Genomic DNA, 144,179 nt, shown 5'->3' on the forward strand with positions numbered 1-144,179 from the left:
CTGCCTCGAGTACGTGAGGGCCTACATGGCACAGAAACTGGCAAAAAGTACAGTGCCACAGCAGCAGGAAGTGGGGACCTCAGAAGGGAAGAACCCAAGAGAAACAATCACCGAACGAGAGCTCAAAATGGCTCTGAACCACATAAATGGCAGGACAGCAGCTGGGTTGGACAAAATTCCAATCCAATTTGTCAAGAAAATGGGGCCCAAGACTAGGGAGCTACTCCGTGACGCACTGAACGCTGGGTTGGTGACGGGAAAAATACCGAGGGACTGGAAGTGCACAAGAATAAGGCTAGTGTACAAGCGCAGCGGGGACAAGGGTTCGGTGGACAACTACCGACCCATTGCCGTGACTTCGGTCAGATATAGGCTATTCGCACACACAGTGCGAGCCAGGCTATGCAAATGGGCCGAAGGACAGGGCGTGTTGGGTGACCTTCAAAACGGTTTTCGGCCTAGTCGACGCTTGGACAACCTTTTTTGTAATCACGGAGGCACTGGAAATATCTCAGCTGGAGAGCAGGCCGTTGCTCCTGAGTTTCCTGGACATAGCCCAGGCCTATGACTGCATTGACCACGGTATGCTGTGGAGAACACTGAGGAACATTGGACTTCCGGAGGAGTGGCTGAGCCTATTGGAGCAAATATATGCGGACAACCTGGCAGCCATTCAGTGGGACAGTGAAACGTCGGAACCAGTGGAGGTCTCAAGGGGACTCAGACAAGGCTGCCCTATGTCGCCCCTACTCTTCATGCTGTACATCTCGGAAATGACAGAACGACTGACAAACAGTGGACTCGGTTTCGACCTGACATACATGGAGGAGGGGCATACGAAGTCGAGGCGCCTACCTGGTCTGCTCTACACTGACGACATCGTGTTGATGGCAAATTCGACAGCAAAGCTTCAGGCCCTCCTCGATGTGTGTGCGGAAGAGGCGACCAGACTGGGCCTGAGGTTTAATATGAAGAAGTCGGCAGTTATGTCAGGAGGGGCAACTACGGAAGGAGTGAATGAAGGGGAAACGCGGCAACCACTGCGGCTGCAGGGCAGTGACGTGGAATGGTGCCACGTTTACAAATATCTGGGGATAGAAATCGCCGACCAAAGGAACTGATGATCGTTAGAGTTTTTTGGCGCAAGGCCAGCTGGGGCAAAGAGCGCCAAACAAAAGTATCTAAAATAAAATATAGGCTACTAAAGCCAAAGCAACAATAAAATCAATTAACGGCAATGGTGATGGCTGGTGTATAGGGCCAGATATGATTATGCGTGATAGGAGATGAGGTTTAAAAACTTGACGTCGGACAAATACTCAAACACACGTTTCACGGAAACAATGGCATCATCACCTAGGAAAAACGATGGATGTAGGGGAATATGTTGTCTGTAGAGTTCTCTGAAGTGTTCGTGTCGTGTTGTGTGAAGTGCCTTGCATGTGATTAGTATGTGCACTACGGATAGGGCCTCTCCGCACCTGCCGCACTGGGGTCTAGAAGATCCCGTCAGCAGATACGAGTGCGTCGCATGGGTGTGCCCTATCCGCAGCCTACCCAAGGCGACTTCCGTGTGTCTGTTGTGTGAGTCAGTTGTGTACCGTCTCAAGTGTGGCTTTATTACATGTAGTTTGTTGTCTGTCTGTTCGTCCCAGTGTGTTTGCCATGTTCTGCGCAGGTGTTGTCTTATGTGTGGCTTGAGGTCTGTGTAGGGTACCGTTGTAATGTCCACAGTGTTCCTGAGTGCAGCCGCACCGGCCCTCTCGTCTGCCAACTCGTTCCCAGAGATCCCTGCGTGTCCTGGGACCCAGCAGAGGACCACCTCATGCTTTTCTGCATACACGGACATGATAGTGCAGAATACAAGATTAACTATGTGGTTTCTGGGGGGCTTGTGCGATGACAGTGCGCGAACAACACTCAAAGAATCTGTATATATGATGGAATTGGAAATGTGATTTTCAAGGATGTGTCGTACAATCAGTAAAATTCCATACGCTTCCGCTGAAAAAATTGATGTGTGCACGCTCATGGTTCTGGCTGCATTGAAATTAGGACCATGAGCAGCGCACGACACCATACTGGAGGTTTTAGAAGCGTCACTATAAAATTCTGCACATGTGTATTTAAACTGCAAAGACAGAAAGTGCTGCAGTATTGCAGCTCGTGGTACACGATTTTTGTCAAGTCTCATAAAAGAGAGGTCACACGACACAGGGCGAACTTGCCAAGGCGGTAAACTGTTAGAAAAGGATGACCTGTACACATCTAAAAACGAAGCACTGAGATCCGAGGCTCGCTCTCTCACTCTCAGTGAAAAGGGCAGAGGAACGGATGGGCGATTTGCAAAGAGCAGAGATGTTGATGTATCGTTAAAGACAGGATAAAAAGGGTGATTATTCAGTGATGAAATTTTAAAAGCATATAGCAAGTCCATGTACGTTCGTTGGTTCTCAAGGCTCCACTTATCACACTCGACATACAGACTCTCGACAGGGCTAGTGCGAAAAGCACCCGAGGCGAGACGAAGCCCCAAGTGTAGCACTGGGTCAAGCATTCGCAACGCTGTTTTAGTCGCCGACCCATATACCACACTGCCATAGTCTAAACGAGACCCAACCAAAGCAGTATAGAGCCGTAGTAGGAGTTCTTTGTCGGAACCATAAGATTGATGGGAGAGAACCTTAAGTATATTCATTGTTTTCAGACATTTATGTTTAAGTTCCTTGATGTGTGGAATGAATGTGAGTTTCTGGTCAAACACAACACCTAAGAACTTGTGCTCCTTGTTCACAGGAAGCGACACGCCATTAAGAGTAATGTCTGGGTCCGTATGGACCCCGCGCTTCCTGGAGAACACAACGCAGGAGCTTTTTACAGGATTTAATTTAAAACCATTCTTGTCTGCCCAGCCGGCAAGTTTCTTTACACCAAGCTGGACTTGACGTTCGCAGATTGACATATTGCATGATTTATAGGATATCTGCACGTCATCTACATACATGGAATAAGAGATTGTAGGTGGCAGTGCCTTACCAAGAGAGTTCATTTTTACTATGAAGAGAGTGCAGCTCAACACGCCACCCTGTGGCACGCCATTTTCTTGCACGTAAACGTTTGAGAGTGCACAACCAACTCTTACTCGAAACGTTCTGTCTGACAAGTAACTAACAAGAGTGTTTAACATGTTACCCGATACACCGAATGACTTGAGGTCCCTAAGGATCCCATAACGCCAAGCGGTGTCGTATGCCTTTTCAAGGTCGAAGACAGTTAAACAATACTGCTTATGCGCGAAGGCATCCTTGATGTACGAGTCAAGAGCTACCAGCTGATCGTTCGTCGATCGCCCCACCCTAAAGCCTGCCTGGCAGCTCTCGAGAAGACCGTTGTACTCGAGGAAGTACACGAGCCTGCGATTTACCATCTTCTCGAAGAGCTTGCACAGGCAGCTCGTCAGGGCTATAGGACGGTAGCTTGAGGGGGACGACGGGTCCTTTCCCTCCTTCAGGAAAGCTACAACTATAGCCTCCTTCCAAGAGTTTGGAATGTGCCCCGAAAGCCAAATCTTGTTATATAGGTGTAAGAGTGTTAGAAGAGTGTCTGCGTGCAGGTGTTGTATCATTGTGTATGTGATGTTGTCTGGGCCTGGAGCTGAGGGTTTACACGTGCTTAGAGCAGCCCTCAGCTCATGTAGTGAAAACAGGGAGTTGTAAGAAGTCTGTGATTTGTTGCTGTCGCGTAGGGACTTCTTTTCACAACAGGCTTTATGTTTCAGGAAAGTGTTTGTGTAGTGTTCTGAACTGGACACGTGTTGGAAGTGTTGTGCGAGTGTGTCAGCCTGGTCTTCGAGTGTGTCCCCTGTAGTGCTGACCAGAGGCAGGCTGTGTGTTTGTTGTCCCTTGAGTTTACGTATTCGTGTCCATACTTTCCTTGTGTCTGTGTAGGAGTTTATTGATGTTATGAATGTACGCCAACTCTCTCGTTTTGCCCCACGGCGCACACGTTTTCCTAATGCCTTGGCCCGTTTGAACAAGAGGAGGTTTCCCGACGTGGGGTACCGACGAAGGACACCCCACGCCTTGTTCTGGGCCTCTCGCGCCCGCCTACAGTCCTCATTCCACCACGGCCTCCGCTGGTTGCGCGGGGCACCAGAGGCGTGGGGAATTGACTTTTCGGCGGCGTCGAGGATGTGCGCCGTGAGGAGTTGGGTAGATTCTTCAACGTGTAGGTGTTCTATGGATGTGTGGTGTAGTTTGGATGTCTCTGTAAATGTATTCCAGTTAGCTCGTGTTTCATTGAACCGATTATGGGAAGATGGGCTGCATGGGCCTTTACCTATGTATGTAAGTGAGGTGGGGAAGTGGTCACTGCCATATGGGTGAGTTCCCACACCCCACTCGAGAAGAGGAAAGAGAACTGCGGAGCCAATAGCCAAGTCAAGACATGAGTATGTGTTGTGTCCTATGTTATGATATGTATGCTGTTTATTGTTGAAAAGGCATGCTCCAGAGGATGTAAGAAACCTCTCTATCAGGCGACCCCGGGCATCCGTACGAGAAGAGCCCCAAAGAGAATTGTGAGCATTAAGGTCGCCTGTTAGAATGTACGGTTCGGGCAGCTGGTCAACCAGCGCCTCAACGTCAGAGCTCGAAAGTGTAACATCAGGAGGAATGTATATGGAGCATACCGTTATCAACCTATTAAATATTATTAAGCGTATTGCTACAGCCTCAAGGATAGTGTTTAAAGTGACAGGGTGGCATGCTAAGGATTTCCGGACGATTATGGCCACACCGCCAGAGGAGTGTGTGCAGCCATCCCTGTCCTTTCTGAAGACCATGTAACTATTCAAGAAATTTGTGTGCTTGGAATTCAAATGTGTTTCCTGAACACACATAACACTTGGCTGATTAGCATGCAGTATTTCGTATACATCGTCAAGATTTTTAAGAAGGCCTCTACAGTTCCATTGAATTATGTTTTCTCTTCCCATTATTTAGTGTGAGAGCTACTGGAGTGTGTGTGTTTGTTTATGTGTCGTCTTTCGGGGCTGTGACTCTCGCCTTTTTAGGCTTGTCGGGAGGCTTTGGCGTCGGGACGCGTTCCTTGCGCTGCGTTGCAGGCAGGAACGGCCCGACATCCATATCGTCGTCGGATGTCCGAGGGGTGCCCGACGGACCGGGCCCCCCGGACTTGGCCCCCCCTCGGGAGCCCTTCGTTTGAGCCGCCACCGCCGAGGGCGTCCGGAGCGCCAGAGGTGGCACGGGCGGTGCGGTGGCGGTGGGAACCGGTGCAGGGCCCGTGGTGTCCATCACCTCGGTACCCTCCAACGCACTGGAGGACGGGGAGACAGAGGCGGGAGCAGCACCGGTCCCGACGGAAGACGTTTGCACCACAACCGCTGCTGCCTCAGCAAGCGGCGTGGTGGCGGGTTGGGCTGCCTGAGGCAACCCAGGGGGGGGCGGGGGAGGGACCAGGTCAGACTCGCTGAACTGGGTCCCTGTGGAAACCAGACGCCGCTCCGCCCCCCGCCGAGCCGCGTCGGCGTACCTCCCCAGAGGGAAAGAGGCGAACCTCTTTCGCGCCTCTGGGAAGGTGATGTTCTCCGTGACCTTGATGTTAATTATCTTTTTTTCCAATTGAAATTTTTCGCACTTGCGGGAGTACGCTGCATGCGCTTCTTAAAAATCTTGACGATGTATACGAAATACTGCATGCTAATCAGCCAAGTGTTATGTGTGTTCAGGAAACACATTTGAATTCCAAGCACACAAATTTCTTGAATAGTTACATGGTCTTCAGAAAGGACAGGGATGGCTGCACACACACCTTCACACAAGTGAGGGTTTCGGATGGACAGTTGTCAGTCGGATGATCGTGCGCCGCGCATTTCGCACACGTCGTTCGGCCACGACAAGAGGTTGTACCGTGCCCGAACCGCTGGCACTTAAAACAGCGCCGCGGATTCGGGATGTACGGACGGATGGAGCAACGGATAAAACCTGCATTGATGTGTTGTGGAAGAACTGCGCGGTCGAAAGTCAAGATAATGTGCTTGGTGGGAATCTCCTTGTCGTCTCTGCGGATAGTGATGCGTCTCACGGCAGTGACGCCCTGATCCTTCAAGCCGGCAAGGAGATCCGCATCCGTTTCGTTCAAAAGATCTGTCTCGGATATCACACCCTGGGAGCTGTTGAGGCTCCGATGGGGTGTGACCCTGATGTCTAGATCAGCCAGTCTAGTCTGAGCTAGAAGCTTCATGGACTGCTGCTTGTCATTTATTTCGATGAGGAGTTCACCAGACCTTTGTTTTTTGCACTTATACGATTTTCCTACTATGGCTTCAAGATACTTGGCGATCAAGAAGACTGACTGAGATGCAAGAGGGTGGGTTGGATTGAGGGATTCCATCACAAGAAATCGAGAAAAATGGTCCGGTTCAGGAAAGGTTAACGACGGCAACGGAGGAAAGGATACTTCGGTGCGGCCCCTTTTCAGGGACCGATCACGGTTGGGGGGGGGTTTAGACAATACCATAAAGCATAGTATAAAAGCAGGGAGACGGGGGTACTTTCTCCTTTGACCTTACCCTGGTAGTCAAAGAGGTCCCGGAGCTCCCTGTCTGGTAGACAGGCAGGGAGCCCATCGGCCGGAGCTTGACCAAGGCTCCGACGGCCACCGTTTACGGCTTCTACCCTTCACCTTTAAACACATCGCCACGGTTGGACACGGCTTATGTTGGGAGCTCGGGGTCCGCGGTGTCGCTGCTCACCGTCACCATGAATACTCAAGGTGCCCCGTGCGGGGGACCAAAGGAACTATCTCGAGGAATACGAGGCACGACTGCGGAAGAAAGCAGTGACTAAGCGAGCATACCTAACATCAAGGTCACTATGGGCTTTCAGCAGGTACGAGGTTGTCCGGGCGCTCTGGAAGCTGGTAACAGTGCCCGGGTTGGCATTCGGCAATGCCGTACTGTGCATGTCGGCGGCGACTAGGAGGGCACTGGAGGTCAGGCAGAGAGAAGCGGGCAGGGTGGCACCGTTCATGCTTACACCACCAACGAAGCCGTGCAGGGCGACATGGGCTGGTCGTCGTTTGAGGCGAGAGAGGCCACAGCCAAACTAGCATTTGAACGGCGCCTCAGTGCAATGCCTGACGGCAGGTGGGCCAGGCAGGTGTAAAAATATGGACACCTTCGCTGCACAAACACCAAATGGATGACCCGAACAGGAAAACTGGCACAGCGCTACGACGTCCCGCAGGTGCGCCTGACAGAAGCACTCAAGCCGAACTGGAGACTAAAGGTGCGCGACAGGGTACGGGAAACAGAGAATGCGCAGTGGCGCGGCGACGCTCAGGCCCGGCCATCTCTGCGGGTGTACTGCGAAGGGAAGGACTGCATCTCCAGGGAGGAGATCTACAACTCAAGAGGGCGTGGGCTGCTGGGCGAAGCGAGGAGCGGGGTGTTGAGGACTAGAGTGATGAGGGCGAAGTTTTCCCTGGACCTGGACACTCGGTGCACAAGGTGCAAGGACAAGGAGGAAACTCTCCTTCACGTAGTGGTGGAATGCCCACACCTACACCCGCCGGCCCTCCCTACTGCGGCAATGGGGTTGTCCGAGGCACTTGCGATGGCACTCGGACTGCATAGCGTGCATAGGGGGAACGCACCTAGCGGCCAAAAAGAAGCGGTCGAAGTTACCAAACAGCGACTAGAAGAATGTTGGCGAGATCGTACGTAAATAGGACAGTGCAGTGACACTGTTAAGGAGTTTTTGGCCCGGGCCAGATTTCTCTGGCATCACCCGATACAAAGGGTAGCGGCCAATCAGCATCAGCCCTGCAGTGCCAATGCAGTGCTAGGCCTCTAAACAGGGATGAGAGAGTTCTTGGAGAGACGCCAGAGAGAAGTGGGCAGCATGGCATTGGGGACCCACCGACAGACACCAGTGGAAGCTATCCAAGGCGGCTGGGCTGGTCATCATTTACAGCCCGGGAGGCGATAGCAACGGCAGCATACGAGAGCGCCTCCCTGAAGGCAACCTAGCCCGGCAAGTGCTGGTATACCCGAGTTTTTCAGGGCGGTCGACGAGATGGACGCGGCGGACTGTGAAACTGCGTCGAGTTTTCGACCTGCCGATGGTCATCCTCGCGACGGCAGCAACAGCGGGATCAAGGAAGGAGGTGCATGAGCGGGTGTAGAGCGCTGAAACCAGGAAATGGCAAGAGGCATGCCAGCAGAAGTCTTCCCTAGCAGTCTACTGCAGGGAGAAAACAGATATCCGCAGGGAGTGGCAGTACGACAACTCCAAGGGGAGCGGTTTCGTGGCGGAGGCAAGGTGTGGTGTGCTGCGTACGCGAAGCTGGAGAGCGCGCTTCACAGCTAATTTGGCAAAGACCTGTGCGCTCTGTGATTCTGCGGAAGAGACGACGGAGCACGTGGTGGTGGCATGTCCGGGTATTTTTCCCATTCCCCATACATCGTCGCTGTCAATTGCACTTGTTTTCAGGAAGCCGGAGGAAACTGAGACTGCTGGGGACGGCAGTAGTCACAGCCCGGGGGCAGCCACGGCCACTACAAAACGGCGGTTGGAGTTTTGGTGGCAACACGGGGCAGTGCAACGGAGTGCTTGAGCTTCATTTGGTGCGACAAAAGTTTAGCGTTCTCGCATTCTTGGTTTTATTTTTTGTTATTATTTTTGGCTCCGCCGCGCCGCTAGGCGAGGGCGACCTGTTATAAAGGGCATAGCCGCCATCACCATCACCATCGTCTGCCCCCAGGTGTAGCACGGTTTCGATGATGATGATGATGGTTTAAGTTTAATGACGCAAGGCCGACATGGGCAAAGAGCGCCAAATACAAAGTTATTTGATAAGGAGGGAAATCAGATAAAGTCAGTTAAATACTATGAGCACGTCTGGTGTAAAGGGCCAGGGTGAAGAACGTGAGTGGTTAAAAGATAAATACGGTGGCTGGTGTATAGGACCAGAGGTAAAACTATGGGTGATAAGAGATTAGTTGTAAGAAATGAACTTCAGATAGGAACCTTAAGGTTCGCTGAACAGAGAACATAGCATCATCTCCTAAGAAGTATGACGGGTGTGGTGGAATATGTCGTGTGTGTAGTTGTGGGAAGTGTTTTCGTCGTGTAATGTCGAGTGCCTTACATTGTATGAGGATGTGGATCACGGATAGGGCCTCTCCGCACCTGCTGCACAGAGGTCTTGGAGACCCCGTGAGAAGGTGCGAGTGCGCTGCATGAGTGTGCCCTATCCGTAATCTAGCCAAGGCGACTTCAGTGTATCTATTACGTGTGTCGGTGGTGTATGGTCCCAAGTGTGGTTTTATTACGTGTAACTTGTTCTCTGTTTGTTCACTCCAGTGTGTTTGCCATGTTTTGCGAAGTTGTTGTCTGATGTGTAGTTTCACGTCGGTGTAGGGTAATGTGGTTTTGATGATGATGATGATGGATTGATTTTATTAGCGCAAGGCCGACATGGGCAAAGAGCGCCAAACACAAAGTGATTTGATAGGAGAGAACACGAAATAAAATCAGTTAAAAACAATGAGCACGGCTGGTGTAAAGGGCCAGGGTGAAGAACAAGAGTGGTTAAAACTTAAATAAGGTGGCTGGTGTATAGGACCAGGGGTAAAACTATGGGTGATAAGAGATGAGTTGTAAGAGATGAACTTCAGATAGGAACCTTAAGGTTCGCTGAACAGAGAACATGGCTTCATCTCCTAAGAAGTATGACGGGTGTGGTGGAATATGTCGTGTGTGTAGTTGTGGGAAGTGTTTTCGTCGTGTAATGTCGAGTGCCTTACATTGTATGAGGATGTGGATCACGGATAGGGCCTCTCCGCACCTGCTGCACAGAGGTCTTGGAGACCCCGTGAGAAGGTGCGAGTGCGTTGCATGAGTGTGCCCTATCCGTAATCTAGCCAAGGCGACTTCAGTGTATCTATTACGTGTGTCGGTGGTGTATGGTCCCAAGTGTGGTTTTATTACGTGTAACTTGTTGTCTGTTTGTTCACTCCAGTGCGTTTGCCATGTTTTGCGAAGTTGTTGTCTGATGTGTGGTTTCACGTCGGTGTAGGGTAATGTGGTTATGTGTACTGTATTCGAGAGTGTAGCAGCAGCAGCCATTCGGTCCGCTGCTTCGTTCCCGGCTATACCACTGTGGCCAGGGACCCAGCAAAGAACCAGTTCAAACTTGCGTACATACACCGACATAATACCCTTGACTATTAGATTTACAACGTGATTTTTCGAAGACTTTGTTGGCGACAACGCCCGCACGACACTGAGGGAGTCTGTATATATAATGGATTGTGGGTTGTGACTTTGAAGTATATGATTGACAACAAGTACACCGTAAGCCTCTGCCGTAAATATACTAGTATGACTATTCAGAGTTTTGGTGACACTAAGGCCGGGCCCATGCGCCGCGCAGGACACAGAGGTGGAAGTCTTAGAGGCATCCGTATAAAATTCAGAGCACTCATACTTCTGCTGCAAATACAAGAAATGCTGCAGAATTGCACATGTGGGAGGTCGGTTTTTATCTACATGTGTGAATGATGTGTCGCATGAGACAGGGCGGAGATGCCATGGTGCTATGAGATCTGTTACAGAACTTTGGATGGTATCTAAAAAGGAGACAGCAAGAGCTGACGCTTCCTCTCTAACTCTGTAAGAGAAGGGCGCAGAGAAAGATGGTCGATTTAAAAGGAGTTCAGTCATGGAGGTATCATGAAAAACTGATTTAAAAGGATGGTGAGGCATGGATGAAATTTTAAACGCATAAAGAAGGTCTGTGTATGCTCGCTGACATTGTAGGTTCCATTTGTTGCACTCTACATACAGGCTTTCGACTGGACTAGTCCGAAAGGCACCACAGGACAAGCGGAGCCCTAGATGAAGCACAGGGTCCAGCATTCTGAGGGATGTTTTAGTGGCTGTCCCATAGACAACGCTGCCATAGTCCAATCGTGAGCCTATCAAGCTGGTAAAAACACGCAACAGAAGCTGTTTGTCAGCACCAAAAGAGATGTGCGAGAGAACCTTCAGGATATTCATTGTTTTTAAGCATTTATGTTTTAGTTGTTTTATGTGTGGGATGAATGTGAGCTTTTCGTCAAAGATTATACCTAAAAACTTGTGTTCCTTTTTGACAGGAATCGAGACACCGTGGAGTTGAATGTCTGGATCCGGCCGGATGCCACGCCTCCTGGAAAACAAGACACAAGTGCACTTCCCTGGATTAAATTTAAAACCGTTGCTGTCTGCCCAACCAGCTAGCTTGTTAACACCAAGCTGGACTTGGCGCTCGCAGACAGACAGGTTACAAGACTTAAAGGATAATTGTACGTCGTCTACATAAATTGAGCAGGAAATCGACGGTGGCAATGCCTTCCTCAGGGAATTCATTTTCACAATAAAAAGGGTGCAACTTAAAACTCCACCTTGTGGCACTCCATTTTCCTGCACATGCACCCTAGAGAGTGCAGTTCCAAGTCGCACGCGAAACGTCCTTTCGGACATGTAACTGGAAAACGTGTTTATCATGTTACCCGACATGCCAAAGGACTTCAAGTCGCTAAGGATGCCGTACCGCCAAGCAGTATCGTACGCCTTTTCAAGATCAAAGAAGACTGTCATACAGTACTGCTTGTGGAGGAAAGCATCTTTGATATAAGACTCTAATGCAACGAGTTGATCGTTGGTAGATCGCCCCGCCCTGAAGCCCGCCTGGCAGCTCTCGAGAAGGCCATTGTACTCTAAGAAGTACACAAGTCTCCTGTTTATCATCTTCTCGAAGAGCTTACACAGGCAGCTTGTCAGGGCAATGGGACGATAACTGGCGGGAGAGGAAGGGTCCTTCCCTTCCTTTAGGAAAGCCACTACTATGGCCTCCCTCCAAGAGCGTGGAATGTGCCCCGAAAGCCATATTTTATTGTATAGGTGTAAGAGTGTTTCAAGAGTGTCTGGGTGTAGGTGCTGTATCATGGTGTATGTAATCTTATCTGCGCCTGGAGCTGAAGGTTTGCACGAGCTCAGGGCAGCCCTCAACTCATAGAGAGTGAATTCAGAGTTGTAAGAAGTTTTTGATCTGTCTTTGTCGTGTAAGGGCTTTTTTTCTGCAGATGTTTTGTGTTTCATGAAAGTGTTCGTGTAGTGTGCTGAACTGGACACGTGTTCGAAATGTTGTGCAAGCGTGTTAGCCTGGTCTTCAAGTGTGTCCCCTGTTGTGCTAACCAGGGGCAGGCTGTGTGTCTGTTGTCCTTTGAGCTTGCGTATACGTGTCCAGACTTTGTGTGTGTCTGTGTATGAATTAATGGATGTCAAGAAGGTGTGCCAACTCTCTCGTTTCGCCTCACGGCGCACACGTTTTCCTAACGCCTTGGCCCGTTTGAATGATGATGTTTGGGTTTTTATGGCGCAAGGCCGACTAAGGGCAAAGAGCGCCAGAGGGAAGTTTATTTAGTGAAGTGAAGTGGGTACAAAAAAAATATCAACCGAACATAGTAAAATCAGTTACAGATAATGGTGATGGCTGGTGTATAGGGCCAGATTTGATTATGCGTGATAGGAAATGAGGTTTAAAAACTTAACGTCTGACAAATACTCAAACACACGTTTAACAGAAACAATGGCTTCGTCACCTAGAAACTGTGATGGATGTAGTGGGATATGTTGTCTGTAGAGTTCTCTGAAGTGTTTGTATCGTGTTGTGTGAAGTGCCTTGCATGCGAGTAGTATGTGCACTACGGATAGGGCCTCTCCGCACCTGCTGCACTGGGGTCTACAAGATCCCGTCAGCAGATACGAGTGCGTTGCATGGGTGTGCCCTATCCGTAATCTGGCCAAGGCGACTTCAGAGTATCTATTGCGTGTGTCGGTGGTGTATGGTCCCAATTGAGGTTTTAGTACGTGTAACTTGTTGTCTGTTTGTTCACTCCAGTGTGTTTGCCATGTTTTGCGAAGCTGTTGTCTGATGTGTGGTTTCACGTCGGTGTAGGGTAATGTGGTTATGTCTACTGTATTCGAGAGTGTAGCAGCAGCAGCCATTCGGTCCGCTGCTTCGTTCCCGGCAATACCACAGTGGCCAGGGACCCAGCAAAGAACCAGTTCAAATGACACGTGTCGGAAGTGTTGTGCGAGTGTGTTAGCCTGGTCTTCCAGTGTGTCCCCTGTTGTACTAACCAGGGGCAGGCTGTGTGTCTGTTGTCCTTTTAGTTTTCGTATTCGTGTCCAGACTTTGTGTGTATCAGTGTATGAGTTGATGGAAGTGAGGAAGGTGCGCCAACTCTCCCTTTTCGCCTCACGACGCACACGCTTCCCAAGAGCCTTTGCCCGTTTAAAGGAAATGAGATTATCTGGCGTGGGGTACCGGCGAAGGACACCCCACGCCTTGTTCTGGGACCCTCGCGCCCGCCTACAGTCCTCGTTCCACCAGGGCCTCCTTGGGTTGCGGGACGCACTGGAGGCCTGGGGAATGGACTTTTCGGCAGCGTCGAGTATGTGCGCCGTGATGAGTTGGGCTGCTTCCTCAACGTGTAGGTGTTTTATGGTTGTGTGGTGTAGTTTAGATGTTTCTGTGAATGTACTCCAGTTTGCGTTTGATTCATTAAACCTGTTATGGGAAGATGGACTGCATGGGCCTTTACCTATGTATGTTAGGGAAGTGGGGAAGTGGTCACTACCATATGGGTCCGTGCCCACGCCCCACTCAAGACATGGAAAGAGAATTGCAGAACCAATAGCCAAGTCGAGATGTGAGTACGTATTATGTCCTAAGTTATGGTATGTAGGCTGTTTTTTGTTGAAAAGGCATGCTCCTGAAGATGTAAGAAATTTCTCTATCAGGCGACCTCGGGCATCCGTTCTGGAGGAGCCCCAAAGAGAGTTGTGCGCATTGAGGTCGCCTGTTAGGATGTATGGTTCGGGCAGCTGGTCGACCAGCGCCTCGAAGTCAGAGCTCGAGAGTGCATGATCAGGAGGAATGTATATGGAGCATACCGTTATCAATCTATTGAATATTATTGTGCGAATTGCTACTGCCTCAAGGACAGTGTTCAGAGCGATAGGGTGGCATGCTAAGGATTTCCGGGCGATTATGGCCACACCCCCAGAAGAGTGTGTGCACAACCCTGTCTTTTCTGAATAGCATGTACCTACTTAAGAAATTTGTCTGTTTGGAATTGAGGTGTGTCTCTTGGAGACACATGAGACTTGGCTGATTGGCATGCAGGATATCATACACATCGTCAAGATTTTTAAGGAGGCCTCTGCAGTTCCATTGAATGATGTTTTCTGTTCCCATTATTTACGTTTAAGAATGAATGGAGTGTGTGTGTGTGTTCATGTGTCGTCTTTCGGGGCTGTTACTCTGGGATTAGGCTTTTTAGGCCTGTCTGTAGGCTTGGAAGTCGGTGGCCGCTCCTTGCGCTGCGTTGCAGGCAGGAACGGCCCGACATCCATCTCGTCGTCGGATGTCCGAGGGGTGCCCGACGGACCGGGCCCCCGGACTTGGCCCCCCCTCGGGAGCCCTTCGTTTGAGCCGCAACCGCCGAGGGCGTCCGGGCAACCAGAGGTGGCACGGGCGGTGCGGTGGCGGTGGGAGCCGGTGCGGGGCCCGTGGTGTCCATCACCTCGGTACCCTCCAACGCACTGGAGGACGGGGAGACAGAGGCGGGAGCGGCACCGGTCCCTACAGAAGATGTTGCCACCACAACCGCTGCTGCCTCAGCAAGCGGCGTGGCGACGGATTGGGCTGCCTGAGGCACCCCAGGGGGGGGCGGCGGAGGGACGAGGTCAGACTCGCTGAACTGCGTCCCTGTGGACACCAGACGCCGCTCCGCCCCCCGGCGAGCAGCGTCGGCGTACCTCCCCAGGGGGAAAGAGGCGAACCTCTTTCGCGCCTCTGGGAAGGTGATGTTCTCAGTTACCTTCACATTAATGATCGCCTTCTCCTGCTTAAACTTCTCGCACGTTCGAGAGTAGGCGGCATGGCGTCCCTGGCAGTTGGCGCAGGTGAGAGTTGACGATGGACAATTATCAGAAGGATGATCATGTTGAGCGCACTTTGCGCAGGTCAGACGACCACGGCAGGAGTTGGTTCCGTGCCCGAACCGCTACGGAACCAACTCCTGCCGTGGTCGTCTGACCTGCGCAAAGTGCGCTCAACATGATCATCCTTCTGATAATTGTCCATCGTCAACTCTCACCTGCGCCAACTGCCAGGGACGCCATGCCGCCTACTCTCGAACGTGCGAGAAGTTTAAGCAGGAGAAGGCGATCATTAATGTGAAGGTAACTGAGAACATCACCTTCCCAGAGGCGCGAAAGAGGTTCGCCTCTTTCCCCCTGGGGAGGTACGCCGACGCTGCTCGCCGGGGGGCGGAGCGGCGTCTGGTGTCCACAGGGACGCAGTTCAGCGAGTCTGACCTCGTCCCTCCGCCGCCCCCCCCTGGGGTGCCTCAGGCAGCCCAATCCGTCGCCACGCCGCTTGCTGAGGCAGCAGCGGTTGTGGTGGCAACATCTTCTGTAGGGACCGGTGCCGCTCCCGCCTCTGTCTCCCCGTCCTCCAGTGCGTTGGAGGGTACCGAGAGCAGCGGCGCGGGTTTGGAATGTAAGGACGAATGGAGCATCGGATGAACCCTGCGTTGATATGGTCAGGAAGTGAGGAGCAGTTGAAGGTCAAGATGATATGTTTCGTGGGGATTACCTTATCACCTCTACGCATCGTGATGCGGCGCACGGCTGTGACACCCTGATCCTTTAGACCTTCAAGAATGTCGGCATCTGTCTCGTTAAGAAGATCTGCCTCAGAGATCACACCCTGCGAGCTATTCAGGCTGCGGTGGGGTGTGACCCTGATGTCCAGATCGACCATTTTTGTCTGACCAAGAAGTGTGGTTGCCTGCTGCTGGTTTTTTACCTCGACGAGCACTTCACCTGTGCGTTGTTTTTTGGCATTGTAGGTTTTCCCAATTATTCCATCAAGGTATTTTGTAATCAAAAATACTGATTGTGAAGCAAGAGGGCGGGCTGTGTCAAGGGATTCGATAACAAGGAAACGAGAGTATTTGTCTGGCTTGGGGAAGCTCATGCTTGGAAGTGGAGGGAAAGATACTTCGGTGCGGCCCCTTTTCAGGGACCGATCACGTTTGGAGGGGGGTTCTGAATTTTCCATACGGCATAGAAAAAAAGCAGAGGACGGGGGTACTTTCTTCTCAAACCTTACCCTGATAGCCTGAGAGGTCCCGGAGCTCCCTGCCTGGTAAACAGACAGGGAGCCCATCCGCCGGAGCTTGACCTGGGCTCCGACGGCCACCGTTTGAGGCTTCTACCCTTCACCTTTAAACACATCACCACGGTAGGTTACAGTTTATGTTGGGGGCTCGGGGTCCGCGGTGTCGCCAACACCGTCACCATGAATACTCAAGGTGCCCCGTGCGGGGTGTAGCATGATTTCAATGCACGAGCTGGCTGGGCTGGCCGGGCAGCTTTTCCTCTAGAGTCAGTAGTACCAACTCTATGCATGAAAGCCTTCCATGTGGGAATTCATATCTCCAACTAAGATTATTTCACCCGAATCTTTGAACTCGCTTATAGGGACCGGGCGGCCGTTGTATGGCACCACCGTCGCTTCAGCGAACAGCGCCGCCCGTGGCGAACCGCGCGTCAGTGGAATGCCGGTGGCCGTCAGCGCAGCGTAACTGTGCATGGCTTTCTGTCGTTTTTCTGCGGTGCGGCTTGCAAAGCGTACGTAACCCCACGTGCATTTTTCAGATCGGTAAATCTTGAGCGTGGATGTGACGTTTACGAGGCATGCCATGTGTGTGATTTACGCCACTACTCGGTATTTACAAGTAGCAGACGACGCTCAATGTGCCAAGCTGGAAGTCAAGCTGGAAGTGAAAGTTTGTTGCTTCATGCAATTTTTTGATGCCGGCATGCAGTTTCGCGTATCGAGGAGTATACTGCAGCTAAATGCTCCCACAAAGCCGGTGTGTGCAATCGATCTAGGAATGCTCCGGCGCTGGCCTTGGGCAGTTGATGACGAAACGGCGTCGACGTCGTGCACAAGCGAAAGGGAAAGTTGGGGGGTGTCTTCTAAGATTTACCTCAAAACAGAAATTGTGATGGACGACGCTTCCGTAACTTCATTAACTACGGCTGAAACGTGTTTAATTTCACAGAAATGCTCTTACTACAGTCATCAGGAATCGTTAATAGAATAAACACCGCATGATAGTACAACGTTATTGCTTGCCGTGGAAAAGCATTGCTTTACAAGAATTGCAATGGTTGCTGGCTAGTTGGTAAATGGTTTTTTTTTTTTTAAACCAATTGCTGCGGGGCTGAAGGACGCAAGACAGGAGTACACTGTAACAGGAGGGTGCCCGAAACGTGTACTCAGCTTCACAACTGAATGCTGCGGTCGCTTTACAAGCTGCCACCTACGCTTGAAAAATCATGCACACCTTCCTCTAACGACGAGGAAGGTTTATCGCAAAGCTCTATCGTATGGGTTTTCTTGTTTGCCTCCTGGATTTAAACTTTGACTAGTTGAGCGTCGAATTTGACCAGCACGCAGTTTGGTCTCCTGATCGCAGCGTCTTTGACTTTGACCATTTCCCATTCGATTTCGCAGGAAGAAAGCTTTGCGTTCAACCATCATAATCATTAGACGTAGGGCTAGATGATTTTGCTGTTTAATTTTGAACTTCCATGGCCCCCTCACCAAATCTAAACTTTGTCCAGCGTGTCGTAAATGTGTCTCAAGCTGGAGGACTCGGGCTGATGCACCCATATTTGAGGCAACTAATCGCGCGTTTTTGGTGTCTTCACCAGGCATTACACGATTTTTAGGTACTCTGTAAATAATACTTAAGCATTAAAAAATACCGGTTGACGTAACGCTGCCAAATTTTAAACTATCGGAGCCAGCCTTTATTCTACGCAGGTGGTAAAACGGGAAGAGGAGGAGGGATGGTGGATGGTTTGTAGCTTGGGCTGTTGAGTTGGTGAATAACTTTGGCTCTTGATAAAAGGACCACCGCATATGTGGGATTTCCACTTCGGCTTTCAGGCTCCCATGCTGTCACAGTGTCGTTCACCAAAACCGAAGGCACAAAGCTCACGGTAACAGAAAGTGTAAACTACCGCAACATTTCTACGGCCACACGGTAATCCATCTCGTATGCAGGTGCCTTTCTATTTAAAGAACACGTATCGAGGTATCCCAGCGCTAAGGCTGGCGTGGAAACCGTAGTCATCGAAACCACTGAAGATAGTTTAAAGTGGTAGAAATGAATAATAATATTGCTAATAGTTTTATTCGTACTCAGATCGCGCGGAGCCAGGCGCAGAGCGCTGCAAAAAGCGCTCGTGTCAATGTAGCGTATTCCCAACCTTACAAGCATCCAATAAGTTTGCGTAGCCGTTAGTGCATTTAAGAAGAAAATACTACTAATAGTAGTTTTATTCGTAGTCACAACGGGTGTAGCCAAGCGCAGATCGCTGCAAAAAGCGCTCATTTTATTGCAGCCGATACCCAACTTTAGAAGCGTCCGACAAGTTTACGTAGTCATTACTGCATCTAAGAACCCAACACATCTGTCTAGACTTTGTTTCACCGCACATATAGACGGTTTCGCTGTTTGTAAACAAACATGAATGCGCCGAACGGTTCGCCCCAGAAGACTTCCGGTGCGGCACTTCCGGTAATGGTTTCTAATGGTCGCGGCCGTCGCAGCGGTGTTTGCCTGGTGTGTTTGAGTTTGCTGCTGCATTATTTCTGGCGCATTCCTTAAGTTGTGTTTACAGCGATGTCTAGTGACTACATGACTACTACTGTGACAACACTATTAACAATGTCGTAATAATGAACACCACTTTTTCACATAAGAAGGGGTGTGTACGGTACGCCACTTCACATAAACGGAACCTACGCTTCATCACACGTATTTTAGGCTGCATAAAACGGGATAGTTGACACACTCAAACGTTTGGCGCACATCACGATAAATCGCTTTCTACTGCGCCTGTGTCACAATGGGCAGTTTTGATAGAGATCGGCGCCGATCGGAATCGGTCGCGATCTAAGGTGTTCAGTGTGACTGAAATAACAAAAATTCCCCGCATTTCCCCGAGGGGAAGAATGTGAAAGTGCGAATGCACGAGTTGAATTTGCGCGGTTCGGTAATGTTCGCGAAAGAGAGATCACACACACACACACACACAACTACAAAGAAAGAAAGATGCATTTATTCACAGACACCTATTTGTGTTGTCGTTGTACTTGATTGCTAGAGCGGATCTCAGCTTTGAAATTTCGTGTCAGTACTCCTTTAAGCAGGTGCATTAGCCCTTCTCACGTCCGATTCCTGGCCAATCCCCCACGTGGGCATGTGCCATGTCAGCGGCCAGGCAGCGCGCGCCCATCTCCCCCCGTTGCCAAGGAAGACGAGGAGATTCCTGGCCAATCCCCCACGTGGGTATGTGATGCGGGCATCGCCGGTGGACGCAGGTTCCGGGTCGCTTAAGAAGTGCATTGCACTTAAAAACGCACTCATTATGTGTTGACGTCAGGTGCGGCTGAGTCACGAGAACAACTATGGTTTACTGACTAGTACACTATTCATGAATCAAACTTTCGAGTTAACCCGCCTACATGTAGTTCGCTCTCACACGGAAAGGTAAATTAGCTGGAGTGCGACGATTTCCATTGGCGGCAACACGACAAACTACGAGTCAGTTGCTCGCGCCGATGAAAACCCACTCGCAGGCGTCGCTCTCATAAAAAGCAAATGTAACGGCGCCACTGTAATTAGCAACAAAACGTGGGCAACGCGACGTACGCTGTGCGGCGATTCATGCGGAGCGCGGCTACTTTGGTGTCCCCAGTGTTGCTTCGAACAGTACACATCCCTGATAATTAAGCCTCAAACTACAAGAAACACCTTTACAATGTATTTCGGCGTTAGCATGCAGCTTTGCTATCCCACTAAAGCGTCACCGCGCGCGGTTACTGTTATGGGTGGAACACGACGGTGTCAGACGTGTTCCTTGTAATTGGGGACCTTAGACTAACGTCTGAGCATCGCCTCTGTGTAATTGAAGCATACATAGGGCTTTACTTCCCCTTGATGAACTGGGCAGAACAAATCTGCGCGCTCTTTGTGGGAGTCCAGTTTTCCCTTTTGCAAGCTGCAAGCCAGGCGCTGCTTCTGCCTTCATCTCTCGGGAAACACAACGTTCTGACTTCTGATAGCAAATTTGTTTCGGAACGCAGACTGCATCCCGGCACAACACAGCACTGTCCTAGTCGCGAGCGCTTCATCGGAATAATTTCATCGGCCGACAACATCGAAACACAAGCAGCTGCCGCCACCAACGCAGGCTGAAACCACGGTAAAACAATGTAAACAGGAAGCTTTCTAGGGCACGTTTCCGGTGAACGCACAATGTTGCCAGAGAGCGGCGAGCGCTGGCGAAGCCGTGTATACGCTCACACCACCACCAAAACATTCAAAGCACCGAAGCAAACACGACAAAAACAACGGGAGGCTGTGTAGTCCAATGCACCGGCTCATTCCACTGACGAGGGGAGCGCCGAGTGGTGGCGCCACCCGTCCAGCTGCCCGGTCCCTATACACCATTTTCCATAAGCAGCCGGGAAAGGGGGAAAATACTCTCAAACCAGTTCTCTTGGCGTCCGACCAGCGTTGCCTGTGCGCGCTGGGCTGTTAAAATCGCCCGGCGCGGTGTGCTCCGCTGCGTGGTTCAGGAGTATTTCGCACCGTGTGCTTAGTTTTTGCGGAACTTTCAACTGTTTTAGCCAATGCTGCGATTCCGTTCAAGGCGCAAACGTCGCTTGGCCAGCACTGCGCGGTGGTGGGTTATTGAACAACCAGAGAAAGCGAGAAACAGTCGCTGACAGCACGCATGTGCACGACACTGCCTGGAGAAAATGCACTGCGGTCGCGGCGTGTTTTTGCTGCATCGCTTCCCAACGCACACCGAGTTGAGATATCGGTGGATGCCGTTGATACATCGCAACGACTTTGTACCAACGACCAACTCCAGGATTTGTTGGGTGCACTTGGATGGCAAGCAGACGGAGCAAAATCCATTTATTACACGCAATGCTGCGACAGGGAACGGAACCCCCTGAAATGTTAGAAGCAACTTTATCTTTTACAATACAGCATTGATTGATTGGTTGATTGATTAATTGATTCATTATGGTGTTTAACGCCCCAACGCTTCATGGGTGATGAGGCGCGCCGCAGTGGAGGGCTTCGGGTTAATTTTGACTACCTGGGGATCTTTCACGAGCGCCGATACATTACAATAACTTCTGGTTCCTTGTAGTCAATTTAAAATACCATATATTGTTTGTCATTACAGCCGATTGGCATTAAACAATCCCCTTTTCATTTAATCTAACCTTTAAAATCACGGCGTTTTGTTTACTTTTTTTCAGGCCAACGCATTACACTGCCAAACGATATGAAAAGATAACTTTGTCCATCGCACACTGCTGGTCGATAGCAGGATAAGCAGGCAGCCCAATGTGGAAACGCAGCTGGAGATACGCGCGAACGCTGCATTTGGAAAATAGCTCAACCTGTTCACTACGCGGTCAAAGGACTCCTTTTGCGTTGGCACGGCATCTAAAGTATTACAATTACAAAACAGTTACTGCTGCTCGCGTAAAGCATTTGTGGTGCAAGCAGCGGTTTTACAAAGGTGGGTTCCGAGGGAAAAGCCACATGCGCTGCGCAGAAATAGGTCAATCATGATCACGATCATGATCAACCAATATTTAATCGCCCGAACGTCGGCCCTTCTGCTCAACCTTCGAATAGTAATTTGACTGGTTGTGCGGTCGTGTTATTTTTCCGCCAAGGTAATTTCGTTTCGTCAGTAACCGTCATAAGTCTAGTTAAGAAAGATTATATTGCATTGCAATGTTAACAGCGTAGCAATCGCCTCGAAAGTCCATCGCGAGCACGGATCACCATGGTCCACATATGCTGTACGCGCTCCGCATTCGACGTCCGCGCTTCCGTAAACATGACTAATCGGTAAACATAACAAGCCCAGTGGCATTGAAAACACGTATTTACTACCCGATATCGATTTCTATGTCAGTCGGTGCCATACCGGAACGTTATCATCGCGGAACTGCGGAGCACCAGCGGCACCACCACCACACTGCTACTACTGCTTTCAACAGCCGGAGTCGGCATTTTCCACTCTGGCAGCACATTAGGACCTAAAATCCGTACGCAGATGATGAAAACAAAACAGAACACACACACACACAGGCACTGCAACCGCTAACTTAACGCCAAACCACTACGGTTCACTCGGTAATGCACGGGTACCGAGCAGACGCACAGAAAGAACGGAGCACTTAACAGCCCAGCGCGGAGGTTTCGGCGGTCGCTTCATAGACGGCGCTAGCGGTCCGGTCAGGAAAAGCAAATGGCGGCGCCCACCTCTAGCAAGGAAAATCTTCTCAAACAGTTTACCGTTTCCTCATTTTCCTCCCTAGCACTACTTCCGGTCCACAGATACATCACTCCTAACCATGCATTTTTCCCTTCTATGGTGCCTCTAACCCGTAGATGCTCTTTACAGCTTTCATGCACTCTCTGCCAGTCGGTCCCTTGTTTAATGAGCTGCATGCCAACACCTCCCCCTCTCTTCATTCCCGTGTTCCTGCTGCATCCTGCACAGAAATGATTGTCTATGACGGGTGGGGCTTCTAGGTCACGGAGGTGAGTCTCGGGTAAAGTGACGTTTATTTCTTCCCGTTCAAGTTGGTTTTGAATTTCTACCCACTTATCAGGCTTTCTGCCTCCCTGCATATTTATGTAGCTGATTAAATATTTATTGCAATTGTTTTTCCCTTTCAGATTACGGGTCTATTTTTGTCTTTTCCAAAATCGTTCGCTCTATTGATTCCACTTAAATCACTTCTGTCAACGTTCTCAGTTATGTCTGTAGGTTCTCCCGTTAGCTCTAGGCCTGGCTGCATCCCAGCATTCAGTGTGCATGTGTCCCTCGCTTCCCCTTTGTCGCCTAGTTTGCGTTCTTTAGCTCCGGAGGGCCCCTAAAAAGCTACTGCTCTCTCCCCTAAGCGCCACCCCAACTTTTCCTAGCTTGGGGGGAGGGGGGGGAGTGAATCCCACTGAAAAGCTTGCCTATGTCCAATGCTGCCCACTACCTTGTTCACGTCTACCACTTGAAACCCAAGTTCGCTGCCGCGCCTCATGATCTCGCTGCTAGCAGCGAGTATTGCCCTTTTGGTGTGAACGCCCTGCTTTGTCACCTCCTGCACGGTGCAGACTACAACTAGCACACCTGGGCCGTCGCCCGCAAATAATTTCTCCATTTCACTATCTCGTGGACAAGTTTTCGCTCTTCCCCTTTAAGAAAATCTTAAGTTAAGCCCCACGGCAATCACCACAAGGTTTCTAGCTTTACAGGACAAGACCAGTTGCCCCTTTGCTTTTTTCATCATCTGCAATATTTGACTGGGGAAACACCCCAACTTCACACGCTCATCCCCTCCTACCCTTTCCACTATGGGAAGACTGGTGCTAATGTTAGAATCTCCCGCAATTATTACCACGCTATCATCTGCCACGTGCTGCTCTTTACTGGTACCCGACTTATCGATTAGTTTTGCTGGCCTATCTTGCAGCACGTGGGAGTAGCTGTTGCCTGTCATTGGTTCCAGCCAGTGTGTCACCTCATTGCATGCCTCCCTTCCGCTGCATGGGCCGAGGTGTTCGTCATTTTTTGCCGAATGACGCTCCTTTCTAGCTTCCTCTCAGCTGCTTCTAACTTTCCCTAAATGGCTCTCCGTTTGTCGCGTTCCTTACTTAGCGCTGCCTCCAGTTCTGCAACAAGCTTAGCTAACCCCGAGTTATCCGCTTCTACGCATTCTAGCTGCGACACCACTAAGCATAAACGACACGTACCTGGCCCTTTGTCTGCCTCTCCGCCATCCCGCTGAACTCCTCTACATGTACTTGCCACGGACACCTACCGCACTGTACCAGCTTTCTATGCGTCATCTCGGCTGAAAAACCCAACACGCCAAAGAACCGTGTGGGTAAATACTCAGTTTCGGCTGTCGTCCGCTGTCTTTCACGTAGAAACACGCTGTTGTCGGAGCACCAGAAATGCACGTCCGCACAGGTCGACCACGCACTTGTCACTGACTGCGCAGGTCCACTGTGATATTGTCACTGCTTTGTATTAATATCATGCCTTTTCAGCATGTTGTCTATTTTGTGTCGTTTTTATCCTAACGTTTACAAAAGGGCTTGCCAAGTTTTGCACTATCCGCAGCACGTTCAACACTGCACTTTTTCCATGTTCCATTTAACGGATCGTCACGCAGGCTTCCAAGTGCCTTCTCTTCTCAACTACAGCTTCACTAGGTCTAAAAGCCAGTTTATTGGTGGGTGTCTGATTGACGACCTGCCGCTACACTTCCAACTTATACATAACCTAGTATATATGTTAACGGTTTCCACCACTCACAGCAATACACGAGGCGTTCGTGGATTTAGACCAAAAAATATCATCAGTGGAAATCCAAATAAATAGTAAAGTTGTGGTAGCGCAGCTGGAATTGTCACATTCCCAAAATGAGTGGGGCCCAGCTTAGGCCAATAGAAAAGACAGGGCTTGGACTAAAACAATGAAGTTTATTTCACGACAAAGTGAAGATTCAGCTGCACAAAAAAAAACAGGTCCAGCTTTTATATTGTCACACTAACCCGGCTTCCATAGATGCAGTCCCATCGGCCCAGCACCACATGTGAACAACTTCATAGGCCACGCCAACGTCAACATGAATAGCGTCTGAACGCGACGGGTTGGGTCTGTCAGTGGTGATCAGGTCACAAATCCAACAGGTGAGCAATCTAAGGGTTAGCCTGAATTCACCAATTTTTGCGCACTGCATCAACTGTAGCATCATCCCGAGAGCTAGATGGGGGAAGGGGCCAGCTGGAATGCGTTCAGATTCAGCAGGTCCACGATTTGGCCAGGGTCAACAGCACAGCATTAAGCTGACTGCCATGGTTGCACTGTTTTTAACACAGCCCCACCGGAAGGGAAGGTCCTAGTGGGTTTCAGCCCACAGCCAACGCCAAGAGGGATTCTCATAAAAGCCATCTTTTGGGAGCCAGCTCGAACAGCACGATGACATCAAACTTCAGGCCACACCTCCACGAAGACCGGACCGCTGTCTGCCTGTCACCATGAACAGCACCTCCCCAGGCTCCAGAAAGCCATCCTAAAAACAAAGATCCAAGAAGCGAGACTCCTAGGCATGGCGTGAAATCTGAGACAAAGCAGAAATAAACCCAAACAAGCAACCACTTGAACATTTTTCTCCCAGTTCAAACAGGCTTGTTCCCATTCTTGACAAACATTTCTGTGCTTGAAGTTCTCCCGTAACTTGAAACCTTATGTGAGATAATACACAGCATTTTAAGGTGAATTGAACAGACAAGAAAAGCAGAGCTATTATTACTATTACGTGATTCTTGCTTGGGAATCGTACCAAACTGGAGGTAGTCCAGCTGCAACGCTGCATTCACACAGCAATGTGCTTGAGGAGATTGAGACGCCCTTGTAACAACCCCCAATGTAACGCACAAGAATGATGGAGCTAAAGAGTAAGAAAAGAAAATAAAGCAACATGAAAGCACACCACTAACGATGCCCTAGTAGTCCTGTCAGTTAACAACAGCCTCCTTCAAAACACAATTAAACCCATCCAAGATTGGTCTAAATAAATATCAGTCAGATCCCTAAACGTAGTTTACTCTCACAGTCCTACTGTTATGAGGTGGCTCGATGTGGCGAATCCAGCTGGCGAAGCTTGTCCATGGTGTGACATCGTTGATGAATCGCTCTCTCCACTGGGGATGCAACCAAAGCTGCTGCCACCACTCCTAGCGCCTACAGTATGATTCAACCAGGACACACATCAGGCTTTGGTGAAGCATTCTTCAGCCGGTGCCCAATCACACTCACAGCAGCTGCGCGAACTGACCAGATTCTTGCCTCCTAGTTCCATGGGTCTGATGCCACGGGGACATGCAACAGGCTCGAGTTGTGGCCTCCCGTCAGTGGGCACCGCTCCAGGGACCGACGATGCAATGGCGCAGGGACACCCAAGTACAAGTAGCAGTACACTCTCAGGTGGATCTTACGACGCCTCTGTTGTATGGTTCCAGCTGCTCCATCCACCTCATTCTCCGGGTCTCCTGCAGCTGTATCTCGGCTCCACCACCCGTCACCACCTCCTCCGTCATTCCCTTTGTAGATGTCGCTGATTTGCCGTATTCTTCTTATGCTGGTGATGATGGCCGCTTGTTTCCAGCACACACCTTTCATTCATCAATCTTTTCTTGTCAACTTCTAACTCACAACAGCCCATCACAGCAACATGCCGCTCTATGTTCCCAAGGCTCCATCACCTCTCGTCCTCCTGAAAGGTTCAACCTCGCCTGCCACAAGATTTTATGCATTGTGGGGTTTGGGGAGTGACATGATAAACTGCCAATACACTAAACTCCCATTTCTACAAATGTCAGTTGAACAATTATCTCAGAATAGAGAACTTTCAGAAACGCCTCAATGGTTTTCAGGGAAACCCCAAGCAAAGATCTTTCAGTTAAACAACTATCGAAGCAGCAAATATTTGATGAAGTGTTGAACAAACTTGATCAGTGAACCTGGGCTGATTTTTTCAATTAGTTCAATGAAGTTTTGCCCTCTGAAGTGCTGGCACAGCTGCCCCCCGCCACCTTCAAATCGCCCTTCCAGTGGTGGCACCGCAACGAGTGATTTCCCCACAGACCCCCTATGGGGTGTGTAGAACCACCCTAGTTTTTCTGCACACCCCATTTGAATATCTAAATATCACTCATGTCAATTCTTGTATAAAATGTCTGGGGAGTTTGGTCAAGCCCCCAAAAACGTATTGAAACGCCACGTTACCATCTAAACCGAGACTGAAAGAGAAAATACGCACCTGCCTACTTTATTCTAAGTGGATTTACTTCCAACCAGGGACCAAATTTATCTGAAAATTTGAAGCCTCATAACAAGCTTTAGCTGCAGTGGACGTGAGGTGGAAAAAAAGGAAGGGATGTTGTTCAAGGCACCAAACTATAAACGGAGAATGTTTTTAAATGCAAACAACACTAATCAATATCGGAAACAAGTGATACAACCTAAAACTAATTTCATAAAAGAATTAAATTTAAAAAAAAAAAAAACATGCGTCACAAAGATGAGCATCTGGTTAACAGACGTCTATTTATCTGGTGGACTAAAAAAGGAACATTTTATGTAGTTTATGTAGCTTCCCCTCCTACCCTGCTCCCCAAGCCATTAATTCCAATCCTGGGGAACCCCTGGCCGCAACATTGATGCTGACAGCACCGCTGAGGCAAAGTGGGGGTTATACGAACAGTGCCTACAGCACTGCCAAGGCACAGCAGCTGTGCAGGAGCATAAAACTATGCAGACTACATGTTTTGGTCATGTAAGCCTCCTCCTGGTGTGCATGTTTCTGGACCGCAGTGCATGTGCCATGCGCCCACTTTCACCGCGAGTTCTGTGAAGTGGAAGCAGTTCTCTATTAGGCAAGCTGCAAATCTTTCGGCATCTGGACAGCGGTCAAAGGCAAGTGGACGTTGCAAAGTAATTCGGCACTGCACAGCCAACGTCGCCAACCAGAGTTAAAGGAGTACTGACACGAAATTTCTCGCTTTCAGTTTTTATGCTGTAAAGAATACCTATGGTCCCAGTAATTACGAAAATCGAACCGAAAGGCGTCAGCCACCAACATATAATTAATTATAGCACGTTTATTGCAACCACTTTCAAATTCGGTCGCCGCGCGGGAAAATGGCCGTTCGAAGGAGAGCCTGCAAGCGGACTGCCTGACGTCACGGTCTCCGTGACGTCGGACCGTGACGTCATGGTCTCCGTGACGTCAGGGACGTTCGCTGCATCGTCTGCTACGGATTGCACGCGGTTCACACTAAAGCGCTGGACACATGTACGATTTGTACACTCGATTCGCATGCGACTGATCGTTACGACTGTCACCACGACTAGTCGTACGCGTGAATTTGAGACACATGACCCGATGCGTGCATGCGATGCGTCGTCGGCGTCGCTCCGCCCACCGTTTTTGCTCCATGGTCAACTACGACTATCGCTGAGCTGAATTTGTAGATCCCGCGCGTTTAATCGCAAAAAATGGATAAAGCAGGCAATCGTGAAGCGTTTCCTGCCTTCGGAAAAAGTTCGCGCACACGCCGGCCGCGCCTGCCAGCTCGGACACTCAGCGGCTCGATCCGGCGCAGACCACGGTAGCAAGACGGTAGCAACCGCTTGTCGCTGCTCTTCTGAATCAATCTGATCGTTAAAATGAAGTTCCACATGCGAGAAAGTAGGTGTTAGTGTGGTGAAAAATTGTGCTTGGGATTGTTATCAGGGCTTATTTTAAAAGCGGCGATCAGATATCTGCCGCGATGCAAGCGTATACGCTGACCGGCCCCCCGCGGCGCGCGGCGGGCGGTGCGCCGACCGGTCGAGAGATGGCAATACCTGCGCGGAAACGTGAAGTGCGCACTTCGCAAGCCTTGCTCACAGCGGTACCGCAGCTATGCCGCAGCCAAGCCAAACCTCCTATCGAAGCGAGACCGCCCACAACAACAGCGCAGGCTATCGCTTCCGGTTCCGGAAACAACTGTATGACGTCATGCTGAATCGGCCGCAAAATCGCGGATAGCCTGACGTCACACCCTAAGCGATTTCGCTAGTGCTGCCGATTTGTAATAGTTCGCGGCCAGGGCAATTAAAATCGATTTTTGATGCGTTTCCAGCCTCGGATCGCTCCAAAAATTTCTGTGGGTAATCTGTACAAACTACTGAAGCCAATTATATCGTTATTTAGGCCTCTAAATTTGGTGTCAGTACTCCTTTAAACAAAAATTTAAGCTCGGACAGGACTTCCATTAACAGCACTAGGAAAATACTTTGCACGGAATATTTTAAGAAAGTGGACAATGCCTTTGTAGTAAGGCTCTGTAATCTGCAGTCCAAAAATATCCCCGGGTCCGGCATGACGACTCACGGTAAAGCAAAGAAATTATCTCCGCATCTGGATGCTTGCAGCCTCAAAGCAAGTAGCAAATGCTTTACCCAGTTTCGGGAGAGGCGTGCGGTATGATGAAATATGATTTGCAGAGAAGGCAATGACGCCAAATCCATGACGCAGCGAGAACCTGCCGGGATGAACTGAGGCATATACACCAAATGACATTACAACTTTGACAAAATTGGCGTTTTATCCCTCTTCCAAACAAGACAATGGCGTTCAAAAATGTCAGCCACAAAAACGAGGCAGTTGAGTAAAAATCACTGTTCTGCTGCGTTGTGCTGCCACTGGAAACACAGGCTCAAGCCACTAGTGGAGAGAAATCCATGAAACCATTACGTTTTAAGAAGGCACACTGGTCTTTGATCAAAAACTTAATTTTTAGAGTTATGATGATAAAAATTTGCTTTAGTGTAAAATGACTACATTGAAATTTATCTGGACTTTTTTTTATTTTTTGCCAGCTTTTGTAAACAAACTGCTGGAGTGATGCAGCTGAACAAGGTACCAGTGAACTGTGCAGAAATCAAGGAGTGCAAAAGACTAACAATATCATTTTGTCTGGTCTGTAGGAAAAGTTATGACCATTTAAAGTTCGGGCTTGGAATGCAAAACCGGTTTTTCTGGTTCGAACCTTCACAGCCCAAACTTCAAACGGTTGTAACTTAGATGAAAAAATGCTAAGTGGTTTCATGTGGTCCCAATTCAACTGGTTTATTAGCCGATTCCCACTTGGGACCACTAGCGAGTGGTCCCAGTTGAGACCCACTGCTATTGGTCCCAGTTCAAACCCGCTGCTATTGGTTCCAGTTGAAACCCATTGCTATTGGTTCCACTTGGGTACCAGCACCAACTTATTCTACCTGCTGCTGGTTTTATGTAGAACCAGTATTAAAGCCACTACTGGTTTCTCTAGCTAAGAACTGCACAAAGCAAAGGCAAGTCAGTTCATTTTTGCATACATTTATTGGATTTGCAAGCGATCAGGGCCTCGAACACATCAGGGCTTGCTCGATGCTTCTGACGATGGCACCGCAAGCAGTCTTGACACCCTGTTCCGCGACTTGATGACGCCCTGGATTTTTTCAGCCAGTAGCTTGACCACGATTGACAGGGTCGGCTGCACATCAATGCCTTTTGCTTGCCCTCAATGCTTCAGCGTTGTTGCAGGAGTTAAAACAATACATTAGCATTCATTAAAAGCATGAATTTTATATGTAAATGCAACCCTAGGATAAACTAAACCATTCTTTTTCTGTATACATTTTAACAGAGAAGCCCATTATTTGCGGCACTTGTACAAGACATTTTCAGGATGATTGCTTTTGATTTGCTGCAAAAGACAGTGCAGTAAAAAATTAAAGACCACCATCTGTAAATAAACAAAACAAAAAAGCTCCTGCATTTTTGCAGCTGCCCCTTTCCTTAGGGGCAATTTCCCGTGCAAGTCGGGTGAACATTCGAAGCGTTGTAGTCCCACACAAGGGCCGAGCGCCAGGCCGGGGAGTCGCTTGTACCTATTTTACCGGTAGGTGCCCGGCGCCACTAAGGCACACGAATGCACATGGTGCCTTCCACAGCCACGGTGGACGCTCAACTCACAACCGCCTGTGGCAGGACATGTGGCCAGACTCTCACCCCCGGCAATGGCGCAGCGCGGCATGATGGCTGGTTTCCCCGTCAGATGGACAAGGGTCAGGGGCCCCTCGCAAGGGTAAAGGCAGCTTCAAAGGATTCCCCTTTCAAGGATCCGCACTCGATCAGGGACACCTGTACCTATTAAAGAAACTGGCGATACGCGGATTCAAACGCAGCACCTCCCGCATATGAGGCGAGTGTTGTACCTCTGAGCCATCGCTGCGGTCATAGCCTTACTCTGACATTGACAGGAGCACAGTATGCCTGATCAAATTCTTACTTCAAGTTTACTTCAAGTTAAGTTCTTGTACTGTGACAGGCAAATGACCTCTAATGTGCACCAGCTACAACACCTTCCAAAAAGTGTTGTCCAACAAGGACCCCTGTGGGCACATTCTTGTTTTAGTTTTGAGTGCAACATAGGCTCCATCAAAAGGTTGGTGACACCAGCGAGAGGTGTTCCCATGCAGATTGTCGAACGCCTCATGATGTCAAGCAACTACAAAGCAATCAAAGCTCGGGCCAGCCCTCGCACTCAGGGTTGCCTGTTGTCGGATACACCGGCTCGAGAAACTTCTTTGCTCTTGAGCAAGCCACGGGCTGTGTCTGGTCCATTGCTTGGCTTTGTTCAGAACGAAGCTGGTGACATGATATGTAGCCGTATTGTTGAACACGACCGGCTCACCATTTCTGGGCGCGTGTTTCACAGTGAGCAATACTCCCGGCCGTACAAGACTGACAGCACTGCTTTAATGACAGGTGTTGGGACTTTCCACAAAATACTGCACACTGTCTCTTTCAAGGATGCGGGTGGCATTGTAAAAGTTTTTACTGTATCTGGGAAGTTCCTATGCCACCCTGGATATGATTCAAGTCACATCATGAGGTGTGAGAAAGAAAAATCTAGACACCTTGTTGAGTTAACAAGCAATGTCAAACCTTGCATATACATAGAATATGAAGGCAATATTTTTTTTGTAAAGCTGGCTTTGAAAACTTGGTGAGTCGGGTAATACCCCAGAGAAAAAAATGTCAGGGAAATCAGAAAAATGGTCGCCAGGGTAAAACCTGCATTCTTGGGCTCAGCAGTGCAATGCCTTAGCCACTGAGATGACCTTTGAAGTCAGCAACTTATAACCAATTTTACTTTATATGAGAACAGAAGTCTCACAGTAGAACAATGTTGATGTCTCTGTTGATGGCCCTCTGTTATGGAAATTGACAAATTTCACAGCAATTGCAATGGCACAGTAGAGGCACTGCACCGAGCATACTGGAAAAGGCAATGAGTGTTATTCCTTGATACACGCATTTAGTTTGCCCTGATTTTACTGTAATTTCTAGTTTTACCTGTATGGTTATTGGCACTTCTGCATGGTTTTGTTGCTGACATTTTTCAGTTTCACATGCCTATTTCGGTAACATGGTGAAGGCTTTTTCATCCTGTATGCTGGTTGTGTGACCTACTTGGGAAAATCGACATTTGTTGTTAGCATGTACATTTGACTCGTGTTCTGGGAGCAGCAAAGCGGCTTCAGGCAGCACCGCTGACTCCCTGGGCCACGTCGTCTCCATGCTCGAGAGGGCCCGCCACAACAAAGAGGTGGCCTACCTCCTGCTGCTCGACATGAAGGTGGCGTTCGACACTGCCCCGCCCGGCACCATCCTGCAGGCGCTGGACGGCATGGGCGTCGCGGGGCACCTCAGGAATTACGTGCAGGCGTTCCTGGCTGGCCGGACCTTTCGAGTTAAGGTCGGCCGGGCAACCAGCAGCCCACGGGACATCTGCTCTGGGGTGCCCCAGGGAGGCGAGCTGAGCCCATTCCTCTTCAACCTGGTGCTGGCTCCCCTTCCAGACTGCATCCCTGGTGGGCACCAGTATCCAGTGGGGATAGCAGTCTGTGCGGACGACGTCGCCATTTGGATGCACAGGGTAACGAGGATGAGCAGGCACATAGGACCGTGCCTGCAGGAGGCACTGGACGCAGTGGCAGCTTTCCTGGCGAGCCGTCTGCAAAGAGATGTCTGCATGCAGCAAAGTCGAAACCTAAAGCCTGTTTATTCGTAAGTCACGCATGCCCGTCCTCAGCGGCGTGCCCTTTCTCTGGTGGCGGGCTACATAGTACACAGTACACTGTTAGCGCTCTGCACCTCCTGCAGCACCCCCCCCCCCCCCCCCTTTTCAGTGAATGTGCCACCCTCTCAACTAACCATGATTGAAGAGAGAGAGAGAGAAATTTTTGAAGTTATTGAAATCAACTGGAAAGGGAGCATGTGTAGTAGTAAACCGTCTGTTTCCCTTCTCAACGAGGAGATTGCATACCCGACATGACCAGTTCTTGATTAAGCGTCACGTAGCAGATGAATAAAGTTGTTGCCCTCTTCTCAAACCTTTTGATAACATTTTATTAAGCTTTTGTTTTCATCATTTCTTGTTTTATATTTTTCTGCCACATTAAAACACGCTCAGTTGCTTGTCAGCGCCTGTGTTGTGTTTTAAATGCAGAGCATTTCTTGAACTCGCATTTAGCGTCCACTGTCCGTTTGCAACAGCTCAGCGCGCAGGTGCGGCCTCTCCCCCACTCCTCCTCTCCCGCATCACGCTTGCAGCACACGTGCAGCACGCGAAGCTTCGTAGTTGAGCGCGCTCCGGCGCTGCAAGCACCGTAGCAACAGCAGGTGCTGGCGTGACAGTGGCGTGATAGCGCTCTCTCTCTCCACCCCCTCTCCCTCTAACGCGCATGCTAGGAATATAAAGCGGCTATCAGCGCGGGCTCCACTCCAGTCACTGCTCTCCTGCGCTCTCTTCTCTTGCGTTCGTCGGCGGTCGCAGTTGATAAGCCATGGAAGCAAGACCTTCTACCTCTCGCCGAGAATCAACCGAGACGCCGTTGCAGAGTTCCTCGAACTGGCCATGAACGACCATCGACGCCAGTAACGACGACAACCAGAACAACCAGAAACGCAAAGACAACGACGACCCATAGTCCTCGTCGGGGACATCAACGTCGACGTTCGCAAAGACGACTGGATCGTCAGGCACGTGCGCGACCGTTATGGTCTCGACTGCGTGTCTGACCACAACCCCGTCAACAGCAGGCAGCCGACCACCATCCGCGGGTCCTGCATAGACCTCATCTTTGCGTCCTCCTCATGATCCTTGTGCGTCCAGCCCCTACTCCTGGACCCTCTCACCGTCCACTTTAGCGACGACAAGGTGGTCGTGCTCGTCGTGCGCTAAATCGACACTCGCCACTCACCATCTCAACGACCATGCTCCCCAGAGGCCCCGCAGAGAGGGACAGACGTAACCGGAGGCATCCCCCTCGTTGACGCAACCTCCGAAGAGAAGAAGAAGGAAAGAAGAAGAAGAGAAGAAAGAGAATAAGAAAGAAAGAAAGAAGAAAGAGAAGAAGAGAACAACAGAGAAGCAATAATAATATAATATAATAATAAGAATCGCAGTGATGCCAATAAAATAATAACTTGACGTTACCTACTTACGATTCTATCTTCTCTCTCAACCCACACGACCACCACCACACCATCAACACCAACACCACAGAACCCCACTATGCTCTGCATTTACACGTGTCCCTCACGCGGGGGCATGCGACGGAGGATTTTTTTTTTCTTTTGCTGGGTTCCATCGTCTCCGCTGCTTTTTAGATGAAATCAAACGGCAGCAGGCTGCCAGCACTTTATACAGGAGCAACTAATTGTCATACTTTGCCTGCAAAGGGTGGGCCTCTTTGAGCAGGACCTTGCATATCGACTCAGTGTCAACGTATTGGCGACACGCACCATGTGTCTGTACTGGGTATTTTTGTTGCATGAAATGCTCATCCAAGTACCCATTCAGCCAAGACGCAGAACTGTTGACATGTTTATGCCACAAAGCTTCCGAACTTAGGACAGTCCTACTCGCGCACTACTTGATTGTGCAGAAACATTCATTGAGATGTCATCCCACTACAACACTCACAGTAAGAAATGCAGCCTCTACAAAGTGCACAAGGCTGCCAAGGGGCTCACTGGCATTACCTTAAATGGGTTCGTTTCATTAGTGCCTAACATGGCAATGGGAAGGCTGTCAGACGAGAAGATAAAGCACTGTGGCTTGTACAAGCTTTTAGAGCAAGAAGACAGTGTCATGGCTGACCGAGAATTTTTGATCGAAGATGACCTCCGTGAACTTGGTGCCAAATTCCCAACTTTTCAAGTGTGCTATGGTGGCACTGGAGAGCGTGCATTTCTTCCGAGACAACACCAAAAGACTTTGGACGAAGCAACTGCGGAACTCTCCCAATCCATTCTGTGAAGCCTGCGTTACCGTGTCTGCAAGCAGGTACGAAGCTGCCAATAATAAAAAGCCAGGATACCAGACATTCACAGCAACAAAGTGCGCCAAGTGCTGCCGTGGCAGACGGAGATTCATGTGCGGGTGAAAGCTTCAATAGAGGCCTGGTTCTCACTGTCCAAGTTGTACATAAGAGCTGTGGTGATAGTGCCCACAGTGTTACCAAAGCCGGGTATGGGCGCCGTACCACGGCCATAAGTGTATGCAGGCACGTTACCACGTTGTTGTGGTGCTTGCTTGATGCTGTGCTCTCGGGCACACTTTTTGTGACCAAGACCAGATCCTGCACTGAAAGAGCAAAATCATGAAAGACTGGCCCCAAAGAATCGAACACCAGCCGTTTGCCATTTTCTGAACTCGCCCTCGTTAAGAACGGTTTCATGCAAAGTACAAAAATGACTGGCGTCAAAATAAGTGACGTTGAAATAACAGAACATGACCTGGTGGCACTTCACAGGGTTTTCAGGAAGCAAAACATAAGCGCTATGTTCACTTGCATCTTTTAGGGCGCCTCACTCCTGCCACAAGAAATACATATAACATGGAATTGCAAGTGTACGCGTAACAACAGCAATTTCTCCAAATATCGCGCAGATGCATTGTATTTGCTCCCAACACCAGGCCATCGTCAGGCGTTTTTTTGGCAGTTATAGCTGTACACAAAAGGAGACGACCACTACCGTTGTGAACGGCGGCGGTAGCTCACCTCATCTCCGTGGGGAGGGGGAGAAGCCCTCAACATGAAGAATAGGCTCCTTAAGAGCATCATGGCCATTGTTTCCACAGAAGAGCAGGTGGTGCGTGCAGTGGCATGTCCAGAATTGCATCCCAGTCCAACTACAAGGTGGGACAAAAAACAAAAACGTCACAAAAACCACCCAGCGCTGCCTCAGCACAATCTCCCTGTAATCGAAGTTTGCTTGGAGATGCAAAAACAGCGCCCTTTGAAATGTTGAGGTGGCGTCCCGCTGCTGGAGGGCCCACTGACTAGGCAGGGCAGCGGAAGGCCAGGAAACTTGCCGCGCAACCACGGATCATTCTGCCAGACGCCGGCATCTGCCTGTTCCAACCTGCAGACCGCACTGCCTCCTTCCTTGCCACTTGAGGGAGGCCATCGCCCGGGAGCTCGCCGCCCCCTCCACGTCGAATGTCAACTCTATTACGTAATATTGGGGAAGCAAATTTGATAAACACATCACTCATGGAGGATATCTGGGCTTTGTCTTGGAGAAAAGGACTTTGTTACCGCGTGGCATTTGTGTAGCGTGAGCTGAAAGATGGCGTAACCATAATACTTTGATTAAGGTGAGGATTTGTTAATTAAATCCGAAACAGTATGTGCCCTAGGCATCCCTAGGAGTAGGCGACAGCAGCGATAGCCAATGTATCGGCCCATATGGCAACAATGAAGCACCTGTCACCACCACGTGCGAATATTAACTGCACGAACTGCGGGGAAACAAACACCTATGCAGGTAAACCTATGCGGGCAATGCGGGTAAGAACTGATGATACGTTTGCTACAGAACTGCAACAAAGAACTTTCTGTGTGGTTGCAATACTACTGAGCTAACCCGACAAAGTTTTCTACATTTCTGCTCCTCCCATACAGCTACTAACAGAAGCTCCCTTCAAGGAGCTTGTGCAGTACGCCTCGAACAACAATAACTGCGCAATGTCACTTCAGAAGGCGAGAGACCTTGAAGGCATGAAGTAACAGTAAAGTGTGGCATGTGGAGCGATCTAAGTTGCGCGCAGCATCACATTTTGGAGACATCACGCTACAACAGAATTGATGATGGTTGCATTTTAATGGCGCAAGGCCAACTGGGGCAAAGAGCGCCAAAAAAAGATGGTTAGCTACCACAGAATAAAGTCAATACTAAAAGTGAATAGCACCAGAAGTAAAAACAAATAGACAATGAGGATGGCTGGTGTAGAGGGCCAGGTTGTGATTATGCATGATACGATATGAGGTTCAGAAATTTAACTTCTGATAGATAATTAAAAACACGTTTGATAGTAAACATTGGTTCATCGCCTAAGAAGTGCGATGGGTGGAGTGGGATTTGTTGTCTGTAGATTTCTGGAAAGTGTTTGCATCGTGTGGTGTGGAGTGCCTTGCATGTGATTAGTATGTGCACTACGGATAGGGCCTATGCCCTATGTGCACTACGGATAGTGGAAGTGGAGGATGCAGCATCGCTTCCACCAGACGAGGTTGCCCCCACAGCCGCTGCTGGCTCAGCGAGCGGTGCGAAGGCGGGTTGGGCTGCCTGAGGCAACCCAGGGGGGGGCGGGGGCGGGACCAAGTCCGACTCGCAGTACTGGGTCCCCGCAGAAACCAGACGCCGCTCCGCCCCCCGGCGAGCTGCGTCAGTGTACCTCCCCAGAGGGAAAGAGGCAAACCTCTTTCACGCCTCGGGGAAGGAGATGTTTTCAGTGACTTTGATGTTGATGATTTTCTTTTCTAGTTGAAACTTTTCACATTTTCAAGAGTAGGCGGCATGGGGTCCCTGGCAGTTGGCACAGGTGAGGGTTGATGATGGACAATTGTCCGATGGGTGATCATGCTGGGCGCACTTTGCGCAGGTCAGACGGCCACGGCAGGAGTTGGTTCCATGCCCGAACCGCTGGCGCTTAAAGCAGCGGCGCGGGTTCGGAATGTAAGGACGTATGGAGCATCGAATGAAGCCTGCATTTATATATTGTGGAAGTGCCGAGCGGTCAAAGGTCAGGATAATGTGTTTGGTAGGGATTATCTTGTCGTCCCTGCGCATCGTGATGCGCCGCACAGCTGTGACGCCCTGATCCTTTAAACCTTCGAGAAGGTCGGCATCTGTTTTCGTCAGGAGATCTGTCTCAGAAATCACACCCTGGGAGCTGTTTAGGCTCCTGTGGGGCGTGACCCTGATGTCCAGATCATGGATGCGGGTTTGTGCAAGAAGAGTGCGGGCTTGTTGTTCGGCATTGAGTTCTACCAGGATTTCTCTGGTCCTGAGCTTTTTAGCTTGATATTTGCCACCTATGGTGCTTTGCAGAAATTTAGAGATCAAGAATACGGACATGGAAGCGACAGGTCGTGCTGAGTCAGCTGACTCAATCACAAGAAAACGAGCATAGTTATTCATGGTTGTTGACAAGACAGTTGTTGAAAGAGGTGGGAACGAAACTTCGGTGCGGCCCCTTTTTGGGGGCCGATCACGTTTGGGGGGGGGTTTGGAAAATGCCATGTGATACATTGGAAAGCAGGGAGACGGGGGTACTTTCTTCTTTGACCTTACCCTGGTAGCCAAAGATGTCCTGGAGCTCCCTGCCTGGTGAACAGACAGGGAGCCCATCCGCCGGAGCTTGACCTGGGCTCCGACGGCCACCGTTCGTGGTTTCTAACCCTCCACCTATAAACCCATCGCCACGGTTGGATCCAGCGTATGTTTGGGATCTCGGGGTCCGCGGTATCGCCAGTACCGTCACCAAGATTGCTCGAGGTGCCCCGTGCGGGGTGCTACAACAGAATTAAGAAGACGACGAATTTCAGGGCACATGCAGAGAGCAGGAATTCCCACTTTTCCTGCATACCCACGCCTCATTACCAATGGCCAACAAAAATGCATTTTCCGGCTAATGAGAATTGAACAATAACATTCAGCCAGCTCGGCCACTTAATTCTCATCAGCTCGGACAATTGCATAGCTTGGCCATAGCACCAATGTGCAACCTTTTGACAGAGAAATTGACGCTTATTTTGGTCGTGGTTGAACTACTGCCAATTCTGTTTTCCTGTGTGCATTGCTTTGTGATTGCCCTTTGTTGTTTTTTGATTTTCTGTTTGCACTCCCTATTGTACTCCCTCCCTGTTATGACCCTCAAGCGAGGGTTGACAGTATTACAAAAAAAATTTAAAAATTCATTACCTAGATCTCTGCAAGTCCAATGGCAAAGAACCTCATAACAAATTGCTTAAATCAGCTGTATTACAGCTAGGTATGCGCACAGTGCCGGCCTAGGTTGAGGTAAAGTTGCAATATGAATGAACTGGCTCACACACATTGTTAGTTGTGTCGGTAACTACGCTGCACCCTCAACGACAGGTTATGGTGTGGTTAACTCTCAACCTGCGTGCATAAACAACCCAGTGGAATACGGAAATACGTCCTGGATTTTTGACTGCCCAAAAGCTGGCCAAGCGCCCGGACATTTTAAGGTCTCTCCAGTTTCATACAATTCCATTTGCACCAATTCCAGGATGCACCAATTCCAGGATGCACCAGTTTCAAGGGATGCAGCACCACCATCCGTGTTTATTCCAGTGCTGTACGCGCCCTCTGCACTTTCGTCCTCGTTTTGTCAAGGTTCAGTGCAAGCCTACCTCACCCCTATTTCACAATCACCTTGCACTTGCTCAAAAGGTGGTGCCAAAAAGCGACCTCAAAAATGTATGGGTACCGGCTACCATTTAGGGCGAGGGTATTTAGGAACCCAATTGTGAATGTTCCCATGACTGATCAGTTTGCCATTTCCGCTGTTCCTACGTTGCCCGACAGCGGATTTTAATCTGTTGTTGTATCCTGGCTGTTTTGCGGCTATGTTATCTGCCATGACGTTGCGATAGTGTGTATATTTAAAAGTGTGTTTTCTTTCTATTAAAATTAGTTGGATGTCAGCAATTGTTTGCAGTTCCTTCTGTTCTTGTCCCGGGTCCACTTATACAATGTGAAGCTCAAAACGTGACACTTGGCATAATGCCAAGTAAATGCCACCCAATGGCATAATACTTGGTAAATGCCACCCAACGGTGCGCACTGTTATTGAAGACGTGGAAAAAGAAGTCTACCTCTTTCCAAATCCAGATGGTTCGCCTATGCAGGATGGCAATGGCTACTTGTACGAGGCATTGGGTATATGATGCTGCATGCCGGCGATAAACACGTGGTAGCGGTCATGAGTGGCATTATTTGCGGCTGTAGACATGTCAGCCTTGCTGCGTTGATTTGTGTCTCAGTTTGTGGCTTTTCTAAGACATAGTGTTAGGCTGTATCGACCACACAAATGTTGGTCTGTACTTGTACAGATAGGCAGCATGTCAACGTTGCGATTTACGGCGGCGCACAGGGAAAATTTGCCCCCTCTGCACAACCACTAATTTGAGGCTGATGACAGGGTGCAAACAATTTCTGCGACCACAACACAAGTTCAGAACAGGTGGAGGTCACTTGACCGCTCATACAAGCTAAAAGACAAAAAAAAAAAAAACTCCGTTGTGTCCAATAAGAAAAAAGTGTTATTACTGAACACAATTTCAACTTGCAGCTGAAGATTCCCCAGAATCCCCAGCTTGCCACCAAAATGACCCTGAGATTCAAGCTTGCCACCAAAATGACTAGGGAATACCCCCCAAACAGTCAAGTGGAAGGTGGTTTAGGTAGAAACAAATAAGTACTTTATGTTTTCATTCGTTTTTTTTTTTGTTTTTTTTTTCCCCCTTTTTACGATTTTTCTTCTTTGCTGCTGGAGCGGCCTCCCCTGCCATTGAAAACACACATGATTCAGTGGACCCCCAGCTTGAGGGGCCTGCTCCATTTTTTCTTAGCGTTAAAAACGAAAAGTCATTGTTTCACACAAAAATTGGAAATTCTTCAGACTTATACCACTTCAAGAAAATCACTCTTTCCAGGCTAATGCATTTCACAGGCTGGAATATTACAATGACATGGTGTTTACCCTCCATCAAATGGCCGTTTATACCCCTGACACACGAGCTCCTAAAAGGCCTTTTAAGAGAAGGACTGCTACCGAAACGGCGTTCGCCTCGGTGACACACGACAAAGGAGAATCTCCTTCACGGAAGCGGGCATTTCCCGTAAGGGGTGTTCGCCCATCTCCTTTTCCGGCCGAAAAGGAGCAGCGGCGCAGCCTCGCAAGCAGGCGCTTGCAAACCATGAGCTTCTCAAAACTTAAAGAGGCCAAATGCGATTTCATAATACTTTCATATATTTTTAAAACTGCAATGAAATTAAATTGCACCAAAGAAGGCGAATCGTAATGCATTTTTTATACCCTTGTTCTCCCCCCATACGTCGGCGTTGTGCCACCATTGCCACTTGTTGCTACTCTCGCTACTTGCGCTTTTCCCGCCCTTTTTGGACTGTCACAGTGACGCTGAACTAACCACAACCGACTACGAACTGCGAGTGCCGCGGCGATATGGCAGATTTGCACAACCAAGAGCCGCCCATGAAAGGCGCAACGCGCAAGAAGCCCCGAGTACACTGGTCAGAGAGGGAGACCTGGGCCCTCATAAGATTGTGGGAGGACAATTTAGAGGAACTCCGTGCCCAAAAGCACAACGGAAATGTGTATGGAAGCATAGCTGCGCAGTTAACCGCTGCCGGAATTCCGCGCACCAAGGCCCAAGTGCACTCAAAAATTGAGAACTTGGGCCAAACGTTCAGGTGAGAAATGCATGGGCCACTTGAGGCTACTTTTCTTTTATACGCGTGTTGAAACTGCGTGAGACCAAAGTCGGTGCAGTGTGGTAAAGACGGGTAGTAATATTTTCGCAGAGCGAGAAAGAAAAATCAAGCGAAAAATACAATGGGTCTCACCTAATTTGATAAAACAAATACTGTTATTTTGTACGAGTGCGAACTCTTCACGGCTTAAAGATAAAGCCGATCAGTTTTTCATTATCGTGTGTGTGTGTGTGTGTGTATATAGCTGTGGGTTGACCCTTCAAAAATTCTGTGGGTAAAACTTTACTTGTGTCAGCACAGCAAAAAAAAGAAATCCCTTACGGGGGGCATAAGATGCACTGTACAGAAACAAGTCTAGGCGTGTGCTTATTAATGTTTGCTTTCATGTAATTTTTATGTGCTTAATTAATTGTATATGCAATATACAATAACATGCCAGATGGGAAAATACATGCTTTGACTGAACTATGAACACAAGCAATGATATTTAGCTACGATTTAAAATTAGTCGTGTTAAACATTACCTGTTTTTGCTAGCCCGAAAATTGTCAAATGTGTCCAAAAAGCTGCTGGTAATGTGATTTCTGGTTGGTGAATATTATATCCGTCTTAATATTTGTACATGCAGGAAGCTCCAGCGAGAGCTAACGACTGGCTCATCACCACCTGATTGGCCCTTTTTTGAGGACATAAGAAGGTTTTTGGGCTCACTGCCAATGAATGACCCGACACTCATGGAGGAGAGTGGAGCAGAACCCGGCGGCACAGTTGAAGAGGCAGGAGACTTTGTTGTTCTTGTTCACCTTAATACATGTGATGCACTTACGATTGGCTATGTTGTTGAGTTGTTCAAAGGTAAATGTAATTAGTAATAAATAACACCACACGACTACAAGTAGAATGTATAAAGGTGGCTTCTGCTGAAGAATTTGTACAAATTATTCATCAAACTTTTGACAGTTAATAATGTGCACTGAAGTTCCTTCCATGAATGGCAGTATGATTTCTTCACGTAGATCTTAGGCTTGCGCCAGGGTTGTGCTTTTGTGCAATAATCACCCGTGCTCCAGCATGTGCAAAGTAGGAAACTTCCAGTCTGATTTATTATGTTGTTGCAGATCATCGCAGAGATGACTAATCCATGGGAGGAAGCGACGCCGTTGCCAAGCTCCTCAGCTGCGAGCAGCCAAGACAGCTGCTTCACACTGACAGATGGCGAGGATCTTGAGAGTTGTGCAGCCGCAGCAGGTGGGCAGCAAACACCAGAGGCCCGCTTCCACAGCGGTGGTCGACTGGAGCAGCGGGCACCCCAGCAGCGCTCGCGCAAGCGGAAAAAAGCAGGGACGGAGTTTCAGCAAGCCCTGTTGCAGCAGCAGCAGGCCATGATGAGCCAACTAGATGCAGCGCATGAGGAGGAAATGGACCTGCGCCGGCAGCATCTGAAGGTACAGGAGAAGCTGGTCGATGCCATGACCAGGTTCTTTAATAAAAAAAACTGAACAAGGAAAAAGCCTTAACGTGGTGTTCTTCGAGCATTTTCGGCTTGCTTATCGCATGTTCAGTTCCTTTGCCTGCAATAGTCTGCAAGTGCTGATCGAACGGCTGCAGCCGTTCCAACTTGAGCTTGCGTCGTGCGTGAAGGCAGGATGCAGCATGCTCGAATAACTAAACGGGCATTCTCGACATCACATTCCATGCGCTTCATGGTGAACCGGAACCTTGCTTTAAGCCTTCCAAAGGCATTTTCCACAATTCTTCTCGCTTTTGAGAGGTTGTAATTGGATGCTCTCTGTTCCTCGCTGAGCAATCCACTGTGCCCGAACGGCTTCATGAGGTTTGGTGTTAGTGGGAATGCCTGGTCACATAAAATGACTGGTGGATCACCACAACTCTAGAAATGTGAAGTGTTTGTTTGTGCCCTGACGTGTGCACATCTTTTGTCGCCTGCGGGGTGCATGTTAGTTACAGGTGTTGTAGTGACGTGGCGTGAACGCATTCCATTTTCTTTCTGAACTGAAAATGAATCCTCTTCTTGGGGTACCTCGGGCCAGCATTAGTCACACACCAAATATAAAAGGTGTGCTGAATAGACATGGGGGCCCTCATGGTAATAATACATGAACCAGTACGGGCTATAACCAGGCAGCAATCAGTATAAAATGCTGCCTTGACGAATAGTGGCAAACGTTAGCAAGCCGTTTGGTCGGTGGCTTCCATGGTTTGGGCATCTCCGCTATGTCAATACGGAGAGCACTGACTCGTATCACAGCAGCTCCCGCTGAATGGGAGAACAGTCTCCAAGCAGTGATGGTCAGCTAGCTGCAATACGGTCTGCTAGACCTGACCATATTGCACATTAATAGAGAGTTTTAGTACAGCATACTTACAAGCGTTACCATACACGTAACATAAGCAAAAAGGGAATGCAGAGGCGCGATACGTGAAACAAGTTTTAGTAAAGGGGAACGGAAAAATTCCGCAAATGCTCGTTAAATATTGTGGCGCCATCTGCGAGAAAAAGGCGAGAGCGTCACACATGCACCCTGGATGGCTACTTGAAAGCATTAGACACCAAGCCAATCCAAAGATTTGCCCTGACGCTGCACACGAAGGACCCTCAGCGCACGATTTACACTGCCCGAAACGGCACCCTCAACATCCAGGGTCTGCCAGTTTCAACGTTCTGGAGGCAGTTTTGCTTCAAAAAAGTCAACTTTGGAGTGTTGGTGCAGACCATCGAGGTGCCTGACATAGTTGCAAGTGCCAAGGGTGCGTGTACCGCTGGTGCTGAAGCCCTGTGTATGTGCTTGGGGTGCTTTGCATATCCCAACAGGCTGTGTGACCTGTAAGAGTACCTTGGATGGCATTACTGGGTGATATCCAGCATAACCAACAAGGTAATGTTGCGTCTGGTGTGGCTTAATGTGGCGCAACTAAAGGACATGAGTGAGGCAAACTGGGCATCACATCTTTTTCATTTTGTGTTTATCGATCGCTAGACGTCAACTCTCTCGCCCGCTTCAGGGTTCACTTGGTGCAAAAGGTGAACCTACCGGTACGATGCGTAACAAGCTGACCAAACAGGCGATTGGTCAGCTTCACAATTCCCTGGTTACTGTGTCAACTGATGTGTGCTCTGCAAAGCCTCCTTTCTGCTTAACTTGCTTACTGTCAAATATGAGATGCCTTCACGACATTCTAAATGCAATGCTTCGAGCTTCCCAGTAGCCGAGCTGAATGCAAAGACAGAACGGCGAATCAAGCTTAACTCTACATTGTGTACATTTTCTTGCAGGCAGACCACAGCAAAGGTGCCCCCACTGTCAAACTGCTGGGCGTTCATAGATGGAACAGCGCGCCTTGTATGCTGACCAACACAGGACCAGTGCCTCTATTTTTCTGGCAACAGGAGGATCCATGCCCTCAAATACCAGTCCCTGATGTGACCAAATGGGCTCATATGCCAGCTTGATGGCCTCTACCCGGGCAGCAGACACGATGCCAGCGAGCTGTAAACAGCATTTGCGTTCAAAAGCAGTTCTAGTGTTTTATTGCTGCTGTGAAATTTCAGTAAGCTAGCCTATTTATTATGTATATAGATGTTTGTGCTTTGCAATCACCAGTAACCCAGAACAAGAACCTAATAATCACACACACACACCCTTTAAAGCTTGGCAGCCTAAAAGTCAGTACAAGGCAACCAGCGAGCTTAGGAATTTGTAGGCTTGACTTTGGACTGCAGACTTGCATCGCAGCTGAGGTTCCCAGAGACTTGAGTACTCAAGTCTTGTTGAAGCTAGCTTCCAGCCAGCAGTAACTGTCAACGAATGCATGAGAGCTAGACAAAGCACTGGTGGCAGATTTACAAATCTAGTTACTTTCATGTTCCAAGCCATTAAAAAAATTTCAAAGAGCTATGGTAACACAATGCGCCTTACCATGTTATATTTTAAGGTTGTAGCACCCAGATTTGACGGTCGTTGCGTTTGAGTCTAGCGCGCCGATCTGGGCAGTTGAGAGTTACTTTGTTACGTGTTTAACAATGACCACGTCGTGTTCAAGCTTGTGGTCGTCAGAGTAGCATCCGTAAAATGACTGGAATGACTGTGCATTGTATTCAATGCAATATCGGCACAGCAGCAGTCATGCTATCTCAATGCGGGCTGTCATCGAGTGTGAAATCGCAACACCTCAGACTACACAAGCAGATCATGACGTCGGCTTGCCTCTACAGCTTCGAGAAACTGCACTGAAGCCAGTGCATGTCATTAGGCAATGAAAGCTTGACCACACTGCGAGCATAGCGAGTGCTATGGTGCACTAATTCCCACCTGTAACCAGCACTACAGGCCGGAATAAATTTTACATAGCTCAAATGGTGTGCTAATGTTGTCAAGCTTTCGCCGCATCTGCTTGTGGGTTAAGGGTCCACGTTAGATTTCAAAACGAGAGCAATGTGCCGAGACTCTCGCCGTTGCAATCAATGCTGCGCCTGTCACGTAGTGTTGATAGCATTCCTCAACACACCGCATCTGATTTGTTCACTTTTGAAATGTTTTCCAGACTGCATATCGCCGATAGAACATGGACAACCGGTGAAGTGCAAACACTGCAACTGTGTATTGAGGCCTCGATACACGGACCTCCTAAAGCACGCCGACCCTATTAAGAAGCACAAGGACTACATTGCGCCCGCCCCACAGCAGCTCAAGCAGTTCTTGGCTCCGGATAGTAATCAAATTATGACCGAGCAAGGCAGGAACTTCAAATTGCATCGTACACCGCGACACACGCAACTCAAAGAACGATCAATGAGTTTGTTAAAATTCTGCAAAAAGAATTTGACGGGAAATTTCAGATGCACCGTACCAACTGCACACCTGTCATCAAGAATGTGTTAAAACCACGCTTCAAGCGCAAGCTGGATAAAATGTAGAAGGAAGGCTTGGAGTACTACTCACAGCTAGATGAGACAGCTGTGCTTTTCTGTTCACTTTCTAAACTCCGAAACAAACTGCAACCTAGTCACGTTCCTGAGCTTGAAAGAGGTATCGAATGAAACCGCAGAAGTGACGCATCAGTGCGCCATAGATGCATTATCTGATCCCGACGTGGGCGTTAAAGAAGGCGTTGGAATAGCGACAGATGGTGCAAACTCGATGTGCAGAGAGCAGAACTCTGTGGAGCCGGCCTGGGGATGGAAATCCACATCTGATTCCAGTAAGGTGCATGTTCCACTTTAGGACCTCCTTGCCACCAAGTTGATAAAAACAATGGCTTCAGCTCTGCAGTACATGGTCTGAGAATCGCACAATTACTTTGCTCACAGCTCCACCAGGCTGGCTGACTTGGAGCAATTGTACACATGCATGCTGGAAAACCATGAATGCACTCAACTCTTGTCTCTGTCTCCAACAAGGTGGTTGGCCATGTATGATTGCATCAAAATAATTTTGGGTCAATCTGAAAGCCTGCAGAAGTTTTCTCGAAGCATCAAGAGCCCCAACTGCACCACACGTGTTCTTCGGGACATGTACAGTGACGCGCACAACCACATCTACTTGATTTTCCTTGCAGCAGGGCTTCACAAGGTGAAATGAGTGAATCTGCTGTGAATTTTAGAGCCGGACATCCCAACCCCTCATCCATCCAACCCCTCATTCTACCCCTCATCCCCTTTAAAGCCACTTAAGTCGCTAGGTGCGTGCAATCACTTGACTAGTGGCGTCGTTCACTGGGTACAGCTGAAGCAAGTCGGCGACGGCGACGTCGTGCGTGAAGAGGTAAGCACTCTCTCTCTCTCTCTCCGCCTCCACCAAGCCAAACATGTGGCACGGTGCGACACAAAACGCCAGCAGCTCAAATTCAGTGGCGAGGTCCTTTGCAGTGGAGGCCAAGACACACTGCTGTTCAGCCCGTGATTGGGCCGGAATATCTTGTGTGTGGTGTTCTCTACGTTCGTCATTATGAGCACAAAAAAAGAAGCGGCAAGGTTCAACACTGATGAACTACATCAACAAGCTTTCGAAGATAAGCTTTCTAGATTTGTGCAATTTCCCTTAAGTGCGAGAACATAATAGAACGCGTATACAATGCATCAGCATTTCTTATGCCGAGTTTGCTTCCGGAATTAACAGACAGTTTAGGTTTTAGACGTATAATTTGAGGAGGAATTGAGCAGCTTACTTGTTACTTACGAACGGTAATATTTTTTAGCATGCAGTGCCTGGGCGGTCGTACGAAGAGGACGAGACGGGTGCTAATCCGACAGCTGCGGTAGTCCACGACGAGAAAGTCGCTGGATCGTTGTCTTTAGAAAGACTTCCTGAGAAGCTGAATGAAACGCCTAAAGAAAAGGATATTGGAATATACGTAGGCTGCTCGACCCTTCCCGAAGACACGAAAGAACATGTCTACATGAGCACGTGGACACCTTGTTCTAACCCTTTGGGCCCTGGTGTCCTCAAACGAGGACAAGTCCTAAAAAGGTGTTGCTGGCGCTTTTAACAAGAAAAACGAAACTGAAACCGAACTTGTATCGCTCGCAAAACATCTCCATTGGCATTGACATCAGTTCTCGCGCCCTCACGTTCGTCAGAGCAGCAGCGAGAAACAACAAAGATGGAAGACGACGAACTGGACGCTGGGCCAAGTAAGTGCGCATTTTGTTATTTTTTTACCCATAAGCCACTGTTGCTGTCGCGATAAGAATTTAGCACAATGTTTTTAACTCTATATAGAAGATATAATCACCCAAGACATTCTCGGCGAATGCATATTTCAGTGATCGCGTGCATAAGAGCATTTGTCCTCGTTTGAGTACACGAGGGCTCAGTGGTTGCCACGTTTCGCAGGTGATGCTGTGGCGTCTCGTGGCCGTACAGCTGCTTTTGCTTATTTTTCAGGTGCCGGAATGAAACCTCAATTCTTCTACTCAGCAACGAGAGCCCGTAGGCACCGATTCGTTCCCGTTTCGATTTCGAAGTTTCCGTGTCAAATGACGGGAAAAGACAGAAATTCCAGGTGAACGCGCTGCAACGTTTCCAGTGGCTCGCCTACTCAGACGTCCAAAAAGGCGCCTTCTGCAAGGTCTGCGTCCTATTTTCCATGATATCCGGAACAGGAAAAGGTTCCCATGAAACTGCACAGAGCCTCGTCACTTCACCCTTCACGGAGTGGAAAAATGCCCTTGAAGTATTCGAAAACCACGCGAAAACAGAGTACCACAGAGACGCAACGATCACTGCACACTCATTTTTGGAAGCGGCTCACGGAAAAATGGACAACATTCGTCTGTAGCTGAACAAGCAAGCAAAGATCGAATCAGAAAAAAAAAACAAGGCAATGCTGCATACAGTCATTGAAACGGTGCTTTTTTTGTGGCCGACAAGAAATCGCGCTTAGGGGAGACAGATTTTGGCAGACTAGCACTAGAAGAACCCGCAAAAAACGACGGAAACTTTAGAGCACTGCTACGCTACAGGGTGAGGGGGGCGATCAGGTTCTTGTTGAGCACACAAAAACGTCTGGTGGAAATGCCCTCTACACAAGCCCGACAATTCAAAATGAGCGGACTGCAATAATCGGCAAGCAAATTCAAGATGGAATCGTTCAAGCTGTGAACAAGTCTGGATTCTCCTCCATTCTAGCCGATGGCACGACTGATGGGACACAAACTGAACAGTTCTCCCTGTGCGTACGGTATGTGGAGCTTGAAACTGTGGACATCAAAGAAGATTTTCCCGCTTTCGTACCAGTTTCAGATCTCAGTGGATCAGGTCTGGAGGAAAAGTTGAAAACCAAGCTTGTTCGCCTTGGTTTAGACCTTCATAGCATGAGAGGTCAAGGCTATGATGGAGCCGCTGTCATGAGTGGCTCATTTCGTGGAGTGCAGGCCCTGATTCGCGGAGTGTATCCTTTAGCAGTGTACACGCACTGCTCTTCACATTCACTAAACCTTTGTTTGAACGATGCATCTAAGGTAAGCGACATCCGAAATGCTTTCGCAATGATTGGGGAAGTTTGCAGTATATTTCAGAAGCTCCTCGAAAAAGAACCAACGTTCTCAAGAAGCAGCTCGAGTCTTCTTCGCGCGCATTTTCACACCTTCGTACGTACTGCGAGACTAGGTGGGTTGAGCGGCACGAAGCCGTGGTTCTGTTCAGTGAAGCGCTGCCTCACATTGTCGAGTCGCTCGAAGTCCTTATGGAAAGTGAAACAGGGAGAGAAATGCGACTGCTTCCGCACTTCACACTCGGCTGTGCAGCTTCAACTTTCTCGTCTCCCTTGCAGTGAGCGAAAGGTTTTTGAGTCTTATGCTTTGTTTGTCCCAGTACCTGCGAGGCAATTTCGTCGACATGAGCGTCGCCCTCGAGCATATCGACTTGGTACTGAAACAGCTTAGTGACATCAGAAAAGATAAGATGCCAAGATAAGATGCCAAAAGATAAGATGCCAAAAGATAAGATGTCAAGGAGATTTTCGATTCATGTGAAGCAACGGCGAGAGGATTCGGCATTCCGCCAGAGATTCCCAGAAAAATCGGTTCACAGAAGTACAGAGCAAACTATGCTCCCTCTTCTCCAGAAGAATATTACAGACGGACTTGTTTCATCCCGTATTTGGATGATCTGCAGTCTGCATTGACCGAGCTCTTCACTGGTCACACGGCGATGTTGAAGAGTCTTTAAACTTGTGCTACCGAATTACACCGCCGACAGCAGCTTTGAGTCGTTACTGCCGGCAGTAGAATTCTACATGGCGGACATGGAACCGAAAAATCTCAGAGTGATCAAGGCGGAGTGGGAAATATGGAAGCAGAAGTGGCAATGGATATCCAATAAATGGATATCCAGAAGCACATAAATGATTGCACAGCGTTTGGAAGGTGAATTGTTGGCTCACTGTCTGTCTGATAAAGGGAGCAGCAAGCATGGTGGCAATGTGGAAGTACGATTTGGCTCGCTGCAGAAATTCCTAAAGGTAATGTTCTAGCGTTAACAAAACTTCTCCTGCCACCTGCTGTACTTGCTAGTGTTTCAAGTCCTTAGTTCTCTCCCGTGAATATTGTCGTGAACACTTTGCAAAAGGAAGCAGGGAACAGTGTCTTGGTGTACTAGCCACAAGGCCGGCTGCCATGCATGTAGGAAAGGCATCTAGGGACGTTCATCTCCAAGCTCCGTCCTTGACCCCTTGTGCACTGCCAGTTGAAAATTGCTGCCAGTGGGCAGAGTTGAGTTGATCGCTCCTGCCCTCCTTCCCTTTTTCTTGCAGGCACTGCCTCCTCGCGAGGAGTCGGAGCCAGTCGCGATCGTCCAACAGGATGAGAGCCCGCTGTCGGAGGACAGAAAGGTTTGTGCAAAGCTCCCTCTGGTTTGCTGCACACACCTCCGATAGCCGTTTCGCGATAGCCCACACACAGTCGGAAATTTGTCTTGCCAGAAGTCTGCTTCCATTTGCTCATCGCGCAAGTTCTTTAAACCACTTGTTGAGCTCACATTGCACTGTCTTTTGTGCTTCCTTGTCCTCGTGCTGCACTCCTACAATCTCCACGTGCACGTCTTGCAGTCACTGGACCCAGCTAAGAGTCTTTTTCAGGACAGGAACAGGTAACCCTTCCAAGTGCTGTATCTGGTCGCTTTTAAAGCATCCTTTGCCAATGGACACCATTCTCAGTACCTGGACATAGTCGTCTCTTCCAGTGGTTTCGTTTCGCTGCTTCCGCATCAGGCTTGGCTTATCACCCTTGACAAACAAGTTGGCTTTTCTCGGACAAAAGTTGTGCAGCATGCTGCAAACAACACGGCTAATGGAGGCTGGAGGTTCGAAGAAAATGCCATCGTGAAAAGGACACCAGTCCACCCGCAGTTGCGAAATGGTTCCCCCCATCACCTTAGTGCACGAAAATGACGTGCCTTATCAAAACATTTCCCGCAAATTTGATGGGGACACATAAGGTGCACGGGAAGAATTTGAACTGGCACTTGAATCGAGCCTAGGGAAGAAATTACCACAAGGGTACAGGAAATCATCAGTCGATGTGCGACTCTCGCAGCTAAAGCAGCCAAGCTCAGTCAAAAGGGGCCTCACCCTCACACTTTCCTACGGGAAGAGGAAGGAAAAGATGATAATGCAGTGGTCACTGGAACCTATGCAGGGTGCGGCCAGCATACCAGGTCGCAGCCATGTTGCAATAAGGAAGCTGCAGTGACCAACAGCTGGAGCAACAACATGCAAAAGTGGCCAACGTTCCTTGCACGGCCACATACACTATTTACTGCCCGGCATGACAGCAGCAGAGGGGAAAAAGATTTCTTGAGCCAACTAGGGACACAGTCAAGAAGGGAGTGCGACTAACAAAGCACCGGTCCCCAGTGGAGACTTACAGAAGACAAAGAGTGAATGGTGAAGACATCAACACTGTGTTGACCCTATTATGCCATACACAAACCCTAGGCAATACCCTTGGCAATACCTTGGAAATCAAGGCAATACCCCTGCAGAAAAGAATGCTGCGCATGCTAGGGTCTTGGGAGCTGTGCAATGGATCTGTGAACACTTCATAGGGGAGCGTGTGCAAGAAAGAAGTTTACTACGTCGACAAGGTTGCCTAGCCCAGCTCCGGAGTCGGCCTTACGACGTTTGCCTCACTGTGCCCACCACACTGGGCAAGACACTCCTCATGCCAGCAGGTATGACCTTATGATGACCTTTCTATATGCCTTGCTACCTCAAAACGCAAGTGGAGGTTATTCCTTGCACAGGCCTCCCACATGTGCCTGTGGCCTACTAACAAGTGTTTCCTTGGAGAGTGAATGTTTTCCCGAAGCCAAAAACTTGATATTCGATAAGCATGGTGTTGGCAGTGAAGAGAAGGGGGTCCTGGCATGTCGGAAATCTAGCTAGCTATCAAAAAGCATTCAAAGCTTGATGTTGAAATGAATGCCTCGTAACATTGCAAGACGCGTGCAAGCAAGAGCAGCTGCAGTGAAGAAGGGCATAACTGCTCTTTAAGCATGCCACTGGGTCGTGGCAGAAGCTGAAAATCAGTGATTTCACATGTGTTGTACCAGCAAAGCTGACAAGAAGTGATATCTATATCACCTTCATCGTGACTTTGCACGCATGAAGACAATGCCCCTGCCTGTATACACACTCTGAATGGGAGTCAGCGAGGGGGAGCTGCTGTCAATTTGAAGAACAAACTTCGGCCACGACGAGCTGCAGACTAGCGAAGGAATTGTCACAAACTCGCTGTTCTCAAATAAAATGCAGCAAAATTCACGTGTGACGGCATGAATGGGCATCTGCTGCACAGAATTGACATTCACATTTCACTGTGGGGACACTGTTTGGCATATTATGCCATTGTACCACTTTCGCTGACCAATACACCTCTAGAATTTATATTTCCCATGTTTGTCCGCATACCTTATGGGAAGAACTATGAACTGAAACAGTCTGGCCATAAATAAGCCTACTACCAATGCAAATGAATCTTTTGAAGAAAATTTTAAGGATTCTCTTTTTTTAAACCAATTTCTTCATTTCAATGAGCCCTGAAAGAGCTTGCTGTGTTGGGAACACAAAGGAACGTAGCTCAAAAGGTCAAAAACTTTACCATCAAGGAATGGCTCAATAGAAAAAAAAATGTGTTTTGGGTGTCTAAATGCAGCTTTTTAGTCTGAAATTTATAGAGGGCATTCCTAAAATGTTGCTTGTCAAAGAAATCTGTGTGGAATCAGCTTTAAGAGTCACCGCCAGGGTCTCTGCTGCTGCATTGTTTCGTCACTGTGCAGCGTTGAAAAACAAAAAGAGAAAGGATGTTTAACTAGAGCGTTTTTTCTTGTGCAGTTCCAAGCCTATTACTGTGTTCTTTGAAAGGGCTTGGCCACGGCTGCATCTGGGAATGTGTGTGTGCAGGAGGATGAAGAGGATGAGAATGGCAAAGAGGATGACGAGTCTGAGGAGGAGCTGATGGAACAGATGAATACGAAGAAGGACGAGGAGGAGGCAGAGCAGGAGCCTTCCGACAACGACAAGGACGAAGGTGAGGGCCATGACAGAGGGGTGTCCACGCCAGAGGACGGCCTCACCCTCCCACTTTAGGCAATGCCAGAAAACAAGTTTGCCACGACTGTGTGGGCCTAGCAACCTATAATCTCTTGTCGTAGCGTGCCAAGTGCACCAATCAATGGTATGTAAATGAACGCTGATCAGAGTGGACAAGAGAAGTAACATGATAGGGGGCTAAAATGCTTTTTCTTTTCTTATTCCCCTGCTGGGTAATCAGGGACTGACCCCGAGTGGGCCTGTTCGCTTTACGGGCGTTCTGCCAGAAACTGGCTGTTGTGTCATGATTACGTTGCTCAAGTGCCTCGGGATACACCGGGAGCCGGGACTGAGAAATCCCAACCGCAACGAGCGCTGCGGAGAAGTTTTTTGCTGGCCGTCTGCTACAGTTTCAGCGGCAAAACGGTGGACGACGCAAGAACTGCACTCGCTGCCCTCGTCGATGCATTCTGTACGGACCGTCGTCACCTTGAAGACGAGTACAATGGCGACGTTTTCATTGTGTGCGTTGTCCTCGCGATGGTCGAGCGGAGAGAACGGCACCACGTACCAGTCTACGTGGAGGACGTTGTGCCGACATGCGTGGAGTTTGAGTTCGGGCGACTGTTTCGCCTGTTGCGGCATAGTGTGGCAGCCCTGGTCACCGAATTTGAACATTCAGCTTTCTACCCAGAAGGACTGCGTGGATGCCCCAAAATGCCTGCCCAGAAGACAGTGCTCATCGCCCTTTCGTACATCGGGATCCAGTGTACCATGTACATGATCGCTGACAAATTTGGTGTCAGCGAATCATCTGTTCACGTTGCAGTGTATGAGTCATCGGATTCTTGATCTCAATCAGCGGACGGGAAACCTGCTGGCCCGACCGAGCAGAACGGGAGTGCAACAAGCAGGCGTATTGGAGGATTGCCGGACGTGATCGGCTCGACTGATGGGTGCGATGTCTACATTTTAGACCCTCAGAGTCCGAAAAGAGTCACTACAATCGCAAGAAGTTTCACTCCATCGTAATCCAAAGGATCTGCAATGCAATGTTCATCGAGGTGTTCACCGGCTTTCCTGGCAGCGCCCACGACGCCAGAGTGCAGTGGGAGAGCTTTTCTTTCTGGAGGCAGCATCGAAATGCGAACGTAAGAAAATTAATGTTTAGCCAGCTGGCGAGCGGAAGAGCAGCAAGGATGATGAGCATACACCGAAATTCTCGTGCTTACTGCAATGAAGCGTAGGATTGCTAGAAATGTATAAGTCAGGACGGCGTGCATATATACCTTCGGCTGCGAGCAGATTAACAATTTGTCTTCGACTCTCAGGGAATAATCGACCAAACTGAGTCAGTTTCTCGACCTAGAAAGGTAACTTGGAAGATGCCTGCAGTTAGTTCTGCTACGTACATGCTTAGTTCCTTGCATGACAGCTCCCATTTCATTGCATTCAAATTCACTTGAAGGGAGATACATCTTGGGCGACTCGGCGTAGCCGCTGCTTCCACGGTTGCTGCCACCTTACTGGCAGACCCCCGCATTTCAATCGTGGATGCAGGCCTTCAGGAACGTTCACAGCAAGCAACGAATTGCGGTGGAAAGCGCCTCCGGCATCCTTTAAAGGCAGGGTGTGTGGCACAACAACAAACGCACGCTACTGTCAAACCACAGCTCGTGCCCTCCGTGCAAAAAAACTAAAAGGAGCTTAGAGGACAGAGTGAAGCAACGCCCCAAAAAAAGCCCAAAACGGAAGCCACAGTGTGAAGTCGGAAACCTGAGCAAAAGAGCCATTAGCGCCACATTATTCCTCAAAATAATGAAAAAAGAAGTCAGAAGTTTCAGTGAGCGAAGAGGATAAAGCCTAGAAAATCTTCCAGAAGCACTGCAGCTTGCCCTTGAGGCAGCAGTGAAAGTGGCAAAGGCGAAATCTTCACAGGGAGGGCGTTACAAAGATGAATGGCTCATGCCTTGTCTTTTGTTAAGAATTTCAAGCCCAACAGATTGTAGACTTACGTCTGTGATGAAGCTCAAGCCACTTTCAACCGCCACGAGGCTAAGACAGATGATGAAAAGAATGCCCTGTGAATTCGGCTTCAACAGGGTATCTTTTGCCAGCGTTGGGGCCTTTATGAAGGGCAAAACATGGGTGCAATGCTACGGAACCCTGGTACCCGACGAGATGAAGGTGGGAAACGTGGTTTCATTTAACAAGAGCACCTACAAGGTTGACGGCTTTGTTGACTTATGGGGATGGCGAGGACTGGGAGACAACAGCCGATCATGCTTTGGTTCTCATGTTTGTCCCACTGTTTCACTCTTGGGTGCAGCCAATAGCAAGTTTCGCAACGAGACATGCTGCCCCTGGAAGAGTGCTAGCAAAGCTTGTTTTGGAAGCCATCTTGGAGCTTTACGAGCACAATGCAGTTGTGGTCGTTGCAATGCAATGCAGTCGCAACCAATGATTGTGTCACGCACAGAACACCCACAGAACACCCACAGAACGAAACTGGCGGCTCGCATCGCTGCCTAACGTACAGCGCCAGGAGATAATGCCACCAATTTACTGGCATACAGAGTGGTCACCTACCTCACCTTCGAGGGTGAAAACCGTACAAGTCACCCTTGATTTTGTTTAGCTGTTTAGCTCATCAGAAGTGCATTTGTTTGTGTTATTTCTTAACATCATCGTCGCGGACAACAGATGGTGCCAGTACCAACAAGGCCGTGTGGTCAAACGCCAGACGATGCAAGAACGACGCCCACTTCCTCTTGAGAAGACGAAAGCTGCGTCCACTTATTAAAATGCATCCTGTGTACGGCCCCTTTCATGCCTTCTTGGAAACGGACCTCCGCCGCAATTCGGGGGCGGTAAGCTGTTTGTCCCCATGGGCGCTTTTCGCTCCGGAACGCGCTAGCAGAGGGCGTGGAACAAAGGGCGGCCTGGAGATCTCTCCCCACTTGGGCACGGCGGCAGGAGGAGAGCGACCCCAGGGGGAGCGCAGGAAAAAACAGTGGACGCGGCAGACGCGTTGAGGACTTGAAAGTGAGAGGTCGACCTAGACTCTCCATGTCTATGAGAAGCCGATTCTTCTACCCAAACCAAGACCCAAGACGAGCAGCTTCAACGTGTTTCCACTGCCAGTGACGACCGATGACGACCTGACCGATCGACAACGAACTACTGACTGCTGGAACTGAGCACCGGGGCATTCTACGCTAAACTTTTGTCTGATGCCACCATTCGTACTCACTTATCACTCTCCAACCTAAAGAGAAACCGTTAATGTGAGCAATTCGCATGCAGAAAATACGCCCGGAAAGAGTGTCTTTTGGTCGCTGAGATTTCATCCCTCCGTGACCCTGTACACGGGAGACCTGGCTCGAAAAGGTCAAATAGAGAATGGGTTAGGGTCAAGGCACATGACCGCTGTGAGGATCCTGGCGTCCGAGCCATTGCGTGAGCGCTCGTTTGGTGCCGTCAGCGCAGCGCTTCCCCGCCCCCTCTGCGGGACGAAACTCAGTTCCCACTCTTTTTCGGCTGTGTTTCCACTGGTTGCTCTCACTCGACGCGCGGTAGCTTCGGACGACGGTGTATAAGCTCGATCGACTGCCGTCGCCATGGCCCATCACGGGAAGAAGTTGGATGCACAAGGAGGCGACAGCCTGCGGGCCACGGCTGTCTGCGAATGTGTCTTCCCAATGCCGGGACCTGGCCGCATAATCAGCCCCGGCGGCGCACACCGTCGACAAAAGGGATGTGGCCACGTGGACTTGCCCGCACGCCGGCCGTGAGCCGGCCTGTTATGTTGGTGTTCGGAAGTGGCGGTCGCAGAGGCAGGTCCTCCGCGGGCTGCCGCGCGACCGAAAGCCGCAGCTGTTCGCGGGTTGCAGAGTGGTGGAACAACAGGAGGTGGCGGTGACAGGGACGGACTTTGCACTGCCGGACAGGGCTAAAATGTGCAGGCTCCGCTGCACACCGGTATACTACGAGCACCATTACAGTGGCTGAGGCCACACAAAGAAGGTAAAGGAGAAGGTGGAGGCCGCTGTGGCCGGGGGTCGCAGACGGGTGCGGAAGCGCAGCCACTTGTCGGACTCCCGGCTGCTGGAGCTCTGCAGGCAGCGGTGTGCCGAGAACTCTGCCTTCGCCGCGATGCTGGCACCGGTGGCGGCTCCTGCATCGTCATTGCACCGCCAAGGGCCACCATCTCGCCGGCACTCCAGGCCCCACCGGAGTTTGTCAGCCGACCATTCGACGCCCCAGAGCCGGAGATGGTGGCGGGGCCGCACGCACGCGCCGCTTGTGTGGTGCCGGTGTAGTGGCGGAGCGACGAGCCGCGCCACCATCATCACTGCCCCCCCCCCCACCCCCCTCCATCGTGGTAGGCCGGCAGAGCAGCCAGCTAACACTGGTGAGGACTGTCCATCGCAACAACCGCCAACTTTATCCCGTGCGGGGGTAGGGGAGCCGATGACTGTATATAGAACGTATTTCTGTTTGTTGTGTTTACCTTTATCCACGCTTAACCACGTGTGGCGGTAATTTTTTTGTTTGCGTGTAACCATATTTGTGCCATGAGTGGAATCTGTTACCTGCTGATGTTGTGCAATGTCCTGATGTGTCATCATTTCCTTGTGCCCTGTTGAATTCGGCATGATTTAGTCTTCTTGTGTAGTTGTTATCCTACCGATTGCACTTTTACAGTTTTTTTTCCGGTTCAAAGTGTTGTACCCTTAGAAGATGACTTGGGAACCCCTCAAAACAGTCAGGTGGAAAGTGGTGCAGGTAGAAACAGATGAAGTACCTTATCTGTTTTCGTTCATTCCTTGAATTCATTTTCCATGATTTCTCTCCTTTGCTGCTCCCCTGCCATTAAAAACACAAACGTTCAGGGGACCCCAAACTTGAGGGGCCACCTCCATTTTGTGCCACAAGCAATGGGTGTGCAAGTTTAATTTTTCTTACAGCCGACATTTTCGCGGGCACGGCGAGCAACTGGCGCTGACCGGCACTGGGCGCTCGCCCTTCACGTACAAGGCAAACGCCTTCCCCCGCGCGCCATTCCCGCGAACGCAGCGGCCCCTCATCGCTACAACACCCGACGGGGACGGCGAAATCGCCCGCGGCAGTTGAGCGGCACTCGGGCGGCTGGGGGAAAGGGAGGAGCCTGCAACGTCAGCCACCCAATCGCGGGCCAAGTGACCCCCTGGTGGCAAACGCCTCCAAAGCAAGGCTAGAAGCGGCCAGCCCGCAACCCGCGGGATCAGTCTTGCAGCAGCGGCCGAGCGGTCAGAAGCAGAAATGGAAAACTGCCCACCGACACCACCACCCAGCAACAGCAGCAGCGGCAGCACTGGCGGATGTGGCCCACGAAGAAAGACCCGGCCCAACTTCAGCCAACATCGCCGGGACGCGCGATACCAGCCGTCGTTCGAGAGGACGGAGAGGCCCGGCAGCGGCGGAGGCGCCCCAACGGCCACATGGGACGGCGTGGTGCCACGTGCGGCCGCCGCAGAACTGGCAGAGCCGCGGTGCCCGAGCACCCTCCACGTGCACCACGCGACAACCATCGGCCGATCTGCTGCGGGACAGCAACTTCTGCGGCCCTGCGTCGCACACTCGACATCAGTCAGCCCCGGGGGGCAGCGAGAAGCCCCGAAAGAAGCGCAGCGTGGCCACGTGGGTGGCCCAAGAGGGAAGTAGCCCCCCACATGGCTACAGTATCTCGGCTCCGTGGAAGGCGCAGCTGCGCATTGAGCCGAGCCTGCCCCTGGAGCTCGTCCCCGGGGTCTTCCGTGGCCACACGCCGCGCGACTACCTGGCCCACAAGAATATGTAGCCTACTGCACCCTGAAGTTTTACGTACTGTTTCTGTGAGTTTCGTTTCGTGTTTACCTGTTTTTATTGGCTCCCTACTTTTAAATGAAATCCTGCGTACACCACTGGTATGAGCTGACTTTCTCAACATTGTTCTACCATCCCGACTTGTACTTTTTCGTTGTAACGTTCAGCATTCGCACACACATTAAAAGCTTATCGTCAAAAAACATGGTTCCAGCTTCACTTCCACACTGGATTTCAAGGTTCGGGTGGAGGACGTACTGAAGGACCTGGAACTGGTGGGTTAAATTGCTTTCTTACTGAGGCACTTCTGATCCGTCTGAGATTGCATCATATCACCGGTTTTGATCGTACAAAACTATGAAGACCCAATGAAGGACGGGATATTACCTTTTTTGGAATGCCAAAATAAAAATAGCTGTTAGAATTTATTACTCCCGTACGAGCAAGCAAATTCATTATCATTCTGTCCATATGCTGCTATTTTGTATATTGAGAAAATTCAGTACCGACTGGTGCTCCGCAGTATTCTAAGTGCTCCGCAGTATTCTAAGTGCTCCGCAGTATTCTAAGTACACTAAAGGGTTCTTTGTACGTAAAGTTGAATGCCTTCTTATGTATTCGTGCAGCTTCTGCAACTGCTGTTTTCTTTTTTCACCACGGCGACCCGTAGCAAATATCCCAAATGCAAGTGTAGCGTACATAGCTGAATTTGTGGTGAAGGCCATAGAAGAGCGGAGGAAAAGCAGTGCCTGTCCTGCCTTGCATGAGACCACAACTTCACCACCTAATCTAGTGGCACTTATCAGCCTGCAGAACAGGGGAGCTCTGACTTTTCCAAGGCCAGAATTCATTGCACTGCTTGCCATTCTGAAAAAAAGCTGTGGACATTGCTGTGCGTCATGTTTCATAGGAAATGGTGCTAAAGAGACTGACAGGACTGACTTCACCATTCACCAATGACGCGCACACTTGGACGTGGCACCAGTGGCGTAGACTTCTTATTTTTCCGGGGGGGGGGGGCAGACCTGGAGTGCGCCTCCAAGCGGCGAAGGTAGGGAGGAGGAAGCGGTGGGGGGTCCCTATGAGATGACACATCATCACCCCGCTACAAAAAGGCTACCACTAATCATCATCATCATAATAATTAGGGGCACCTGCAGCAGTGAGGGCCTTTTACATTGTGTCGGCTAACTACGAGGTGTCCGCAAATAAGATGTCCCGCAAATGTATGAACCGTGAACTTCAGCGGTTTGACGCATCCAGTAGAAATTTCTTTGAACACGTGTTTTACTGGTCACATTTATTCAAAAATATTGCATGACTGAACAATCAGCACAAAAAACGAGTCAATTTGTTTTTCTTTTGATGGGCAGTTCAGGGCTAAAAAGGAAAGGACACGAGAAAGGGACACGACAGGGGCACTACGCGCTGCTATGTTGATTTCCGTTAAGAGCCCCCGAAACGGGTCTGACTTTGACCACTCATTTTTGTATCTGTGTGTGTGTGTGTGTGCCAGAGCGCCCGACACAAATTCACTGCACCCGGCGACGTGCCGACGGCGGGGTTGATTCGCGCCTAGGTCAAACCGCCCGCGTCAGACGTGCCGCGACTTGCGGGAAAGGCGCCGACGAGTCTGCTCTCCCTTTCCCATCGCGACGGCTGGACCAAATCATGCCTGGGACGAACTAATCCCCGCAGACACGAAGCAAGTAGCGCCTGGAGACGCCGCCGCAGAGTCGCCTTCCCTTTCCCGGTCGTGGCGGCTCGGCTGACGCAATCACTTCGCCTCCATTCGCCAGATTCATACTGCGGCCAGTGATAGCTCCGACTGGAGGCGTTGGAACTGCACGCGGCTGCAACGAAACCCTGGGGGTATAAACCCAACCCGGAAGCAGCGGTGGTGCGGTGGCATTTCATCGAAGGACGTGAGTTGAGAAGTGGTATCGCGCTTTTCTTAGCCATGTAACGCTCTTGCTGCCTTTCTATATATATTGTATATAAATGCTGCTTCAAATAACCGTCAGCTCAGCTACTTCGTCGCTATGGTATACGCCGCGTCGATAGCGGACTGGGCAGGGCAACGACGCAACTGTAGTGACTGAGCTGGGATGGCCCAGTCCCAACAGTGTATGTGTACGTGTTTTGGAGGCTTGGAGCGGGTATCGCTCGCAGTCGACGGCCGCAGTGCACCCAGTTGCTACCGGTGCTTGGCAGCCGGTACAGCACTGTCCAACTGCTCTGGCGTGCTTTGTGACCTCGAAAACAAAATTTGCAGACAGGCTTTGGGAAGGCGTGATAGCTTGCACTGACGTCACTGTATTCCCGTGTTGATGCGTTGGTTGCACAGTGGAAATCTGCAGCTCTTGGTTCGAGAAGCGCTGATGAAGCTGAGAGCTATCGATAAAAAAATGCAATGGCGTCGTTCTAGGCAAGAAACATGTTTTACGAGACGTTCCAAGACGCGAGCTAAAGGCAAAAACCCAAAGTCTGGCGTTGGGTCATATAAAACGGCCCTTTCACGAAGCCTTCCACAGTGCGAGCTTAAACTCGGCACAAGTTACTAGCGAGGAGTGGTCGCCCCGCCAGTAACCAGCAGATGAAGGTAGGGGAAGAACCACCACCGAAATTCACCGTCGTCGTCAGCTTCATCATTACACGGTGGCATAAACGGGAAGCAGCGATTCGGGTTGCCATTTGGAAGCAAAACGCTCCTCCAGCAGCAAGATGCCAGGGCTGTTCGACGAAATATGCGAGACGAAGCAAGGCGTCACACGCGTTCGACTGGGCATTATGATGTCCGATTAACAACCCACAACCTGCACGGTGGGGCTATATGCTCATTTGTAAATTGACAGCACGAGGACATAGTCCTACCAGACCTCAGCAAAAAGTTTCAAAACGGGAGCCTAATAAAACCATGTGGTTGACACAAACCATGCAGTCAATTTGACGCAGAGCACGTAAACTAATTGCGACTGTTTAAATGAGCAATGAGCAGTCCGCTCAAGGAAAGACTCCAGAGCATGACATGCATCTGTGGAAACTGCTTAAGACCGGAAAAGAGCGACTTCGGTGCGCGTAGTGCATGCATTGTGAGCAGCCCCCACCACTTCCCCTAAAACAATTTGAATTAGGCAAGCGGAACGAAGCAGCTACGCGTTCCCAGGCCGCGCATTTGTAAACAAAAATAACTGCTCCCATCAACAGGTGCCGTAGAAACAGAGCAACTGTGGCCGCGCTTCTTACCGAGACCTAACCCCCTGGTTTTTTCCCTTTTCACCACGACACTTAGCGAGCGACCACCGAAAAACACTAACAGCGCCAAACAAGGACAGGCAAAGGAGGGAGGTGCAGTTTTCGTTGCCTGATTTTACCATCCTTGACAGTTAAGCAGCACAGCGCCACCGCTAAATGCCTGAAACTCGTATACGTGCGTCCAGACTTGAGTTTGGGATAGAACTTGTTTGCACTGCTGTGCTCACGAGTGCATGTACTCACGATTGCAAGCACTCGAAAATACAGTATTCACGAGTACTGTAATCATGAGTACGGTGTACTCATGAGTACCACACTCACCAGTACTCGTACTCATGAGTACTCATGCTCATGAGTGATGTACTCATGCGCACTTATACTCATGAGTAGTGTACTCATGAGTTCTGTACTCACGAGTAGTGGACCTGCCCCTGTACTCAAGCGTCACCATACTCACTTTTTTAATCTGGGTGTGTACTCACTCATCATCGTACTCACTCGTGAGTTGGAGTACAAATGAGTATAAATGAGTGTACTCACGAGTGCGCCGACCTATGCTCCCGACAAAATGTTGCTTTGCTGGCGTGCTGCTGAAGCCAAGCTATGGTGGCTAGAAGGGCCACCCTTCTAGCTACCATAGCCAAGCGCAGCGCTCCATTGTTGTCAACAGTCCGCACACGGAGCACGTCTAACTCACCGTGAAGAAAAGCGACACGGCCCTGCGTTGCCCCCTGCCCATCGGGAGGATGGAACTGTCTTTCAAGGGCGGCAGTGATTCGCACATAGAGGAGATTCTGCAGGCAGGTTCTCAGGTCGTAGACGAAGAAGCTGGACGTTCAGGGCTTTCCTGCTCCCCTAATAAGTCATAACTGCTCCTATTACCCCCAAAAAGAAATTGTAAAGTTTCTCGAGACATTAAAATTCAGATAGCGAACAAGCCGATCCCAGAGGTCCCTGTCCTGAAAATATTGGGGATGACAATTCAGCGAAATCGGGCCAACACCCAATTTCTCCATAAATTGGAACAGCATGTCACCCAAACTACTGGGCTCATTAGGCGAATATCAAATCGTCGCAAGGAGCTCAAGGAGGCGAAGAGGATCCGACTGATCCAGGCATTTGTTATCAGTAGGATCACTTACTCACTCCCCTACTTGAACCCCAGTAAAAGTGAATTAGATAAAGTCAATCGCCTCATCCGCCGGGCATACAAAGCTGCCCTTCACCTCCCTCTTAATACGTCTGCTGCCAGACTCGAGGGACTTGGGATACATAACACGGCAGAGGAGCTCATCGAAGCCCATTTATCCAATCAGGTGGTCCGCCTGTCGAAAACTCACACCGGGCATCACATTCTCAAACAATTAAGAATAACCACTTTTGACGACCTTGAAGCGAAATCTCCACTCTCTAGCGACATTCATTCTAATCTCACCATTAGACCGATCCCTCGCAACATGCATCTTACTCACAACGCGGGTCGTAGAGAACAAAGGGTACGAGCTCTACGCAAACGTCTCCAGGTACGACCTGATGTAGTATATGTGGATGCTGCCGAATATAGACACTACAATGCCTACGCCATCGCCGTAATTAATGACCCCGATAACCCCCACTCACCTTCCTGACCGTTAACTCTCCCCACCCAGCCACGGCGGAAGAGGCGGCCCTTGCGTTAGCACTCTCAATGAGGCCGACCCCATCAATCATAATCTCTGATTATAAAACGGCCGTTCAAAACTTCGCTAGCGGTCTAATGTCAACGCTGGCCTTCAAAATTCTGCAACAAAATCCACCCAGTTCCCCAGTAGAGATTATCTGGACTCCGGCACACGCTGGTCTCAAGGTAAATGAAGCTGCCCACAATACGGGTTGAGGGCTTACGAACCCAGCCAGGGCCAGTCACTTTCCCTACCACGGGGCCAGATCTGCCAGGGACCGACTAGTCACGTAAAATGAAAAACTACCCATTACCGCCTCTCCCGCCGTAGATACCCTCCCGCCCATGTTCAACTTTACCTTTCCCAAGAACACACATGGCGTCTTCTGCAGACGAACACTTTTCCTAATCCCGCAAAACTGAACCTCATCCACCCTTCTATATACCCCTCCCCAGAATGCCCTGCATTCGGTGCCCTCGCCACCCTTCCTCACATCCATTGGGGATGTGCGAAAGACCCGTTTCCTTCAATTACTTGTCAAGAGCAGTGGGAGAAAGTGCTGGGGAGCTCAGACCAAAAGGTGCAAACCGCTGTGGTCAACAGAGTTACCGAAGTCGCCACTCGGCTCAAGCTGAGGGTCACTACAGACCCTTAGACCAAACAGAACGCTCAATAAAGTGATTCTCTCTCTCTCTAACACACACAAGATCCCAACCCCTATTGTAAACAATAGTTTGCAGACAGGACGGCCAATAGTCCGATGTCGTCGGGCGCAGAGCTGAGCCAAGCCCTTAAAAAATCCTCAGCCGGGGCCGGAGGGGGCTCCGCCCCCCCGTAAAGCCGTCCGGGGGGGGGGCACGAGCCCCACTGCCCCCCCGTAGTTGGCGCTTCTGCGTGGCACCACATCCCCCCTTCCCACCCGTGGGGATGTTGAACTGTAACCGAAGGGGTTGGCGCAAATAAACACCTTCTTTTGACGTGCACTGGGCATATTCCTTTGTCGCCCCCTACTCCACCTGCCCAAAACAGAGGCGGTGTGTTGAGCTGGCGCGACGGCGTCCCAGTTTCGTGAGCGTGCTCAAATAGCTCGAACCCACGGTGGTTCCACACAGTGTGCATGATCGCATGCCTTGTGCAACGCTAGGGTGGTGCACATTGTGAGGTAGAGACCGCAGAGGAGCTGAGGCAATAACAGCTGCTGTGTCAGCATGAATACACACTCTCGTTCAATTCGTACGTCATCTTTGGCGGCCAGAGAAGCACGGAGCTCATGAAAACTCAATGCGGTGCACCGATGATACTGTATCAGGGATATTCACTTTGTCGTTAGGCAAAGCGGTTCGGGCATTTACTGGGTACGTAAGGAGACGACGCACAGCAAGGCAGAAAGTACAACAGAAGACTCTGCGAGTTCTGTACTGGTGGTCACTGGCAGTCATACTCATGCAGCAGACCCGACTAACATAAAGCTTGTTAAGGGACAACAGAGTGCAAAGAGAAAAGCTGGTAAGACATCATTTGTTTTGCAAGGAACAGGCATGTTTGAAAAATTTCTCCAGTCACTATTTACTTCTTTGTACTCTTCACCCTTTTAGGAAAAAAAGAGAGAGCCACCACATCGCATCTTGCTTCTGCCAGCTGTTAGGCAGCATACAGCTTCCCAGATGCTTCGACCCATCACGCTCAAAACGAACCATCTGCAAGCAGAGGCAGAGGCGCCAAAATCCTTACATTCTTCCAAAATCACGAGAAGATGTCATTCCTCTAGAAGGGTTCAAGGTAAGCCACGTTACTCAAGAGGTGCCATTTCGCACAGCCGCTGCTGCTGCTAACTGCACCAATATGCTTCATACAAAAACGAACTCGCCCAACTTTTAGAGAGTGCTCAACAATATGCTTCTTGCATTTTTCAGGTGGCAAGGAGAGAATATGTCCCATTCCTGGCGTGCGACATTGGTGCTGCAGACTACAATCGCATGCTGGTCTTCGGAAATGCAAAAAATTTCACACACCTCTCCGCTGCGTAGTCTGGGTTTATGGATGGGATATTTAAAGTGACACCGTCGCTGTTTTATCAGATATACACTGTGCGCTGTACGTATTGCGGTGCAGTGATCCTCCTGTTCATAACAAAGTTGCGGTCACTGACCAAGTCAATTGAAAAAAGTTGACGCTTCGGTGAAACTGAAAGGTTCCCGAGACGCCTCAAGGAACACCGTCGTGATGTAAAAAAAAAAAAAAGATCACCGCAAATGCACATGCCGAACACATGGAAGCTCATAATCACAACCACTGACTGGGACAATGTCACCATCATTGCAAAAGAAAAACGTGACAACCAGGCTTCTCGTTGAATCGCTTGTTATACAAACGACATCAGATACGATCAACAAGACAGACGGCAACTTGCCCGGTATCTACACTCGATCATTACGTCACATTTTGAAAGCATGAAAACCTTGACGATGTCCTGCTTCACCTCATTGTGATCCAAGGATTCCGTATGGGATCCGAAACGTCAACTTTTTTTCAACTGACTTGGTCAGTGACCGTAACTTTGTTATGAACTCACCACCTGGGCAGACGGGCTCCCGTCGAACCCTGGACTAAGTGATCCTCCTGATGTCTGCACTGCTGCCAACTAAGAAAGAGGAAACGTACAAGCAACAAGTTCTACTGACAACAAATCAAGTGGTCCAATTCACGATGTATATATAGTTAGGATGGATTACTTCATCTAATCTCTTTTCAAGGTCTTCTCAGTTTCAGTTGGCATGGTCACCAACGTGACATGCGAGGTCACATACTTGGACTTTTGAGGCAGCAACTACTGCGGCCTGTGCGAGGCTTTTCTGCCAGACATGGATCCAGGGATGCTCTTTCATTTTTATTAGTCGGTGTACCAAAAGCTGCGCAAGCACGCACCAGCAATTACGAAAAATTCGCTGTCCAGTTTCATTCAAGGAACTGGAGCGATGCCCCCAACCAGAGCACCGATATATTTAAATACTACACTGTTCCGAAGTTGCAACAACATTTGCCCTATTCTGTTTACCCGCATTTTCTCCTGCGAAAATGATCTCACTGAACACCAGGAACAGCATGACATTAAAAAGTACACAAATCGCTAAACCACAAAATTCATTCAAGCTCACTTAATCTGTTTTTTAAGATGCAAAAATGCTGCCAGATGCAAATTTAAGATGCAAATTTGCCTTCATGCAGCCTCTGAGGTTGTGCGCGCTTTCGACAAGCTTCTAGAACTCGGCCAAGCAATGAATGCCACAGATCTGGCCATGTACTTTCAGGACGCCCACATCAGTTGTCAACGGTGCAATGGAGTACGAAGTCCCATGTCCCCACCCAACTTACGGTCCATGCGTAAAGCCGCGCAGCAAGATATGCCCCACACAAACAACTGTGTGAAAACCTAGCATTGTAGGTTTCAGGTGAGTTTCACCCTTTGCCTGCAATATCATTGCATAACGATTAATTATTTGGGTGTGCTCGTTAAGAAAAATCGAATAATTTCGATTGCTACGTCTTTATTCCAGTCAAATATAGACAGCTGTTTCGAAAACCTGTGAGTATTCTCGAAGTGAGTGAAGGATGAGCAAGGTTTTAAGATGGCCCAGTTAGACGTCAGACAGCACCATTCCCACATTGCACACCAAGATGTCAACAACCGCATCGAAGCAACCTCAGTTGAGCACGTTAGCAGGGCCATACTCAATACGGTTCCCATTATTGCTTAGAAAATCTGCTTCTGAGCTTATAAGCGATTAAGGAGGGATGTAGCAAATAAAATAGCTAACCTAATATATGCACCAAATCTGACCAAACTTAGTGTACTACCGTGCAGATCATTTATAACGTAACCGCTTATAGTGCGGTTACGTTATAGAACTCAATGTATAAGCATACCGCTTACATAGTGGCCGTGAATAGGAGAAGACTGCTTATAGTGCGGTTTTCCAAAGGGAAAACCGCTGATTGCTGGAGCAGCTAGTGAGCTGTTCGAAGGCTGCGAAAGCGCGGCCGCAACGAAATGGGGTTGCAGAGAGAGAAAAAAAGCAAAGAGAGCGGTTGGACAACACGTGCGTCACAAGGCTGGGGAGGTGAGGAGTTGGACCAAAAACAGCACCAGCCCCGGACAGAAGAATAGAAGAGGGTACTGATGCTTTCGCCAACCTCCTTTCCGTGTCGCCCACGGAGAAATGCAGAGATGGTACGAACAGAGAAATGCCGAGAAAATGCGGAGAAGGAAAAGGGGAGGGTAGTGGAGTACTAACAATCTCTGTAGCCACGGTGGTGCCGCTGTGGCGCCACCTGAGCACCACGGCTCAGGTGGCGTGGGTACACGGTCTCTCGTGCATGTTGTGCAGACAGTCGCAAACGCGAAAAGCCTGTTGTTCGACCACTTCACTCCAGTTGCGCAGTGGTCTCTGGCCCGCATGTCTGCCACTACGGCGTCTGGCCTGCCTTGGTCAAGAAGAGACAAGCACCGACTCTTGAAACGAAGGAGCAAATTGTCAGACATAGAATGCGGCATGAAAAGGGCGTCAGCAGCAACGAAGTATGGCGTCGCCGACATAACTGTGTACGCCATACGAAAAACCGCGACAAGGTGCAGCAGCAGCTACAGCAAGACTCGTCAACGCAGGACAGGAAAAGAATCCGCGCATCTAAGTACGAAGATGTGGACAAGGCCTTGTTCCGGTGGTTCAGTGAAGTCTGGGCGCAGAACGTTCCAGTGAGTGGCCCGATGCTGCAGGCGAAAGCGAGGTGCTTCGGCTGCCTTTTCGGGCACGACGATTTCAACCCGCTGAATGGGTGGATTCAGCGCTTCAAAGACCGCCACGGCATAACATGCAAGGTGGTCAGCGGCGAGGCTGGTGAGGTCGACGATGCCTCCATTCAGGCTTGGCTGAACCTGACCGTCGAGGCGATACTATCCACTCATGCCGACCGGGACGCCTACAATGCCGACTTCTTCTACAACCTGCTTCCGAACCGCACGCTCGCATTGAAAGGCGAGCCCTGCACTGGCCGCAAAGCGTCGAAGGAGCGCATCACAGTTTTATTCTGTGCGAATATGGACAGGTCGGACAAACTGCGCTTGCTGCTAATCGGCAAGTCGGCTCGCCCTCGTTGTTTCAAGAAACAAAAATGCCTGCCCGTGACATACAAAGCCAATTCACGGGCATCGATGACTCGGGAACTGTTTTCCTGCTGGCTGCGGAAGTTCGACGAAGATATGGTCGCCGAAAAGCGCAGCGTGGTCCTCATCCTGGACAATTGCACCGCCCACAACAACCAAGCGAAATTGACTGCCATCAACCTAAAGTACCTGCCCCCAAACACCACTGCGAAGAGCTAGCCCCTCGACCAAGGCGTCATTGCCACCGTAAAGGCGCACTACAGGAAGCGCATCTGCGAGAGGGTGGTGCTTAGCCTGCAACGCAAAAAACCCCTGAAAGTGAACTTGTGGGGTGCAATAGACATGATCACCGCTTCATGGTGGTAGACAAAAGCCTCCACCATCAGTAAGTGCTTCCGCAAGGCTGGGTTTGTGCGTTGTGATGACGCCCCAGTCGCCCTCGACGAGCCCAGCGACAACGCGGTCGACACGGTTTGTGTCAGCGACTGACACATTCGAGGGGTACCTCAATGAAGACTGCGACGACGAGTCCCCCGTCTGTGAGCCGGCGGCCACCAACGAGGCTATCGTGGCGGCGGTTCGTGGCGCCGACGGGGAAGGTGCGAGTGCTTCCGAGGAGAAGTCCGAGGATGACGAAATCCCGCCTGTCACCACCAACGAGGCGCTCGAGCGCTTGGCAAAATTGAAGGCGTACTGCGGGCAGAACAGCCCGTATGAGCAAGCCTTGAAGTGTCTTAGCGTCGTTGAGGACGAGGCGGTGCAGAGCGCCGTTAAGAGGTAACGGCAAGCCAAGATTACCGCGTTCTTCCGTTAGCATGCGCGGACGAACGGACGCGAAATAAACATCTTGGACTTGCTTAAAATGTTGTGTTCATTCGTGTGATGTTAAAGGGAAGCTGAAGCACTTTCCAAAAAAATTGAGTTAGATTAACAGTTCAATAGCTTCTTACGCGCTGATTCCGATTATCACATTGAAATTTATCGTACATGAGTCCTAGTGGCATTTATATTGCAAAAAGCGCGGGCCCGTTTGAAAGACTCGCGCTTTTCGTCTTTTGACGCCCCTGATTGGTTGCGCCCTTCATTACGTCAAAGGAGGACACCCTTCGGCCGCGCGGGTTGTCGGAAGCATTGCGAACGATCGCACGGTTGCCTTTGCGGCAATTTAGCTTGCAGTTTAATTTTCGCACATGACTGGAAGTTTGTTTTATAATTTCCCGTGCTGTTGGTTCAATTATCTTGGAGCTTAAATTTGCTTTACACGATAGAGAACCCCAAAGCAGTGACTATGACGTCGACTAGTGGGTTCCATCAAAATATTTTTGTAATTAGGCAACCAGCATAGGGGGGTTTTATACGTTATGTTAATATTAGGTACTGCCTTAACTGTTTCTTATTATACACAAAACCATTTATGCCGAAGGTTAATGGGCGTTTTATAAACAATCTACCAGCGAAAAGCACGTACGTGCACTGCGCGAAAAAATAGCGTTCATGCGCTGTAAACGTATATGCGAGACACATCTTGTCGGTACACGCATAAACCAACAAGCAGACTCTGCTTCCGCATTTCCTTTGTTCGTTGTCACCCACCCCAGCCCCGTTACTCATCCCCGTAACTATGGTCCCCACACGCGCGCGCCATTTCGGCAGCGGCGCTACGGCGCCTCCGCGATTGCTAGCTGCACTTCGATGAGTGGCGTCTTACTGCTTCACATGCATTTATTCTGAAAACACTGCAGCATACTAGTGCCTGCTCAGCATTATTGGCTGTAGTTGGGCTTGATTTTCGCTTGTGCGTTGCGCATTCTGCTACAATATTACGGCCACCTCGTTATAATTAACAAACCAGTCGGACAAGGCAGTTACGTTGTAGTTACGTTACTTTAGGTAACAATCACCAAACGTTTGCGATAATGAATCGTTGGCGTGTTTCAGCATTTCTAGATTTAAGCATTTACCGCTCTAGTCGCACAGAGGCCGTATATTTACTCTTCGCTCCTAATTTTTTAGTATCATCATTATATATATCACCGACTATCACTGGAGCACACTTGAGGTTCAGTGACAACAAGTGCTTGCCAGGTTATAATATGCAGCCACACGGAATCTTGGGCGAAAAATTAGGCCCCCGCAGTCAACACAGATTATGGCACGGTGGTGGTTCGGAGTGGTGTTTTTTTTTTTTTTTTTTAATTCCAGACCGACATCACCTTATCGTGACATGTATACTTGCAAAATAAGTAATCTGGTTGTCTTGGTTTTTTTACTTTGTAGGAATACTGTTTACCTCTTAGCCGGGAGAGAACTTCTATCAGGATTGGCCCCTGTTTTAGTTTCGCCAAAAAATTGTTTTTTTGAACACTGTCCTGAGCCCATAGGGAAAGAAAACCGACGCGTTTAACGAAACAAGTATTTCCTGAACAAATGTGACTTGGTTTCTGGAATGGAACGAAACACCCCCGCCCAAGGTACAGCAGTATTCCCCATCCTTCCTAAATCTAGAATCTAATGTGAACATTAACGTCCGTCGCATCAAAAAAAAAAAAAAAACGCATTGCAAAGTATTTAACGTAGTGTAGTATATTCTCTGTCATCAAGCACAGCCACCTCGGCTGTCGCTTCCGTATGTTATCAAGCATCCCGGCGTGGCATTATTCTGCTTAGGAATACGGCATGATAACGTATGCCTCGTTTGGCGTTCGTGCATACTTTTTGAACACGAAAATTGTACAAATGAGTGCTATCAACCACAACAACAACAAGTGTCATTCACAAGGAAACACGGCGAAAAGAGCATGGCCGAGGCGGCCGATCCGGCCGGAAGTCCAGGTATGACGTTTTTCAGCCGGTTTTCGCCCGCGCTACTCGGTCTTCCGGCATCGCGCGGCGAGATGGGGGCGGGGCATCGGGCCACTTTTGTTTGCTCATTGCGCCGCTTCCATCGTATGTATTGCGAAAATATTTCGTACACATGAACTATTCAATGTGTACTTGCTGCTAGTCAACTTTTCTTTTAATTCTAAAACCGCTTCACCTTCCCTTTAACCAAAGGATACCTAAAAGGTAAGTTGTGAATGTGCTTTGGTTTGTGCATGTTTTGGTTATAGTGTGGTACCGCTTATAGTGCAGATTTTTGTGGCTCCCGAGACATACGCTATAAGCGGTCTACACGGTAGTTCAGTACCGCTTATAGTGCGGATCTTCCTGGCTCCCAAACATGTTATAAGTGGTCTACACTGTAGTATGGTTGCCTACGACAAAGTCAAACCAGAAATCAGTTTGTAGCTATCATGTATAGTTTTCCAATTAGGAATGCATCCTCCTAATGCTGTTATGAATGCTGCTAGGAGGGGCCCTCGAAGCAATACAGCTCCTCCCCACCTTCCTGCAACACCACCAACATGGGGACCAGCTGAAGGGGAGTGCGCAGCTGCACTGCCAAACAAGTCCGACCAATCACACTGCACTGGAACCGCAACTTGCTTCGTAAGCGCCACACCGAGCTCTACGGGCCGGTCAAAACAAAAGCCTATGAACAAAAGCCATCCTTTGCCTCCGGGAGACCTACACGCTCCGAGTGCAATGCTGCCCAAATGTTGCGTTTCGTACAGCAGCGCTGCCTGCTTGCGGGCTGCCCTGACAGCAACAGCACACACAACCCCGGCTGCGCAAGAGCAGCTACTATGTACATAAAGAACCCCACCCCGCATACTCTGGTTGATCTCTCCAGCTTCCAGAGTGAACACGTGGAATGCGTGGCCACCACCACACGCACGGGAGCCATGGAGATGACCGTGGTGAGTGCCTACGCGCCCCCCAACCAAGACTGGGCCCAGCTGAGCTGTGTGCTCCGTCAGTGCTCTCTGCATGCACAACAAGATTCAGACGTGTACGGAGATCTGAACGCACACTGCGCAAACTGGGGAAGCAGGCGCGCGAACAAGCGGGGCAGATTGCTTGCAGATGCAATCGCCACCTGCAGGTTTGCCCACATTAGACACCAGGGAGACCATCTTCGCTAAAAGAAACAAGCGGCAGTCATGCATTGATGTCACCTTTGTCTCGGACCACTGCACATACGGCTGGCGGCAAGCTCAGGGGGCTCGGATCACAAGCCCATCCTTATCTCCCCAGAAGTAGCAGGGACAGAGTGTGGAGACACAGGGACACAGTGCAACCCGCCTGCACAGCGTGGTGCACTGGAAGCAATTCCACGAGCTGCTGGACGAGCACCAAGAGGCCGAATTTCTAGACGCCCTCATCAACTCCCTCAGGGCAGCCACAAAAACAGCACGAGCGGCCCCATTCCAGCCCATGCTACACCTGAAACTTTTAAATCTGCGCACCACGCCCTCCGCACTAGCAATGCCGCGGCCTGGACAGCTTCCAACCGGCTCGACGCCGTACTGCGCCGGCACACTAAGCAGCTGCGCCGAGAGAGTTGGGCTTCCATCTGCTCCTCTACGAAAGCGCCACGGGCACTGCAAGGGCGTGGCGGCTGCTGCACACCCTCACCAAGCCTCCTTCACCCGGCAGACAGCCCCTCCTTTCCCAGGCCATCACGAGAGGGAAAATGGGGGCCCCGTAGTTGGGACCCATTGTTCATGTCTCGAACCTATTTTAGACCCCACAAAACAATTTTTTGGGGGGTCACGGACATAATATTTAGGACCTTAAGCACACGAGTTTCACAAAGGTAGTCATACAGTGACTAACGATTTCTCTATTTTACTCTTGTGTGCAGCCGGAGCGGCTGTTTCTGAAGATGGGTCGCTTCAGCCAACATCCAGCATGCAAGCATTTGAAGTTTGATGTCGAGAAAGGACAGTCTGTATGTCAGATTGGAGGCCGTCCGACCAGGTTATCGGGACAGCACGCTGCTAACCTTGAACATCACGTGCAGAGGAATCACCATACAGAATGCCAAGCCCCAGCCCCGGAGAAGCCGTTGTGCAGAAAATCTTTGCAATGGTCTGGCAGTGAGCAGGTTCTCCGACTAGGGACAGGCAACGAAATGAAGCAGACAAAACTCTCGCACAAAGTGGACAGCAGCGCTGGTGTAAGCGCGAACACAACCGGAGAAGCCATCACGAATGCTTGCATCGAATTGGTCACTATGAATGGTCGACCATTTAGCACGATTGATGACTGTGGGTTTCGAAAAATCATTGACCACCGCACCTGCACTGCACATTTCCATCTATGCAGACGATGTTGCGCTGTGGTGCACAAAGCCCAAGGACAACAGGGGGATCGCGCAAGACGTGATGCAACACACCCTAACTGCATTGTGGCCAGGCTTCACATATCAGCCTGGGCGTGTCACCCTCAAGAACAATGGCACTGTTGTGCCCCCCCCCACGACAGGACAAGTGAGCAGAACACCGCCCCTCACCCTCTGTGGTGACGCCCTGCCCTGGCAGCGCAAAGCAATGCCTGGGAGCAACCATCGACCACCATCTCTGCTGGCGTCCCCACGTGAAAAAGGTGCTGTTTCAAACCACAATGGCACAGCAGGCTGTGCACAAACTGGTTGCAGGTGTGCGTGGCTGCTTGCCCGAGCTGGCCGTGTGCATCTACCAGGCCACTGGCACCAGCCGCATCATTTATGCACTCCCGCAGGCAATAGTCACCCCTGCCAACTTGCCCCCGATGGCCCTGCGCTGCTCTCGCGGTTCTGGAAAAGCCCGCATTCGCACCCAGCCAAGCTCCTAAACATCTCTGAAGAGCTAGTTGACAACGAGGAGCCCCGCATCGACTCGCCCCCGCATCGCGATGCAGCATTCCACATCGCCACCACCATCCCTGGCGTCCGCAGCAAACACACCACCCTGCCAGCGCACTGCAGCAAGAAATAGCCTATCTGCTGCCCGAAAAATATGAGGGCCCAGTGCAATTTTCCACAGATGGCTCCATGCTCCCAGCCCGCCGAAAGCCGCAACCGCCGCATGCGTCACACCCCAACTGGGTGTGGCAGAGCACCGCAAACTCGCCTTCACCTCCAGCTCAACAACAGCCGAGCTGTTCGGGCTGCACCTCGCGGCGGACCCACTCGCAGATTACACCGAAGCACAATGGGCCATTATTCTGTGCAACAGCAGAGCCACTCTCCTGCGCCTAAAGAAGCCGCAAGAACGTGGGCCCCTCCTGCAGCAGCTGGCCCGAAAGCTGCGCAACTTGAAAGGAGAGGGGCGCGATACCTCCCCGCACCGGCTGCCCTCGCACGTCGGCCTGGAGGAGGACAAGAGGGCCAACAGCCTCGACAAAGCGACCCACTGGGGATGAGCGAGTTGAATGTAAGCTCACCCTCAGCTGGGACTGGCTCCCGGATCTTCGCTGGGACGGGGCAGGCGAGGCAGTGCACCGGGCATTCTTGGGTGTTTCGGTAGCGGCCACTTAGTAGCGGCCACTTATGCTGGGCTCGAGTCCTTGCGGAGATCCAGGTACTGGTCTCAGGCACACGTGGACAAGATCAGTGTATGGGCAGGCTCCTTCACTGGGTCCCCCTCATTTCTTCTTGATTTCGTGGACGCGGTGCAATCCACATCGCCCGATACTGCGTTTTTTTTTTTTACAATCAGCTTGTCCACCAGATTGGAAAAAGAGTGGAAGTAGCACGTGGTCTCGAATTCCTCGACCAACACAATGCGAAAAAATTGCGGGAGGATTTCGATGGCCACAGGGATGATGTGGTCTGCACCGTGATCGCGGACATCGAAAAAGAGGTGAGTGTCCGCGGAACAGACGCCAGATTGGCAGTCTCGAGGCTTTCGACGTGCTTTCGATGTCTGGGGGTCCGAGGGGGTGGGACGGAGAACAGGTTATTCAGCAGGGGCGCTGTGATGAGGTAGAGGACAGTGCTGGCGTGTGCATTGGACAAGGCGTCGACGACGACGACGTTCAACAGTTTAACGTGGACAATCACCTTGTGGGGGTATGTGCCGCCTAGGTGTCCTGGCCGCCTAGGTGTCGCCACCAGGGAACTGGCCAAATAGCCGGTAAGAAAAAGTGACATCGGAGAAGAAGAGGAGGAGAGATGGGGACGAAGCAGGGGTGGATTCCGAGGACTCGAGATTCGGACGGCTAGCCGCAAGATGCGGTAGCCATTGTCTTCCGAGGCCGTCACCGAGGATGCCCGGAAACGCAGCCAGTTAGGCTGCAGTGCCAGCCGTGCCTGCAAGCTGGCTGTCGACTACCGAGCATTAAATCGCCGGATCGACTGGACGACGTGTTGGTTCCCGTGTCAACCACCAAGAGATCACCGACAACTGTGACAATAGCAGCAGCACCGGCTGCATCGACAGTGCCAGTGCACGTGAGACATTTGATTATTACCGTTTCGTGTTGGAAGTAAACTTGGACGTGTTTTTTTTTGTTTTTTCGCCTTAGTACAACTGTGTTTAGGGTTGACTTCAGTGACGCATTCACTTTGCGACTGTAACATCCGTCTCATTACCTAGTGCCATTTCAGTAAATGTTCATCTCCGTCTCGTACGCCCTTCTCAAGCGCCTGTCTCGTTTGTGCGACGTGAATCCCGGGGTCTTAGCCACCAATACCATCACAGGCGCGAATGGGTCCAGGGTGATGCCCCCCTTTTCAAGGGCAAGGAGCAGCGAGTTCGTCAGACTCTGGCAAAATGGTTTCAGTCTTGGGTGATGTCTATGAAGTGAGACGGGGCAGGCAGTATGCTTTTCACCACTTACAGAAACGACCCGGTACACTGGGGGCCTCCCCCCCCCCTGGCCAGTCTCTCGACGCTCTTAGTGGTCTGTTTCCCACCCTGGACAAGACTGCCTTTGGAACCAAAACCATTGCCGGCGTGGCAGCTCTCACATACGGCAGCATTAATGAATTGCTCAAGCCTGGGAATGCCTGCCACGCAGCCATAAAAGAGGAGACGAAGACACGATCATATCCACACCTATGGACACGTTCGTCAAAACCTGCTATGTGTTGGATTTTCTCGGGAAACCTGGGTTCCTGAATTCCACCATCTCAAGACCCAAGTTGCTCACGACGTTCTGCGAGTATTTTGTGAAACACTACTCAGCCATCAACGCGTCCAAGTTCGACCACAATGTCCCTAAATGGCTACTTCGTGCCATTTGGGATGAGCTGGCTACGGCCCTCCTCAGTGGCATAGACCCTGGGTGTGCGGAGGCAGCGGACATTTGCTTACAGCTTGCCTCCGAGCTCGACGACTTGGTCATCGTGGAAGTGCTGGGAGTGCACATCAAATACCAGAAAGGTCTTCTCAGCGGGTGGCGGTCCACATCACTAGTGGGGTCTTTGGCTTCCACCCTTTGCTGCGAGAGTTACGTCCAATCGCTAGAATGTTCTGAATGCGACATGCCGGCTGGGACAGTGGGATACATCGTGTAAGGCGATGATATTATCCTCTACTCGTAATCAACAGACCTTGCTGACTCAACTGAGTGCACGAGGGCTCTTGGGGTCAATACACATGCGTCCATCCCTCGAAGACCAGCTCCTATTGGTCGGCAGAGCAGAGGCCGCGTCCATGGCACTCGGATTCCCCTGAGCCGGAGTCCGGGCCTCCTCTCTCCAACCCCCTCTCCTTCTAAAGGCCAATAAATTGCGTTCCACCCCCAAAGCGGCCCTTTCGCTCGACACGCCCGTCTCCGAGGCTGCTACCAAGATGGACGAGGCAAGACCCTGCACTTGCTCACACTTACCTCAGCTTTCTTCTCTCTTTCTAATCACTTTCCTCTTCCTCCCTACCTGCTCTCTTTCCAACTACTCTCACCCGTCCTTTTCTTCATCTCCCCCTTCTCGTCTTCTCCATTCGACCCGTTAAGGTGTCAGCTCCACGCCAGACACTGACTGGCCTCTATCTCCCCACCCCAAACCCCCGACAATCACTTCTTCTTCTGTTATGAATTCATCCGACTAAGTAGTGCAGCCTTAATTAAAGGGCTGATTAAGTGAGTCATGAATGTCTCCTACTAATCGGTTCATCTCTTACTTAAGGAACTAATCAACCGAGTAGCATTTCACCCACAATATGCTCAATGTGTCATTTGCACCATGTTGTCTGCTTTTTCTCCGCATCATGTAATACCAATTTAAGCCCAATTATCATTTCATTATAATTAACGAGGTACGATGGCGCATTCACGCAACTTCCGGCGTCTGAAAGCAACGCTCGTGCTAACTGCCACAAGAATCGGTGCATGCCCAAAGCCCTCGTTTCGGAATGGTTGAAGATGGCAGGCCAACCAGGTTGCAGCTAAGTCAGCAGCAATCGATCGTTTTCGTCTGCGCATTTCGGGGTGACTTGAAAGGTGATGCGCGCATTGAAAGAACACTGCCTGGTGCAATCTCCTGAATCCTGAGCAGTAATGTTGAGTCTCTTGGATGTCTGCTTGAATAAGCAATTCAATGGCCACTTCCGATGGATGGACAACGAGTGGATTCCTTCTATGCCGGACGCTTTGAATAAAGTCTTTTCTATCTCTCTCTCTAATAGCGTCGCATTAGCCCCATAGGGGGCGCGTAAAACGGCTGTCACCACCAATATTGACCCAGTCACCACAGCAATAGCAGCAGCATTGCTCAAGAAGTGCTGCATGTTATACTCCACACATCTTTTCGCAACGGACGACTACCTCTGAGAGTGCGAGAGGGTGGAGTCAAAGATGATGCTGACGTGCGATAAGACAGTTGTGCGTGAACCTTGTCTAACGGTGCATAAACATAGTTGCACCACCTCTCGGACACTTTGAAACGCGAGCAATGTCAATAAGTTCGCGAATATCATACACCTTCGTATGCCTGTGCATTTTTGTCTACAGACTGTCGCTCACCAGTTAGCAACCTTTCCACGCGTAACTTGCGCCTTACCGCCAGGAGGAACAGTGGGAGCCATCAGCATAGCCAACAAGACCACCCCGAATGCAGAGGAATCAGCAGCTCCAGGGTGAAGCCAGATTTTCCTGCAGCATAAGATCAAGCATCAGCAGGATTTCCGGCAAGATCAGCAGCAGCACGTCTGTGAGGTAGCACCGAAACTGCAAGCACGAGAGAGAGACACAAAAATGTAGCAAGGCCGACCCTTGCACTTTCACGGCCATGCTTTCTTGGTCCTATTGTGCACTCTACCACCATTAGGTCAGCCAAGGTGGACCTCACAAGACGCTACCACAATCACCACAAAAAAGAAAGAGAGAGAGGGAGTTGTACACATCCCACTGATTGAAGGAAAAGCACCGTATTCTTGGGTTATGCGACCACTCTCTGCTCCCCAAAATATGAACGTAACGCACTAGACGGTGAATAAAACTGAAGGAGCAACATCTGTGCAGTTCAAACCCAGTTTTGCGAAGCCAACGGGGAAGGTTACAACTTCCACAAAAGAGAGACCTCTGGAAAATATAAAAACGTGCGACCATTTTGGGTAAGCCACGAATTGCTACCATAAGCACCTTACTTGCTTAACGCCAATCTGAAGCACAACAAACAACAAGCTGGGTTTGTTTGCAAGTACAACATCCCATGAAATGATGCCCCAGCATGCTCCCTGTTGCAGCAATTCAGTGGGTGCAGTTTCCATTGAAGGCAAGGAGCTTTCAGCAAATTTGCATTGACCTACGCCCCCACACACCATGCCACTGCTTACACGCAATGCAGCTCTCCCTACCAGACAGAGTGCTTCAATGAGAGACCCAAAGGCATGAGTGTCCCCATTGGTGACTACGCGTAGCTCACGGGTATGTGCCCCACAACCCATCTGGCACAGGAAAGTTGGTTGACTGTCCTAGGGTTGCGTCTAGTTTTCGTCTTTGGCTGTCAGGCACATAAAGCTTGCTACAGCAGTTTTGCAGCTCCTTTAGCTGCCTGTTTTCTTCAGATACGTCTCGCAAAATTGGGTTGGGCGGTCAGTTTAATTATAAAGATCGATTTCAAAAATACGCGAATCACAAAATAAATTATTCACGCAGTTTTAGAATTTGTAAAAAAAAAAACGTTTCAACCATGTAAAGCAAACGGACAATTTGACGAGTGCATTCCTCGCACTGATACGTTCAGAAACGCCACGGATCACCGAATACAATCGCTAGCTCAATCCTCTTACAACTTTCAGCGACATAACGCAACACTACACGCTATCCAGATGCACTTACCTGCCAGGAGCTGATTCAAGAAGTCAACCTACGTCAACTCCAAACAAACACGTTCCCACGCCCCACAAGACTACGTCACCCACGCCACACTCTATACGCTACCCTACATCACATGGTCTGGGAATGCCAGAATAACCCAGACTTGAATCTAACTCCCAGTCCTACCTACAAACAGTAGGAGTGTGACCTTGCCAACTCTGACTCGAATAGGTAGCTATGGCAGGCCAAAAGGGCAAAGACGGTGGGTAAAACCAACGGAGTCCTGGACTGAGGACCTCCCCAACCAACTATCTCTTCAGACGAATGAAGTTTCCCTTCTCCTTAATGCCGCTTTGCCCAACACTGTATGCTCTGCCCAAGAAGAAATGAGCAAAAATTGTTACCGCAAGCTTTAGTCAACGTACAACACAAGCCTAACCAGCCATTCAGCTACTACAAAAGGAATGCACCAATGACCAATAGGTTAGCACGCAAGCCAAACAGTGACACCACCCCCTTCACACAGGTTTTTGAAGATGGATAAGGGCTCGTATAAGGTGCAAAGAAAAGGTTCAGACTGAATTCCTCCGAAAATTGCCCGAAGGATGGCTTTAAACAGTACTTGTGCACATGACAGAGGGATATCCAACTTGTCTCGCAACAAATCAACAAGTTTTTTGTAATACAAACGGTTTATTTTTGAGAGTTTCCTGCCCACCCCTAACCATCTCCAGATAACATCAACGACCCCTACAAAACAAAAACATCCTTTTTTTCTTTAAAACTGCAACATCTCATGAAATCTTTTCCCAAAATTCTTTTCAACGTGCTAATTTGCCTTGCTTTTTAGGTGTAGGAAGACAATTTTTTGTTGCCCCAAACTCCCCTTCTTAAGTATACATTTCAACACACTAAAACTGAAATGAGCGAATTCTATTTCTGAGGCTGAAAAGTTAGTTCTACATCATATACCCCGCTGACAGTGACAACTACAGACCTGCAAGTAGCGTACTTGACCATACCACTCATTTCCAAAAAAGACTGCGATGCAAACAACACCATCAGCCCAAAAAAGCTGTCATTCCCTACCCAGACTGCCACCCCCCCTCTATACTCAAGTACAACTCAAGAACGACAACAGAAAAGAAGCCAGTGTCAAAGAGTGCGTTACTACAAGCATTTTGAACGCCACATGAGTCGTTACTGTGATTTTTCACACTTAATGTGCTTATAAACTGCTGCAGCGATGACAAACAAACTATGTGAGAAAAATCTGAAGATGTGACGCACTAAGCGCAATCCCCTTTGAAAACACATGCACGCATTGACATCCAAGTTCGTCGCTTCAGCGGAGTGATGCACTACATGGGCTACAGCCATTCTAAGCTTGTACCTGAGTATAGTTGCTTTGAATGCTTCTCAGTCATGTTCTTCGTAAATTCCCCCTGGAGCAATAGTACACCCTAGCAAACTTCGTCTCATGCCGATATCTTCCCTTCCCATTGTCTCGGTGAGAACACATCAGAAGGGCAACGAGCACTATGTAAACACGGGTGCATGGTCGGTGCACTTTATGCAAGACCCACTCTCCTGCATAAAAAAGCGATCGAATTTCGCCACCAGCCAACAATACAACAATCAGCTTTTGAAACAGGCCAAGTGATTCATAAACGCTTCGAAGAAAAAAAAAAGAGGGGGCAGCCACTACAACAGTTGCTAACCGTGGCAAAGCAAAGTGCAAACAAAGCAAAAAAAGCCCCTCATCACACCCAGTTGTGCCAGCAGACCGGAGTGACAGGCAATCAATCATCCCCACAGAAAGGACGACGTAGTACGTTTCACAAGCCCCCCTTACGCCCTCGGTTCGTCAAAACACCGCTGCTCAATTAGCGAAGAACTCAATAGAAGCGCAGTTCCAGCCGACAGTGAGAGTTAGCTCAGTGAACTAGAAGAATCACAACCGAGGTGTAAGCGAAAAAGAAAAGAAAAGATGTTGATCAAACTACATCACCCACCCCCTTTCTATCCATGTTCCTCAAACGTTTTCCATCAAGGCACCAGCAGTTCTCAGTCAAATTTCATAGTCCCCAAGCCAGCTTGCGTGTTCTTTCTGCTAAGGGACAAAGAACACGCAGTCATTTTTTGAGCCGCAAGACTGCAGACGCAATGCTGCGGTTAGACACAAGGTCTAAAAGCTATTCTACGGTAAATGCCCCTTTCACCAAAGAAGCGTTCTTGTCGTACTTGTAGTTGCCTGCTCAATAAAATCGCTCGTGACTTACTCAAAACAATGGTTACCCTCCCCTAGAGGTATCAGCTATGCACCCAACCTTCATGTCGATGGAGACAAATATTCCAGCTGTAAATGGGAACTGCACAATGTTATCACTAATGCAAAGATAAATGTCAAAACAGACTCCTGGTTACAGAGCTTTGGCGTGGGGGCACTGTAACAGCGGGCATGTCCAAAACACAGTTTGCTGCACCAACAAGCAACTGCTCCTGCGACAGGTGATGTATTTTTGTTCACCCCACTGCAATCTTCCGAAACAGGGCAATTTTTACTGTGCAGAGCACTTTATGGAATCGCCTCGTTGTCGTAGCTTGCTAACGGTCAATCTCAAGCAGCTGCCAGAATCAAGCGGTGCAGTGAGATAACGGACACAAGTAGAGCCTGGTGTAGCGTCGTCAGGGGGTCACGCTGAGCCATCAAAAACCACGCGGTTTAAATAGTCATAACTGTCCGAACCTTGTGAACCACTGGCGCTTGTCATACATCTCCCCGTGGTTTAGAGCAAAGAAAACAGCAGGTACATTTCAGGCAAAATCTGTGTGTATAACCGGCAGCCCCCCCCGTTCATTTAGTTAGGAACGCTCGTTGGGTTGCTTTTTACGATAGTAAGTGAAAAAAGCGGCCGCACAAGAAAAAAATGGCATGTTCGAAATGCCGCAGAAAGGCTCCAGGCGCACAGAAAAAATGATGCGATCGAAATGCTGCAAAACAGCTCCAGCATACGAAACGTAAGCAAGCACAAAAAGAACAGAACTCCCGCTGGCGCAGTTTCAGGCAGGGGGCACACGAGCACTGCCAAGGAAGGAAATTTGAATTGCATATTCACCAAAAGAGGAGTGATACCGGGCAGCAAAGAGCGTGATGGGCGGTAGCAGTGAGCGGATAACGGTGCCACCACCCATTACGGCAAATCACTGCTTTTCACTTCCACCAGCTTTCACATTGAGTGGAACGAACGGCTTTAATTTTTTATACACCTTGGTGCAATTTCAGTGGAGGTTAAAGCTCCAGTCTGAGAACAAAGGACTGAGAACAAAGTCTGAGAACAAAGGCTATGTACAAAGGACTCGAGAAAACGTTCATACTGCCACAGCCGATCCTCCCACGACAGCCTCAAAGGGAAGAGCCACCAAAACAGCCTCCACCGCCGAACCACATGGCACAAAGGAACTCCCCCCCCCAGGAGCCAAGTCTTGATCTCCGTCAATGTCCTGCAACACACAATTACGAATCCGCATGCAGTTAGTGCAGACGAAGACCCAGAAACACATGGGCTGCTCAGATTGAATACCACTGGCACCAAGAAAAACACCGTATACTACCTCGCCACCAAAAACCAAAAAATTCACAGGACGTCTGAAAGAAATTTCTATCCCCTCAGCTCAACTTTTCAGAGGACAATGTCTACTAGCCCACAGTCCACGCATATACTCAGCGGTGGCTTTAACATCATCCTGGAGCCAGTTGTGACGGTGCACTGAAGAGTTCCATGTGATACGAATCGGCCGCATTTCAAAGGAAGCGCCAACCGATTTTTGTTGATTGTATAATCCTTATCCCCAAAGAAAGCGCATCACCAAAAAAACAACTTGAACCGAAAAAGCTTTGCTGGTATTGCACTAGAACATATGAAAGTGAAACTTAGATCCACCAGCCTCGCCAGAGTTAAGTATGCTGCCAAAAAAGATTCTGCCACCCACCTATCTGCACACAAGAATAAATAAATACTGTACAAAACACGACTCAAACTAACCCAATGACAAATGACCTATTTATGACTTTTTCTATGCAACATGTTTTTTTTATTCTACTAACAGAACGTACTTCAACTTTACTTCAGTAGAAGGCTCCACCAATGTATGTAGAAAACCAGGCCAACCTAGCAGAGACGGATTGCAGCATTTAATTGGTATTAAATACTGAATAGCCAAGTAAATCTGCCAACCGACAGCACTGGTAAAATAAACAGACGGTATAATTTATCTTCGGGAGAAATTTGGGTACACAAAAAATTCTATTCGGCAAAACGTAGAAACACATTTCGTGTGGTACATAGTGGCACCTGTGATTGAATGCCAAGAGACAGTGGTGCCAAGATAGCGACAAAACTAACCATACCATACGTATCCACAAAATCTTTATCCGATAAGAGGTCCAGCTGTAAGTCAAATGATAACACTTAGTCATGGGATACCAATTCCTTGTTATTCTTTATACCTTTCACTTTGTTGGCACATTTCGTGTGTGAAAATGCGTTCTTACCCCCCCACTGTAATACCCTCTGGGTGAAATGTAGGTATGTGAATAAATAAATAAATAAACTCAGACAAGGGCAGCGCTTCAAATCAGTCTTCTCCGCCAACAGCTGTTTGCGGGCCAGTTTCGGTTCTGTGCGTGGGTAAGAAGCCGTTGGGTAAGAAGCCGTGGGTAAGAAGGCAAGAAGCCGTTGGTACACAAGACAGCTCCTCAATGAAAGCTTGACGGCCCCGATTACAGCGCATCACACCCCATTCCTGCAACCAGTGCTTCAATACCAAATCATAAAATTAAAGGACATCTCAAGCATAAATTCTGAGAGCTAAATCATACTACAGTTACCATGAATAACAGCAAGCATTAGCCTTAGTTTTCAACTCCGAGGCAATTTACTAGGACCACACACTTGTCCGGAATTTTGTGCTGGTCGTAAATGCAAGGCGAGTAATTGGGGGATGGTTCTTACATTACAAAGGGAGGATTTGTTGCCAACAGAAATCTCAAACTACCAGATCTGTTCAAGAGAACCATCCAAAATAGGGATCGACTTCACCGCATGGCATGGGCAAGTAAACATTTTTTTTTTTTTTACCTGAACTACCATGGAAGGAAAATTATTTTTCCATTTACTAAATGATTTCAGAATGTTTACCCACAAAATGCATATGTTGACAATTTTTTACTATCCCGTTTTTTTTATTATTTTCTTTGATGATTCCTCAGCCAAGTTTTTCATTTTACCAATTTGTTGAAAGGTTTACTTATGCCAATATTTTACAGGCTAGTGCTGTTACAAAGGGCATTCAATCCTCTGCATTTTACTTTTATGCACTGTATGCTGAATGAACAATTTGCAAAAATTCTTGCGACTTAAAAAAAAAACGTCCAATTTCGTGACGGTAACAAAAGAGCTAAGCTGCTTGGGCAACCCCCTACGCTGATGTGTGCAATCTGAGCTAGACCTGATAGAAAGATGTTTTTCCCAGTAGCTCATACAAATGTGCAACGCATTTTTTGCTTTCATCTCCTGCATTCAACAATACAACACTTTTTCAGACCATCTGTTCAAGCAACCCCGTTGATTGGCTCCGCAACGTCCAGGTAACAATTTGTTCCAGCACAACGAAAAAGCGGTTTCGAATGATTAACCCATTTTTTTTTCTTTTGAGCCATATACAACTGAATTTTTCTTTAATTTTGAAGACATTACCTTAGGAGCCTGAGATTTTTGTTTTACATTTAAGATCGGCTGTTATTTTTGGCCGTTGGGCTGGTCCTGTTTCCTTTTACATAGGTTCGGCTACATTTGAAGTCACCTTGGTTTTCTACCTTTTAGACTTCTAGTTGGTATGTTTTGTCCTGTTACGGTGAATTTCAACACTGCTGAAATCGAATCCGCTTCAGACAGGCTTCGGTTAGCAGACTCGGGTTTTTGAATAAATGTGCTGTAAAGACTGTTACACACCATAAGTTGAATTGATGTCATAGAGTGTGGCAGAATTGATTTGTCATGAGCATTCTGCGTTCGCGTTCCTTTGGTTTCAGTGCCAAGGCCATTTCACTCGGACAACACCTGAGCGTGACCCACATGCGTATTGAGACTGGCCCACACTTTCATCAACGCATTACAGGTGCCACGATTGCTGTGCACCGTAGTACTGCATATGACGAGGTTGAGCAATCTTGGTGCCAGATGCAAAACTGTGGTGGATTGTACGGGTATCCTATAATAATTTTATTCCTCCCTTAGTCAGGTTGATTCCGCAACACTCTTTACACTTTAGAATCTAAAAGGCACTGATCAAGGAATAAAACAAAAAACTAAGGATGTTTCAGCTTCCACACAGCAGCCTTGCTCACATAGTACCAGCTTCCACACGCTCCCATGCTTACCACCGCTGTACACTGTTTCCAAGCAGCAGGACAATCCACCCTGCCTCTGGTTTCTTGCTCTTTCCTTTCCAATTTGCCTTCAACGCCTCGCACCTCCTCCTTTAAGCCCATCTCATAGACCTGCAATAAAGAGTTTAAGCTTTGCTTGAGACCGTCATGCAACATTCATGCTCAACTGCGTGGCAACCCCTCCTCCCTTTCTACACCGAAGCTCGCACAGACTAGACAGTGAGCGACATGCTCCTGAGGAAGGCAGCTTTACTCTGAAGACCACTGGTGCTACACGCTACATTCACGGCTAGCCATTCGGTGTCGTGCCTTTTGCCCTGTGTCTCCACACTCAGGCTAGCCATGGCCACGTTTAAAGTGTCTGCTCTGTCATGCTGAAACTCCCTGAAGAAGCCCATTCACTGTGGGGTGGGGGCACCAAGTTCCCAGTTAATGTCGATCCGACTCCTACTGCAAGCTAAGGAGAAGCACTACGTCTTCAGCTTCGTCCACTTTGCCAAGGTGGCTTTTTCTGCTTGGAAATGCTTATAAAGGCATAAGCTTGTGCTGCACAACGCAATAAACAGAACTGCTTCAGGCAAAGGACCCCTATCACAATCGTACATTCGATGAAGGCAAGCCGTGCTCACAAGAGCTTCATCAACCTTGTGTTACACTAGAATCTCAGTGCTCTGCAATGAAATGCTGTTGGGAGAGCCTACAACAGTTCTTTCTGCTCTTTTTTTTCTATGGCCTGGTTGTTTTTGTCTCCGCCTCATTTAATAAACGTATGTATTTGCATTGCAGAGTACTTTAAACAGCATGGACAACTTTAGGCTGATTCCTAAAGCAGCGTGTGTGGAAGACATGTTGACAGCCGCCTTGTACAGGTCCGCGCAGAAGTAAACGGAGCACGGGAGCGGTGGCCGAACTGCATCGCTGCGCCGCGTGTGGGCGCCGACGGGAACTAAGGAGCGCCGGTTTAAGAGTGCGCTTGCACTGCCCCCGCCGCCCTATCTGATATGTTTGATCGTCGCTCTGCTGGCGGGTCGTACCGGGCGTGACGGTTTTCACAAGGCAGCGCTAGGCTATTGAAGGGCGCTGGTTGCATTGCCGCTCGCATGTATCAGCGGCGGCCGAATCGACCGCTGTTGAGCGGCACGAAGCTACGCGCGCTCGGAAACGTGTCTTGTGGCACGCTGTAAAGGGATAAACAAAACTGTAGCCGGCTGCCGTTTCCCATAGGATGTCTTTGTGATATATTTCATTGTAGGCCAACAATAAGATCTCCCTAGACAATATAGAAGGCGCATTCGCTGAAATGTTTGTTATTAAAAAAAATCCCGCTTGGACACATTATTTTTCTTAATTTGGTTTTCTCTAAAGGCATTGCTGTCACTCAGTTCAGGCCTGTCCTGAAGAAGGGAAATGATAAAGTGCCGATACGGTGGAAATTTGCTCTGCGGGAAAGCATGCTGCCTATATTTTTAACGAGTGAAGAAGGAGATACAGCTTTCAATCAACTCCTTTGCGATGTCGATAGTAAGGCAAGCAAATTATTGTTGTTCTGAGGCTTCGACACGCGTCCTTTCACTCTGTGAAGAAGGATGACCAGCGGAGCTGCGGTGCCCGTAGTATTAGAGTCGTCTTAGCGGCGAAGTGTCACGTAATTTTTTTCCGGGTAGTTCTTGTAAAACACGAGTTACAACCGTTTTCTGTAACCGTGCTCCCTTCGTAGATGGGCATGTATGGACAGCAGACCGTAATTCTGTATCGTTTACAACTCCACAGTGAACTCAGGATCACGTTAGAGCCGTTTTCTGTAATCATGCTCCCGTAGTAAACGGGCATGCTTCACTGCGTATCCGGCAATGTAAAAAAGCCTGCCACCGTGTTTTGTAATTTGGCTTCACCGTTACGCACACTTGCATTGGTGGAAGCAATTTCTAGAGGCCAATAAAGGCCTCTCTAAATACGGGGCCTAGTAGCTTTTTGATACTTTTACGATTTTTTTTCTTACTGGGAACTGGCTTTTACGGGGTGGGAAAACGTGATCCGGAAGGAGCGCGATGCGATACCACACCTGACTGTAGTAAAGCCCAGCCCTAGAGCAGATTTACTGTTACAAACACCTTGTGTAACTCTGTAGCAGCGCAAAGGTAGTTGCAATTAGACCCGTATTCGGGATGGTGTGTGAACAGAAATGGGCAACGCCCCAATCTCGACTTTTGAATTTATTCACAACTTGAATAAATGAAAATAATTTAGATGTTTTGAAAACAATGCATGAAAATATTTCACATGAACAATTAAAATGAAAGTAACCGACATGTTACAAATTAATTTACGCTCATTCAGTTCGCATGTTCAGTAGCCGGTGAAGGCGCCGTCCACCCTAATGGTGTCTCGAATCCTGCGCGGCAGCGAGGTGTACAGTTGTTCAGCGTAGCCAAGCTTCTGGCGGAGAGTTTCCCATTCCGCTTGCACAGCCATCCACAAATCGTCGGCGGTCGCTGTGGTGAGGTTTAGATCAGCAAGGTTATGCTTCATGAACCCCCACACGTTCTCTATAGGGTTCAAATCGGCCCCATTCGGGGACAACTCGAGTAAACGCACACCGCGCCCTTCCAGCAGCCGCTGGACGGCCTTTGAAGTGTGGACGGGGCTTCGATCTTGTTGCAAAATGTAGCAGCCGTCCTTGAAGAGCCCGTCCAGGGCATAAGGGATGAGCGTATGGTCTATTACGTCGCAGAAGCCGGCCGAATTGAAGGGCTGTGGAAGCCTAATGAGAGGGCCCAGGCCGTCCCTGGTGATGGCTCCCCACACATTCACAGCACACCGACCGCTGCTCAGGACATGGGACACATACCCAGGCTGGTATCTGGCAAGAAAAAAGAAAAAGCATTGGAAAGCCATTGTTGTAAAATGCAACCTTGCAGAAAACATATGGGCACTAACAATGAAGGTTTGATGGCCAATGAAAAGTTTTGAAATGCATGCAATAAATTGTTTTCAGTCGTGAACATGGACGAGGGCGCGTTGTGAGGAGGGCTAGAGATGGGAAACGAAAAAAATATCAACAATAGTTTAGCTGCGCTTTCAGGGATGGTTTCTTTTTCGTGCGAGTGCGCTGTATTTCGTATTACTTAGGATGAATTTGTGGTGGTAATAAAGAATGTAATAGGCACGCGCAAACAAGCCTAATACCATTGCATGGAACACACTGGTTCACGGTACAAATTACCATAATTTGTTTAAGAGGTAAAGAGTGTTATGTTCTTTTGAATATGAATTTTCCGCAAAGTCACGCAAAAGAAGTCTATTGGAGGAATGTATGTAAACAAATCGAACAAACAAATCGTGAATATTGTCGATAGAAACAAGCTGGCATTTTCTGTTTCCCTGTCTAAACCGGGGATCTCTATTTGTGCCTGGTAACATCTCTTTCCGAAATTACCTATAATGTTGATAGAGTCCCCTTTTTACTTAGAACGGGTCCTTGAGAAGCTGTTGTTCACCCTTGAACTTCTTCATACTACGTTTTTCCTAATTTCACATACCCCACATACAGTTTCTGGCGCAGCCATTTACTCGCTATTAAAAATCTGGCAAAGAACTTCGGTTTCAAATGAACATAAAAATGGGGGCTTTAACTCCCGCTCAGTGCGATGGAGTGCCCGGCCGTGGAGAGTTACAGATAATTCGTCCGCTTGGGGATCTTTAACCCGTGCCGTAATCTCATCACATGAAGAGTGTTGTTTTTCGCCGCATGAGAAACAACAATTCGTTTTGAAAAAGCCTACCAGAAGGAAGTAAGGGCATACCTGCAGTTGTATGGCCTCCAGACGCGGCACTGCTGGTCCCACCTGGAGGAAAATGTGGATTCATTGCTGCAAACCAATTCTTCCCAGTCGTTGAGACCCCAGGCTTCGTGGGCCCGAGCGAATGCCAGGTGCTGCACCCTCTGCCGCTCGGTGATGAAAGGTTTCTGGGCTGCAATACAGCCATTCAAACCAGCCTCATTCAGGCGCCGCCTAATTGTGGCTTCGCTGATGTCCAACGACACGTTGTCGCGAATCTCCCTAGCTGTTTGAAACGGATCATCCGTGATGGCGGCAATGATGAGCAGATCTTGTTCTTCGGAAGTGCAGCGGGGTCTTCCGGGCCATGGGGCGTCGTCGATTCGGCCGTTCACTTGCCGATATGCTTGTATTATACGGTTGACCGCTGTCATAGATGTTCCGGTCCTTCGGCATATCTCTCGTTGAGGAACACCCTCACTAAAGTATTTTATAATTTCCAGCCTGGCGCTGTGCGGTACTCTCGGCGGCATCGTCTTCGCACTGCATGTTCTTGACTTTCCTTGCCTTTTTATACCTCAAGCTCAGTTATCGTATCGCATCTGTACCTATTAGTGAAACATCGTTCGAACCACAGAAGAAACTTGCTTCTTTATCAACAGTTCTAGTCGCGGTTTGCTCCGGATCGCTCCCCGAAAAAAAAAAAAAACGGCTCAAAGCGTTGCGTCTTTTCTGCCCCTAGGTATAAATATGTAAGGCGCATATATCGCGAAAAGTGGGGTCACTTTAAGCCAACAGAGCCCCGAAAAGCGACTGAAAAAAAAAACTAGGGCCCTTCTATTCTGTGAAGAAAGATAACTAACAAAGGTGGGCGCATTTTAAGTAGTGGACGAATAAAATACCTATGTTTGTAATTTTTAATTAGGATCATTACTGAATGAAACTTTCTTCATGGAAAATGAAATTAGCTTCATGGATCATTAGCTGAATGAAACTGGGAAGGACTCAAGCTTTATTCTAGCGAAAAAACATGGGGTTGTTCGTTTCTCTCGTGTAGACGGCCATGTGCTGGTAGCAGAAGAGAATTCTGTAACACTTTCACCATCGTCGCGAACAACGCATGAATAAAAAGTAAATTAAACTCTGCATATTGAGTGTGCTGAAATCCCGTGTTGAAGTCGCGAAAGAGTGATAGTGGACAAAAATTATGATGAGAAATCTTACAACTAGGAAAGGTATTTAAAGAATACCAAATTAAAAATAACAGTAAAAAAAACCCATTAGTTACGAGATCGCAATGCAAGCTTCATCATGTGACCTTACTTAGAAATCTAAACTAACGTTATCCAAAAAAGCAAGATTCCGGAATTGTACCTTTTTGTTCCAGAACCCTCCCAGATGCGGGGCTAATTGAAACAATTCCCGCTCTGCCACAGAGTAAGGCAAGGTGTTTTTAACAGCGCAGCTGTTCTAGGGCTGGGCTTTACGACAGTCGTGTGTAATATCGCGTCACCTTTTCCGAAGCAGGCGTTTCCGCCTCAGAGTAACTGGTTCCCAGTGTAAAAAAAAATCACAAGCATAAACATGGTTTTAGGGTATTCAGATTTCATAAAATACGGCTGTATTGCCCCTGCAAAAATGCCCTCAAGCAATGCATTTGTGATTAGACGTAGAACCGTCTTTGAGAAGATCAGTGTAAGCTTGGTCTTTGTAAGCTTGCTTTCCCACATATATCTTGCACAGGGAAGCATGCCCATCTACGGAGCCAGAGATAGAGAGAAAAATCACTTCATTTTTCCAAGAAAGTTAGTTTAGGAACGCAGGTTGGCCGGCGGCCGAAGGCTGGTGGTGGCGTTGGCGGCTGAGTCAACAGTTAATAGCTGCATCCCCGGTTGCGAGCTGCCCAGCGCGTCCTCCCAATGCGCGATGCTGGAGATGTGGATTGAGAGTACAGGCCCACATGGCGTGAGTGAGAGGGTCAGGGCAGTCACAGAGGGGACAGTTGGGTGAAGGGAACTGGGAGGGATGTATCTTGTGGTGGAGGGAGCGACAGACGAGAGATATGTGGCCAGAGGGGTAGCGGAGGCAAGAGAGACTTAGGGTGACTCCTTATTGAGAAATCATTCCATCGCGGGCCGACATAGCGCCGTGTTGGAGAGCAGGAGCGAGCGCACGTTATCGGGCTCCATTGCTGGCCGCCTCGAGGGAGCATGATTACAGAAAACGGCTCTAACGTGATCCTGAGTTCACAGTGGAGTTGTAAACGATACAGAATTACGGTCTGCTGTCCATACATGCCCATCTACGAAGGGAGCACGGTTACAGAAAACCGTTGTAACTCGTGTTTTACAAGAACTACCCAGAAAAAAATTACGTGACACTTCGCCGCTAAGACGACTCTATTACTACGGTCACCGCAGCTCCGCTGGTCATCCTTCTTCACAGAGTGAAAGGACGCAGTTATTGTTTTAAGGGCGCGTGTCGAAGCCTCAGAACAACAATAATTTGCTTGCCTTACTATCGACATCGCAAAGGAGTTGATTGAAAGCTGTATCTCCTTCTTCACTCATTAAAAATATAGGCAGCATGCTTTCCCGCAGAGCAAATTTCCACCGTATCGGCACTTTATCATTTCCCTTCTTCAGGACAGGCCTGAACTGAGTGACAGCAATGCCTTTAGAGAAAACCAAATTAAGAAAAATAATGTGTCCAAGCGGGATTTTTTTTAATAACAAACATTTCAGCGAATGCGCTTTCTATATTGTCTAGGGAGATCTTATTGTTGGCCTACAATGAAATATATCACAAAGACATCCTATGGGAAACGGCAGCCGGCTACAGTTTTGTTTATCCCTTTACAGCGTGCCACAAGACACGTTTCCGAGCGCGCGTAGCTTCGTGCTGCTCAACAGCGGTCGATTCGGCCGCCGCTGATACATGCGAGCGGCAATGCAACCAGCGCCCCTCTATAGCCCAGCGCTGCCTTGTGAAAACCGTCACGCCGGGTACGACTCGCCAGCAGAGCGACGATCAAACATATCAGATAGGGCGGCGGGGGCAGTGCGAGCGCACTCTTAAACCGGCGCTCCTTAGTTCCCGTCGGCGCCCACACGCGGCGCAGCGATGCAGTTCGGCCACCGCTCCCGTGCTCCGTTTACTTCTGCGCGGACCTGTACATTAGATATTAGAACCTGGGATTGCGGTGCCACTAAAGCTAACGGGTCCATGAGGCAACAACGTCGTGTACGGGAGGTAACGGGCTAGCAAAAGAAAAGCTAAACATTTAAAGAAATTTGGCTGTGAGCTGCTCGCAAATACGGCATGGCTTGACACGATGCAAAACCGCAACGGTTAAATTAACGGCTAAATCAACGAACGCATTAACAGAAAACGAGATGTTACAACAAGTACTTTAGATGACACTCCTCCAAGAAGAAACAAAATAGCCGGCAGGCCAGTGCGCCATGCCGCACGACAAAGCAAGCTATCGTGTCATTTCTCTTTCCCTGCGCATATTTAAAACTATACGCACCTTTTCATTTCAAGTATGCAGCAGCAAAAGCACAGTTGCCATTGATGCCAGAATCTTTTGTTTCCGACTAACAGTCACCGGCTAACAGCAAACACAGTACGCAGTTGACGCATTCCCACATGCGCTGTTCATCACGCGGGAACGGGTTGTGACAAAAAACAGTCACGTGCAACTCTTTGGCTGTTTTGTTCGCCGTTCGTACCCCCCATAAAAACAAAGTTTCATTAAAAACTGTATTGCTAAACCGTTGTCACTTTATTTCTCGCAAAAAAAGTTGCCTGTACATGTTTTTGCGTGTTTTTTTTTGTGCGCCTAGTAGAGGTCATTGCAAAAACAATCTTTGAGAGTGAGGGGGTCGCGATAGGAAGAGCCTCGATCATATGTCTGGCGTAAAAGCAGCCCCTCGTTTGCGCTGTTGCAGTCTTTCTTCTTGGTGTTGGCAGTGTCGTCTAGGACGGGCACCGCTGGTTAACGCGTAATTTAATTCAACGTTCCAAGAACATCGTTCAACACCCAAGGAGAGTCGCCATGAAGTGGACTGCCTCTTTCGCCCTCGTCGCCTACCTCGCAATCGTGTCGGGTGAGTGCCGTTCTTTGCTCGGTGACGCCTCTCTCGGATTCTACGCCACCGCTTGACGACAGGTATTTGGTCGTCGTCCGCTACCGCCAACGTCTGTTTCGTGCTTTTATACCTCGAGAATCACCATCCGGAATGCGAACATCGGCCGTGCTCTTTGTGTTGTAGTACGCCGTCTGAAGGTTGTTCCTCGGCGTCGCCTAGGTATCCCTAACCGCTTGTTGTCCTCGCTGAATAAGTTTTGGATGCGTCATGCTCTCGCCTCGTTACGACAGTGTTCCTTCGTTCAGCGAGGACTCGAGTATTTTGCAGCCGACATCCGCGTCCAGTAAACGCCGCCTGTCTCGTCGCTTCGAGCGGTGGGAGGCGCTTTCTGGCTCCGTCTTGTGTTGACTGCCGCGAACTTTCGCGTGTTTATTAAGTAAAAGCGCCGCTTCGCCAGCGAAAACACTGTCCGGGCTTTGTTCCTGCAAAACCGGACGGCGGCGGTTGTAGCTAGAAGCAGTGCAGCTCTTCGGGCTTGCAAAGCTCAGGCGGCGAGGGAGAGATAGCGAGTCACACTTGAGGGGCGTTAATCTAGCTTCGCGCTCGAGGGCTTGCGCGAGAGTCGTCATCTGTATTCTTTCCGGCGTTCTTCCGGAATACTTCGTCGTAATTGCGACAATTGTGATTAACGTGGTTAGCCCCTTCCCGTGTCTTTCGGCAGCTTTTTGCAGCGATTTCGTTACGGCATATGGCCGTTCCGCGCTTCGCTACGTCCAGGTGGCAAGCGTCGCACTGACAATGCTCTCGTCTGCCCTAATAGAACGACACTGCTCTCGGTTTAGCCTCTATTCCGAGAACTCTCAGTCGTCACCGCCTTGCGTCCCCCTCTTGTGACGAGAAACGCTGGCTGCGTTCCACAATGCTCTCTACTTGAACCCCTACTATCGGCGGCATCGTGTTTGTCAACTTTTTTTCTTGCTAAAACTGGACGGCGCCCTCACGTGACCCGATCACCGCCTCCGATGCGATGCGGATTAATACGGAACACGTGTGGTGCACCGCAAGTGTGAACGCCCCTTCCGTGCGGCAGACGCCCAGCGTAAGTTCGTTCTCGCTCAACTTGACACCTTCAAATTGAACGCAAGTTCTGGGGCACAACCACCACTTCGGCTTCAGAACCGAAGTCCTTCCGTTGTCACGTGCTTATCGACGCAGCGCCATTGATAGCCTCCTCCCCCCCCCCCCCCCCCCTCCTTTCGTCTTCTGCGGGGCTGCCGCCAGCGGCGCGATATCTCGGCCATGCGTTCATCTACTATGCGGCCTTTCGATATTCCCGCTCCCGTTTCGCCTCTCCCATTCACCCCCTTCCTTCACTTCTGTGGCGAGGCCGCGGCTGCTTGAGCGACGAAAGTATGCGCGTTTCCGTTCTCTCAGCCGCTTCCGTTGTACACGAGAAGCCCTGTTCTCGTGTGTGCGTGCACCCGCCGCCGTCGATAATGGACCTTCTGGCGCCGATTGACAGCAGCAAGCCTGCTCGCCATTACAGGCGCCACCCTTTGTTCCTTTCACGGCACTGCCTTTCTTGTTGGTTTGTTTTTTTAACTTCCTCCTTTTGTAACAATCCATTGTCCGGTGCAGTCAAGCTTGCGTGCTTCAAGACGTCGACGCTAATGCAGTCTTTTCTGATATGTAGCTGCTTTTCGTAGTACAGGTTCTTCAAACGTGGATTTTCTTTTCTGCGCCACAGCAGCTGTTTGCGTTATCTACTGACACGGTCTACCATATTTCATGATTCTCAGCTGCTCCCTAGCCACAGGCTGAAAATCTGGCGGACCAAGCCTGACGGCAAAAGGGACTATACCGGATCACTAGTGCCATGGCATATCCATAGTTTTATGCGACTGAAGGGGTAAACATGCCGGTATTTTGGCGAGCGACTTTGATTGGATTGTGCAGGCGACGGTGACGATCAAAATTCATGCGCTGGGGGGGGACAGACCCCCTGTGGTTTCAGAAGCAGCCCGCAAGCGAGTGACACAGGCCCTGGTGGCAGTATGAATCTCCTGCATTCAGACCTGAATGTAGGCAATTTATCTTCTTTTGTTTTTTTTTTTAGCTTACTGTTGTCTACGGCGTTCACATCAATACCGGGAGGCTAGACCTTCTGAACGTCTTCAGTAGGGGAAGCCCTTGCGAGTGAATGTGGTAGCGGTTCGTCCAACTTGTCACTGTTCCTAAAGGTTCTATTGGGCGTCATTGTTTGTACTCCTTGACACTTTCTCATTTTTGATGCGGCCGGCACTTCCTTTTGTTATTGATGTTTCTTCATTATTAGTTCACTGGGGTGTGCACATTCTACTTGCAACTGTTCACTCATTGGGCCATCTGTTGTCTGGCTGAAGTGGTCTTGAATCTCTTCTCTACTAGTTGATGCTTTCAACCCATGGTTGCTAGCTGGGCAACAGCTGTTTGTTTCAAACGATGTTTCGTACTAATAGTGCAACATGTTTCTCTGTCGTCCCCCACAGGCAGCTGCAGTTCTTTTCAAAATCGCTTTCTGCAGTGGAATTGGATTTCGAATGAGTGCCGGTGTTGGGTGTAATGCGCACATCAGAATTTCGCTTGCAAGTACAAGTGCTTGGAGGCGACGACCATCTACTGTCACTGCCAGTGTTCACACATTTTGCTTTTCAGAGCTATCTTCGGGTGTCTTTGCTGACAAGTGTACCACTCGCCTCTGTAACCTTGCCTACATTTCATCCTCTGCATTGTGAAGATTTGCAATACAGCATACACCATACACTTTGGAGCAGTACCGGGTGCATTGTAGCTTCCGCAAATAGCACCTCCTTCACATCCTCACATCACGAGACGTAGCTGTTACTTTTGCTGCCGCCCTAAGCGGTTTGTGCACACATTACGTATTGCTCTCGTGTCTGGCAGCCCATGCAAACATGTGCACTTCCTTTTCAACTTTCCTCTTCCCCCCTCTCCAAACTTTCAGGTACCCAATTCAGCTGGCCCACCTTCTGTTTCTCTTAACAAAAATATGCTCGCAGTGCAACGACAGAAAGACTCGTTAATACACCTGTGTCCCCTACCTTTGCTTGGTTCATGGTGGAAGTTATTGCGTGGCTTGCAAGCTTTCCCACACTCGCTGTACTCTCCCAGTGCAGAAGCTTGTCACAGTGGCACTGTTTTATTTGCATGTAAATTCCATTTGGTGCGGCCGCTTTTCTGATGGAGTGGAAAAGCAAAACCTCCCATGTTTACGAGATTTAGGCGCACGTCAAAGATCCCCAGGTGGTCAAAATTAATCCGGAGCCCTCCACTACGGCGCACCTCATCGCCTGTGTTGCGTTGGTGCGTTAAACCCTACAATCAATCAAAATTCCATTCGGTAGTGTTCTGCTTCACACACTTAGTTTCAGAGGGTGGTGAAGACAATACAGGTTTAATTTAGTTTCGTCTCTTTACTATTGATTCTTTCAACTCTGTTCGAGACTCTCGAGATGCTTTTTGTACGAGCAATAATGGCACATTCGTGCCAATTGTTGCCATTGGCTTCACACTACTATTGCTAAAGTCGTCGGCCCCTATAACAGCCTGTTAGCATTCAAATGGTGTAATCACTAGGCACAACTACAGTCGGTCATGCAAGGCTAGTATTTTGTGTTGACCCCCGAACTTGTACTATTTCATGGCGCCTTTAAAGGCAGATCTCTCAAATGACATGGGCAGCTTCTGTGATCACGGAATACCAGCTCGTCGTCATTGCAGCCAGCTGAATAGGCTACTCGCATTCCCTTTGCCCCTTCAGTCTCCTCTCCCCATGTTGAATGTGCAGCTGTTCCAGTTTTCTGCTTGGAACTTTAGCTCTTAAAATTATATGGGCAAAAGAGCTCTCGGAATTGCCTCGGAGCAGTTACCGTTCGAAGGGACCGTTACCTTAAGCTCACCGGTTACTTTTCTTGGGCTGTAAGCTCTCCGCTTCTGCGGGCTAAGGACCGGTGAGCGACGCGATAAAGGGTTCCCCATATTTCCGATACCTTTTGAAAGCGTTCGCCCGTTCGTTGCGGTGGCTGCTGCATTTGGGACTTCCTTGGAAGCTCTAGAACTTATTCCCCGCATTAGTCAAGGATAACTGCACTCTTTAAGTGGTTAGTAGTGCTACCAGAAATTGTCATTTTTGCATTGTCATCCTTTCGATGGTTTCTGCGCAAGTCTGCAGCGGAAACGTTTTCGTCGGCGAGTTGGGCGAAAGCAATTAAAATGCGGCTCTATTAGCCGCTGCGGATGTCGGGTGTTGATATCAGTTTTAGTACATCGTTTTAGCTGTGGCGTTAACGTTTTAGCGCCTCGTTACGCGACCGTTAGCGTGCCCGCTAACGCTATGGGCGCGGTTAAGTGGTGCTTTCCGCTATACTAAAACTCTGTCACCGCCTTTAAAAAAAATTGCGCTTCTAAACAGGAAGTCGTGTCAATAGCCAGGCCGGCACAGGCCTTGATGAACTGTGAAGATTCTGGCGCTTCCTGTCAGCTGCCGTCGTCGGAGATGAGTGGACGGCTGCAATTTCCGTGGTGTCGCAGTTTCTGCGCGGGCCTGTTAATCGCGGCGGCGTTTCCACTAACTACGCCCCGTCGGCGTGGCCCATGCATGCTTCCGGAACGTGCACTGCTGCAAGCATGAGCCGGTTACGCGAGCGCGGCCAGCTGGTATCTGATCCGGACAGCGTTTAAACGCGACTGGCGCTGAATCACTCTCCTCCGCTAGCGAGCACGGCGCGAGAAACTGAGCCCCTGGCGCAGTTGTCGCGGTCGTCGTCTGCACGGTTTTGCGACTCTGCCAACTGCGTTCCTGTCTCCCGGCGCTTGGCAGCTACGTCAGCCGTCTACCGATTAGTTTCTGGACGTTCTTCTAGCTCATTCAGGCTGCAGCAAAACGTAGTTCAGAGTAGCGCTCGCAGCCACCGAAAAAAAAAATCCGTTTTTCGCGGTTCAGTGACACCTTTGGCGAATGGTTGTAAGCGCGAGTTCGTCAGCCTTCTCTCGTGCGTGTGTATTTCTACCCGGCAATATTTAAACGCTGGGTCCCTAACTGTGCAGCAATAAGTTTTCTCTCTCTCTCTCTCTCTCTCTCTCTCTCTCTCTCTCTCTCTCTCTCTCTCTCTCTCTCTCTCTCTCTCTCTCTCTCTCGTTCACGACGCAGCGCAGACAATGACGAAGCTCATTTTGGCTTCTTTACGGATACCGTATTTCCCTCAGTTAGCCAGCTCGGGCAGCACTGACCACTGCAGACCGAGCTTCACACGCTGCTGCTTTTCACAAGACCGTATTGTTCCTGCAGGAGCATACTGGTATATTGCATTAGAACAATCGCTTCGCCTCGCGTACACTTGCTTTGGTTTCGCAATCCCCGTCGAGCAACTGCTTCCCTCCCGCGTGATTAGCTTCCCGCGGACTCCGCTCGCGAGGTGCCGATTTGTCTGGCCGATTGCAGTATCGCACTGCGCCCGCTGTTCAAACACCTCCCCTCGTGTTGGCTTATCTGGGCGATACGGAGTGGAAGCCGTCCTCACTGTTATCGCGTCCCGCTCTCCGCAGCCTGTCCTCCCTGCGATAGTTAATGAAGATGGATACAAGCCCGATACTTCCGGCGCGATGCAGAACGACGATTAAACGCGTTGATATGCCGCGCTTCGCCCCTAAACACTTCTTTGTTATGCTACTTAAAAGCAGAAATTTTGGTCTCTGTCTGTGTCTGTCTGTGACTCGATTCAGCCACCCGGCCCATGAAACAGAAGCTGCGCAGTAGTCTAAATCTAAACGTCAAGTTCCGTTCTCATGTTCCTACTTGTCAGCATTGTTGAACAAGACATCGCGAAAATATAATAGTTGCAGTGTTAAAAAAAAATGCGAGTGCTTACTTTTTCCAGCAGCCACTAAACTACATCAACTGCAGCAAACCGACGCCTTCTGTTGCACATCACTAGCGAACCATAGACACAAAGTACACAGGACACTCGCGAGTGTCCTGTGTACTACTTCTTCGTCCGTGTCTATTTTTCGCTAGTGATGTGCAGTCACATAACCATCTAGCCCAACTTTATGCCTTAACTGTGACTCCTTCTGTTGCCCGCGCCTACCTCGCGCAATTCAAAAAGTCAAAGGGAAACGGTAACGAAAGGTTCCACTAAACGTTTCGCTTGAAACGCTCGTGGAGTAGGGCAACGTGGTTCTATAAACTTGCTATAGTCGGGTGCCTTGTTTCGCGCGCGCCGTACGTCAGCTCAGGCATCGGGGCACCCGACTGGGAGAAGTGGAACGCGGTAAATTTAAATCTACTTGAGCAAACATCTTGGGAGGAACGAGACGGGAGAGGAACAGCATGAGGTGAGCGGGAGAGAGAGAGAGAGAGAAGTTATGCGTTTACTTCCCAGGGGCGTCAGTAGATTGTCATCTTCCGTCGACATTTGCAACGGAAGGACCAGGGCTTTTTTTTTTTTTTTTTTTTGCAAGCTTTATTCATGAATACAAAGATCGGACGAAGTAAAGTCCGTACTCATGTTTGAAGTGGGTTCTGGAACCCAGGCCGTTCGCTCCAGGCCGGATGCAAGTACTGGCTCGCGAAAGTCCTCGCCTTGCCGGAACCACGGCAGGCGTGCGTCTGGACTTGAGGCACACTGAGACCGATGTGGCGCGATAACGGGGCTGTAATTCCTTCGTTGTCCGTCCAGTATTTGACGTTTCTGTGTGCATTTTTTTTACTCGGGGTGCAGGGTGGGTTGGTTATCCTTTGGTAGGTGTCGCATACCTACCGTGTTTTGTTCCCTGTACTCACCTTCGTGGTTATACCGATTTCAGAGCCATTAGCAAGACATGCTTTGGATGAGTGTCATAGCATCCTCAGAACCATGCGGAACTGTTCATGGAATGTTCATGAACTGCTCAGAACTGTTCATGGAATGTTGCCCTCGCGAGAAGTGTCCACCTCTTGGCAGAGGTGAAGTACCTCTGTGAGCATCCCACACTTGTCGTAAGTGTGTATTCGTTGTCCTCGGGCATATTTGGTGCTAAACGCGCCCTCCGTTCCACTGACATACCGCACTACCACGACCTCGTCGGGTTTCCGCTATCGACTATGACCATGCGTTCCGCCCCCGCTGCGACTGGCAGCTGCTGCGCGTTAGAGCTGCGCCGCCGCCTTCCTCGGCTCGTCTCCCGTTATCCCGATTATCAGCACTAAAAGGATTCGCGCGGCTCATTGGCAATTAGGGCCGCTGTTTGTACCTCGCTAATCCTCCCTCGCGGTCTGCGATTACTGCCTTTTCCGACAAGGCCGACATCCGCGGTCCTTCCGGAGCTCCGCTTGTTTGACGTCAATCGGCAGCGTATTTGTTTGTTATCCGCTTGCCCTCTGGGCTATCGGCCTCTGCGCACGCGCGAAACGTGATCGGTGCCGTGGGGAAGGACCCCGAGCTCGGGCGTATCAGCCGCAGATAACTGCTGTTGTCTCCGTCTGCCTGCAGCCTCCTCCCGTTCCAAAGTTCGCGCGTTCGGCTGTTTTTAACCTTAGTCGACGAGCGCGTACTATGTGCGGTATTTAGATCCGGATAGCGTGCACAACTATCGGCAGTAAAAATGCTGTTGATTACGCCCGTATACAGACTTCCGAACAACTGCTCGTGGTCTGGCTTAACGGTTGCGCGCACTGGAGCCACCTGTTTGGGCGAGTTGCGCGGGCATTGGCTGAGTTTTTAAACTGTGGCACTTTTGTCGGTTATTCAGTTCGATCTTCGTGTGCAGCGCCGTGGAATTTTATCGGGCCTGGGCTCACGACCGTTTTAGTGGCCCCATCATCGAACAGTCTGAAAGTCCACGCGAGGTTAAGTCGTGAAGAGAAAATAAAACTTCGTTTATATTTGAAAGAACTAGGTTTTAGTATCTCACTCAGTTCCAATAGAGCCACAAAAGATGTTTTTTTATCGAAAAAAAAAAGCAAGAAGTATTTAAAAACTTTCAAATTTTGCGCCACAGTGACGTGTTATGAGCAAGAATGACGTCATACGGGCCAACAACAAAACATTATTTTCAGTGCGTTAACTGCACGTTAGCATTCAAGTGATGCGGTCAAATGGAACTAGAGGCCCCATTACAGACGTCCAGTCATGTGTCGTCGCGACGGGTCAGTTAGGCGGCCGCCAATCGCACAAAAAAGGTTCCGTGACGTCATAGAAAAGTTGCGGGAAATTTGCTAGGGGGTCGCGACTGAGTCACACGTTTTCTTTAATATCTCCGTTATTTGTTCGAAGATAGCGATGATATTGGTATCATTGTTATCGGGACTAAGCAGTCTTTCTAATAAACCCAACTTGTATTGTCTTCATGGCTCTTTTAAAGTGGAAAGGGCCTTCACCACAATTCCTATTATCTAAGGGACCCTAAACCCGCATCCGGTCGCTGTTAGCGACACATGGGTCTTCATCATTACCTTCGTGTTCGCTTGTAACATGAAAGGCGTGGCCTCTGACCGGCGACTATAATTGGTTCCAGCTGATAAACCGCCTGCATTTCCAAGCGCTTCTCATCTTTATTCTAAAAGCCATTCTGCACGCCTGGTATGCGAGCCGCTCTGCAGTGGAGGGTAGCACCTCGACACTTCTTGCTCTTCCCGACAAACTAACCAGGCGGTCGCACCCGAGACCTTTATCCCGCATAGCCGACCGCCTTGGTCTCTGCGTCGTCTCCCGCAGGTACAACTGTACGGTCACCGTTTTGCGCCGCTAACGGCTACTTTCGTTGCGCAAGCAATTCACGCGTAAACAGGTGCGCGCAAATCGTGAGCGCGTCGGCCTTCAATCCTACAGCGGCACGTTTGCGAGTTTATACACGCCCCCATTCGTCATATGCATAGTCTATCGCGGCGCGCATTTCTTGTACAGTACACATCGTGAAGCGACAAAATGCCTCTTTCCCCTTGTTGGTGGTTGTCCTCTAGGCCCTTTGTTTAGCGCCGCATGTGGTTTTTCGTTGTCTGTGTGGTTTTCAGTTCATTGATGCAACGACAGTAGTAAAGTAGTTTAATTCGTGGAATTCGTCTGCATTGCGTGCGTTGGCGGGCAAAATGCATACTATAGACAGACATTGGCTGCTGTTGACCTTCTGTCCTGAAGACCGTCGCATGATACGATGCGCAGCGCTTGCCTTGCGAGAGGCGAATTTCATTTTACCTGCCTCCTTGTCACATTCTCGCATACCAGACAATTGAGGTCAATAGCTTTCGAGGTTGCATTGTTTTGCGGCTGCTTCCTGAACTCTCGGGACTTTTTTTTTTCTTCTCATTCACTCCTGCGGCATTCAATTCTGGTAAATTCTTACCATTCATTCGCTTCTTGAACATGCGTTTGTTTTCTCTGTACTCCACACGTGCAGACGTAAGAGCTGACATCAAATTTGCTATAGCTTACAGCCGTTCTGTTCTGTCTGGGTCCTCGGGTTGTTTTTATTCGTTCACCCTGCATGTCAGAATTCAGCATGAGTTAGTCGCGTTTCAGTGAACGCCACGGCTCGGATCGCGTGTCGAGATGTCACAACACGAACCCCAATACCGCCAGTGCAGACCCGGGACCCACCCCATCAATCAGGACGGTCGCGCCGAACTTGCCCCTCATTACCGAGAACCTCCCGCAGCATACTTTTGCGGAGTACACGTCCCGCGCCACACTGGGGGGTCGGAAGCGTGCGAGAGTACGTACAGTGGGGCAAAACTGCAGTTGCGCTTGCATTGGCCCCGTTGCGTCTGCGTGTGTGCAACTGTCGACCCCGATGTCGGTTGGATGGAGGCGTTGCCGCGCGGGGTCCGCCTCCGTGTCCATCAGCCTGCGTCGTGTTTCGATTCTCCGCGGTATTCCGTGCGCGTAATCGTCAACGTGTGCCACATTCGGCCGTGCCCTGACGATGGCGTCAACGCGCGCGTAAGCAAGCAAGCAAGGTGATGTACCAACCTGCAAAGCTACTACTCGCATGCCGTGGATGTGCGGATACTTTACGTATTCGATTCTGTATCCTCGAATCGTTTCGTTCTACTTCTGATTTCCTTTCAGACCAGAAAGCTTTTTCCGGACTTTCTGGTATAAGAGCACCCGGCTCCTCTTACCGGCATTGCGTGTTATACCCCTGACACACGGGCACCTAAAAGGCCTTTGCAGAGAAGGACTGCTACCGAAACGGCGTTCGCCTAGGTGACACACGACAAAGGAGAATCTCCTTCACCGAAACGGGCATTTCCCGTAAGGGGTGTTCGCCTATCTCCTTTCCCGGACGAAAAGGAGCAGCTAGCGGCGCAGCCTCGTAAGCAGGCGCTAGCAAATCATAAGCTTCTCACAACTTCGTGCGACCAAATGCGATTTCATAACTTTCATAATTTTTTTAAACTGCAATGAAATTAAATTGCACTAAACAAGCCCAATCGTAATGTACTTTTGTAAACATCTGCCCACTGTTGCCAGATTAGGCACAGAACATAGGCTAAAAAAGCACTCCGTCGTTGCTGTTTAATACAAATACGTGAAATTACCCATTTATTTTTCTAAACAACAATAAAATGCATGGTTCCTCTCTAAAATAATGAAGAAAACATATTAGCCGCACTTTATTTTTGTTGTTGTGCGTGCTTTTTCCACAGAACTGCTAGCGCCACTTTAATTGTGTGTCAGTTACGGGAACTACATAAAGGAGATCGGGAGTTGCTGTGTGTCAGGAGCGCCACTCCTTTCCACAAAATGTCTTTTGCCGTGGCAAAAGGGGTTTAGTTTAAAGGAGATCTAGCGTTGCAGTGTGTCACAGGTATTAGATTACAGTAATGCAGGAAAATAGTCAACATTTGAAGACTTTTTGCAACTTTGCGTTCTGTCCTGGCCAGATGCCAAAGGCATGTCTTCGTTGCATCCTGTCTGCGGTGCTCTTAGCTATGGTTTTTTTTTTTTTTTTAAGGAAGTAGCGTAAAAAGCCCTGCTGTAGGCCGTGTTCCCTGCGATTTTACCCCTGCGCCCAGGGAAGCTTTCGTAAGCTCCGTTCTCTTCTCGTACACTACACGTAACATCAAATTTTCAAAGCGATGTGGTATCCAGCCACATCGCAGTGCAGTCTACGCTCATCCATTGGAAACTTTATCGTGACGGTATTCATCGTCCCCCGCGGTAGTCCCTTCCACGTTTTCGCCGCTGGGCCGGCCATCTTGCCATCCACCGTGTTGTCCTACCGGCCCGCATCAGTTTCCAAGGGCGAAGTCGCGCATCTCGTGATGCCCGTGTGTTCTCGTCCGCCGTCGTCGGTCTCGAATGTCCGTCGAACTTCGAAACGGTGCAGCGAGAAGCCGCCGGTGGTTCCCTGTTGTTGCCTTGCTACGGTCGTAGCCTTGCGTCGTCCTGCCGGCGCCGGCCGAAGTCCGCACCTTCGCCGAACGAATTGCCGAACTGTGAGGTTCCCACGCAGCCTAGGAGGGATCTTGTTTCGTGGCGTCCGCGCGCTGGCTTTGCGTCCTTTCCGAACGGCGTGCTTGAACCGAACACGAGCCAACTTCCTGCCTGTTTCCATTTAGTTCACCTGTGAGGGAGATAAACCCCTAAAGTGAGTGTAACCCCGGTCCGGGAATGCATGTTGCCCTAGCAGTCCTCGCCGGTGTCCGCTGGAGCGTCTGGTTGACGTCTAGTCGCCAGTGCCTCCCACAGCTTGACAAAAGAACGGTGGAGGGGTGGTAGGGCAGGGTTACGAGCGCATAGATTGTCTGAACTCAATTTATCCCCCCTCCCCCGCTAGCCTTCCCCGCACTACCAGGCGTTCCTGTGTCCGCACCTAGGTGTGACAAATTACTCCTGCTGGTGGACTTTCCGTTCCCTTTTCTTCAAAACTGCTTACCTACCTGTGTAACTCGAACAGCGCTTGCCCCGTGGTTGCACGATTTGTGTTCGGTGTCGGTTGGTTCATTTATCAATACACTCGCTTCGGCGCTTTCCCGCCAGCTCCGTTCCCGTCAGTTCCCCTGTGGGCGACATTTGCGGCTTCGAAGGGGCTCCTCTAGTACTGGACCGCAGACACGCGATGCCCTCCCTGTGTGCGGGCGTTGTTGTACAACACGCGAGTCTTCTCCGTCCCGTTCCCTTGGTGGGCGGGCACGTTGGCGGCCCGAAATAGCGGCCTGTCGAACGCCGCTCGCGCGCACCCGGTCTCGTGGCGTGAGCGAAGGCCTGCCCGCTCTTCCTTCCGCGGGCGCCGGTATGATTGGCCGCATTTCCGCGTTTCCCCCCGGCCCCGTTTCCTGGGCAGCGCTGGCTGCAGCCCACTTTCTCGCCGGCGGTTCAGGGTCACTTTCCGCCTGCTCGGGGCAGCCCGACGGACCACCGACCGCGCCGCCGGTTCACGGTCTCGCACGCGCAGCCCTTCTCCCTACTTCCGGGCAGCGCAACGCCGCTGCTTCGACTCCGCAGTGTCGGCTTCGGCATCTCGTCTGCACGTCTCGTTTTCCGCGCAGCTCGTTTCCAGAGCTGTGCGAAAGCGGGGTTTGGCCGGACGTCTGTTGTCACCGTCGACGCTAGTGTTAGGGCTAGTCCATCAAAATGGCCGATATGAGTGCCAGATTTCAGTTAACGGGAAAAATCTAATGCTTAAAAACTAGTCTTCACTTTGCCACGTGGTCTTCATAAAATGGATGTTGCCATCACTGGAAAAATATCAGCTGTTGGGCGTGTGTTGTCTTGTTGGTTCTTCCAGATGAACTTCTTTCCCTTCTACACAACCACCAATGCCGGTATTAATGAACTCTATTGAGGTTCTCACTTTTCCATTCCATGGTCATGCGGCTTACCACACGAGTGGTTCAGCAGCCAGGATGCCTGCAGTTAGCACTACTTATCTCAATCGCTACACAGGTTTTCATATTGCACTGTTCAATAGCAAGTCCATATGTGTGTGATGTGTAGTGCACATCACTTCTGCGATAGCCCACCCAATCTCCATGTCTGTCCAGTGACCATTCCAATTTGGGGGTGTCCACCAGGGTGCAGACGAGGAGCTTAGCCTACGGAATTCTCAATTCACTGTTGCTGCCTTTGCAGAAGAATCGTTCTTCCATCCGTCTCCAGCTTTCTGCTTGTGGAGTGCCATGGAGAAAAGTTTGACTGATTCTATCTACAGTTAACGCCCTTCACAAATAAGACAACTACCTGCCAACTTCCCCATGAACAACAGTTAAACTGTTGCATTTGTATTTTTTTGTTTGGCAAACCTGTTGATCTAGCAACCCTGCTATTGCAGCTTTAAGTGCACACCTATGCTATACCAGTGGTAAAATGTGCAGCATGCCATTCAGCAGTCTGTCTAGCTTCTCGTGATACTCCAATAACTGAGGGTGTCCACGTAACATCGGCACAGACCCCAAATTGTACAGTAATAACTTTGGTTGTCTCTGCGGCAGTCCTCGTGGGATACTGAAACTCGCAGTGAACTTCGCAGTCAAACCCATTGCATCAGAATGGCAAACGCACAGACACCAAGATCGCCTTGCAGAAGGCGTTTCATGCCGCCTCCGCATAGGACATACACATCTGACAACTTTCTCCTGATGAAACAAGATATACAGATGTAAAGGATGTGGCCAAGATTTAGCATGTACATCGCATCCTAATCTAGTGTGTGAAATTGGAGGTCCTCGTAAAAATATTTTCCAGTTCTATAAACACCCACCCTTTCATCCCAGTTTACTCTTAAGAGACAATGATTTGTTGAAATTTCCTCCGTTGTTGGTTTTCTACACCAAGCACAGCTCCTAAACAAGCTTTAAATGTCGTAAACGCAAACTTCTCTTTGGCGCATGATGGCCTTAGTCCCTTATGCGCCATGAACCCCAACACAAAAAATAACTGGTTGTTGCACATTAAAACAGATTTGAGCAATGTGCGTTCTTCCAACACCATTGTGCTTATAATTGCTAATGCAACAGAAGGTGCATGTAGCTGCAGCTTGCGTGCAGCTCTGTTATCCATTGTATTCAAGGCTTGTAAAATTGTCTCCAACTCTTACTTAAATGCTAACAATGTGACTAAGTGTGCTTGTGCACACTGCACAAGTAATCTACTTGTGTTTAATTGAGCTCGTACATGAATAGCACGTGCAAAGTTTGAAGTACCCCACATGACAAGCTGTAATTGAGTTATTCTCTATTACTTAACTAGTTTTCAACCTTCGACCTACATTTGTTTTCAGACTGATCTTCAGTGGGGCAACATGCAGAGTGGAGCATGCTTTTCTTCCAGCTATTTTTGGATGACAACACACAGTCCTGCCACCCTTTCCAGTCTGAAGTGTTACGCCACCAACAGGATACTACCCCACTTGCGACTGCATAAAGAACTAGCTTTACCGAATTTTGAGCTTCATTGCAACCATATCGGGGCATGTTACTACCACTTTTCACGTGCATTCCCCGTGGAATCTGCGTAGATGCCCGATAGACCATTTTCCAACTTCATGCTGTTAATACTGCAATGTGGTGGCTACTTTTGTTCCTGCTTCCAGTGCATTTTGTTCAGTGCCTTTTTGCTCGAATTTTTGTTGCATAACCCACTGGAGCAAAATGTTTTATGGTGAGTGTCGTACACCAGCTGTTTGCTGCTAACACGGACCAGATTCTGTGGATAGCTGAGATGGGAACATTCATCATGACTTTATATCCGCTTGAGCAATAGGAACCTCGCAGCACTTGCATTCTTGTGCAATTTCATTTCATAAGGTCTGTCCACTACCACATTATGACACTACCTTGAGTACAGCAGAGCAACAAATTCCACGCATACCCGTCATGTTGCGTTGGGGCTGCGCATTTTTTGCAGCTAAGTTGAAGCACATCACTTGTGTGCACAAACGAGTTCCACCTTGATTTCACTCTAATGTAGAGGCACTGTAGACAATCCGATGTTCACTAGCATCATCGTAGCTGTGCTGCTTGCCTTTGTCAACCCTGTGCCATGACACCCTGGTTAAAGGAGCCATGAAGAGAAAGCACAAGTTTGGTTCATTCAAAAGATTGTCTCGTTAGAATCATACTGACACCACTTTTAACGTAAACTTCGCTCAAATAAGCTACATAATTAGGAAAAACGGGAATGGTCATGCGACCCACCAGCTCATTTCCCGCAACAGAACCTGTGATGTCACATGAGCTAAGCTCTGCGATTGGCGGAGGCTGGCAGAAGCAGACGCAAATTAGGTAGAGCTTACAAACTAGACGAACGAGCGATTTGCGCTTAAATTGAGGGCACATTCTTTACAAAGCAATAAGAATGATGGGACAAACAGTGGAAGTTACGAAAGCACATGTAAACATAGAAGTACTGATGCGTTCTGCTGTTCGTACTGCGCACACCATGCTTAGTTTAGCTGCAGAGCACTACGGGTTTTGGGGTTGTCTCAGACGACACTGGCCGATTGACGCAAGCAACGGTGTCTTACGTGACCCCATTTGTCGAGCGAGCACTGTTTCAGGGAACGAATATTTTCTCCCAGAACAAAAACAAGCCAGGTTTAAATGCGGGCAAAAACAAACCAAACGCTTGCCACGGTATGGTGACGCCATCTAGGTTACGGAACGTAAAGAAACGCGGGAACAAACCAACACCGCTGTACAGGGTGGAGACAACCTTTGAACGGTCCCGTGCCGCCGCAATTGGGCCAACGGGCTCAACGCGTTATTCTTTTCGTTTCCCACGAGACCTAGCAACGCGAAACAGACAATATGATTCAAACTTCTTCAGTAAACCGCGTTGCGGCGATAATTTTAGCGCGGTTTTGACACAATGACTTGCTTCGGCGGCGAGCGAGCAACCGAAAATGGCGGCGCCAGCGTATACGTGTCTCTACCCTGTACGGCGGATGCGTGAATGAAGGTACTCTAGGCTGCAGAGCGGTCGGTTCCCGTGATGTCACTTGGAACCACGAAAACACACGATTGAGCGGGAAAATCAAAATTTTAACCTAAATTGTTTAATTTCTCAGTGAATAAAGCACCGTTTGTATCCGGACAAGCGCTGAGGGCACTATAAAACACGAAATCTTTCGAATAAAACCAACTTGCATTTTCTCTTCATGGCTCCTTTAACCATCGTCCCTCATGGGTTAGAGGTACTTTTGCTTCCAGTACTTGCACTGCTTTGTGACATTGGTTCCTTCTGTTCTCTCATTCTGCTCATGCGTTTTCTCGCTCTTTTCGTCTTTCTCAAGCTAGCCAGTTGGCAAATTTCTTCTCCTTCCTAACTGCAATCCAAAATCTTCTTTCTCGTGGTATGCAGCGCAAGACTCCACAGAGCCGCCGAAGACAACAGCGGCTTCTTCAGTCGAGACTACAACTGCACGCCCTGCCAGCAGCAGCGTCAGCACGCCCCTCAGTTCGAGCACGTCCAGCTCTACAACGGCGCCCCCGGCATCGTCGTCCACCACCACGCCCAAGCCCAGCCCGACGACGCCAGCTCCTCCTGCCCCTCCGGCCCCCAAGGAGCCCTCGGTGAACAGCTACAATGTGACCGAGCCGGGAACCAACCACACCTGCATCCTCATGACGGCCTCCCTCCAGCTCAAGTACAACTACCGCACCAACGACAACAAGGTGAGGGTTATCTATTTTATTGCTCAACTGAATTGCAAAAGCAATGAGGTCAACATGAGAACATTGGAGTATTGCAGTGGAAAGCTGTATTTGCACACGTACAAAACGAGTCTTTCACTCTTCCTTTTTGACATGTGGTCTAGTTCAGTGAAGTGCGTGCACGCTTTAGCATGTTACACTCGCGTACACTACCCTACGAGTGAAGAGGGGGGGGGGGGGGGGGGGGGGGGAAATAGACTTGCTTATTTTGCAAAAGAACACAAAATAAATTTCGCAGCATCATTTTGGGGTTGTCAGCACTTGTTTTGTCTAAGCTTGCTCATTATAACTGTCTGCCAGCAAGAAGCAGTTTGCCGACAATATTTCAGTCTCGCACAGCTGGTCGTCCTTAGTGCAGCCCTTATGGAGCACTTAAACACTCGGGGGTAGGCTTCGGAGGTGCTGGCAGGTACAGTGGGATAAGCAAATCGAAAACAACTGCACATTACAAAACCACAAAAGGGGAAGTACAACACAAACGGGAATAGGCCCACAGAAATATCAATATGCAGATTAAGAACAGGTCACACGCGCTACACACTCGTATCTTTTAAACAGAACCCCACCACCAGCTTGTGAGAAGTACAGATGACCGCTTGCAGTTCTCCACTTATTGATTGACTGTTTGGCGTACCATGAAGCGAGGAAACTACACTTCCCCGAACTATACGCCTACACGATACCTTTACACCCATCATTGTTTTTATCTGATCAACCCCCGATCACAAGGGAGCCTACCTCGCTGACGTTGAATTTTTAGCACTCGTCTCTCACCATGTGTGATATCAGGGCCACCCGATGAAAGTGAGCGTCTCGTAGCATTTTCATAACATATGCCAGGGACATCACTGCCACTGTTGGAAGTAGGGGCATGTTATGACTCCTCCAGCACTGTTACACTTAACCATCATTGTTGCCTCTCATTTTAATCACCTTCGCTTTTTCGAGTGAGGGCCCTTTACACCTGTATATACACTATTTTTATAGAGTACATCACAATCGTCACCATATTATTTTGACGTGACATATTGTCTTGTCACTCTTTGGCCTCCGATGCCCTTCTGCCAATAAAACACTCGTAATAATACTACTAACAATAAACACTCAGAAGACAGTGTTACCGGGAAGTCGTGCACACCATGTTGAGAGTTGCTCTGTGAAGTTGTAGGGCAGACATCTTGCGGTTGCCATTGGCCTTAGGGTTGTCGTGGAGATGCCACGAGATGCTTGCAGCATCTCGCGGAGAAGTCGCCAGCTTGTCCTTTGGTTCCAGGCGCACGGTGCAGTCCCCGCAAAAAGGTCTTCAAAGCGGTGCGTACAGAGCTGCCTTTTCAGCTTAAGCCTAGCGTACCCTCTTTTCGGGGGCACTGACTGGCGCTAATTGTACATGCTGTGCGACGGCTCCTTTAGATGCTGTGGTACACTGGCATACAGTGCTGGAGCTTATCTTGAGACGTAAACACTCGGTGAGACGCAACAAACGAAAAGATGGGGACTCTTCTAATGTCGGTGGTGATGGCGCCTTTGTGGTCTAGATGGGTCCTATGGGCTGCCCGGTTGCCAGGCACCTAGTGGCCAGTGACTTGTGTACATCAGTCCTGGCGTGGCTTTTCGGCTTTTTTTTTTTTTTTTTTTGCAAGTCTCTATTCAAACCTTGCAGTTCAGCATCTCCCAATCATATTCACTCAAAACGAAGCTGTGTTATCTTCAGTCTTGGCTTGCCCAGCCTTTATGTGTGATCACTTGATCAGTGATCAAGCAAGCATTGTGGTCACTGAGCTGTGCATCTTTCCCCACTCAGACCCTGGTTGGAGTACTGCCTTTGGACAACGAGACCATGGTGGACGTTGCCCGCAGTAGCTGTGGCATGGGCCATGGCGAGAACCAGACCCAAACCCTGGCCCTGCGCTTCTACCGCAACTACACTCTGACCTTGGTCTTCTTCAAGAACGCCACCGTCTACCTGGGCGATGTCACCGCACACTTCAACATGGACCCCGTTCACTTCCCCAATGCCTCCCAGCCGCGTATGTTGTTGACCTTTCCCCCTTCCCCAAGATCTGCTGTGTGCCTTGTCTAGGGAGGGAAAGGCATAAAGAGGGTGCGGTGCGTCTTCCTTGGGTGGCACCCATAGGCTTGCTTGCTACCATACTAGAGGTAAATCTGGCGCAGTGTCTCGGCGACCCGTGTTTCAGGGAGTGTGCTGGGTGGGCTCGTGACCAGGCCAAAATGTTGCCTGGAGCAGCAAAAATAACTATTGTAAAAGGTTACTCGTGGTGCAGCTCCTTAATTATTTTAGAAGCGTCTTGCACGGCACTCGGCTAAATACTTCTGGGCAAATAGTTTTGTTTCGTTTCGTTTGCACCAAAATCAATTCCGGTTGCATGTGAAAACTCCTCGTGGGTTTGTTGAAGTAGATGCTGTAGGATCAGTTGCACGCTTGTGTGCACTGCAAGCGTATTGAGACTGTGGGAGGCGGTCTGCTCCCTTCTAGTGCAAGGGCCCATGGTTGCACCTATTCTCTTTGTGTGTGTGTGTGTGTGTGTGTGTGTGTGTGTGTAGTGACATTCACCTGTTAGCTGTGGCCATTTCCTGTACCACACGATGCGCTCGCATCTCTTGCTTGGTTCTGACCAAAACTGCATGCGTCGACAAATGATGTTCTCAATTGGACTGGTTTAGATAACCTGTGGCTCTCAATCTAATGTGTCTGAAGAAATACTACTGAAATTGGCCTGTTATACAATTCCCATCTGCCATCGTTGCATGAGCTTCTACAGGAGAGCAACAGACAGCCCCATGTTTTTTCACAGGACAAACGTGTTTCGTGAACTCCTTCCCCCTGGTTAACGCACTTGCATACCGCTCTGCTGGTTATCCCCCTTCAGAATGGAATTGCGGTAAATTTTCCCTTTCCCCTCTTGTAACGCCTCCGTTTCCTTTGTGTGCACAGGCCAGGAGATTACGGTTCGCAACAACACCCTCATGATGTACAGCGTGCCTGAAGGGAGGTCGTACCACTGCGCCGCGGACCAGGCCGTCTACATCGGAGCCGGGCTCACCCTCGACGTCATCAGCGTCCAGATGCAGGCCTTCATCAACGCCACCACCCAGCAACCTGGACAGTTCGGAGCCGGTGAGCCTTGCCCCCTTCGCACTCCCTTGCTATCCTTCTCTTTGTGGTGGTGCAGCTGTGTTCGAGGTTCTGAAAGCTGTGGCAGTGTCTGTCCCAGTGCCAAAGCTCCTTTTAAGGGAAAATGTTTAAACTTTCTTATTGTGCACAGCTTGTGACCAAACTTGGTCCCAAAGTTCAGGCGACTCTATGGCAATGTTGTGAATGCTTCCTACCCATTAGCTAATTCCTTATTCGAAGAGCTGCGTAATAAAGCCTAAATTTCCTCGCATTCTTGTGCCACTGTACTGCTCACAGTACAGGATATAGCTGCTGAAAGATGCTGAGCGGGTGTCTGCTGTGCCCCTCGCTAACCTTGTGCTGTGGTGCAGCATTTGAGACATTGTGTTGCTGCAGACTAGGTCACTGGTTTACTATCCAAGAGTGCGGCCTTTGTGGAGGCGAGATTCAGTTCCTGCCACTGCTACACGTGCAGGACGCACAAGTGGTCGGGGTTCATTCCTCTCCACTGCTGAATAGCTCGGTAGCAGAGGAACTCTTGTGGGGGAAACAATTTTGGCAATAGTGCACCTTTGAGGTGTTTGCTTCCTTCGAGCACATTGGAGTCCCAGTTCTCTCTCCATACACCAGTGTTCTCTCAACGTCTCTCCGATTGTTAAAAATGCGTCTCGTATCAGCCATGAAGGCCCCGGCCATGCTTCAGCTTGAAACGGTCTGGCCCTGTGACCCACGCACAGTCCTTGGAGTAGCACTCGTAGCATTGGGAACACTGCAGTGTTGCGCTCTTCTCAACATCGCTGCTCCTCTTTTTTTCCCCGTGCAGCGGTCGAGTGTGCGGCTGGCGACATCAGCAACATCGTGCCCATTGCTGTGGGTGCTGCCCTGGCTGCCCTGGTCATCATCGTGCTCATCGCCTACCTCATCGGCCGCAGCAAGAGCAGGCAGAAGGGCTACCAGTCGGTCTAGGGACCCTCTTCCTCCTTCCCTCCCTTCCGCACACTCCCTGGGCCTCTTCCTCTTCCTTCCCCATTCCACTCTTTGCCCCCTTCCCCGCAAATCTCCAAAATGTCCGGCCGTAGTGCAGTTCTTGTGGAGGCACTATCTTTATTGACCCGCCCCCCCTTTTGTTCAGCGCTGTCTGTTTCCGTAGGGCCAGTCTTTTCCTGCTCCCCTACAGCAGCCTCATTTCCTTGCCACCCTAAACACGGCACTAGCTGCCCTTTCTTTCAACGGTGGCTACGCTTGCACGGTTCCTGCTGAGGCATGCTAGATCAAGAGTCCTCAAGTGTCTTCTGGCTGGGAAGATGGGAAGCTTACGGAATGCAGACTTTAGGCCCCAACCCTTTCTTGCTCCCTAGGCTTCCCTCCTTGACACCTTAACGTTCTTAAGCGGACAAGCTAAGTCCAAGTGTTGAGTGCGGGAGTGTCGTGTGCCATGGGCATGTTACCGTGGCACAAAGGTGTGTTCCTTAGGTGAGAATTTGCACAGCACTGTGTCGGAGTGGCACCGACAAAGCCTCCCTACTGTAAATATCACTCGGTCAGTTGATTGCACCCTCTAGGGTTGCCTTAGTTTGAAATTTGCGTGCACGGTACGTGCACTTTTAATAGCAAACAATACCATTCCTTCCCCTCGCCCAGTCCTTTGGGTTTGTTGAGAAGCCGCAAAAGATGCGTGGAATTCGAGTTTTTTGATCTGAATGGCTGCTGCTTCAGAGATGAGATTGAGAGGATGATAGTTTGTTTTTTCTTTTGGGGGTTGCAAGCAATGTAAATATACTTATGGGGCGGAGTTGGGGCCACGGGGCATCGATTCCCAATAGTGTTTTTTTTTTCCCGTGTCGAGTGTTTTTCTGATTTACTAGGTTTTAACCGCACGGTAACAAAATTTCGATTTACTCTTTTTCTGCGTGGCTAGGCGCGCTGTTTGTGTAACTGTGATTAGGTTTGTTATGTGATACGATGCTGTGGTCCCGTCTGATTGCATTGTTTTTTGGGTGTTTGAATGTTTTTACTGAGAGTTAATAAAGGACTACTTTCTATACTTTGCGTGTCGTAGTTCCTTTGTGCCCACAATGAGTGCTGTGGGGTTTCTTGGGAGGACCCCGCCCTCCCACTCCCAATATTTATGGGCTGGTTGGCCCACACTTCATTAGAATAGTTATCCTCGAAGAGGAAGTTCTTGAATGCCTAACACTGGCAGTTTGTTGTTGATTGGTCATTACTTGGTATTCATACCACTGCAAAATTTTAGTCATGCGCAGCCTGTGAATTTTAGTTCGTAATGAGGTTGCTGTTCATATCCGTGAAGATACAAATTTTATGCAAGGGCATAAAGAAAGTTTATATTAGTTGACAAGATGGCAGTAGCATATCGTTCAACACTTTGGCAAAGTTTAGCCAGCCAGCAAATCGTGGAAATGGTGCAACTGGGGCCTTGCAACACTGTGAGGCCTCCCCAAAATCCTGCGCGTTGCCACAAAGGATGCACAGCAGGACTTAGTGAGAACAGGAAGGGTGGCAATTGTTAGCTCTAACCTGGAGGCTCTTATCAGTAACCACAAGGTACTCTTGCTTCTGCAGGTATAGTGAGACCAATGCTTTACCCAGAGGAGTGGACAGCATCAGTGTCTGCCAGCAGTATGTTGGAGAGTTCCTCTGGGCTACCCTTTGTACACTGAGGGTTTTATCATCATGGTTTTGTCAAAAGGAGAGATTGGGATTGGAATGCAGAAGTGGCAGGGTTCAAAGAGCAGGGGACTGAATAGATCCCTAAGGAACACCCCTAGTAAGAGTCGGAGGGGGGGAATCTTTTATCATCAGAGGAGTCGTGTGTTAAGAGAAGTACTTGTTCCAAGGTTAGGCGCTAGGGTTGAGTGCCTGGATTTCTTCAGGGATAAGAGCAAGAAACTCCACCGTAAAGGCTTGCAATTGCTCAAAATTGGGCTGCCCTTCGAGATGTACACCTATTGCTAGATGTGCAGCATTCCATCATGTTTACTGGTGAGCACAGAACCTGCACTTGCTCTAGTGTAAACATTGACTATGATCTAAGCCTAGCCAGGCAACCCAGTGCCATATGCACTATCATTTTTCCAACACACTATGCAAGTGAAATTGGGCGTAGTGTTCAGTGCAAGTGATTAGCTTACTTTGGGGATGGGGCTCATGTAGGCAGTCTTCCACACAGAGAAAATAGAGCTATTTTGCCAGTCCGGAAAGCCCCTTTGATTGTGGCGAGTGCAATCATGTCCGGTCTTGGTGCTGTGTGGCTGCACATAGTTCAGCAAGTGTAAATTCTGCGGAAGAGGGTCCCTGAATGGGACAAGTGGCAGGCAGTGGAGGAGGGGCCAAAAGAGGGAAGCGGAATGGAAGCCTGGTAGCATTATAAAATGAGCAAAGAAAGAACTGTCTGCAGCCGCAAGGATGCGATGTACGCGCCTGTCCTGACATGGAGCGGATAAGCTGCTAAACTTCAGTTGTGTGCAGCGTTCCTCTGAGAGGGTTCCTCTGACAGCCAGTCGGACATTTCAAGAGTGCCATGTTCCAGAGAATCAATTGTGGAAGCATCAATGTGTGCTTTTAGGGAGCGACTGTATTTATTTCATTTCCACTGGCGCATGAATGCGTGAAAAGTACGATATTAAACTTGGTTAGCCTAAAGGTGTAAAGAATGTGCATCGGCAGCCAGACGCGCCGCACAGTGCAGTATGTTTAGTGAGTAGTTCGGAGGTGTCGAGGATCGTTGAATTCCAGGTGCCTAAGTCGGATATTGTAGCCACGTCGACAGGGTCGCAGAAACCACTCCACTCGGTGAGGCAAGCACGTTGCAGATACAGCGCCAGGCAAGGGTTCAGGTGAGTGCAGAACATAAGGGATTTGGGCATGTTCACTTAATGCATAACGAACTTGGATTCAGCTAATTCCACAAAGATCAATAGCGAAATAACTTTTTTGGGTTTTCCGCCGTCACGTTAAAACGCGCTCATCATCCGAGGCTTGAGGGCAGACATTGCGTTTTTATACCATTGGATGCTTTGCCTAACCCTGCTCTGCTTGCCCTTTATCCAGAATTTCGTAGCACCCGCATTGCAACCCAAGCAACTACCGGACGTCCGTCAGCTGCTCAATGTACGTCAATTCCAGTTCTAGCAGACGTACATCCGTTTTAGAGCCGATGGACATTCCATCTACGTCCGTAGGACGTCCGGATTTAACACTTCCGTACGCCCATTCGGACGCCCGAAATTGTGTGTATTTGGATGTTCAGTAAAATGTTATAGAAACATACGCGTTTTATCAATGAGAAGCTTATATTCCTGCAACCAATGCTACCCCGCACAACACTAAAGCACTACCAGTCAAGCAAGCGTATTCAAACATGTTATACTTGCTTCACATGTTTCGTTTCCGGTTCTCAACTCGTATATGCCCTTCACCAAAGAGATGGTCGTTGCAGACGGTGAGGTACTGCTTCCAAAAATTAAAGGATTAGGCGTAATTTTAATAATTTAGAGGTCAATATACAAGTCACGGTGTTGACGTACAATTTTTTTTAATTGAAAACCATAGTAGCTTTTTTGTTGATGCTTTTATTCAATTTACGCCATCATTTGATGCTTCGTGGTATTTGTACGTCCACGAGCGGATGTCCTTGGGGCGTGCGGTAATGTATATCTTATGTACATCCGTTACTGGGTGACCGGAAACTGTACGTCCGCAAATGTACATCCAAACATGGACGTACAATGGCCGTCCAAACTTGGCATTGAAAGTACACCTGTTTTTCGGACGTTCTACGGACGTCCGTGGTTGCTTGAGAACTGAACTAGAACCGCCGCGGTGGCTCAGTGGCTAAGGCGTTGCGTTGCTGAGCTCAAGGTCGCGGGTTCGGTTCCCGGCCGCGGTGGCCGCTTTTCTGGGGGAGGCAAAAAGCAAAAACTCCCGTGTGTATGAGATTTCGGCGCACGTTAAAGAACCTCAGGTGGTAAAAATTAGCCCGGAGCCCTCCACTACGGCGCGCCTCATCGCCTGCGTTGCGTCGGCGCGTTAAACCCTACGATAAATCAATCAACTGAACTAGAACACGTTTGCTTTTGCCTAACACAACGGAGGAAAAGTGAAGCATTTTTGCAAGTCATTACGACAGCATTTGAGTGAACACAGCATTAGTGTAGATTAAATTAAAGGCGTAAGCAATTCAATGAACTCAGGTTTCCATGTTCGTTCATAAGCCGTTTGTCCAAGATAACTGGGACAGAACAGAGCTTCCCTCTCATAATTTTCATGGAAGGAATAATACACAATTTGAAGTAGCCTAGCTAGGATACATCACATAGCTAGGATGTCTGTTCTTCCCTTCAAGAACTCGCACGCAACCTGTCCTTAGTCGTCTGAAATAATCCTGTACAATTCCAAACTTTCAATTTGACAGCAATGTTAACATACTGACCCACAATCTCGCATACCCGCTCAGGGGGATTGGCTTGTGGCAGCAGTCGTCAGAGGCCTAATGCTAATTTACCGATTCCCTTTGGGAGTCATGGCAACATAACCCACCACCAAGTATGCTTTCACAACTTAATAAGAAGTGATGCTCATGAATTCTGGTATCATTGGTTTTTGCATGCGGGACACGGGCCAAACGTTGACACGGGCATAGTCGAATAAATGACGGCACGTGGGATTAAGCATGCTATTTACGGTCACAGTATTTGTATCTGTTGTAAAAGCGTGAAGAAGTCTGTAGAAAGGTGTTTCGTTTAAGTGCCGAAGAAGATTGTAACTGCGCGCCTGCATTTTGCAGTTAGGACGTAAAATTTTATTTATCAGGTCAGCGAACACATCGCTCTTTCCAGCGACGCTAGTGACGCCGCACGAAATTTGTCCGAAGCCGGGAGATCGTGATCCGCTGACCGGTGTTACGTATGAGCCCGCCGCTGGGCTTCGTTTCAACACTCCTCGGCTGTGCAGCGAAGCCTCCACTACGTGCGCCTTTCAAACCGGCCCCCGTGTCGGTGACTCATGCTTTCACGTCTGGGCAAGCCTGGGTCAGGCGCCTCGCTTTCGGCGCGTTTCAAACTTCGGCTGTTGCCGACGAGGCACGCTTCAACGCGCCCCAAGGACACGGAAGCCCCGCGTCTGCAGCGGCGTCCTCCTAGCTCCCCTCGCACAAGAAGGACCGACGCACACGTCTAAAAGCCCTAACTCCAGCTGGCTACCTCAGCCGCCTACCTCCTATTCCCCGCTCAGGCGAAATTTTTATTAACAAATATATTGCAAATTCAGCGTACACACCTGAAACACTTCGCAAGTGGTATACCCCTCACCTGCCCCCTCGATGTCCTTACTGCCGTACCACCACTCCATCAGACCTCACACACCTAGTTTGGTGGTGCCCAGCTTTCGCCACGCACCGTACATTTCAATCTCCCCAACCCCATCCCGATCCACAACAAACTGATGCACAACTATTATATGAAATAGCGGTTTATTCAATTAAAAGCGGTCTGGCACGGGTTGTTTGAGCGGGTCCTCCCCCGAACGAACTGGTGTGTGTGCACAAACCCCATTGCGATCACCATGAACTGGCCCATGAATTGCAGGTTCCAAGAACTGGCCCAGTTATTGACTCTACTGAGAACGACCAGCATTAATTTGTTTATTTTCTCTTACCCTCCCTCCCCATTCCTTTCCCCCATCGTGACCAGTGGTCATCCTTTTCTATTAAAGGAAAGGTTGTCTCTCTCTCTCGGACTCAGCGTGCGCCGCTGCTACCGACTGCTCACGAACTCTGGAAAGAGTGTGGTGTGTGCACAATCTAGAGGGAACGCTGTTTTGGCCGTTAGCGCTTTTGGGTATAAATACGAGCCCTTCAAGCGCTATAACTCATTCCTGTTAGAGCATTGAATCAATGCTGTCACTCTGCTCGAGTCCTGTATTTAACCTCACCCGTCGGAGCATTGTTCTTTGGCTTCGGCTCACCTCTCGCTATGAAGTAAACAGTTACGTTAGGCTACGGCTTCTGGACTTCTTCACGGCTGCAACAGCGGCTGGCCGCTCGCTTCACACCACGCTACCAAACGTATGTCGGAGGCGATGGAGCTCGGCTCGGGTCGGCCTTCCCGGTCGCAACACCGATCGCTCCGGCGGAGGCGTCTGGCGGCATTCATGCGGCCTCGCAGAGGCGAAAGGAAAACAGTAATCGCAAGTATAGTAATCGACAACGCCGTATAAATAATCGGAAAATATAGGCTGAACGAGCGTTCATATTCCCTCAACTTTCTTGAAGCTGAACGTAAATGAAAGAGTTTTAGGAGTCATCGATGTCTGCTGCGGAGAAAAACAGAAGTCTTTTAGACCTACACACTAAACTTTTTTACACCCTTTTAGCCAAAAAGGGTGTAACATAAGTGAAAAAAGGGTGTTGGGAGGCCTTTACACCCTTTTTCTTTAATCTCAACACCCTTTTCCTAGCTCTACACCCTTTCTGTGTCAAAAATGGGTGTTGATCAACTTCAACACCCTTGGTTTTTCTTAGGGTGTGGAAAAGCTGTTCATTGAATAAGGCCACGTTTGGATGCATAATAGCATTGTAAAGAAGACATCCCCTCATATACTCCTCTACTCGAGAGAAATTCTCAAACGCAAAAAAAAAATAATTGCTCATATGCAATGATCGCTGCGGTGCACCTGATGCCCCAAGTTTAGCTTTGGTACGTAAACACCAATTTGACCCTTCAAAATTAAAAAGACTAAAGTCGTGTGGTGAAAAGGGTGTTTACCGACTGCAACACGCTTGGCTTTCTGTAGGTTGTTGAGACGGTGTGAAATAGGTGTTCAGTTGCAAAAAAGGAACAGCAGAGCTGGGGGTCGACCTAGTTTGTTTTGGTGTTGCTAAGTTTTGGTATGTTTGCTAAGCTTTGCAATGTTCTTGCTAAGCTAGAATGACCGCTGAGTTGTGAGGCCTAGTTTAACAGGATTTTACAAGGCTGTTCCAGTGTGTCCCCCAGACTTACAGCGGATCCAAGGGGGAAACAAGCTAGGTCGACCCCGAGCTATGCTGTTTCTCCAGCCTTGCAACAACATTGCAAGCTGCGTCAATTTTTTTGCGTTTCAAAATCACCAAAAGACTAGTACTTTTGAAATGTTACAGTAAGAGGTGCGCACACACATACGCCCCTTGTGCTCACACTCTGACAAGCTCGAAGGCCGACTTTACAGTTGTAATAACCTATCTGCGGTGGTGCACTTTTTACAGGTGCCACAGTTCTTTTTCTTCGTATTTTTTTGCTAACGCCACCGAAACTAGCTCAAGCTTAAAGAGCTTCACTGGTAATAAATTATGCCAATTCATATTGCTTTAAACATCGTGAGGTACAAAACACCCCCCGCTTGTCGAAAATGTTCAGTCCACCCGTGTAAACAGGTACAAAATGCCTCCAAAGTTGGAGGTCTCTTTACCTTTTTTCTTGGTTGGCGGTCTTTTCTTACACCCTTTTTCTTACACCCTTTTTTCTTTACGCCCTTTTTCTTCGTTTCGAACACCCTAATTTGTAGCTTTACACCCTTCTCGGAAAAAGGGGGTTGAAATAATGAATACCCTTTTTGAAGGGTGTTGAGGTGGCGGAGATTTGTTTTGTATTTAATAAAATTCTATAAGTTATGGAACACAAAAATACTTCGTAATTAAAATGTTTTTGCAAATCCGCGGGTTCATTTGTATATAGTAAAATACATACTTCCAAAACTAGCGCTAAAATATCTGTTTTTTGCTACAAGCCCACCGACTCGATCGGGGGGCTTTCCTTTGCTGGATATAAAAGCAAGAACAGCACATGTATTATTAAGTATGCACTTCGTGTACCGCTTGCATCCTGTTGTTTTTCTTGATCAATTCATTTGTGTTCCAACTGTAACTTGTGCGTATTAACTGTCTGTGTTGAATGCTGCGCGCTCCGCCGATTCACATTGCCACTGCGCATGCCATCCCCTAAAAAAAGGGAGTGAGGCTCAACATCCTTTCTTCATCCGTACACCTTTTTTTGCCAAAACACCTTTTAAAGGTGTTAGCCATGGGACAAGATTTTTACACCCTTTTCGGCCAAAAAGGGTGTAAAAAAAGTTTAGTGTGTACCCCTGCGTACGCGGCGCCTAAATAATTCTTTACTGAATTACGGCTGCCACATTTTATAGTTCTTTGCTGTAAGGGCGCCCATTTTGTAGGCTTTTTTGCATAACTTTGTGATAGTCTTTTTCAGATACTGTTTACATTCATTGCCGCATAATGTGTCACCCCATCTTCGCTTATTTGTCGTGAAATTGGCTCTATTCCACTGCTTTCAAACGTATAAGGAGCAGCTATAGAGGCTGTCCAATCCACTCGCTTTTATTTTTAATAAAGAAACAAATGGTAACTTTTTGCCCGTGAAGGACAGAAGGAAATATGTGGATGCGCTTATTGATTAATGACTGATTATATAAATAATTATGTCGAAGCAAGATGTTTTAGCAATGACAATATTGTAACTGGATCTGGTAGTCCAAATGAGAGCTACCCGCCGCGGTTGCTCAGTGGCTAAGGCGTTGCGCTGCTGAGCACGAGGTCGCCGGTTCGATTCCCGGCCGCTGCGGCCGCTTTTCTGATGGAGGCGAAAAGCAAAACCGCCCGTGTGTACGATATTTCGGCGCACGTTAAAGATCCCCAGGTGGTCAAAATTCATCCGGAGCCCTCCACTACGGCGTGCCTCATCGCCTGCGTTGCGTCGGCGCGTTAAACCCTACAATCAAATCAATCAATCAAATGAAAGCTCTTGAATGCATTTGGTAGCCCCCGTTTTTTGTTTTGGTAATAAGCATCGACGCACTTAAAAATCTTACCGTCAGTCAAATCAACATAACTTAATTTCTGCGAGGAGATTTCTGTTAAATTAAGTACGGCATGTATTTTCATGTACGCTTCCATATCACACGGCAGTGTATGCTACATGCGCGAGTAAATACGTAGGCCTATATATATATTTTTCATATAATGCTAATACGTTTGTTTGTATACCACTTGATACGGAGCCTCGTCTTCGCGGTTTTACTGCCCGGAGTCATGACTAGGTTTTACCACACCCAAGCAAAACACTGTAATACGTAGATATCGCCCGCGCATGGTGGGCATGGGCTTCTGCTTAGTTGTCACACTTTTATCGCAGTTGTCACACAGTTTGTTGTCACAGTTTTCACACAGTTTGTCACAGTTGTCACACTTTTATCACAGTTATCGAACATGCAGTGGTGCGTATGACGCTTATCAGCGAACATCAAGGTTACCCGTATGCGCCAGTGTCGTACATTCAATTTCTTTCCCGCTTTCGCACGAAGAGGGTGTTTACAACGATTGGCAAGCCTAGGGAGAGCAAATGAAACCATTTAAATTAAAAATCACTTTTAACGTCGAAACCTTAAAACAGCTATATCCCGCAGAGGTAACCTGAGTGACCTTGATCCAAGCTAAATAACCTCGATTATCCGGAGAGCCGTGGCAAAATAATTATGGGGAGAGATGGGGGAGGGGGCGCCAGCCATCCCCATCCGCTACAGAGCGTATGTTCAGTTTGTTTATCGTGCATCGCAATATGTTCCAGCTTACTCAAATTAGATTTAAATAGTAAACAAAATCTCTATCAGCACTAGCTGAAATATGCAATCCGTCTTTCGATTTTTCCAGCGTGCGTTTTGTAGAATTGTTGCGGCAGGAAATCGCTTACAGTCATTGGAATTATTGAGGGGCATAAGCTCTGTCCATCCTGGAATGTGCAGCCCCTTTCATCATTCCGTCCCTGAGGTTTAGCGTAGTGATATCTAAAAGTTCCCGTTGAAGAATATGTATATTTACCGCAACATCATGCACTAGCCTTTTTTGGGGAAAGTCCAGGGAAGTCCAGAATACAGAAAAAAAGGAGGGGACGAATGGAGATTATAAAAAAAAAGCAAAATGGGTGCAAGCTTATTCACTGCGCCTAGAGCAATACTGGGAAGTCCAGGATACAAAAAAAGGACAGGGGACGAATGGAGATTATAAAGACAAGTAAAATGGGTGCAAGGTTCTTTACGGCGCCTCGAACAAAACTTGAGTAATTAAGCTGCGTAATCAACTCCGTTCAACAACAACAGGGGCTGCAGCCAAAAGCACAGCCCCTGGAATTCAGTTATCCTTTACACTGTGTTGTAGTACGTAATGTAATAAAAAATACATGCGCGAAAGCGATGACGAAATTCGATGTGCATTATCGAGCAGTTGGAGACGGAATGTGGTAGCCGCCGACCACGTGACCGAGACGGACTATGCTGAAAGGCGGATTCACGCGGCAGCGGAGAGAAAAGAAAGACTGTACTCTCCAAGTTACAGTGAATTTAGTGCACACGGGGAGCTAGCACCCCTCGCATCCCCCGGCATAGCCCTCCTTGTGTGTCCCCCTCTCTTCGTCCTTGTATACCTCAGCGCTATTCTTTTGTGACAGTATCGCTCTTCAAGCAGCTAAACGGATGAAGACGGACTTCTGGGCAATTTGGTATTCATGGTAGACGAGTAAAGCGCACACATTGCCCAAATGACGGAGGAGGACAAATGTACATGTCTGGCAGTTCTTTTTTTCTTGTAATGCTTGATGTACGTGATGTAAACGTACATGCTCGAGCTACCAGTTAAACTGTTCTCCTTGTCGTGCAGCGCCACCATCAGGTGCGCCCGAATAAAGGAGTCCAGGGGGAACACACTAGTGTGCGTGCGTGCTGCATGCATGTGTTTTCATCAGTTCTCGTTTGTATTCCAGCAGTGGGCGGGGGGGGGGGGTGCCTAAAATTTGCAGCCTTATATTCCTTCTACGCAACAGCGCGAAAAAAGACGTGGACGAAGGTAACGGACAGGACGAGCTCTGTCTCACAACTCACAGTTGTGAGACAGCGCTCGTCCTGTCCGTTACCTTCGTCCACGTCTGTTTTCGCGCTGTTGCTTAGAATGACGCCATACCAACTTGCCCAGCTCACCACTCTGTTACACCTTATATTCCTATTAACCCTTTGCAGGTATGAGGCACGTGCAGGGTAAAGCGGGGACCCTGGTTTGTTTACTCTACGAAAGCTTTATATGGTCATGTTTCATCAAAAAATACCCGCCGCGAATTCCAAGCGGGAGGCGTTCCGCTACTGAGCTCGCGGTTGGGTTTCTACACCTTTGGCGAGATTTACCTTTCCCCGGAAGCTGACGCGCACGGCCTCTAGGGGATTTAAGACTGGTGATTGCTGCTTCCACGTCGGGTTGACCAGCCAGTGTCAAGTCCTGAAGAACTTCCGAAATTTGTCGTACAGTATGGAACTGATTGCGTATTCCCCAAACTTCGCGTCACCATTCAGATTATGTTTACCATAGCAATTTCTGTCGGTGGCTGTGATGCGTCCTTCATAAATCCAAAATTGACACTTTCAAATTGCTACGGGAATAATAGGAAACATTAACATGACGAAAAACGCACGCCCTTCAAAAAAGTACCTCTAAAACTCAGTACAAAATGAGCGTGCGCAATGCTTGTAACTTTAATGAGTGCATCTTTAAACACAAGATTTCGGGAGGACAGGCTCTTATTTCGTGCTCTACGCTATACTCCAAAACATCCCAGTCTACTTAACCACAGAAGATTCTTCTGTGGTCAGCGTCAGTAAAGAGTTACACTCTCTCTCTCTCTACACTCAGCAATGTTTTCGCCACGGTTGCAAGCAAAAACAATCATAGCAACGTTGCCGCGCGATTGTTTGAGTTGCAGCAATGTTTCCGAATCTAGCATATTAATATTGTCAACCCACCATAGCGCAGAAATATGTTGTTACGGGATTATATGTGAAACATTTTCATGAAGAATTTGGCGCAGAAATATGTTGTTACGGGATTATATGTGAAATATTTTCATGAAGAATTAGTAGGCTGCTTTGCGGAATCTGCACACAAAGTTCAGACATTTGTTGAACACTTTTTGAATACAATAACCGGGATCGCGCACGCACACATAACACACGTTGATACAGTGAAGTCAAACGGTGCCCAACATTTTTACAGATATCAAAATGCTTACAGAACGTTTAAAAATGACTTAAAAACATGTTTGAATTGTCTACCTTGAAGTTTTTCACTTCATATTTACCTTGCACATTTTTTTTTTCCGCTTCATATTTATCCCTAGCACAATCCCTAGAACATTTATTTACCACACTAGCATCTATCTTTCTCGCATGTGGAACTTATTTTCCGCGATCAGATTGATTGGAAGAGTGGTGACAAGCTGTTGCAGCGTGGTCTGCGCTGGTTCGAGCCGCTCAGTGAGCCGAGCGGGCAGACGCGGCCGGCGTGTGCGCAGACCATTTCTGAGGGCAGAAAATAGGCAGAAAACGCCTCACGGTTGGCTGCTTTATCCATTTCTTGCCAACGACGCGCGGAATCTACAAATTCAGTCCAGCGATCGTCGTGGTTGATCGGGTGGATCGGGAAACGAGCCGCGGGTTTCGCTTCAGACATGGTCACACGCAGTACCACTGGCTGCGAGAGCGACGCAAGAACGCAAGCTCCTCCTGGGCCAGCTTTGGTTGGGGCGCCCGCTATTTCAGCGAAATGGCGTGCGCGCTAAACGCAAACTCAAAACCCCACCAAGGACGGCTTGGGTTCTGGGCATGCGCAGTACGGCGTGACAAGACGCTTGGGGACTACAGAGCGTTGCGGCCCCTACCCATTTCTAAAACTCCCTGTTATCAACGGAATTTCCCCAAGAATGTTGCCAGGTTTGGTAACAGGTTAGGCAATGCGCCCCAGAATAGACCTTTCCAGAAACTGCAGCGCCGCTCCTTCCCCTGGCGGGCCCGCGCAAGGCGACATGGGAACTGCGAGCGCGCGCGGTGCGAGCGGCGACGGGGTGGTCGCGCCGCGCGCCGCGTGCGCGGAGCGAGCCCGTCAAAGGACTAAGTTTAGGTAGAGTGAAATGCTGTGCTTTCAAAGTTATGTTCCGCATCAAAGAAAGCATTTGTAAACCAGAGAACCCAAAATAATAAATAAACTCCGCATCCTTTTTAAACTGCCTGCACCGCACGAGAACCATTTGTCGTCTGCTAGCAACGTCGTCTACTAGCTTGCAGAGTGGAACCAGCTGCTGGCAGTTGAAAAGCGTCTCCGCGCTCCTGGCGACCCGCGGAAAAAGAGGCATTCCTCAACGCGAGGAAATAGAAAACAAATGTGACACTTGAGCTCCCCGAGAAAAATACAAATAACCAGCTCTTGCTTTCGGCAGCCCAAAAGGGCGGGGGGACGAGTGGGAAAACGAAGAAGCCCATATCGTGTGCACACGTTATTCGTTATGCATTTCCGCGTGTATAAAGCTACACTCGTTTACGACCTGCCTTGACGATTGTAGTTTACGCTATACTGACGATATTGCGCCAAAGAAGTTGCAGGAGGCGGACAAACGTGCTGTGTGCTCGGTTGTGACAACAATACGCTACGAGACCGGCATGTTTCGTTGCACAAGTTTCCGAAGGACAAGAAAATTAAATAGGATTAATGTGTTCGCCGGATAAATCGCCAGGGTTGTGATGGCCGATTCGCTTTGTGGGAGCCGTCCGAGCATCACAGGATATGTGGAGCCCATTTCAACGCGAGCAGACGCAAATGTTGCATGGACCGTATGCGACCATTTTTCCACACCGGGTCTTCACCGAGAAGTGTCGTCCGGTAAAGACAGCTAAGCCCAGCATTATAACGTAAATTATGCTTTTTATGTTTTTTTTTGTTTCCTAGCTGCCGCGAAGTGAACGAAACGCCGCCCTACTAAGTGCCCGTACTGCTTCAAGGCATCCAAGACGAACTAGTGATATGCAGCACTGTCGAGATACTCCTGTCAGCTCAGAGTAATCAACACCCGTTTGGTAATAAATTTTAGCACAAAGGGCGTAACAAAGCGATAAAGCAATGCTTTCGCTCCAGCAGACAACGATGAGGTTTCTTCAACGACAGCGACTGCCTGCAGCCCATTTCCTGCGGCATTAGAGGAACGGGGTATCTGCTGTTGTGAGTTCAGTATTTCGACTATTTCTTTTCGGTCGGTCATTGTGGAATTATTTCCCACTTTTAAGGTGTGGTGTGCTTCCTGTGTGAAAACAAAGGAGGCAGCTCGCCATAGCTGACCCAGGATTCTTGATCGAAGATGAGCTCCGTGAACCTAGCGTTAAATACCCCCCATGTAAAATGGTCGGCGTCAACTGACAGTAGCGGAGTAAACACGCACACGGCAGATCGCCAACCTGAGGAGACACGCTGAGCGAGTTATTCGAGAAGTGAAGAACTTGGGAATACTACATGTGGTATGATTTACCAAATGCGATGGCTGACAAGGCAAACCAGATATGGAAAATTTGTTGCTACCTGAACAACTTCCTACATAAACCACTTCTCAATCGACAAGTAAGCAAAATGTCAACAATGCGTGTTTTGTATTAGCGCCCTCTGAAAAGTTTTACCTTTTAGTCGGTATTCGTTAGTTTTGCTAACGGAATAAAAGTGTACGTGTATTTTATTGCAATGATACCATACCAGCTGCCTCGTCTTTTTTTTCGACTGAAATAATCATTTCTATTTTCATATTTACACACAGCCCAAAACAGAAAAAGAGCTCCGGATTGCACGATAAGACTTGCCACCTCTTAGGCAACAGTACTTGAAACAAATACAGACATAGTGTAGCATGAATCCATGGGATACACACTGCAACTCCCCAAAATGCAGCAGTTTGTTGAAGAAATCGGGCTGTGGTGAGAATGCTGAAGTTTGAAAAAGAAGCCAGTTAATAAAACAGCTGTCCAGGATATCAGATGTTCTGCATGCATCACACACTGGTTAACGCCGAAGCTGCACCGTCAAAAAATGCTGCCTCCACAGGCGCGGTCGCGCACGGCACGGTTTGGCACGGCAGACACTTCCTTGCAAAAACATGTTGGCCGGGCGGAATGCGCACCTCATAAAACGACGACAGGCGATAGGATGGTCGAAAAAGGATTTGAAAAGACGACATTTTGCTATGCGTGTCTTTTTTTTTTTTTTTTTTTGATACTCTTATACTGGCCCGATCATGTCTTGCCGCGCATAGAGATTTGGGTTGTTTTATTTTCGCAGGCACGACAATGCCTTTAAACGCGCTATGAAAACTTGATTACAGCTCGAGGTTGTATAGAAAGAAAAATAAATGCACCGTGCTGTGTTCAAGAAACAGTGCGTACGCGGTCCACGTTGCTAAGCATTTTTCAAACTTTGCGATGAGAACAAGCGCTATATCCTCCGTTATTTCACCGCCGATTTAAACCCATACGCATTTATCCCTGAAGCTAACGGCCGGGCTCCTGGAGCAGCACCAGTATGCGCTCAAATTAGCGCGCTCTAAAGACGTTGCGCTAGTTTTGATCTGTGAACATACTGCGCTTCAATTCGAATTAATTTTCGTAGCGTAGGAAAATTTTCACATACGTTGTTATTACGTCAGCTTTCTTTTTTGAGTACCCTAGCATAATCTCTACGTAATGCAACAAGTGCAATGCCTTGTATCTGCACAGATAATGTGTAATTCACTCAGTTAGAACAATGAATAATTATAATATTCAAGATGTACAATTGTTGGTTTAAAATAGCAAAGAAAACAAGAAAACGTGAAGTGGAAAAGCGGTGTTCGAATGCTTACGCATTATTAGGCAATTTTTGGAATTTCTGTACAATTTCGCTTTTTTCTTTCGTGTCCGGGCAAAAATTTAGCTTGCCAAGCTCGCCAAATCTTTTTTTTAAAGTTTTTTGTTGACCCGGAAATCCCATCTGCTCTCCTTAATTTTTTTAGAGGCTACAGGGAAGAAGTAAAAATATCAGGTAGAAACTGGAATCGCTTTTCATTCAACTGTATATATATATACATTATCAAAATAAAAAAGGGCCGACATGATATTAGTATTACTTCATAACTAAATAACGTGTAATCAAGTCATATGTGCCGTGAGATTAATATGAATTGGGGTGTTTTATTTAGTGCACGAGGAAAAACCTACATAAAAGTTGGTTAGGTCTTAAACATTGAGAAGTGTTGGCACTCATAAATAACAAGCGCCGTCACAAAAACATTGTTTCTGCTTGTCGGGAATTTTAATATATTCTCTGCAGTCGCAGCTTGCAGACAAAACGTAAATCTCTGCCGTACGTGAGGTCACAAAGAGCATGCCGGGCGACGTGAGACACAACGGCACAGCAATGCAAGACAGAAGGCACACTATCAACGCGTAATGCTGCTGCTGTGAACGGAATTTAACTTCCACCTTGACCAAATTAAGCTCGGCCGCCGCTAATCGTCTTTGTCTTTTAACAGGCGTAAAATTAGTGCTGGTAAATGCCTTATGCGGAGCGTGGAACGCCGATGATAAGCCCACACTTCGAAATAAGCGGCCCAAAAGCCGGCGTCCCGCGGGCTGCGCTCACCGCAACCAGTCCCGGAACGGTGGCGCCGCCGCGGCAGAGATGGGTACTAGGCGCCCTCACGCCGGTTTGGGAGCACGCGGCAGGCCGCACGTCAGTGCGCCTCTCATCCAGCGGCCGTGGCAGACCTATCGGCCCGTGCGGCAGCGGCGGCTGCTGCGGCGCTCACAGTTCCCAGGCTGCTTTGCGGCCGCCGTTTGGGGGCGCGCGCAACTTTCCGGAAAGGTCTATTGTCTTGTCGTTCGGGTTACAGTTAGTAGAAGAATCCGCCGTGCCTACTGGGACACCATGTGCGCATGTGTGGTAGTCTTACTTTGATTTCGTTATGAGGCCCCGTAGGGCCGCCAAAAATTTGCCGAGTATACCCCCCAAATATAGAGGAGTTTTTAAAAATTAGCCACAGCCAGGACCCGGCCGCCGGCCGACGATGTTGCTGAAAACCATGACAGCCCCTGAGCAGTTTCTTCGCGCCCCTCTCACAGGCTGCCCGTTGCGAGCCGGTGGAGACCGTCTATTAAAAAGAATACTACGCCGGAAACACATTTTTAAAGCAACTTTTGGTATAGTGAAATGGTTTCGGGGGTCCATTCACGTAAATGTTTTAAAAGAACTGTGTGGAAACGGCGCTTATGGTGCTGAGAGTAGACATGATTGACGCACGTGCACATGTATGAAGCTAATGTAGACCCCCCCCCCCGCCCCCCCTTCCTTCCGAACACACGTGTGCTTACATAGCGCAGGCGCGCTATACCGTTAGAGCAGCACGCGCACACACTGCGCAAGGTGAAATCCCATTTGGATCGCGCTGAGCCAGCCAGGACCCAAGGAGTATCGGTGACCCGCAGCATTACCCTGTGGGCGTCAGGAGGAAGTGATGGCCAAATCGAAGACACCCTACAAACGGGTGCCCTAATCGTCGCTGACGAAACTCGCAAGGTCGTACTGGAATTCTCCCCACATAAATCACAACTTCCTGTCCTTCCAGCTAAATCGGCTTCAAAAACGCCTCCCAGTATACAAGTCCACGTTGGGAACGTGGAAGTGTTGGCGGTGCCTGGCATTAAAATTCTGGGACTTACTCTCCAGCGCAGTCGCGCAAACACCTGCTTTATAACAATAGCGAGTTTTAGTATAGCGGAAAGCACCACTTTAGCGCGCCCATAGCGTTAGCGGGCACGCTAACCGTAGCATAACGAGGCGCTATCCGTTCGCGATTGCGGCCCGCAAAACGTTAACGAAAATCCCAGGTAACTCAAACCACGGGCATATTACGCAGGATTGCAGCTCGCAACAAAGGCCTTAAAGAAGCAGAGAGAATCCGCCTCATACGGGCGTTTGTAATAAGCCGCATTACGCATTCTCTGCCATACCTCAATCCCTCTCAGGCAGAGTTGGCAAAAATTAATTGTGCCATTCGCCGGATATAAAAGACGGCATTGCAGTTACCCCACAGCACTCCCACTGCCAGATTAGAACAGCTGGGCATTTTTACAACACTGCAGAAGAAATAGTCGAGGCCCATCAACTCAATCAACTTAAGCGCCTATCGATAACACCCACTGGTCGACAGATCATGCATAGATTAAATCTTCTAACTCCGCTAATCACTGATCCCAAAGTCCCCATTCCTCCGAGCATTCATCCGCACCTCTGCATCCGCCCTCTCCCACCCAATATGCACCCAGTGCACAACAAAACACGCAGGGAACAGCGAGCACGGGCCCTGACTGAGAAATACCCAATTAAGCCGAGCACCCTTTACGTAGACGCAGCAGACTACAGACATCTCGACGCGTACGCTGTCGCAGCAATATTCAGCCCTAACTCCGCACCCCTCACCTCCCTCACAATACGCACCCGTCATCCGGCAACGGCGGAGGAAGCGGCAATCGCGACGGCCAACCCCCACAATTACCATCTCAGATTCTAAAACGGCCATTCCAAATTTTGCCAGAGGTACCATCTCTCCTCAGGCGCTCCAAATTATTGTTCTAAATCCCCCTACCGACCCCGTGGAGCTGATCTGGACTCCTGCCCATACAGGGCTGGGGGGCAACGAGGCAGCCAACAAAGCCGCTCGAGAACTCACTGTCCGAGCAGGCCCAAGCCTCGTACCCTTACACGGAGCCCGAACAGCCCGAGACAGCCTGCTTAGCTATCGGGAAATAACTGAGCATTACCGCCTCGCCCGCCGCATATTCCCGCCGGCTCATCCTACCCTCTCTCTCTCTGAAGAACGCTTATGGCGCCTCATTCAAACGATCACTCTACCCTGTCGCGCCAAACCACCCTTTATCAGTCCCCCAACTGCCCCGCATGTGGCTTGAAAGACACCATCATCCATACCATGTGGGCATGCAAAAACGATCCCTTCCCATTAATCCGTACCACCGAGCAATGGGCGGCGGCGCTGGCTAGCTCCGACCCGCAGATGCAGAAAAGTTTGACGGAACGGGCTGCCTTGGTCACCGGCAAGCTGCAACTACCGGTCACCGCCCCCTCCTAACTACGTATTGCAATAAAGTTTCTCTCTCTCTCTCTCTCTCTCTCTCTCTCTCTCTCTCTCTCTCTCTCTCTCTCTCTCTCGGAAAGAATATAGTGGAAGCTCGCGCTGCAGAATCCATGAATCCTGCGCTCAAACCCCACCCCTGCCCGTTCCAATATCTTTGATAAACATCGTGCAGGCTTTCGGTCGGTCGTGTCTCCCTATACTACGTGGCACATGTTTCATACCTGAGGACAGCCGTCGTACTGCACTGGCTAAGTTGCCTATTTACAACAGAAAGGGGTGTCAACACTTGGACGGCTGAAAAACGTCACGCGGTGTAAACACCTGCACAGTTAGCGCTGGTCGTAAAGTTTAAAAACAATTGGTCACTAAACATTTTGCCAGTAACGGGGTCACTGACATCGTAAAGTACATTGCATCAGCCAACTTTTCCAAACGCCAATACTCCGAGCCGTACTCACATTGGTGGTTACGCCATCCCCTTTCCATTTTTTTTATGTGTGATCACTCGCACACTGCTTGGCTCATTCGCCGAAAAAAGCACCGTCAACAGAACCCCGTAAACTGGGCCTGTCAGCAAAATTTCGATCGGCTGCCAAACCAGGCAACAGAATTCGCATTGGCTGCGTGTAGCCGCTGACTCCTCATCAAAATTCCAATTGGCTTACAACAGCCCCCGTTTCCTCGTCACTTACATCAATGTTGTGGGAGCATGGCTGGCTTTATATTTAAAAAAAAGCTGACTGCTATTCATGGCTGTTAAATTTGATGTTGGCTTCACCTTGACCTTACTTGTTTCCAAGCCAAACATGTGGGTTAACCAGTGATGGTCCTGTCCGTCCAATTCACCCATTTTCATTTGGCGGCGACGTGACACACCACCGCTAAAGTGCTCAAAAATTTCGCGAAAATGCGCAATTTTGTGACTATGGCCAGGATTCGCACACTCAATTCCAGAACCAGCAGCAAAACTCCTTCGACACCCAGGACTGCCACCGCCAGTTGCAAACAGTTTGACATATCTGGACACCGCGAGCATTAGTCAGCAGGAATAATGTGTGCTACGTGAAAAATTGAACCAGAAGAAAGAATGTGTTTTGTTTTATTAATCCCTCGTTACAACGAAGCTAGTGGGATGGCGAGAAATTTCGTTATAAGCGTTATTTCGATATAAGCGACAACTCGAGAAAAGCTGAACAATTTGAGCTTTAATTGCGCCGCAACTGCGAGGAATCAAAACGCAATCTGTTCAGTGAAAGAAATCGTTATGCCTTCATATCCTTTGCCTTCATATCGTTATGCCTTCATATCATGCTCTTCATATCCGTGAAGATCAAATTTTATGCAAGGGCATAAAGTTTTATCTGCCAGCAAATCGTGGGAAATTGTGCTACTGGAGCCTTGCAACAAGTGAGCCACTGTGAGGCCTTCGCGGAATCCTGCATGTTGCCACAAAGGACACACAGCAAGACTTTGGAACAGCAGGGAAGGTGTCAATTGCAAGTTCTGCTTGCAAACATTGTTAGCTCTAACCCGGAGGCATTTATCAGTAACCGCAAGGTACTCTGACTTCTGCAGGGATAGTGAGAGACCAATGCTTTACCCAGAGGAGTGGACAGCATCAGTGTTGGCCTGCAGAATGTTGGGGAGTTCCTCTGGGCTGCCCTTTGTACAGTAGGGGTTTTATCGTTGGGGTTTTGTCAAAAGGAGAGATTGGGATTGGAATGCAGAATTGGCAGGGGTTAAGTGCTATGTTTAAAGAGCAGGGGACTAAATAGATCCCGAAGGAATGCCCCTGCTAAACAGTCCAGGGGAGGTAATCTTCAATCATCAGAGGAGTCGTGTGTTAAGAGAATTGCTTGTTCCAAGGTTGGGAGCTAGGGTTGTCTGGATTTCTTCAGGAATAAGAGCAAGAAACTCCATTGAATAACTTTCTACAGTACAGGCTTGCTTTCCTCAAAATTGGGCTGCCCTTCGAGGTGTACACCTATTGCTGGATGTGCAGCATTCCATCGTGTTAACTGGTGAGCACAGAACCTCCACTTGCTCTAGTGTAAACATTGACTACGATCTAAGCCTAGCCAGACAACCCAGCACCATATGCACTATCATTTTTCCAACACGCTATGAAAGTGAAATTGGGTGTAGTGTTCAGTGCAAGTGATTAGCTTAGTTTAGGGATGGGGATCATGTGGGCAGTTTTCGACACAGAGGAAATAGAGCTATAGAAAGTGGGAGGCAGTGGAAAAGGGACCAAAGAGGGAAGCAGAATGGAAGCCTGGTAGCATTATCAAATGAGCAAAGACCTGTCTGCAGCCGCAAGGATGCGATGTACGCGCCTGTCCTGACATGGAGCAGATAAGCTGCTAAACTTCAGTTGTGTGCAGCGTTCCTCCAAGAGGGTCGCGGTACAGCCAGTCAGACATTTCAAGAGTTCCATGTTCCAGAGAATCAATTCTGAAAGCATCAATGTGTGCTTTTAGGGAGTGACTGCATTTATTTCATTTCCACTGGTGCATGAATGCGTGAAAAGTACGATATTAAAGGGTCCATGAAGACAAAATACAACTTTGGTTAACTTGAAAGAGTTAGGCTTCAGTACCTCACTCACCTCCATTCTGGTCACGAAAAACATTTTTTAACCGATAGAAACGCAAGAAATACTTAAGAACTTTCAAATTTCGCGCCGCAGTGACGTGTTATCGGCACGAGTGATGTCATATGGGCCATCACTAAAACCAATTTTCAGTGTCTCAACTGCACGTTACCATTCAAGTGATTCGACAAACGGAACTAGTGGCCCACTACAATCGTCCAGTCATGTGTCCTGGTGATTGATCAGTTCGGCTGCCGTCAATCGCCCAAACGAGATTCTGTGACGTCGTAGAAAAGTTGCCGGAAACTAGCTAGCGAGTCGCCACTCCTCCACGCGTTTTCTTTAATATCTCCGTCATTTTTCTGAAGTTTGCGATTAAATCGGTATCATTGTTATCACGACAGAACAGTCTTTCTAATGAACCAAACTTGTATTTTGTCTTCATGGCCCCTTTAAACTTGGTTAGCCCAAAGGTGTAAAGATTCTGCATCGGCAGCCAGACGTGCCGGACAGAGCAGTATGTTTAGTGAGTAGTTCGGAGGTGTTGAGGTTCGCCGAATTCCAGGTGCCTAAATCAGATATTGTAGCCACGTCGACAGAGTCCCCGAAACCACTCCACTCGGTGGGGCAAGCACGTTGCAGATACAGCGCCACGCAAGGGTTCAGGTGAGTGCTGAACATAACAAGGGATTTGGGCATGTTCACCTAATGCAAAACGAACGTGGATTCAGCTAACTCCACCAGGATTAATAGCAAAATAATGTTTTGAATTTTCTGCCGTCATGTTAAAACGGGCTCATCATCCAAGAGGTTTGAGCACAGACATTGTATTTTTATCACATTGGATGCTTTGCATAACCCTCTTCAGCTTCCCTTTATCCAGAATCTCGTAGCACCCGCAACCCAAGCAACCACCGGACATCCGTCGGCTGCCCAATGTTCGTCAATTCCAGCTATAGCGGATATGCGTCCGCTTTAGAGCCGATGGACATTCCATCTACATCCGGAGGACGTCCGAATTTAACACTTCCGTACGCCCATTCGGACGCCCGAAATTGTATGCATTTGGTTGTTCAGTAAAATTTTGCGTTTTATTAATGAGAAGCTTATATTCCTGCAACCAATGCTACCCCGCATAACACTAAAGCACTACCAGTCAAGCAAGCGTACGCAAACATATGTTAAACTTGCTTCACATGTTTCGTTTCCGGTTTTCAACTCTTATATGCCCTTCACCAAAGAGATGGTCGTTATAGACGGTGAGGTACTGCTTCAAAAAATTAAAGGATTAGGCGTCGACAAGATGGGTGAAGTCCCACTCGTTTGCGCTTGAAGACAAAATTGACGAGGGGTTTGTTACAAGTGACGGTGTTGATGTACAATTTTTTTTTAAATTAAAAACCAGAGTAGCTTTTCTGTTGATGCTTTTCAATTTACGCCATCATTTTATGCTTCGTTGTAACTTTGTACGTCCACGGGCGGATGTCCTTGGGGCGTGCGGTAATGTATACCTTATGTACATCCGTTACTGGGTGACCGGAAACTGTACGTCCGCAAATGTACATCCAAACATGGACGTACAGTGGACGTCCAAACTTGGCAAGAAAGTCCAGCTATTTTTCGGATGTTCCACGGACGTCCGTGGTTGCTTGGCAACTGAATTAAACCCGCCGTGGTGGCTCAGTGGCTAAGGCGTTGCGCTGCTGAGCACGAGGTCGCGGGTTCGATTCCTGGCCGCGGCGGCCACTTTTCTGATGGAGGCAAATAGCAAAAACGCCCGTTTGTACGAGATTTCGGCGCACGTTAAAGATCCCCAGGTGGTCAAAATTAATCCGGAGCCCTCCACTACGGCGCGCCTCATCGCCTGCGTTGCGTCGGCGCGTTAAGCCCTACAATCAATAAAATTTAAAGAACCACATCAATTCCCGTTTCAGCCAACCGAACAGCGTGACACGCCGTTTTCTTACGTTTAAATATCATGATATCGGTTGCGTCGGTAGTCTGAACATGACTCATGCTTTCACGTCTGGGCAAGCCTGGGTCAGGCGCCTCGCTTTCGGCGCGTTTCAAACTTAAGCGGTTGCCGAGGAGGCACGCTTCAACGCGCCCCAAGGACACGGAAGCCCCGCGTCCGCAGCGGCGTCCTCCTCGCTCCCCTCTCTCGGACTCGGCGTGCGCTGCTGCTACCGACTGCTCACGAACTCTGGAACGAGTGTGGTGTGTGCACAATCTAGAGGGAACGCTGTTTTGACAGTTAGCGCTTTTGGGTATAAATACGAGCCCCTCAAGAGCTATAACTCATTCCTGTTTGAGCAGTGAATCAATGCTGTCACTCTGCTCGAGTCCTGTATTTAACCTCACCCGTCGGGGCATTGTTCTTTGGCTTCGGCTTACCTCTCGCTATGAAGTAAACAGTTACGCTACTGCTTCTGGACTTCTTCACGGCTGCAACAACGGCTGGCCGCTCGCTTCACACAACGCTATCAAACGTATGTCGGAGCTAGGCGACGGAGCTCGGCTCGGGTCGGCCTTCCCAGTCGCAACACCGATCGCTCTGGCGGAGGCGTCTGGCGGCATTCATGCGGCCTCGCAGAAGCGAAAGGAAAACAGTAATCGACAATACCGAATAAATAATCGGAAAATATAGGCTGAACGAGCGTTCATATTCCCTCAACTTTCTTGGAGCTGAACGTAAATGAAAGTTTTGGGAGTCATCGATGTCTGCTGCGGACAAAAACAGGAGTCTTTTAGACCTACACACTAAATTTTTTACACCCTGTTAACCAAAATGGGTGTAACATAAGTGAAAAAAGGGTGTTGGGAGGCCTTTAGACCCTTTTTCTTGAATCTCAACACCCTTTTTCTAGCTCTATACCCTTTCTGTGTCAAAAATGGGTGTTGATCAACTTCAACACCCTTGGTTTTTCTTAGGGTGTGGAAAAGCTGTTCAGCTGTTCATTGAATAAAGCCACGTTTGGATGCATAATAGCATTGTAAAGAAGAAGACATCCCCTCATATGCTCCTCTACTCGCAAGAAATTCTCAAACGCAAAAAAAATAATTGCTCGTATGCAATGATCGCTCGTTTCCATATGCGGTGCACCTCATGCCCCAAGTTTAGCTTTGGCACGTAAACACCAATTTGACCCTTCAAAATTAAAAAGACTAAAGTCGTGTGGCGAAAAGGGTGTTTACCGACTGCAACACGCTTGGCTTTCTGTGGGTTGTTGAAACGGTGTGAAATAGCTAGGTGTTCAGTTGCAAAAAAGGAACAGCAGAGCTGGGGGTTGACCTTGTTTGTTTTGGTGTTGCTAAGTTTTCTTATGTATGCTAAGCTTTGCAATGTTCTAGCTAAGCTAGAATGACCGCTGAGTTGTGAGGCCAAGTTTAACCGGATTTTACAAGGCTGTTCCAGTGTGTCCCCCAGACTGACAGCGAATCTAAGGGGGAAACAAGCTAGGTCGACCCCGAGCTATGCTGTTCCTCTAGCCTTGCAACAACATTGCAAGCTGCACCTTTTTTTGCGTTTTAAAATCACCAAAAGACTATACTTTTGAAATGGTACAATAAGAGGTGTGCACACGCATACGACCCTTGTGCTCACACTCTAACAAGCTCGAAGACCGACTTCACAGTTATAATAACCTATCTGCGGTGGTGCACCCTTTACAGGTGCCGCAGTTCTTTTTTTGTGTGTATTTTTTTGCTAACGCCACCGAAACTAGCTCAAGCTTAAAGAGCTTCACTGGTAATAAATTATGCCAATTCATATTGCTTTAAACATCGTGAGGTACAAAACACCCCCCGCTTGTCGAAAATGTTCAGTCCACCCTTGTAAACAGGTACAAAATACCTCCAAAGTTAAAGGTCTCTACTTTTTTTTTAGCTGGCGGTCTTTACTTACACCCTTTTTCTTACATCCTTTTTTCGTTACGCCCTTTTTCTTCGTTTCGAACACCCTAATTTGTAGCTTTACACCCTTCTGCGAAAAAAGGGGTTGAAATAATGAATACCCTTTTTGAAGGGTGTTGAGGTGGCGGAGAAGATTTGTTTTGTATTTAATAAAATTCTATGGGTTATGGAACACAAAAATACCTCGTAAAATACCTCGTAATACCTTCAAACGTATAAGCAGCAGCTAGAGGCTGTCCAATCCACTCGCTTTTATTTTAGATGCGACGCTGAGAGGAGCATCTCTTGCCGGCGGCCCTGTCCTGCGTGCGTCGACGTCCGCGTCCGCACAGTTGCGTCTCTTCTCCGCTCGCCCCCTCTGCTCTCTCCGATAGCGAACACTCTCTCTCTCAACATCTGCGGGCGCGTGGCGCAGCGCACTCTCACTCCGCTGGTGGGCGGCGCTGCGTGCGGAGCTGTGCGCATGTGCAGTACTCTCTCTCCCGCGATCTCCTCTCCTTCGGGTGCGCTGCGCATATACGCGGAGTGCCGCGCTACGGCCGGTCTCTCAGTCGACGGTCGTCCGCGCTACGTTGCTCTCTCTCTCTCTCTCTCTCTCTCTCTCTCTCTCTCTCTCTCTCTCTCTCTCTCTCTCTCTCTAATTACCGGACGATTGCTCACGCAGTTCGAGTAATCGACCCAACGGAAACGCACACTGGAACCCCCTTCAGCGTCGCATCACACCAGAGTTCCCGCGAGGGGAGGTGGGCGTAATTTTTTTAATAAAGAAACAAATGGTAATTTTCTGCCCGTGAAGGAGAGAAGGAATATGTGGATGCGCTTATTGATTAATGACTGATTATATAAATAATTATGTCGAAGCAAGATGTTTTAGCAATGACAATATTGTAACTGGATCTGGTAGTCCAAATGAGAGCTACCCGCCGCGGTTGCTCAGTGTCTGAGGCGTTGCGCTGCTGAGCACGAGGTCGCGGGTTCGAGTCCGCTTTTCTGGTGGAGGCGAGAAGCAAAAACGCCCGTGTGTACGAGATTTCGGCGCACGTTAAAGATCCCCAGGTGGTCAAAATTATTCCGGAGCCCTCCACTACGGCGCGCCTCATCGCCTGCGTTGCGTCGGCGCGTTAAACCCTGCAATCAAATCAATCAATCAAATGAGAGCTCTTGAATGCATTTGGTAGCCCCTGTTTTTTGTTTTGGTATAAGCATCGACGCACATAAAAATCTTACCGGCAGTCAAATCAGCATAACTTAATTTCTGCGAGGAGATTTCTGTTAAATTAAGTACGGCCTGTATTTTCATATACGCTTCCATATCACACGGCAGTGTATGCTACATGCGCGAGTAAATACGTAGGCCTATATATATATTTTTCATATAATGCTAATACGTTTGTTTGTATACCACTTGATACGGAGCCTCGTCTTCGCGGTTTTACTGCCCGGAGTCATGACTAGGTTTTACCACACCCAAGCAAAACACTGTAATACGTAGATATCGCCCGCGCATGGTGGGCATGGGCTTATGCTTAGTTGTCACACTTTTATCGCAGTTGTCACACAGTTTGTTGTCACAGTTTTCACACAGTTTGTCACAGTTGTCACACTTTTATCACAGTTATCGAACATGCAGTGGTGCGTATGACGCTTATCAGCGAACATCAAGGTTACCCGTATGCGCCAGTGTCGTACATTCAATTTCTTTCCCGCTTTCGCACGAAGAGGGTGTTTACAACGATTGGCAAGCCTAGGGAGAGCAAATGAAACCATTTAAATTAAAAATCACTTTTAACGTCGAAACCTTAAAACAGCTATATCCCGCAGAGGTAACCTGAGTGACCTTGATCCAAGCTAAATAACCTCGATTATCCGGAGAGCCGTGGCAAAATAATTATGGGGAGAGATGGGGGAGGGGGCGCCAGCCATCCCCATCCGCTACAGAGCGTATGTTCAGTTTGTTTATCGTGCATCGCAATATGTTCCAGCTTACTCAAATTAGATTTAAATAGTAAACAAAATCTCTATCAGCACTAGCTGAAATATGCAATCCGTCTTTCGATTTTTCCAGCGTGCGTTTTGTAGAATTGTTGCGGCAGGAAATCGCTTACAGTCATTGGAATTATTGAGGGGCATAAGCTCTGTCCATCCTGGAATGTGCAGCCCCTTTCATCATTCCGTCCCTGAGGTTTAGCGTAGTGATATCTAAAAGTTCCCGTTGAAGAATATGTATATTTACCGCAACATCATGCACTAGCCTTTTTTGGGGAAAGTCCAGGGAAGTCCAGAATACAGAAAAAAAGGAGGGGACGAATGGAGATTATAAAAAAAAAGTAAAATGGGTGCAAGCTTATTCACTGCGCCTAGAGCAATACTGGGAAGTCCAGGATACAAAAAAAGGACAGGGGACGAATGGAGATTATAAAGACAAGTAAAATGGGTGCAAGGTTCTTTACGGCGCCTCGAACAAAACTTGAGTAATTAAGCTGCGTAATCAACTCCGTTCAACAACAACAGGGGCTGCAGCCAAAAGCACAGCCCCTGGAATTCAGTTATCCTTTACACTGTGTTGTAGTACGTAATGTAATAAAAAATACATGCGCGAAAGCGATGACGAAATTCGATGTGCATTATCGAGCAGTTGGAGACGGAATGTGGTAGCCGCCGACCACGTGAC

At 49.0% G+C, this 144,179-nt stretch overlaps 2 protein-coding genes across 5 annotated transcripts; one reads left to right on the top strand and one right to left on the bottom strand.

Annotated features, from left to right (window-relative positions):
- Positions 1 to 24,728: 24,728 nt before the first annotated feature.
- LOC144169120 (uncharacterized) lies at positions 24,729 to 94,725 on the bottom strand. Of its 4 annotated transcripts, none has more exons than XM_077698147.1 (7): positions 94,574 to 94,725; positions 87,254 to 87,373; positions 84,190 to 84,315; positions 79,553 to 79,644; positions 35,943 to 36,073; positions 32,489 to 32,887; positions 24,729 to 25,347 (listed from the first exon to the last, which is right to left on the bottom strand). In XM_077698147.1, exons 4-7 carry the CDS (start codon positions 79,581 to 79,583, stop codon positions 25,267 to 25,269), a joined length of 642 nt encoding a protein of 213 aa, XP_077554273.1. In that variant the 5' UTR covers positions 79,584 to 79,644; positions 84,190 to 84,315; positions 87,254 to 87,373; positions 94,574 to 94,725; the 3' UTR covers positions 24,729 to 25,266. The 4 variants fall into 4 exon arrangements, with proteins under 4 accessions (XP_077554273.1, XP_077554271.1, XP_077554272.1 ...); XM_077698145.1 differs by lacking the exon at positions 24,729 to 25,347 and adding an exon at positions 30,186 to 30,358; XM_077698146.1 differs by lacking the exons at positions 24,729 to 25,347; positions 84,190 to 84,315 and adding an exon at positions 30,186 to 30,358.
- A 207-nt stretch (positions 94,726 to 94,932) lies between these two features.
- Positions 94,933 to 117,005, top strand: LOC144169121 (lysosome-associated membrane glycoprotein 1-like). Its single transcript, XM_077698149.1, has 5 exons — positions 94,933 to 95,153; positions 111,476 to 111,789; positions 113,630 to 113,855; positions 114,782 to 114,964; positions 115,785 to 117,005. The coding sequence occupies exons 1-5, from the start codon at positions 95,102 to 95,104 to the stop codon at positions 115,925 to 115,927; spliced, it is 918 nt and encodes a 305-aa protein (XP_077554275.1). The 5' UTR covers positions 94,933 to 95,101; the 3' UTR covers positions 115,928 to 117,005.
- Positions 117,006 to 144,179: the final 27,174 nt, after the last annotated feature.

This window comes from Haemaphysalis longicornis, unplaced genomic scaffold, assembly GCF_048455015.1.
Source record: "Haemaphysalis longicornis isolate Haplotype H1 unplaced genomic scaffold, Haemaphysalis longicornis Haplotype H1 scaffold_2, whole genome shotgun sequence".
In the NCBI taxonomy this organism is placed as follows: domain Eukaryota; kingdom Metazoa; phylum Arthropoda; class Arachnida; order Ixodida; family Ixodidae; genus Haemaphysalis; species Haemaphysalis longicornis.

Coding starts and splice junctions, on each gene's coding strand:
- LOC144169120 (XM_077698146.1), bottom strand. CDS start 79,583: ATGCTGATGGCTCCCACTGTTCCTCCTGGCG. Junction 32,888..35,942: donor CCCCTCCCCACGGAGATGAG/GTGAGCTACCGC, acceptor ATCTCTTTGCAG/ACGGCTCGCCAGGAAAGCTG. Junction 30,359..32,488: donor TTCATGTCGAGCAGCAGGAG/GTAGGCCACCTC, acceptor ATTGATGTGCAG/CCGACCCTGTCAATCGTGGT.
- LOC144169121 (XM_077698149.1), top strand. CDS start 95,102: ATGAAGTGGACTGCCTCTTTCGCCCTCGTCGCCTACCTCGCAATCGTG. Junction 95,154..111,475: donor CTACCTCGCAATCGTGTCGG/GTGAGTGCCGTT, acceptor CGTGGTATGCAG/CGCAAGACTCCACAGAGCCG. Junction 113,856..114,781: donor CCCCAATGCCTCCCAGCCGC/GTATGTTGTTGA, acceptor TTGTGTGCACAG/GCCAGGAGATTACGGTTCGC.